Source organism: Pongo abelii, chromosome 9, assembly GCF_028885655.2.
Source record: "Pongo abelii isolate AG06213 chromosome 9, NHGRI_mPonAbe1-v2.0_pri, whole genome shotgun sequence".
NCBI lineage: Eukaryota > Metazoa > Chordata > Mammalia > Primates > Hominidae > Pongo > Pongo abelii.
The window spans coordinates 98,084,043-98,228,221 of record NC_071994.2 but is presented as its reverse complement, the minus strand read 5'-3'; the positions used below and the strand labels follow the sequence as shown (position 1 = coordinate 98,228,221).

Here is a 144,179-nt window from a genome sequence, read left to right as displayed (position 1 = left end):
CTCACTGTGGTTTTGAGTTGCATTTCTCTGATGTCCAGTGATGATGAGCATTTAAGAAGTCCACTTCAATAAATGTTTTGCAATAACCAGAAATAAGAAAGAAATAATTATTCTTGGATTATAGCCGTTGATAGACTTAGGTGTTCAAAATACATTACCCTAAAGCTAGTATTTCACTGAACTAGATTAAACGGAAATTTTAAGAGCTTTTTGTTGAATAATCCCTGCCTTTCAAACACTATGTTGGCTCTGATACTAATTGTGTGACTTTGGACAAGCCATTCTATCCTCTCTGAGTCTTCATTTAGTCATCTGTAAATCAGGAGTGATTATGAGGGTTGTTTTGAGAATTAAATATAGTACAAAACTCTTGGTAACCCACGCAGTGCTAGTCTAATACGTGGAATTATTTATATTTTTAAAGAGTGAACTGGCCAGGTGTGGTGGCTCATGACTATAATCCCAGCACTTTGGGAGACCAAGGCAGGCAGATCATGAGGTCAGGAGGTTGAGACCGTCCTGACTAACATGGTGAAACCCTGTCTCTACTGAAAATACAAAAAATTAGCCAGGTGTGGTGGCGGGTGCGGCGCCTATAGTCCTAGCTGTTCGGGAGGCTGAGGCAGGAGAATGGCATGAACCCAGGAGGTGGAGGTTGCAGTGAGTTGAGGTTGTGCCACTGCACTTCAGCCTGGGTGACAGAGCAAGACTCTGTCAAAAAAAAAAAAGAGTGAACTACAACTATAGGGGCTTCTCTTTTATTTTTGAGCTCATATATAATCCTGATGAGGCTGCAGAGGTAAGATGAGAAGTCTAAATTATTATAAATTCAAATCATGACACAATGGCATTTTCAATATATCACTGGCCCTCTGATCTTACATATCAACTCATGAGGGAGAAAATTAAATCACTATTCACTATGAGCATTATTAGAACTAATGAAATCAGCAGAGCATGCTCTCATTAATTCGAGTATTTGTTAAGCAGTTTATGGTAATAATTACATAGACTAAGCTGCATTCTCCCCACCCCAAACAAACCCAACCTCTAAGAAGCTGATAGAAAAAAATGTCTCTGAACCTAGCTTCCAACATGAATTTCTCAATTCCCTAGATTTTAACAATGGAATAAGAGCATGACAGCTGAGCATCAAAAACACAAAGATAGTGAAGGAAGTAGGGGAGACCACCAAAAAGAATCTCTGAGTGACTTTCAGCTTAATGCTACAGCAAATACACAGTAGCATTTTACTTATAAGGTTAGACAGATATACTACAACTCTATTACAGACCTGCCATAGAAAACAAAATAAACTAGTCTTGGCAATAATTTGAGAGTGTAATTAAATCCAGTAATGGGTGTGATACAATTTTAAAGAGTTTCTTTAATGAGGTTTTAAACAAATCTGACCATATCTTGATTATTTTCCTTTGGTATATTCAGTAACTTGGATAAGATGTGTCATGTCTATTCTCTAAGTCATCAGTTTTAGTTAACAGCTAATTGAGTCCTGACTTTTGATATCAAGTTTCCTCTTTGTATCTATATCCAGGTCTACACAGCACGAGGCAATTAAGCAGATCAATTTTACAGTAAATCGGGGGAAGCTAACCAATAGGGCACATCAGACTATAGATCCTCCTGGAGTAAGCTAATTCAAAATTATCTGAAGGCCTGTTTGTGGAGTATGAATTCACAGGATGATTTCTGGTTCTCCAATATGACAATGGTTTTAGGAAATACTTATTGAGTACTTATAATATGCTGGACACTTATGTTCAGCACTAGGAGCACAAAAATTGTTTAAATTTCTCAGCCCTTAAGATGCTTACAGTCTAACGAAAAAGACAGGAAAACAAACCACATTGACATAACATGGTAAATGTTTAAAGAGATTCACAGATAATGTGGAACTTTTAGCACATCTTGGCTTGCTTAAAGAGGTGATAGCTGAGATGAATTTTAAAGACACATGAGGGTTAGCCAGGTAAATAAAGGCATGGAAGGGCATTTTAGATGCAGGTAACAGCCTGGTCAAAGAAATATAGGTACTGTGTATTTGGAGACAAGGATGAGCTCAGTTTGAGATGTGTTGTGGGATAATTAAATAAATCTAGCAGGCATTTTGATATTATTTAAAAAAAAAAGCTCAAGGAAGAGTTAAGGGATGAGGATACAGATTTAGGAGTCATCAACTGATGAAGAAAAGATGAAGCCAGGGAAACAGATCAAGGGAAAAGATCAGAGGGTAAGACTGAGACCCTGGGGAGCACCCAGGCTTAAGGAGCAGGAAAAAGATAAAGAATTCATGAAGGGGCAGCAGAGAAATGATCAGAGTGGTAGAAGAAGAACCAGGAAAGAAATCCAAAATGTTGAAAATTTCGAGCAGATGGCCAACAATGACAAGGAAACACAAAAATACAACTAATATAGGCCTAAAATAATACGGATTCCATTGAGCAATGTGAAGAGCATTTGTAACCTCTTAAGAAGCAATTTTAATGGCATGGGGTCACAGGAGGAAGGAAGAAAAGCTATTATTTAGATTGCACTTCTTGACTAAGAACAGGAGTTGAAGAAAATCTAAGTTGAGAGAGGACAGTTTTAAGCGGAAAGAAATTAGACAGCATTATAAGATCAATGAAAAGAATCACTAGAAAGTAATATATCAAATATGTGAAGAAGATAGAAGATAGAAGATAATCAAAGAGAATCTTGTTGAAACATGATAGGTGGGGAGAATGACCTTAAGTAGAATGGTGCTCTTAATAATTTTGGCTGTATCTCAATGTAAGGAAAATATCTCACTAAATACCCAGGATATTCACAAAGATATACACATCTTCATATACATAAAGACAAGTTTACAAACACAATATTTGCTCTTACTACATATTTTGTACCCTGATATTTCCTTTTCTGTTCTATTTTATTTCATTAAAGCATGCTAGTCACAACCCACTAAGTTGATTTCATGCTCCACTAACCAATTAAGGCTTACAATTTTAAAGAACACTGGAATGAGAGAAAGACTATTCAATCTCTAAAACAGAACAGAAGAAATAAAGTTGGGTAGAGATGAGGCTAAATATACACTTACAGGGAGAAAATTGAGGCATTTCAGGCCTGATGACCTCACATTTCTTGAAGTAGGACTTGAGGTCATGTGTTAAATATGAGTAGAATGGAGTCAAGGTAGAGGGTCAAATGAAAATGATGATGAATTGGAAAGGTCACTGAGGAAATTGAAGAGGACACTGAGCAAAAACAAGGAAAAGGCTACACTGCACTGAAGCTAGCAGTACTGAGGACCCATTGAAGCCAGAAATCAATTACTTATTACAGCACCAGGCCAGATTGTTCTGCAGATCAGACTCCCAGTTCCACCAGGTTTGTCAGTCTTCTTTGATACTCTTATACAGAGAATCTAGTAAACTTTCAATACTTAGTTACTGAATGAATGTTGAATCCAAGATATTCCATCCCTGTGAGCTGGTTCACTGCCTGAATTTGAAACTATACCACTGTCATTTCAATTCCTCTCTATCTCTCCCTTGTGTGGGAAAGGCATAGGGCACTTTCGTTAGACTGTCTTCCCCAACCCCTACACCATTAAGGCTTTCCTTTGGAGAATTAGAACTCAGAGAACTGTTCAACTCTCAAGTTGACAGCACCAAGCAAGGCACTTGGCATTCTATAGGTACAAGTCATTGATTGATTGACATCTAGTTTGCAATGTATTGTAGAAGTATGCTATGTAACCAGCCTTTGTGTTTATACAGTTTGTCCAACAGATTAAGCAATTGTCCAACAGTATTCTGCAATGAAACTGTGACTGAAACAATCTGGCTCCATTCATGCATTCAACAAATATTGATTGAGCACTGACTACGTGCCAGGTACTATTCTAGGTGTGGGGACAGAGTGTGAACAAGAACAACATGGTGCCTGCACTCAACATTGCTAACATCCTTTTTTCAGGGAGGAATGGAGATGATTTTGTTTTGTTTTGTTTTGTTTTTTGGTGGGGTGAGGAGAGGAGAACAATAAACATGCAGGAAGAGAGAAAAGCATGTGCAAACTTGAGGATGGGTACAACATGAAGCATGGTGTTGGCATGTCCCAGAAGCTGAGAGAAAGCCAATGTGGCTTCAGCCCAGTGATGGAGAGGACAGGGTCCAGATTGTGCAGGGCCTTGTGTCACGTTAAAGATATTCATTTCTCTTCTAAGAGCAAAGGGAAGCCATTTAGACAGGAGAATGATGAACAGATTGCCATTCCTGGATGTACCTCGTAGTCTGAATACTTAGCCAATTGTTTATCCTACTGAGGCATCTCTCAGCTGGCAGATTACTCAAAGTTCTGGTTTCCGTTTGGCTTTGTTTGCTCTTGCCCCAAACACAAATATTGCTGAGCAGGGTCTGCATTTTGAGCCACGTCCCTTCCACCTTCACAATTCACTTTAATTGTCCAGGGCCGTTTCTGCTTCTACCCCACTCCAAACTTCAAGCCAAATGGTAACAGAAATCTAAAATCCATACTATAAGAGCCTGGGGTTGACAGAATATCAACACATAAAACAGTACGAAAACATTTCTCTTTGTTAGAGTAGAGGGTTTTGCCTCTATTCTACTCCACTCTGCTGACTTAATTCCAAAATAGAAATCTTACAACTGCTAACTCTATTTTGCTTTCTCAGTTTCCTTCTTGACTGCCTGTTGCCTGGAAGCCTCTAGATCCACACGACCACCTCCCTTCTTTTCCCTGCATTCCAGAGGTGGCTGTAGATCTGGGCTGGTAGACAGAGCTGACTCCAGGAAGTGCACCACACTGGGTGTGACAGGAGAAGCGTAAGCTCCTTATGTCATGCAAGTGTCTGGCAACTTGGTGTGTTAGGCCATTCTTGCATTGCTATAAAGAAATACTTGAGACCGGGTAATTTATAAAGAAAAGAAGTTTAATTGGTTCACAGTTCTGCAGGCTTTACAGGAAGCATGGTGCTGTCATCTGCTCAGTGTCTGGTGAAGCCTCAGGGAGCCTTCAATCACAGTGGAAGGTGAAGTTGGGAGCAAGCGCATCACATGGTGAAAGCAAGAGCAGGAGACAGAGAGAGAAAGAGAGAAAGGGTGGCAGGTGGTGGTGTGCCACACACTTTTAAATGACCAGATCTCAAGAGAACTCATCATCACAAAGACAGTACCAAGCCATGAGGGATCCACCCCCATGATTCAAACATCTCCCACCAGGACCCATCTCCAGTATTGGGGATTACAATTCAACATGAGATTTGAGCAGAGACAAATATCCAAACTGTATCACTTGGCTTGTATCTGGGAAGTGTGAATCCCCAGGCTGAATGATTAATTAGAATGACAATAGAGGCCTGCTCAAGGTGGATGCCCAGGATTCAAGTACGGCTGCATCACAGGCATAGGGAGGCCTGGTAGACTTGTCCTTGTGGCATGAGCCATGGAGCAAATGCACCATGTGGATTTTATTGAAAATATCTGCCCTTTACTAGACAGACTATACACCCAGTTTGAAATATGCTACCCACCCCTATCTGACAATGAGGGTGGGAAGCTATTTTTGCCTTACAAGAAAAAGCAGGAACTTGTTATTTTGTAATGATCTCTACTTCATTTGCTGCCCTTTGACTTCTACCCTTTATGCATACTGAGCCTTCCTATTCCACCCCATTAAATCAGCCCCAATTTAAGGAAGTTTTGCATTGTCCCTCAGTTCTTTGTACCTAACACATACAATCTTATTTAATTTTTTCAAATCTCTGTGACTGCAATGCAATGCAATTAGCTCATCAAATGAACCTGGTTTTGAGTATAAGCTGTGTTCTACTTCTTAAGCAGTCTAATCTCACAGAACCTTATTTTCTCAATTATACAATAGTGGGAAGCCACCTCATTGGTGTTGGGAAAGTTAAATGAGATAATGCACAGTGTCTGGCACATTGTTTGTGTTCAGTAAAACTTAGCTGTTATTATTGTTCCCACTAACCCAGGCAGGAGGAAACCATGTAGGGGTTGATCTTGTCATTTAGAAATCTTAGACACTTGAAGACGATCCAAAGTTTCTCCACTGCAGCTCAGTTGAGTATTCTTTGCAAAATTTAGACTGTATTTTGTTCTATGCTCTAACTACCAAGATTAAGAGGCTGAATGTCACCTGTTAGATACAGCTCTGTGTTATACAGATGTTCTTTAGAACTGCATGCTCTTATAAACAAATGAATTCTGTAATGGAAGCACCAATACTTTTTATTTAGAGTCAAAATGCAGAGACAGGCGAGTCTCAAGCCAATAAACCCAGGGTTCCAAAGTCCTAATTTCCTAAAATATGGTGAAATCCTCCCAGACACTACTGGTGGGTGGGTTTGGAAGCAATGTGATAATCAGTCCCATGCTTCATCTTTTGTCTGTAGCGATCCCCATGCCGGAGACCTTTCTTTTCTGTGGCGATCCCCATGCCGGAGACCTTTCTTTTCTGTGGCTAAGCAATCTTCTCCCTGGGCTTCTGGATGCTCATTTCAAGAGCACTCCATTTCAGTGACTCATAGCTAATTTACTGAACGTTGGATGAGGTTCTGGGCTCTGTACAAAGTGTTCTGGAAACAGTCCTTGTCCTTAAGTTCCCTTCAGTATTCTATTTATTAGTAAAATTGTACTTCTCCTTGTCTCCAAACATACCTGGCTCCTTCCTGCTTCTATACTTTTGCTCATAATATTTACTTCCAGGAATACCATCTCCATTCTCTACCCTCCCTCCCTACTCACATCATCTCTACTTGTCAATATTCTTCTTATCTGTTTTAGCTCAATTAAAATACCTCCTTGCAGCGTTTCTCCTGCTTTCCCATATCCCTCTTTCTCCTCCAAAGTCCCATCTTAGAGTCCTTATCTCATTCAAATTGTCATTTTGGAGTTTCATTTTCTATTTACACATTTGTCTTCCCTAATTCAGGATAATATACTAAAGAGAGAAATCTGTTATTCCCCTTTGGGTCTCCCACAACATTTACAGAACTTCGCAGTGGATACAAAAGTTTGAGTGACTGATTGAATGAATTCATTCATTCAACGTATATATTGACTATCTGCCCACTGTGGACCAAGCGTTTGTAGGAGCAGGAGACATACAGATGATTAGATAAAGTTCCTGTCCCTGGGGAGCTCACATTCTATGTGAGTTAATTGCATAATGGTTCTAATAGTAGACATGCAGGTTGTTAAAAAGAAAAAAACTGATGTTACCACGAAACAAGAAAGTATTGCAAATATTTAACATTTTTGTTATTCCTATGCTGATTTTTCCCATCAACTAGTACTTATCATTTTGTTTGTTTTTTGAGACAGGGTCTCACTCTGTCACCCAGGCTGGAGTGCAGTGACACAAGCTTGGCTTACTGCAATCTTCACTTCCCAGGCTCCAGTGATCCTCCCACCTCAGCCTTCTGAGTAGCTGGAACTACAGGTGCACGCTGCCACGCTTGGCTAATTTTTTTGTGTGTTTTTTTTTTTAAAGATGAGGTTTCACCATGTTACCCAGGCTGGTCTCGAACCCCTGGGCTTAGGCCATCCACCCTCCTCAGCTTCCGGGGATTACAGTGCTGGGATTACAGGCATGAACCACTGCACCTGGCTCTATATGTTGTTTACTATTTGCTGAGAGCTAGCCACTTTAACAGATATCATTTCATTTGATCCTTACAACCAAGGGAAGAAGTAGGAGCTATTAATACAGTTGAGGAGACAACAGCTCTTGCAGGCTAAATAACATATCTGAGCATGAGAGTGTAAGTGAATGAGAAGGCTGAGATTTGAATCCCACTCTACCTAATTCTAAAGACGCTAGTGATCAACAACTGTGTCATACCACCATAGACTTTGGGACAAGAGCCTCAGTGCCAACAGAGGAAACAGCCTGACCCACAGCGTGCATTGGTTTTCCCCTCGGCATAGTTTCCCTGTACCAGCCTTCACTGCCACAACTTTACACACAACTTCTGATATACATTATTAGCTGAAAACATTTTCTCCATAAATTTTAACAAATTCAATTTCTACATTTAGAAAACTGTGTTGCCAGCAGTTCCTTCGTCCAGAGAGTGTAGGTTAGGAGAGCAGTCATCATTAATTTGGGTTTTTCCATGTCACATGCAGTGACAGCCCGACTTCTTGAAGGGATTTCCACACCCCACACACCTAATAGATCCAACCACTGACAACATTTCTATATTCCACATACCCAACCAATAACTAACTGTAAATCATCTTCTAAAAACTCACAATTTCAACGTATGATGGCTCTGGTGACAGCTGTGATTTTGTTCAAGGTTACCCCTGGGGAAACCAGATTTGAATAGAATCAGTTGACCTTCGAGGCAAAGTCACACAGTCCTTAAAATAGGGAAGGCACTGCAGAGTGAGCTTCCTGAGAGGAAAAACTGTCTTGGAACTCTATCTCCACTATCTCTGGGATGCACTCCTCATTCAATAGGTATTTGTTAAATAAAATGAATACATAAATGATTTCTTTTTTAACATCACTCTGGAAATAATTTATTATTATTATTATTATTATTATTATTATCATTGTTATCATACCACTGCACTCCAGCCTGGGTGACAGAGCAAGACCCTGTCTCGATTAATAATATAATTATTAATTATTAATGGCTCACTGCAGCCTGGACCTCTCATGCTCAAGTGGTCCTCCCACCTCAGCCTCCCAGGTAGCTGGCACCACAGATGACTGCCATCATCCTAGCTGGTTTTTTTTTTTTTTTTTTTTAGAGACAGGGTTTTGCCATGTTGCTCAGGCTAGTCTGGGACTCGTGGGCTCAAGTAATCCACCATCTCAGCCTCCCAAAGTACTGGGATTACAGGCATGACCCATCACACCTGGCTGAACATAATTTAAAATGAGATGTATAGTGTGGCCAAAAGAATATTGATCTTGCAGTTAAAAAAAAAAATTTGATTCCTAGCTCCAGTACTTGATATTTATGCGTGGCATGATGCAAATAAGTAAACTGTGTTAACATTTTTTCATCTGTAAAATGAGAATAATGTTGTTGACACCTGACTGTTGTGAAGAAAAAACGGGATAACAATGGAGTGCCTAACAGTGTCAGCACACAGTAGGTTCTCACGAATGTTTCTTTCCTCAGGAAAGCAAATTTGCTCGATTGGTTTGCACTTTTTCTTAAAACATAGATCAAAAGAGTCAGATTAGGTCTGGAGTGCACCCTTATTATCCTCATTTGAAAAGTCTTGTTATTTGGAAATAGGGGTTGTCCATAATTTTAAAAAACCATTGATAGCCCAGTGGCAGGTCCTGAGTTACTGTCCTTGCCAGGAGTTGGCGTGGTACAGTAGCACACAAGGGACATTAAAGTGCCACTTGAAGTATCTCCCGCAATATTCACAGGAAGGCTGTAAGTCCATTTAGCCCTTTAGTCTGAGAGCTTCATAATGAAAGGAGTTTCAAGGTACCAGAAGTTCCAATTACCCCAAACAGGTGAGTGTTCCTCTAATTTCCCAGAGGTTTTCTGTCCAGTGATCTGATCTGCTATCTCCAGATAACTTGGTTGTTGAGTTCTGAATGAAAGGGAGTAAAGTGAGCAAGAGCTTCAGAAAGCACTCAAGAATACTGAAGCATGAGAAGGTTATGTCAGCACATTTGATTTTTTCACCTATTTCCATAGGCTATGCCACCAAGAGTAGCTTCAAAAGCTATGGGTAAAGCTGTTGGCATACAGCAAACCATCAACAAATGCCACTTCCTCTCCTCCTAGAAGAAATCCTCATATCACAGCCACAGTACTTAGGCAAAACCTCAAACCTGATCCCAAACAAACTAAGAAAGTATAGTGCAGTGGCTTTAGCAGCCACCAGGCAATGTGGCCTTGAACTAGTGTCATCAAGTGACAACCACTTGAGTCAATTATCTCTTTCTACCCTATTATCAGTTCTGTGAGACAGATATTTTTATCCTCATTCTTAAAAATAAAGACAATGTCAAAAATGTTAGAAAGCTTCCCAAGGTCTCACAGCCTGTGAGTGGTTAAAACCTTAGTTCCCTTTGACTGCAAATTACAGTTTTCGCTGTATTTCTAGATCTTCACCTCTGAAATGTCATCTAGAAAAATCTTCCCAAGTTCTAAATATCTACATTTTTATTATGCAATTTAATAAAAAATTGAAGTTCTACTACTCAGGTTTTCCTATGCTAGGTGTAGTTAGGAGATATCAGGAAGAATAAAATGTGAAATCTATATTGACACACGCACACAATAATCATAATACAAGACTGAAGTGGGAACAGTCATCAAGAAGCACTAGAAAAAGGGCTGAGGGACTTCAGAAAAGTGAGGAATTGGGTCTTGCAATTGAACGGGCCAAAGGAGACTTCCGGGAGGAGGAGGAAGAATATGATCTAGACCTCTCAAATGTCCAGTCAGTGTTCAGAGAAAGATACTTCTATTTCATAGGCACCAAGACTTTTGTGCTTTTTCTGCTTCTCCATCTAGGTTGAGAGAACCCCTCTGTGAACTGAGAGCATGATATTATTTTGGACAATTTAAAGGCAAGAGAATTCCTAGTGCCCATAATAAGGCATATTTCAAAATGCTTGCTTTAAAAGACTGTGCTATTTAAGGTTCAGTTCATCTAAATCCTTTCACTTCATCATTATTGTCATTTTTTCTATAAATCATGCACACATGGACATCTAAACAATTCAGAAGGCTTACTGTCAAGCATCTCCTCTTGGTTCAAGGTGGGTGGGTAGAGGGTTTGGATTTCAAACCTTGGACAGTAAACAGAGCTCTGCTTGTTTAGAAATCATACAAGACAAGGGAAGACACAGGTTGCACTCACCATGTGCCGGGCATGGTTCTAAGTGCTTCACATGTACTATTCTCATTTAATATGCGCAATTATCCTATGAGATAGATACTATTAATATTTCCATTTTACAGATGAAAAAGCTGAGACACCAAGAGGTTAAATACTTTGCCAAGGATCACTCAGCAAGTAATTGTCAGAGCCCAGGTTTAAACTAACAAAGCCTTGTTCTTGAAAATGTGTTATTCACCACTGTTCCACACGGCCTCCTCCTATGTGTACACAAATTGACTCATCTGGCTTAAAAATCAATAAAAGGAGAAAAACTATAATGATTCTAACATTTGAGGAAAACCAAAAGAGTGTGTGTGTGTGTGTGTGTGTGTGTGTGTGTTTTACTGTAAACTTTTGGCTCAATGTGTGATTCCTAGTTTTAATGGTCTGAATTTTATAGGCTTAGATTTTTTAAATTACTGTTAAAATGTATATATTGCTATGTTTGTAATATTGAATGTAAATCAAGATCATTGTAGAAAAATGTTATACACAGTATAGTGTAAAGAAGACAACAAAATCACTTAAGTGACTGCTACTTACATTTTTGGAGGATTTCCTTGTAAAAATTTTTTTATATGTATAGCTATGTATTTGCCATCTCTATGCACATATTGGGGACCATGATATACCCAGTTTAATATATTGATCTTTGTCCATGTTGTCACATCTTATTGAAAAATTTTTGGCCGGGCTCAGTGGCTCACACCCATAATCCCAGCGCTTTGGGAGGCCGAGGTGGGCAGATCATGAGGTCAGGAGATCGACACCATCCTGGCTAACACGGTGAAACCCGTCTCTACAAAAAATTAGCTGAGAATGGTGGTGGGCACCTGTAGTCCCAGCTACTCGGGAGGCTGAGGCAGGAGAATGGCGTGAAACTGGGAGGTGGAGCTTGCAGTGAGCGGAGATGGCACCACTGCACTCCAGCCTGGGCAACAGAGTGAGACTCTGTCTCAAAAAAAAAAAAAATTTTTTTAGTCCTCATTTTAAGGGCAGAAAAATTCTTCATCAAATGAACATTCTATAATATATTTAATAAAACCTCTATTTTAGGCATTCTGGTTTCCACTTTTCTTGTTAAAATAAATGTTTCAATAAACGTCCCTGAACACTTTTATAACTGAATATTATTTTCTTAAGCTTTGTTAGGTTTATATCTGATTTAATTAATTCCATAAATATATACTAAATATCTATAAAGTACCAGCTGCAGTTGAGGGGCTAAGGACACTGTGGTGTCACTGGGTCAAAAGGGATGAATATGGTTAAGAAGCTTGACACATATGACTAACTACTTCACTTGAAAGGTTGTTCCAGTAATTTATGCTACATGAGCTGCCTAAGATTTTGCATCTCACTAAATCCTATATGCATTAAGCATTATAGTCCCCAATTTGAAAGTGAAAAATTGTATCTCATCATTGCCTTTACATTTCTTTTACTTCTTGTGAGGTTATACCTTTTTTGTATATTTATTATTCATAAATGTTTAATTTTTAAACTCTTGTTCAGGGCCTAGTCTAACTCAAAAAAATCCCATTCCATATTTCTTTATAGCTTGAGAAAATGCATATCAAAAATACCCTCAGAAAGCCTTAATGTTGCCTTTTAATACCCATAAAAGTCAAGGTCAGGCTTTTAATACTTCCAGCTCTCAGAAATCTGGGTTATTGGAGAACATCAAAATGGGCTCACTGTCTGCATTGAGAGCTTAGAATGACCTGGTCAGGGACATTAAACCAAATTGGGTAGAAGACATAAAATCTGTTGGCCTCAGCTCAAGGAAGTTTAGCAGGCATATCAATAGTTAGAAAAGTTCTTTCTACAAAATATTTTAAAAGACTCAGTTTTGTCTCGAAGGCAAATTGTTATTTAATGTAAGGTAAAATAATGTAATAATGTTACTGAATGTAACATATGCATCTCACTGAATCCTATATGCAAAAAGTGTTTCAAAATACAAAGTCTCTTTGTAACCTGTTCTTAGAAATAGCATCCTTTCATCTTTGCCATATTCTATTCATTAGAAGTGAGTCACTAAGTCCATACACATCAAGTCATTATAAAAGGGCATGAATACAAGAAGGCAAAGATTGTTGGGGACCATTTCAGGAACTGCCAATTACACTTTCTATCCTTTACCATATTTTGTGTTCTTCATAGCATTTAGTATTCACTAAAATTATTTGTTTGCTTATATTTTTATCATCTATTTCCCTTCTCTAGAATGTAAGCTCCATGAGAGCATGTACTTTATCTGTCTTGTTTGCCACATTATCCCCAGAACCTTAACTGTATCTGGCATATAGCAGGTATTAAATAAATATTATTTAGTTGATTAATCAATTGATGAATCTGATAGAATACAATGGACTTGGAAAGCATGTTTATTGGTCAAGAAGATCTGTTGAGTCAAACAGACTTGAGTTACTTTCTTGTATTTGCCACTCACCAGCTGCGTGACCTTGGGCACCTCACCTAACAATTTTCTATCTCAATTCCCACGTTGCAGTTAGTTGACTTGCAGATTTAACTTGACCTTGACATAAGTCAGAGACAGAGAGAGAGAGAACTTGGCGCATAGTAAGTGTCCAATACATAGTCATTATCCTTATAATTCAAATGATGGTTCTGATCTGTGTGTAAGACTAAGCCCAGAAGGTCAGCCTCGCACTGGGACCAATTTGCATTGAAGATCTGCTGGGGAGAAGTGTGTGCATCATTCCCCAGGAGGCTTCACTTCTTCCCCACCCACCTGGGGCCTTGTTTGGCCAAACTTACCCATGGAGGAAGAGAAAGAGGGGTTACCAAAGCAGAGATCCACACTGCAAGGAGCCCATTTCCAGTCACCACCCAGCTCCTGGCCACTGCCCTCAGGCTGAGCTGCTGACCACCCTGCTGAGTTTGTGCTGAACCCTCTGCACTCTTTCACTCCATCTGCATTCAAATGGAAAGGGAGGCCTTGCCCTTCAGAGTTTCCCAGTACCATCTAGTTAGTTCCCAGCTAACTAACCCCAAATAACAGCAGAACTGAGGAACCAACCTTCTGCACACACTCTGACCAACTGAACTAAACCACTATGGCCACAATCTGATTGAACAAGTCAAGTTGGTTGAGTAGGGGTTAAACTTTTTCGCTTACTTCAGATGAAGATTTTCACGGTAAACAACAGTACATACAAACATTTATAATAGTTAGAACTTGTTTATTATTTACTTGTCCATCCACACCACATTTATTTAGTTTAGTTTAGGGCACATTTATTTAGTTCATGCATTGATCTGGCAAGATTCACAGATGAGAGTACTGATTTAAGAAAATTGTGACAGAGTGCAGTGGGATCTGGGAGGGAACACCTAACTCGGGTATTCATATTTTTAAAAAAATCTTTGAAATGGATCTTGAAGAATAAATGATTCCTTTCTTCAACTCATACTTACCAAGTTTTTACTATATGCTAAGGAAAGTACTAGGTAATAGAGAAAAAACAGTGAATTGAGGTCAGGTGCAGTAGTAGCTCATGCCTGTAATTCCAGCTCTTGGAGAGGCTGAGGTGGGAGGATCATTTGAGCCCAGGAGTTCAAGACCAACCTGGACACCATGGTGAGACACCATTTCTACAAAAAACAGAAACCAAAAAATTAGCCGGGTGTGGTGTCCCATACCTGTAATCCCAGCTACAGGGGAGGCTGAGGCGAGAGGATCACTGGAGCCCAGGAAGTTGAGGCTGCAGTGAGCCATGTTCATGCCACTGCACTCCATCCTGGACAACAGAGCAAGACTGTCTCAAAAAACCAAAAACTGGCCAAGCACAGTGGCTCATGCCTGTAATACCAGCACATTGGGAGACCAAGGTGAGTAGATCATTTGAGCCCAGTTCGAGACAAACCTGGACAACATGGCAAAACCCAGTCTCTACAAAAAATACAAAAATTAGCTGGGCATGGTGGTGTACATGGTGGTGTATGCTCAAGTCCCAGCTACTTGGGAAGCTGAAGTGGGAGGATCGCCTGAGCCTGGAAAATCGAGGCTGCAGTGAGTTGTGACTGCGCCACTGCATTCCAGCCCGGGCGACAGAGGAGACCCTGTTTCAAAACAAAAACAAAAACAGTGAAAGAAACACAGTTTCTTTCCTCAAATTGCTCCTTGTTTTGTGGAGAATAAAAGGGCAGGTGGGAAGTCCCTAGAGCAAGTGGGTGCAGGATTTAAGAAAAGAGAAGTTCATAGGCTGGGTGTGGTGGCTCACGCCTGTAATCCCAGCACTTTGGGAGGCCGAGATGGGAGGGTCATGAGGTCAGGAGATCAAGACCATCCTGGCTAACACAGAGAAACCCCGTCTCTACTAAAAATACAAAAAATAAAAAAATTAGCCGGGCGTAGTGGCAGGCGCCTGTAGTCCCAGCTGTAGGCTGAGACAGGAGAATGGAGTGAAACCGGGAAGTGGAGCTTGCAGTGAGCAGAGACCACACCACTGCACTCCAGCCTGGGCGACAGAGCGAGACTCCATCTCAAAAAAAAAAAAAAAAAAGAAAAGAGAAGTTCATGACTCAATATTTTATTATGGCTAGAACGCATCAAATGTGGACATGAGAGGAACTGGGAGGGAGTTCGTGGGAGACAAACCTGAAGAGAGATGTTGGTCCAGATGTGAAGAGCCAGGTGTCAAGCTAAAGAGTTTCAACAGGATTCTGTAAGCAGCATCAGCTGTACAGGGGGTGTGTAGGGGAATTATATTATCAGATCTCTGTCTACAAAGATTCCACAGGCACTTATGTTGTACGGTGAGAGAGTGAAAGCAAGAAAAGTTTTATAGTTTTCCAGGCAAGAAATAACTGGGCCCTGAACTAAGATATAGGCAAGTAGAAACAGAGAGATAGATAGGAGTCAAGAGGTGGATCAAAACACTGGGAGATACCACATATTCTCAAAGGAGTTTAGAGTCCTTTTAAGTCACCTACTCCACTCCTACTTCACAAGTAAGAAAACTTTCTTCCAGGGGGGTCAAGTTATTTACTCAAAAATCACACACAGCTGGAAGCTTTTCCCAGTTTGGTCATTTTGGTTATTGCCATATATATTAGTTTGCTAGGGCTGCTGTAACAAAGTTCTACAAATTGGGTGGCTTAAAATAATAGAAATTTATTATCTCCTACTTCTGGAGAACTCCAAAATCAAGGTATCAGCAGGGCCAAGCTCCCTCTGAAACCTCTAGGGAACCCTGCCTTGCCTCTTCCTGGCTTCTGGTGGTTTGCCAACAATCTTCGGTGTTCCTTGGCTTGTAGATGTACCAGTCCAATCCTCTGTGTCACACGGCTTTCTTCCTATGTGCACCTGCCTTCACACTGTCATCTTCTTAAAAGGACACCTGTCATGTTGGATAAGGAGCCCACCCTACTCCTGTATACCTCATCTTAACTAATTATATCTGCAGTGAACCTATTCCCAAATAATGTGATCCTTCCAAGTAAGAAATGTATTTAATCCATGATACCATATCAAATTGTTCTGTCAAAAAAGAAAAGGACACTGTCTTGGAATGAATTGGCTTCCCTTTGCCTAAATATAGGTAACGATCTCTTAGAGCCCATATCCAGAGATCCAATTACTCAAAACTAGGCAGATCTTGCACTCTTGGTTAAAGGTACTCATTTTAAACTTCTCCATTTGGACTTGAAGTGATTGGAATAACAGAGGTACTGTCTGGAGATCTCAACTTCCGGTTTCATTGTTTCCGCATTCAGTATCTCCATCCTGATGTCCTAATGTGATCTTTCACAAGTCTCTGAGCTTACCCACAGGCTGTCAGTTTATCTTTCTGCACACCGGGAAGAAAGAGACCTTTTCTGTGTTGCAGTAAACTAAGCCGTGAGTGGACAGCGAATCTACAAAGTTATGTCTTAGTTAGCAAATGCATTTCTCAGGAGAAAGAACCAGTAGCAATAGCAGAATGTTGCCATTTCTGTAGTCTTCTTGATTTCTGACTAATGAGGAACCAAAGAGTCCAAAATAGCTGATTTGCCCTCACCCAGGAAATGCATCCCCTACCCGACTTCCTCCAGAAGTCTCTGGGTTCTACAGCTGCTATAACCTCATACCTTCCCAGGGCTTTCACCTCCGTACAGACTCCCAGTCTGCTCTGCTCTGTCAAAAGCTTTTCTAAACTTCTCTGGGCACCAGAAGCACCCCTTGAGGGATGTTAAGCTAAGGAAAGGGAATGGTGATAACAGCATTGCTTCAGATATTTCACATTTACGTCTTTCTTGTAAAGAGTGCCAGGGCCTTATAGAATCACTCGAAGGCCTATTGCATTAATCTCAAGGCTCCCAAACAAGTGAAAGTCAGACCACACTAAAGCCACCTTCATTTAGAGTTTGTGGTCAATCAAACAGAGCCTAAACTGAAATTTAATTTTGCCCTAGCAGTGAGAATTTGCTAAGCAAATTAATACTAGAGGGCAAACAAGGCTTCTTGAGTCTGCCTAAGAGCCTTTAAAGGACAACATGCTTTCAAGGGCTAGAAGCAGTCTTTTTACATGCTAATTACAAATCCTACAGTATTTGTGAAAGCAGGTCCCTCTGGGATTTCTATCAGCCAACAAGTTGTTTATTTCCAGCTTAAAAGGGGTGGAGGGTCTATGAATTATTGAGTAGCTACTATGTGTTTTGCCTGTGCTTGGCGGTGAGAGATTGTTTATCTTCACAACCGTCCTTGGAGCTAAGCATTGCCCCAGTTTGCACCTGTGGAATGGAGAGGTGGCTGGAAGTGCAGAGCTGGTAATGGATGGAGCTGGGATTCAAACGCTGGGAAGCCAAAACTCTGGAAGCTGTGCTCTCTCCTCCAGCATATTACCAACCCTTGAATGTAATGTCGGCTTTTCTTTAAGGAATATTCTCAAATCCAGCCTTCTTAATATTTCAGAATAGCCCGTCCCTAATTAGCTCAAATTAGCTAGCTTTGTAAACCCTTTTTCATTTCAGTAATGAGGAAAACGAGGCATTCAGCCAAGAAGCAAACTGTAGAAGGATAGGTTGTAGCAGGTCTGGGCTAATAAATTGCAGTACATGGTGCTTCCTGAGACCTACCAAGGACTCTGAAAGAAGACAAGATGAAAAATCGCTCCCTCTCTTAGATGTATATTTTCTTTTGGAAAGATGTGTTTTCACCACTCACAGGAAAAACTGCTTTCTGGCCTTAGATAGCACAGAAATTGTCCTCAGATAATGCCAGTGAGGAACCTGCCTGGGAGGTCTAATCGACCTGGGATATGTCATAGGTAATGCCAGGTAGGTGAGTTTAACCCTTCGATTGCACCCTTTTCCAATACTGCTGTCACTGCCTACTAAGATCAGAAAAACTGACAAAATATTGGGAAATAACTTCATATTTTCAGAAATGCTACAAAGCCCTCTCCACTCCCACCCTTGAGACAATGTCTACAAGTCACATCATATTCTTCCAGCTTAGACTTATTTTTAAAGCACACACAAAACACATTTTAGTGTAATTGGAGAATTAGCGCTTTTGCCCCAGAAATGAAACAGCTGTTGATTTCCAGGCTGCTTGTCATTAGAGAGAAGACTTGAAACATCAGAGGCAAGTTCAAACTCTCTAAGAGGCAGTATTGAACTTTCTTGTAGCTCATGTGCCAAGAGCTGCCCAGCATCACAATGCATGAAACAAAACAGGTTTCAAGCAATTATAAGACACAACATATAAATCAAGACTTTAGAATCTTTATTAATGCTGAATTTTTTATTGCAAAAAAATACTTTCAGGAAAACAAATATGACTCATGACTTATGAGACTGGCTGCTTGGATGCAAATCATCTTAACTGCTTGCACGCTCCTTGGTACCTTTTCAGCTAAAGAGCCATTCAGCCTCAGCTTCAAGTGCAGAGGAAGTGCAAATAACCCCTGCACTTCAGAGCACAGCTTGCTTTGCTAAGAGACAGTTGAGCAAAATCCCAGCACGCTCTGATTCATTCTGCCTGCTGATTGGTCGTTCTCCCTGGCTGCTGACATCATCCTGTTGCTGGGTGGAAAACTTACGCAGCACAGCCCTGATGCTGACTTCTGATTCTTGTGAAGGGGACATTGTACTCAACAGCGAAATCAGATTGTAGCTCAAATGGAATTGAAAGATATCTTTTTTGTGTAATCACTTCAGTCATCTTATGCCTCTTAAATTATAGTGCCCTCCCAACCCCCACGCCGTAATCTAGCAAATGCTATTGTGTGGCACTTTCTCTTCCAAGCCACCCAACCCCCAACAGCCTCTAGAATACAAGAGAATAAGAAAAAAACCTTATCGTTTGCCTTCGACTGTAGATGGAAGATGTCTTACACATCTCCTAGATGGGGCTGGCCTTCTGATTAGTTCATTTGCCTTTACCATCAGTATTAAACTATGTCTTCACTTGCTACAAAGAATTGTGAAGTAATTTTTAGGACTTTCTGTAAAAAATGCCTTATTACCTCTCATTTATTTTCCCAGCATTCTGTAAGCCTTAGGTAAACTGGGGAAGTAATGGCAAAGGCCAACTTGTCTGTTGCCCTTTACAGTGTGCAAAGAACTTTTTTATATACAATGTCTCATATGTTCTTCACAGCAGTCCTATGAATGAGGTACTATTACTTCCCCCACTCTATAGATAAGAAAACAAACTCCTAAATATTAAATCTGTTGCCAGCCACATAGCTTGCACATGATGAAGCTAGGCCTCAAACCCCGGTCTTTAATCCTAGTTTCTGAACTCTTTTCACTCAGACATAGAATCTTGCAACCTTGGGAGGCTAAGTGATTTGCAAGAACCAGTGCAAATTAAGTAGCTAAACCAGTGTCAGAACCCAGCAATTCTTGTTCTCCACACGAGGCCTTTTCTTCTAAACTTCTTGGTAGCTCTCAAGACAACGTTAGAGATGCAAGATACACATTTATTTTAGAAATCTTTAGGCTTTCACAACCTTTTACTGATTAAGTGCAGCTTTGAGGGAAAAAAAATAGAAGCCTAATAATTCAGATGCACATTTGCATTTATTACATAAGGCTTCTGTAAGGGATAAGATTATCCAGTTGCAGGCTTATTTTAAGTTTTAATGGAATGATTTTGACAGATCAGAAATAGCAGGCTTAGTAACCAGCTCGGTAACTTAGATGTCAGAGACATTTCCATGGTGGATAGCGGGGCTCCTTAGCTCTCAGGAGACATTGGATTTCTCTTGTTTATCTCTGGCTGGGATGATTAACCACCCTTTGCTTGGCTTTCATCTTTCCTGGCACAGCTTTGTCTTTCATCTCATTCATTGCTCCAAACCCTTCTTTTCTTTAACTTTTAATACACATACAAAATATTTCAGCTTTCCTAAGTTATTTTTACATAAGCAGAGCAGGAAAACATGGATATACTTCACAGAGCCTGCCACATCTGGTTTGCTCAGGTGACAACAATACTCCCTTACTCATCTTTATGTTTAAATGAGACAAAGAATCCTTCAAAAAAGGCTTAGGAGACTACAATGTTGGAGGAAAGGAATGAAAGAATGGGGGGCAAAGATTACTCAGACATGGAGGTGAATATTTGTATTTTCTATCTTGATCTTTGTGACTGCAGCCCCAAAACACATAGTGTGGTGACTTATATTTCACAACGTACATAGCTGATTCCGTGTACTTTGCATTCTTCTCTCATTTTCCCAGTAATTGCCTTTTTTCGCTGTGGGGCTTTTTGTCCCCTTGACCCCCAGGTCTCCTACTTCCTGTGTATGACTTATGCACATGTAGCTCACTCTAAATTTCAGCAAAATGTTCTCTCTGAAAGTGACTTCATTTCACACCACTCAGATCTTCACATTTTCACTGCCTGTGGAAATATAAACTTACTGATTTTTGTCTTTCTGTGTTATTTGAAGGTAACAAACAATTTGTTGTGCTGTAAAACAGAATTGTTGTCTCATAGACTCCCCAGAGTGATGGGCAGTTCCCGCATCCAGCTCTCTGCCTCCCTGTTCAGTGGACCTACCATACCTTTGTTCCTGCTGTCTGTTTTGCCTGAAATGTGTGTCTTAAAATATGGCACAGTAGATGCTGAGCAAAAACAACAACAAAATCCTATGGTCACATAGTTAGTGGTAGTTGAAACTGAAATTAGACCCCAGCCTCACATGATTATTAAACGAACGTTTTAATGAGAAAGAAAGATATTAATGCAGCCAAAAAAAAAATGCGTGCACCATCCAATTCCAAAACCCCAGACAGGCACAATGACTCACACCTGGAATCCTAGCACTTTGGGAGGACAAGGCAGGTGGATCACTTGAGGTCAGGAATTCGAGACCAGCCTGGCCAACATCATGAAACCCTGTCTCTATTAAAAATACAAAGAAATTAGCCAGGCGTGGTGGCAGGAGCCTGTAATCCCAGCTACTCAGGAGACTGAGGCTTAAGAATTGCTTAAACTCGGGAGGCGCAGGAGACTGAGGCTTGAGAATTGCTTGAACTCGGGAGGCGGAGGTTGTGGTGAGCCGAGATGTCGCCACTGCACTGCAGCGTGGGTGACAGAGCAAGACTCTGACTCAAAAACAAACAAACAAACAAACAAAAAACAAAAAACAAAATTCCAGACATGAAAGTCCCTGCTGGGAGTCTGGGACTTGGAATCAACCCACCCAGCCCGCTCCCACTTCATCCATTTCCCCTACCTATTTTTCACTCTGGGAGATTCATTTTGCCCAGAAAGTAAGAGCAAATCAGGTCCACAGCTAGACATTACGTTCTAAGCTAGATGATCTCTAAGGATGCTTCCAGTATGACATTCTGTGACTTTGAGCCCTTTGCAAAATTGCGTGTGGGATTAAGAGTTCAGGCTCTGGAATCAGGTCCTATTCAAACCTCAGCTCTGCAACACACCAGCAGACTACAGGGAGAGACGGAAACCAAGATAAGAGTGGGGATGATTTAACCTCCCTCTGTCTATTTCTTTCTTTTTTTTTTTTTTAAATAAATCAAGCACAGTAACATACCTGCCTCTTATAGAAGAGGATTAAATAGGATAATACCTGTGAAATCCCTAACACAGAACTGCATGTGGGATGTTCAAAAATCCCAGTAAATGTTGCCAAGCATTTTTGCCAAACTGATAGAAACTCAGATACATTAAGAAAAAAAAAAAAAGATGGAGAGGAATTACTGAAAGCAAATTTCAAAAATGAGAATCTGTGGTCCTCATAGTTTAAGTAATCAAAGATAAAGGCAAAACACGTAGGGACAGAACAAAAAACTACAAATATCTCAAGATGGTTTACATCAAAAAGAAGAATTTTTATTTCTTTTTCAATGAGCTTTCTCAAATTAAGCTATAGTTTTTATTATATTTATTATGTTTAGTATACCTGTTCACCAGAGTTCTATTGTCAACTTCCAGGCTCTTTCTACACGTCCTGCCCATGAAATTGGAAATCAGTGATAAGGGGGTTACACATCTCTTTTCTCCTGATTTCACTGCATCATTTGTAAAATCTCTGAGATAATCTGAAGACACTAAAAACTCCTATGACATATCAGGAAGTGCTCCAGAGACCAAAGTGTATGATTCTGTGGAGCCAACACCAAGGCACGAACGTGGGACCTAGTTCCTAACTACATAGAGCTAAACTGGGAACTGCCAGGAGGGCTAAATTTTATATTTCAACCCTCAAAATTTATCAAATAGCCTGGCTGTTTTGAAAGTCCATAAAAAGCCGGGCGCAGTGGCTCACACCTGTAATCCCAGCACTTTGGGAAGCCAAGGCGGGCAGATCATGAGGTCAGGAGATTGAAACCATCCTGGCTAACACGGTGAAACCCCGTCTCTATTAAAAATACAAAAAATTAGCCAGGCGTGGTGGCGGGCACCTGTAATCCCAGCAACTCAGGAGGCTGAGGCAGGAGAATCGCTTGAACCCAGAAGGCGGAGGTTGCAGTGAGCCAAGATCACGCCACTGCACTCCAGCCTGGCAACAGAGTGATACTCTGTCTCAAAAAATAAATAAATACATAAATAAATAAATAAAATAAAGTCCATAGAAAATCATGCAGGTTAGGTCACCGAACAATGTTTGTTGAGTGTCCGTCACATGTAATACAAATACACTGTGCTCAATTTTGAGACTATGGTGATGAATAAAATGACAGCCCCATACTGATAGATGCATAACAAAATTAAAATGTAATGTCACAAGTAGTGTAGCATAGGTATTCACAGGTGCTGTGGGTGCCCATAAATAGGGCACTTATTTCTGGCTATAAAATAGTGAGAGGCTTCCCAGGAAAAAACACTGTATGGTACCCTACATGTACTGACCAATCAATTAAGAACCACCTGGAAAGAAATCTCTACTTGTGCCATGCTAAAGGGCTTAAGGACCCTCTGAGACCTGTCACCAATTTTTTTTTTTTTTTTTTTTTTTTGGAGACAGTCTCACTTTATGGCTCAGGCTGGAGTGCAGTGGCACAATCTTGGCTCACTGCAACCTCTGCCTTCTGGGTTCAAGCGATTCTCCTGCCTCTGCCTCCCGAGTAGCTGGGATTAAAGGCATGCACCACCACACCTGGCTAATTATTGTGTTTTTAGTAGAGACAGGGGTTTCACCATGTTGGGCAGGCTGGTCTTGAACGCCTGACCTCAAGTGATCCGCCGGCTTCGGCCTCCCAAAGTGCTGGACCAATTTTTTAAGTAAGATCTTGAGTTAACAAAAAGAAGACATGTTCATCAGATCTGCATGTAGCATAAAGTTGGAAGAAAGAGCTAGTAGCAAGATTCAAAAAGATATAGCAGGCAGGGAGGATGGCCTGAAACCAAGAAAAATGCAAAAATTTGTATTAAAAAAGTCAAATGTATAAGAACAGGAGGTGAAAAAACTGGTTCAGAAGCACTCCATGTGAGAAGACACGGAATGATTAGCTGGAAGTTCTTGGTTTGACTATTAGCTTCTTTAATGAAACAAAATGTCATTACTAAACTGACATATCCTTAAAGGCAGGAGTCACATCTTAAATATTTTAATCTCTCTCCCTTGTCTAGCATAGGGCCTAAAACAGAGTATGTGCTCAATATATCTTTCTGAAACGGAGTCAAAACTAAGAATGCCAAAAGGAATAGGCTCCACTAATGAATGGGCTGTGGTCAGAACCACCAGAGAAGCCTATTTCAGTTCTCCCCTCATGTACAGTCTTTCTGACACTGCTCTAGGCTTTCTCCTCCTATTTTCTTCTTAAGATAAAAGTCAAAATCTTTTGCATGATTTAGAAGGCGGGACCTCTTCCCGATTTGACCTAAACCCCGGCTTCCCACTGCTCTCTTCCTGGCTCACATACTGCTCCCACTCTTTCAGTTCCTTCCAGTCTGAACAAGTGCCAGTCTCTTTTCATGGAACACTCCTCCCCAGCCTCTCACACTCACACACATGCACATGCACACATACTTTCCACCTGTTTAATCGGCTTCACTGCTGCTTGTCTTTTTAACCTCCCCCTCTCGCTCTTTCTCTTTCTCTCCCTCTCCCAACTTTCCCTGTGTAGCTTCAGTGTAGGGGCCCAACAGGTCCAGCACATTTCTCCCCAAAGCAAAGAAAGGACAGCTGGGAGTATGGATGAACAAAGCCTCATGACCGCAGGGAGGGCTGTTCCCTGGAGGAACAGAGAATCACATACCAATGCTAGACCCACTGCATGTTGGGGGAGGAGACTCCTAGAACAAGGACAGGGCTGAATGCAAAGGAGGGGGCAATTTCGCAGACCCAAGCTGGCTAAGAGTTACCCAAAGGATGACAAAAGCAGCAATTACTCACTGCAGCCTGAACACTAATTCCTATCCTGAAACTTACAACAATATTCAATATTACATTTACACATGATACATGATACAAATTCAGTTTACAACCACTGGTTATTAAAAACTCTTGAGTAATGCAACTCATATTTTATTAACCTGATAAGAATTCACTATTCTTGTAACATAGATCAGACGACTTTTCTGCATGGACTTTATTTATTTTCTTCTAAAACATTATTGTATTGACGATATATATAATGATGAGAAAAAGTGTCCTCATGAAGCATATAATCTCGTGGAGAAGGCAGCCAAGCAAAAAAAAAAAAAAAAAAAAAAAAAAAATTGCAAAGAAGGTGAGAAGTATTGCAAGAAAATAACCTGTATCCATATTACTGTATCAAGATGAAAAATGATAAAGTGAAACAGTTTAATCAAGCTCCTTCATGACTAAATATCAGTTTTCTGTGTTAACTTGACGAAGATGGCAGAAAGATTATTTTTGCTAAAGTAATTTAAGTTTTTCCCTGGCATGTTTGAAGAAAAGGCATCTACTTGCTTGGAGTATCCAGTTTCAAACTCAGCAAAGGCACTACTGTAACACAGCAGACACTGAAACCGGCACCTTCGGAGGCACAGAAAACATAACAGATTAGTTCAGGTCAAACAAGTGGCTTCTATCAGTGGTTGGGCTGTAAAGAATAAAAAGGGAGAAAAGTGAGGAGATTGGCAATGTCTCGAATCCCACAACGCTCAATGCCTTATGTCATCCATAGTTCTGACATGGGTCTTGAGTTTCACTTATTTTTCTCAGATTGATGCTTTCAGCTTTTCTAACAGGCTGTATGACCTCTCAGGTGTCACCTTTGCTGTGGATGTTCTTTTTCCATCTGCAGTGACATGGCATATGACTCAACCTTCAGAATTTGAAGTTAATGAAAAGGTTTGGATGATCCCCACTCTTCTCTTGTGCAGAGAATAGCAAAGCTTTATCTTACTTGCCTCTCCAGCTTCCATCGTATATTTCAAGTTATTTTGCTTCTGAATAATGGCAGTGGTAGCTGAATTAGAAAGTTCACTGGAATTCTGATCTCAGCTTTTCACTTGTTTTTAAAAATGCTTCCTGTTGCTTGTTAAATCTTAGTTGCTATTGTTAAGTAGCACACTGTATTTACAGTGAGTTAAGGAACATCAGGAAAACTGCTCTGGATTACTTTGTCAACCCTTTCACAGAAAGCACGGATATACTACCCTCAGGTGACCTAAGAGGCAATGGGTTCCACTGTCACTGCTGGCCCACATTGTGTACCCAGATGGACTAACATTTTAATTTCTGCCTCTTTTGTGCCTTCCATTATCCTGGGGACCAAGGTATAAACGTGTCTGGAATCACAATTTGTGGAAGGTTACTAAAATTTTGAAACAGGGCCAGGACCATTCAGTGCTTGAGATGGATATTTTGGAGTCTCTCCAAATGTATGGGTTGTCCATTTGTGCCATGTGTCCAGACTGGAGTCTAGAATAGACAGTTAAGACAAAATTATGCTTACTGCAGGCTAGTTTTACAATGGAAAAAAACTGAAGGGAGCAGTCTGGAGAGGGTTGCCTCTGGGCTTTAGAAGGCTTGTTCCATAGAGGAATGCTGCTTGAATGTAGTAAGACTTTAGGATCCTTAGGAGGCCGTTACTATATAAAGGATGATTTAAATGGAAAATGATGGCTAAGACTGAAAAGGCTCTGGTTGTTGGCAAATGTTCTGTCTGCCCAAAAGGAAGATAATTCTATGTAATAAAAAGGCAGGGCATTTTTATTCAGCCTGAGTTGGTATCCCAGCACCACCATGTATCAGCTGTATGAATTTGAGAACGTTAACTTACTTCTCAGAAAAGCAGCGGTATTATGAAGTTAGAGTTAAATGAGTTAATACGTATAAATATTTAGCATGATGCCTGACACATTGCAAGTGTTCTGCCAAATCCTACAAAGAGACAACCTAAAATATTATACTCTAGTGGTTTATAAGGTTTTTGGGGTTCACTTTGGGAATTTGATGAAAACTGTAGATTCTTCTTCCTCAGGAAAATATAAATATATATATATACACAAATTTTTTGCATGGTTTTAGGAAATTCAAAGATCCAAAGCAGTACAGTGATAGATTTTAGGTTAAGATCCTTTGTTCTAGTCCAAGACCAATTTCCAAAAGATAGAATAAGGTCCTCAGTTTAATTTATATTTTATATATTTTTGATCATTTGTAATCATAATCTCCTTTTTAAATTTGGAAGGGATCTTATCTAGTCTAAATTCCATATTTTATTTATTTTATTTTATTTAGGAGTAATGGTACTAAGGTCCTGAGAAAATACTTGGTATTTCAGTTAAGCTGAGAACTCTTTATCAATTTTGCATTTCTATAATCAAAAATTAAATGCATTTTCTTTATCCACTCCCCTTCATGTTTGAGATCTTCCTTAAATTTTACTTATTTCTACTTTGTTCCTAATCCTGTTCTCTGAGATACATTTACAGCCCTCAGAAATTCATGTTTATTCCAAGGTCCATGATGGATATAACAATCTTTTCATTTCTGTGTATTTAAATTAGCACATTAAACTCTGCCCTGCCATATCCAGTTGATATTGTGGTATTTAATGGAAAAGAACCTTGTGCTGTGCTAGAGTAATAACTTCATCAGGTAGGAATTTAAATAAACAAAGACTTATTGAACACCTACAATGGGAGAAGCTTCATTCTATGTCACCTGGAATACATAAATGAACAGAATCCAGACACAGTGTGTGCCCTCATGGAGCTTAGAGTCTAGCAATGAAAATGGTCTTTCTTTCAGAAGAACATTCTGAGGTTAGAATTCAGTTCATGGATGGGGCCAGAGATGAGCTGCAAATTTTCAGCCATGTGAATGCCACCAATGTCTCCATTACCACTCCACAGGACACTTGCTTTCATTTGCTTAAACAATCCCTGATTCATCATGGGTAGCACGAAACACAGAATGACCAAAGTATGTCTAGGCAAAATCCCATAACTTCCCCCTGACAGGAGCACGAACTGCAGGTAGCAAATAGAACATATTTAGGTAAGTCATCTCTAGGCTTTTCACTGCAAAAAATAATTTTAAGCTCTTCTGCTTTGCTACCAGGATAATTTGGGTGACTTTTGAGGAGAATTTTAACAATAGAGCAAAGATTCTAGGGTTTAGCAGTTTGCTATAGTTAGAAGGTCACAGGAAGTAGGGCAGATGATGTGAAAAGAAGCAGATTAATAAAAGGGATGGGAGACTGGGACATGAAAAATTGGAAGTATATCAGATATACGTGACAGGGCCAAAAGCAAGAGACGTGAAAAGGCCTTGAAATCATGTAACATTGTTGAAACTGGTCATTCCTCAGAGCCCATGGATCCCAGTGACATGTTAGCTCTTCTGACTTTGCATCACCAGTGGTGATTCATAGGCTCTAAGGAATTCACCTAATCTCACTCCTGAATGGGGTTAAATGATGTTGCTGGAGCCCTGAAGACAAAAGGCAAAGAAAACAAAAAGCTGAGCTCGCTCAGAGCTGGTAGGGTGTGGCTCCAGCCTCTACTCACCCTGGGTTGTTGCCTCATCTAGGCGAATGGACTGCTGGACTGCTGGTCTTCATTTCAAAGCTGCTATGGGAAGCACCAGGGCTATGGAAACTATGATACCAACACATAAAGGCATCTACCTTCTCTTTGCTTTTTCCACTCAGAAAAATGTTACCCTACTTGGTTACCCTCCATATCTAGAAACTTACTCTTGTTTGGCTAAATATACCCTCTGGTTCTTTGAAAAAGGGGAGAAATTCTTCCCAATGTTCTTAGGAGGACTGAACTCAGACTTTGCTTCAGCCCCTCTTACCTGAGACGCCACTGCACAATGAGCTAAGCACTATACGTGAAAGACGAAAATTAGGTTTATGACATCTGAGGAAGGTGAAATCAACCTAAATGAGTTGCATCATTAGCTCAAGAGAACAAAATCATTTACTTATGACCTGGTAAAGCAGGGACTTTTTCATGTGCACTCATAATTCATAGGCCGCAATATTTTTTAGCAGAGGAATTGCTTACCTCTTCTCCCAGTGACTACTTTGATAGACAACAGTATAAATATCCTATGGTATGGGTCTTTGGTTTTGTAAACAACCAGAAATAAATAAGGCATTTTGCCTGATGACTAAACTAGACTTACAAAGAAAGAGGCTTCTACAGACAGAAGGCAATCATAAACGGCAAAGAAGACCTTTTAGAAGAACTGCGGTGCTTGGTACACACTTAAATACTCTTACCCATTTACCACCAAGGGGACTCTCTCGGCCCGGCCCCATATTTATAAAAACCAGACCTATTTATGTTTGGGTTCTTCCTTGAGTCATACAGAATACATTGGACATATTATCTTCTATATTTTGTTCATATCACAAAAGGTAGTTGCTTCCTGCAGAGTGAAAGTAGGAATCATTCAGTAGACAAAGCTCTAGAAGTATTCCAAAGCACTTGATCTCAGAGTTCCAGCTCTTAAATGCGAACAATATTTCCTTTTCATTAACTGGCAAACTGTAATTTTTCAGTTAAAAACTTAAAGAATGATCTTTAGCTTAGAAAAAAGAGAATTTGTTGGGAGCAGGACACATAAGGGTATATATACGTGTGTTTGTGTGTGTGTTTGTGTGTGTACACATACACTCATCTGCATACACATGTAAAGCCAAATTTTAAAAATTCTCTTTCTTCATCTAGAGAGAGGTTAGAATGAAGAATACATTGGTGTCATTTAATTTCTCCATGACCTTAGCTTCTTCATTATTCAACAGTATCACTGACACTGAGTTCTCTTAGAATCTGACTGGATAGACTAGCTAACAGAAGACAAAAATGTACTTTGCAAACACAACTGCAATAAAGATGTTTAATGATAAACCCTGAGTGTTATCAAGCACTTGAGGCCCTTTTAAATCAAAACAAACTGTCTTGGTAAATGGTACTAGGGAACCCAAAACATTAAAATTCAAGTAAATTTCGATTGCTGTTTAAAAATATATTTTTGTATGAAATCTTTTAAAAATAACACAAATAGCTAACATTTACTGAGTACTCATGATAGGGGAGACACTGTTCTCAGTGCTTTATATATGTCTTTTAATTTAATCCTCACAAAAAACCCTATGAAGTAATGAAAAATGAAGTTTGAGGAGTTTTTGAACAGTGACTAGACTATACAATATTGAGGTAAAAAACAAACGGAAAATTTTCAATTTCACCCTTATAGAAGTCTCAGGCAATACATTTTAGGTCACAGCTAAAGTTACACTTGCATAATGAGAATGTTTCCATTTGCTTCCATTCCTGGACACTCTAGTTCCCCATAGACATGTGGAATGTCTAGATGTTCATGTCTTCACTGAGAAATAGAAAATGCAAAGTGACAGGTCTGGTATATACAGAAATAGCAGTAGTGCTATCTCATCAAGAGCAAGGCCAGCACAATCACAACCCATCTAGTACTGCCCAGGGAGGCCATTTTATTTTCTTCACCATACCTGAAAAATGGCAGAGTGAAGTACCTCGTTTATTTTCCAAATGTTTAGTGAAACCTAAGAACTATTTCACATATCAGATAGAAAATGAGTTCAAGGGTTGCTGAGCTCAGCATGAGTCCAGAACAAACTAGGGGGGGAGAGAGCGAGCGAGCGAGAGAGAGAGATTTAGAAAGGAAAGGAAGGAGCAGTGCCTTCCGCAGAGATGAGGAATACGATGCTAAGGAATGGAAAACCAGAACAGTCCAGCTCTACTGTGATTAGCTGAGGCTCCTCTAAAGCTAGCGATTGGCCCTAAAAAAACATAACAGTTAGTTGTCCAGGGACATTCTACCTCTGGCAAGTTGAGTAAAATTAAAACATTTACACATATTTACATTTCCAAAACTAAATGACTTCCTAGTATACACCTGGTCCCCTTTATAACCACCCCACAGAGGCCACCACAGTGATCTTTAATTTGTATCCTGAGACAAACTGCCCTCATTCCCTTTGTTTTTGTCCTACTTCCTTCTTGAAAACTTTTGAGGAAATTTAACTTTGATTTTTGTTTTTATTGCTTTGTTTTTCTTTTTCGTTCATAAACTCTGGGAAATCATTAAACTGGACCTGCAGGCATTAAGTCTGAATGAAGGATAATGTGTGGAAAGGGAGAAAGCCTTTGTCTCTCAGATTTCTGTATGGGCAGTTGATAGCACACACATATTAGAATCACTTTAACATGAAACCTGGAAAGGAGAAGCACTTTGGGTAATAGATTACTGATTGCCATTCTCTAACTTGGAACAAAAAAACATTCTAAAAAGTTTGAGGTTTTTGCACAGCAGACATTCTTAGTGAAACATAGACTGTAAGAATTTTTCTGTGTAAAAACTGAAATGGGGGTTTTCTGGCCCAGTGAGTTCTAGTTCTTTCTTTTGGAATGTCCTGACTTTCACATCCATTTACTAATGAGAACTAAGGGTAATATTTCATATGTATAAGTGCTTGACGTGGAAATGAAGGGAGATTATTTCCGTCAGTCTCTTTTGGATGAAAGAAACAGAATTAAGTTACTTCACAAAATCAGCAGCGGGAGGAGATTAGATCGGTGAAGGAAATTATTACAAAGATACACAAGGACTGGAAGTGGAAACACACCAGGATTTAAGGAACTCTAAATACCAGTGTCTTAGCTTCTTTGCTTTCTTTCTGTGCCTTGCCCCCTCCTCCTACCCCTCCCAGCTTCCTCACCCTTTACTTCCTATCCGTTCTGTTCCTTCTTCGTTTTAGTTTGCATATGGTTCATGACATCCTCTTACAATCTGACTTTGCTGCCAACTGGCTTAGTATCATAGTTTCCTGATGCCAAATTTCCAAGAAAGGAATCTGATTGGCTCAGATTATCATTTTGAGCTAGTCCATACAGATGGATGGCTAGGTTACAGAATGACTCTATTCCTCAGTTGACTCGCATAGTACAGAGCATGATTATTTAGAATAAGGCCACCAGCAGAAAGATTTACTTAGAGGAGGCTGTGGATAAGACAGGTTGATATGAACATCTTGAATTTGCTGGCAGGTTATGAGGAAACCAGTTTATTCATCTTATTTCTAGAGAATCTAATCCCAGCTTTGCAATAGACCTGTACTTGCCTTGATATAGCATGTGAAAGTACCAACAGCACCTCCTTCCTCTACCCTTAATTGTTAATTTTATCAACTTTATCTTCATCATGTCCATCACTTCATCTCCGTGACTAGCCAAGTGCCTAGGAATCTTCAGACTTATATCTCAGAACATTTGGAATTTTGACTTGGGTGCCAACAAAGGTATTTTTCTTATCCAAAGATCACCCAAATATTTTTCGCGTAATATGCCAGTGGGTAATAAAATACTAGAATAGAGAATAATGGGTATGTATTTGCCTATTCTCATAGCATTTATTTCAATAGGTGTCCAGTGAGCTATATTTGGTAAATGTATGAGAGATTTAATCTAGTGGACCTTATAGTTTGGTAACCTAACACAGATAATTAGTTCAAAGAATATTTATAAAAATGACTAACTGAATAATGCCAAAGCATAATTTTATAACATTGTAAATGCTGGTGGCATCAAGCAGATTTGGGTTCAAATCAGAGCTCTACCTTGTGTGACCTTGACCAAACTTTCAGTCCCTATAAATCACATTTAAATGGAGATAATAATAGCTACTTCATAGATGTTTTATAAGTATTAGGCAAAATAATTTATGTAGGTTATTGAATAATTATTGGCACATACTAAGTACTCAGTAAATGATAGTGGTTGCTTCTATTACCGTATCTATGATGATTATCATCACTAGCATGAAGGTTACGGGGATTACAGTATATAGATTAGAAATATGATGGTTATCTTCAAGTACTTTACTGTCTTAAGAAAAATAATATCGATGTACTTGTTAGAAATTGTGCACATATATCACTTGCACATACACAAATGGAAATCAACAGGGTGGGGGCTAAGTGTGAAATGCTAAATGTTAGATAATAAAGTGATATTATTTAATTCAGAAAAATAGATGAAAATTTTGGTGAATTTTTAATAGGGATAGTGCCCCTCAGAAAAGAAAGGAAGATTTGCACCCCTCATGAAAGTTTGCCTACTGCAATGTAAAAAGCCAGGATTCATAGGAGTTTTGCAATTGGAGCATGAACTATATTAAAATGGGGAACTGAAACACTGGGAAAGGACCTACTAGGTGGAGTCTCTGGGAGTTACTGTTGGAAACCAGGAGGCAGATCACTTCTTGGGTTAACATTTCACTTCCTCGGGGAAGGCCTAGACCAGGGGAGACCTAGACGAGGTTTGATCACCCTGTTTTGTGTTCCCTTCCTGTGTTTTTCCCTACTATAACACTCATTACACACTGGGATTATTTGTTTAAAGTCCATCTTCTCTGCTAGGTTATAAATTCTAACTCTTATGTTCATCACTCTATCTCCATGACTAGTCAAGTGGCTGGCACATAGTAAGCTCTCCACAAACATGGAGTGCTTGAACGCATGAATGAGTGAATTAATGAACATGGAATTAGGAGATGATTTCATCATACACTGTTTTGTATTGTTCTCTGGTGTTTATAGGGGTTAATCCTGTCTTCCTGTTGACATTGTACATTGCATTGAAACACAGCAAGAGTTCTGTATCATATGTCTTCAACACTACCACTGAGATGTATCCAGTTATAGGCATAAATGCTCAAAAGATCTTTCTGGACTCTGCTGATAACCCTTCTTACATTCTATTCTCCATTTTCTATTTATCTTCTGTAACAATGCAGAGATTATACTTCAGTCTCACTATTAGATTATAAGCCTGTCCTTTGTTACTTTTATCACCAGGACTTACTACTTGGTAAGGTTCAATAAATAAATGACTAAATAAAGGATTATCTGGACAGCATATATTTCAAAGCATAATTTTCCAATTTTGCAGCCTTCCAGAATCTCAAAAGTTGCTGCTGTGATTCCAAGTTTGCAGTTCATGTGAGAATGCATCATCTGATGACATTTCATCTTTGAAATTGCTGTCTTTGTGGCAATCATTCACATATACTTTGTGAATGTGTCTTCTGCTCATAAGGCAAATTTTACCTTTGTATAAAAATATATTTACAATTTTAAGACATTGGGAATTTTTTGGTTAAAATAATCTGTTCACTTGATTTCTAGCTGACAAACTCTAATATATCTAATCATGTCATCCAGTGAGTTTTTGTGAGCACCTCTTAGATTCCAAGTACTAGAAATATTCAGATGAATCAGTCTTGTCCCTAAAGATGCTCAAAGTCTGGAGGTGCCATAGTCACATCCAGAAGATCTGAAAGTAGAAGTATAAATTATTCTATTCAGAGGTCCCTTTCAATCTCACCTCAGTCCTGTGTTGATTTCCTGTAAATTCCTTACAATAGAATACTACATTATCTAAGACTTCTAAGTCAACAAATTATAACTGCTCTTTACTCCCATTAACTATATCCTACTCCCAACCTGCCTTATGCTTGTGTGACTTTTTCTATTTTATTAATCTATTCTCATTTTTAACACCCAGACAGCCAGTATATTTTACAGTAATATTATATATATATAATATATATAATATATATAATATTATATATATAATATATATATAATATATATAATATTATACATACTATATATAATATATATATAATATATATAATATTTCTGTAATATTTCTGTCTTAATTTCCTCATTTCTGAAAGAAGGGTTGAATATTTGGGACAGTGGATTTGGAATATCAAGAAGACTGTGACTAACAACAACAAAAAAATCCCTCAGAGAACAAACAAAACCAACACAACTCTAGTGATATCTGAGAATAGAGCTTCTTTTACTTTTTCCCCACCTACTTGAAGAAATTCTCCTACTTCTCCTATACGCTGTTTCCACTAGATTCTCATTGAAATATACTGAGACAAAACAAATCACAAAATTATAGAGTTTAAAGAGGGCTTTGAAATTCTCTACTCAGACATGGATTAATTGTGAATTTAAAAAAGTTTAAACTTTAGGGTCCATCACTAGCATTGGCCCCTTCTGAGGTCCTGAGAGAGGTCCAAGCAATTTACCCACATGGTCATACTTTTAAATACATTTCAAGAGTAAGCTATTAAAACCACCACTGGTAAAGATCACAGTTTCTTTGTATTCCAATTTCCATCCTTCACAATCTCCCTCATGCTGGAGGCATTGGAGAAGCTGTGGGTATCTTTGTTGATCTGGCTAAGGGAAAGTTGAGATGGACATAACTTTAGCTTGGGTTTATGAGTTAAATTTATGGGGATCACAGTCATTTCAGTGTACGGTTATTATTTCCAGTGGTCTCAATAAAAGAATAGGTTCTAGGAATATTCCCACTGCCCACTGGGCCAATTCACCAGCCATAATATCACAAAGATGTAAGGTCACAGGCTATTTCATGACACATATGTGTCCTAGGACACTCAGAACTGGGAATGTGTACTAGGGGAAAGATTGAATTATCTTTCCATTCCCTCTAAAAAAGATAGTATTACAAAAATCATTAATAGGACAGGCATGGTGGCTCATGCCTGTAATCCAGCACTTTGGGAGGCCAGGGTGGGTGGATCACGTGAGTTCAGGAGTTTAAGACCAGCCTGGCCAACATGGCGAAATCCTGTCTCTACTAAAAAAATACAAAAATTAGCCGGGTGTGGTGGCATGCACCTGTAGTCTTAGCTACTCTGGAGGCCGAGGCAGGAGAATTGCTTGATCCTAGGAGGCAGAGGTTGCAGTGAGCCAAGGTTGCACCACTGCACTCCAGCCTGAGTGACAGAGCAAGACCTTGTCTCAAAAAAAAAAAAAAGTCATTAACATATGAAGAGGAATGTGGAATATACAGCCCCAAAGATGTAGGGAAAAAGTAATACAGGGTTGTGTCAGGCAGTTAATAAAATTTTTTTTTTCTGGCTTCTGTGATTTTATAGTATTTTTCATCTTTTAAAAATTTATTGTGATTTTATTGCTGAGTTTAAATAAGTATTCATTTTCATAACTATTAATACTTTTGCATCCACAATTTTACATTCCTTTTTTCAAAGAAGGTTCCTATAGCATATAAGTTTTGGCCCCCATAAAACCTGGATCTGCTTGGACCCAATTTAATCACCCTTTCACATTTGATAGATAAGGAAGTGATTCCAAGTGACAGATAAGCTGTGATTCCAAACTTGCATGTATCATATAGTTCATATATAGTTCACTGAACTAAACCCTAGGTCTCTTGACTTTCTGTCCAGTGCTATTTCTATTGCCCTATATTATCTTACTTTTGAGACAAGTATCTCAAAATCAAAGATCTTCACTGGAAAAAAAAAAAGACAAATAAAAAAAATCTCCTAACAACAGTATATAATAATAGAACTTACATAGAATTTCTTATAAGCTAGGCATTGTTTTAAAGTGTTTTATGTAGAATTCATTTAATCTTCAAAAAACTCTATGACAAAGCTAATCTTAATATCTTCATTTCTGCAGATGACAAACATTGAGATACAGGAAAGTTAAGTCACTAGACCCAGGTCACACAGTATGTGGAGAATATAACATCCTTTATATTGTGTCAGCTCACAGTAAGCATTTATTTAGGGCTTACAATGTATCAGTCACTTTGCTGAGCACTATAATGCATTATTTCAGTCCATCTTTACAATTGCCCTTTGAGTTAGGTAGCATTACTACTCCATCTTACAGATGAGGAGATGGAAAGCATAGAGAAATTTAGTAATTTGCCCAAGGTCATACATTCAGTAAGAGGCAAAGTCAATACTCAAATTTATGTCTAACTCCAGAACCAGGGCTTCTAGCCTCTATGTGATAATGCCCATCAAATAAAACACTCTCAATGCATCAGGCCTGGCTTCCTTGCTCTTCCAATATTGCCATATTACCTGTGGCTCCTTTATCCTAAAGCAACAATTAGAATAGGGATTTGAGCAGAATGAGAATAAGAAGTGGAGTTAGCAGCGTAAAGGACATAGTAGTCCCTTCTTAGTTAGATAATTGTTCACCCCATTGTGAGATATATATATATACTATATACAGTGTATATATGTGTATATATATATATAATATATATGTTAGGTCATTTTCACACTGCTGATCAAGACATTCCCAAAACTGGGAATAAAAAGGTTTAATTAGACTTACAGTTCCACATGGCTGGGGAGGCCTCAGAATCATGGTGGGAGGCAAAAGGCACTTCTTACATGGTGATGGCAAGAGAAAGATGGGGAAAAAGCAAAAGTGGAAACCCCTGATAAACCCATCAGATCTCATGAGACTTACTCACTATCATGAGAATAGCATGGGGAAGACCAGCCCCCATGATTCAATTACCTCCCCCTGGGTCCCTGCCACAACACGTGGGAATTCTGGGAGATACAATTCAAGTTGAGATTTGGGTGGGGACACAGCCAAACCATATCAATATACATATATATTTTTTTCAGGGCACCTGACATCATCGTACATCACAATATTGCTTGCATGTGACCCCTTTCCCTAGCTTTTGTTATAGTAAAGAGATGACAAATTTATTTTGAATTAATGTTCTCTGATAAAGTTAACAGTGATAACTAACAGATCAGTAATTTAGATGCTGGAGAAGGTTTATGGAGGTTGCAAATTCAAATCCCTACAAAGGGCAAGAAGATAATGTAAATAAAATGGCAAAAATATAACCCCTAGGGAGTGGCAGGGACCTTAGTAAACAGAAGAGTGCATGTCCAAACCAAATAGCAGGTAGTGAGCTCGACAGATGGTTGCCCTGTGGGAATATAAGCCCAGTGTAACCAGATCTGACAATTTTTCTAAAGAAAATGGAAATCTAGATTTTTGGTTTTAAAAAAAAATCCTGAATTCGGAATATTTGAAAGCAATTCAAAAATGTTTTAAAAAGCATCATGCTGGCTGACTTTGTGCAAGCCAAACAAATAAACCACACCCTTCACATCTGTAGGCCTTTTGTAGTCTGCTTTATAGTGGGGTTAAACACAGAAAACTCTGATCTGAAATGTTAGAAGAGCAAGCCGACAGGAATTTGGGTCCTGGTGGAATATTTGTTTTTTGAAAAATGAGCTTTGATAAGAATAATCTTAGTGGAGGTGGGTGATTGAAGAGGTGGAATAGGATGGGAACTAAAGTAGTGGCCTTTTTGAGAACAGATCCTCTTATTTCTCCTTTGGAGTAGTATTGGTCTCGGGTCTTAGGAAAAAATAGCAGGAATCTAATTAACAGCTCTGAGGGAGCAATCAATTTACAATTGTGTGAAGTGTAAATTCCTTTGTGCAAGAAACAAATTACAGTATTTGCAAATGTGTAAATAATGCAGCACTTTCCCAGCAATCCAAATGCTTTGGGTGTCCCCTTGAGAAAGAAAAAGAAGACTGAAGAGGCAAAATGTTAGAAAGTGACCTATTGTCTCAAGAAATGGAGTTTTAAAAATATCTTTAGTAATTGATTTTTCTCAATTAACTCCTTATTTTGAAACTATAGAGGAACTCAGTTCTTTGGTCAATAGAATGAGAATATTTAAAGAAGTAAACAATTTCAAGTCCAAAGTCACAGCATATTATTAACAGGGTAACTTCAATCAAACGTGCTAAACACAAAAATTTTCCTTCAACCCTTCCTACACCTCTGGTTTGTGGTAACAACTTTCATTTTATAAAAGAGAGAATGACGCCCAACCCATAATGGTTAATACGTTCAATGTCAGAGAAGGATTGGTGACAGGTAAGAACATGAACCTAATCTCTCTGCTTCAAAGCAGTGGATTTTTCTGAAAAATTCAATTCACATTTATTGGGGTGCTTTTATAAAGAGTGGAACTCACTACTTTCTCCAAAATTTTTTTGAGCACTTCCCTATCGGTTGAGCTAGGAGCCAAGGATACAAAGTAAATGTTACTCTATCCCTGCCTTCAAGGGGTTTGAAGCCTAACGAGAAAACAGGAGTTAAACCTATCATTTCCCTAGTGAGCTTTTTGGTAAAGAAGAGGTATAGAGGGGCACTATGGATGCTTGGACAAGTGCTTGATTCAGGAAGTGTTTCAACAGAAGATATTCACCAGGCAGAAGGAAGAAGGGAAAGGGATTAAGGTAGAGGTAGGTGGAATACTGATGGGCCTTATGCAGAATGATAGCTTTCAAATGATTGCTCTCACCTGTGTTCTTATTCAAATCTTTCCACAAAATATTATAGCAAGTTGCACCATGAGCCTTAAGACATATGTATACCCTTTTACTCAGAAATTCCAGGCCTAGGAATCAGAGATGCTGCCAGAAACTTAAGTATGAGGAAGTTTATTTTGTTATTTACAATCATGAAAAATCTGAAACAACCCACATATTAAACAATAGCATAAGGATTAAGTAAGTTATGGTACATACAAGCCATGTGATTTTATGGATTCCTTGCTTAAAAAAACTACACTTTAAAAGAATAATTCAAAACAAGCAAAATGATTATGAGATAACAGTTTTGAAATGATATACAATGTTTAATGAAGTATCATCCTAATTTTGTAACAAAAAATTAAAAAGTAGTTCTCAACATTGGTTGTAATTTTCACTCATATCCTACCTTTCTAAAGTTCTTTCTTGTTTTAAACATACCAGACAACAAAAGGGGTGGAGTTTCTCCTTGTTCTATGTGCAATAAAAAGAACTGGCTTTTGTTTCTTTTCCTCTTAAGTGTGATCCTGGGTTTGAAATAAAATTCCCTTTATGGTATTCAGGCAGGCCAAGAAAGGAAGGAAGGTCAGGTGAAGAATGGAAGAGAAAGGAGATGTCTAGAAACTGAACATTTCCATGAGAGAGGAGAACAACTATGATGGGGATGAGGGTGTGACGACAGACCAGAAAGGGTGGTTGCTGTGTTAAGAATAAGGTACTGGCATTGAGTAGCTGAGGGCAGAATATAAACACATACATAATGGTTCAGTATAAGAAATGTCACAGTGCAATACATGATTAACTGCCAAATAAATAGCACTACAGACAATACATATTATAATAGTTTGGAGGAATTTGGTGCAGAGAGCCATCATATGGTCGGATACATGTATGTGACCATGTATTATTGAAGATATTCATCTACTAAAATCTTCCTTTAGCAATCTTTGTTAGAGGATGTTATTGTATAGGGCTAGATTCTCTCTGCTTTCCTTTCTGGGGGATTTAGTTACTGAAGAACTTAAAGGAACTCATTTCGAAAGGATTTTAGCTGTCAAGTGAAAAAAGAAAAGAAAAGGTTATAAGAAGAATGTACTAGAAAACAATATGAATTTAAAATACTATTTGAGAAAATTCAATCTGCACAAAAATTCACTTCATCCTTCAATTTCTCCTTTCCTTTAAAATGTGCTCACATAAAATCTGCTTTAAAAGCCAGAACCAGCCAGGAATATAGCCCAAGAAATTTACCACTAAATGGGGACACATATGTGTTTCTTAGAAAAACTGTGCCTTGCTGACTTTCTCCCTGCATTTCTTGGTTCTCTGCATTGAAGGGCATGTGGTAATTCCTTCCTTTTCTGAATTTACTTGCTTTTACAGTTTCTTCTAACTGAATCTTAAGCACCTTCCCCACACCATTGCTCTTTAGTTATATATGTCTACACAGCATCAAGCGACCTTTAGCTAACACTGGCTAAATGGATCAACACCTTTACCCAACTACATTACTTAGACCCTTTTGGGGTTTTCTACTCTATTTAAACCTGATACTAGCAGATTTCCATTACCTTTGTTCCTTGTGTAGACTTGGTTTATATGTGTTGGTCTCTAAAAACGGACAGAGAGGAGACAGCTGTTGAGAAATGAGATTGGCAGTTTTAACCGCACAAATTGGTCTAATAGCTTTGATATGCTAAACTTCCTAGCTCCTCCAAGTGTACCTTTCCGATTTTGCATAACACCACCCTGAATCCCTAAGGAAACCAGGGTTTTTTTTGTTTTGTTTTGTTTTGTTTTGTTTTTAATTAAAAAGAAAAGAAAGAAATGCAAACAAGTGAAACCGTTCTTTTAAATCATCTCCACATAGATTTCATTCTACGAACTGCAGGCCTTCACAAATGCTGGTACGCTGGAGACCTTTAAAAAAGGAGAAGCCGAGAATACTGATTAGGTTCTAAAAATCGAAAACAGGTGATGTCATAATGCATAGTCCTGTGGCCACGGCCATGGCCGAGTGGGGAGCTGGGCTCCAGTGAGCACAGAGCTCCTTGCCAGTAGGCGATGCAAGTTATCTCTGGGGCCCGGAGGACACGAGTGAGGACCGGGCACCAATCAGGTTCTCGCTCTGCGCCTGCCTTTGTTCTCACTCGGGAGCAGGTTGCGGGCGTCTAGCATCCGGAACCCGCATTCGACTCGGACACGCATTGCTAGCCCCTTCGGGAGACCTGGCTCCCCTACCCGTCTGTCCCCCCACACTCGGTCAGCCTGCGTTTTCCCCAGTCAAGTCTGCCTTCTCTCCGCGGAACGTGGACGCTAAAACCCTGACTCACCATTTTAAGCTCTAGAAGAGGCAGGTTTGTCCCAATAGTTTTAAACGGCAATTTGTTCTCTGAACCTTCCTTTCTGAGCAGGGCGCTGTGCTCTGCATGTATCCAAACAGCTGCCTCAGGAAGGTCTTTTGGGTGAGAAAACAAGCCCCTTTGGCCTTTTAGTGCTGGACAAGTAAATGAACTTACATCTCTAAGATAACTGCTAGAAGATGCTTCAGAAACAGGAGGAAACCGCTAAACCAGAGGTTTTATGTCTCTCCCCTCAAACTCGATTACTTGCGTAAATATATATATAACTCAGACATTTATCCCCTATCCGCCTCCCAAGCCTCAAGTAACTGAAGTCTTTGCAAAACAAGGTTCACAATAAATGATGCATAAAGTTCTTTGAGATCCCTGGATACAAAGTGCTACATAACTGCTGTCTTCTTTACAGCTAAAGTTAGATTTTCGTGGAGAGAAAGCCTAACCACTGTCCTGAAGGAAGGAACATTTAATCCTCCCACTCCCCTCCCCCTTTCTCGAGAGATCAGGAAATATTTAGCTCAATCTTAGACTCTCTAGCGAGCTCTAGCTCCCAACTATTTATCTCATTCTCCTCACCACTTTTGCAGGGACCTAGAGAAGGGGGCGTAGCTTATCTTGGGGGTGGGGCTTGGAGGGCAGTGTATTTGCATATGACACACCCTCGTCCTCTTATTGGCAGAGGAGAGCAAACTGTTCCCTGCTACCCTACTACTTAGCTAACCGCCATCTCCCTTCAGTTCCGAGCCTCGGAGATAAACTTAACTTGCCCGGAGATTCAAGGCTTCCTCGGCCCCTGCGATTGGCCGGCACGACTCCCAGCCGGGCTCTCGTTGCTCATTGGCTGCGGGCTGGCGCCCTGGGGGCGTAGCCGGAGCTGTCCGATTGGCGGGAGGGGCGGTACCGCAGCGTGGAGGTGGTGAAGGTGGTGGGTCGGCGGAGGCGGGGCCGCACTGAGACGCTGCGGCGGCGGCGGCGGTGGCGGTGGCAGCGGTGGCGGCTGCTCGTCCTAGCCTGGCGGGGGCGGGGGTCTGGAGGATGGGGGCGGGTGGAACAACGGGCCGGTGAGGAGCAGCCGCCGCCGTCTCCGCCGTCGCTGGGGCAGCTGCCGCGGTGGTCGCCTCTGGCAGTGCCGCTAGCTTTCGGGCAGTCGCCTCTTCTCCCGACATCCCGCCTTGAGGAGGCTGAGGCAGAATCGCGGCTGGCGGCGGGGGGACGGACCGGCCCTGCAGTGGCCGCAGTGACAGCCCGGACCCGGCCCTCCGCCCGCTCTCGCCTCGGCGCCCGCAGCCACGATGAACCGGGGCGGCAGCAGCCCGTCGGCCGCCGCCAACTACCTGCTCTGTACCAACTGCCGGAAAGTGCTGCGGAAGGTACGGGTTCGGCCCGGGGTCCTGCCGGCGAGGGTCGCTTCCTGCCGGCCGGGGCTCGGGCGGCTTGTCCCCGGGCGCGCACTGGGGGAGGCTGAGAGGGATCCCCGGGCACCGTCCCTCCGCAGGGACTGAGGAAGGGGGCGTGGGTTGAGGGCGGGAGGGTTTGGACTGCTGCAGCTTTTTATTTCCGCCGGGACAGACCCAAGTCTGGAGGGGTTGGGATATTTTTTCTTCCCTTGTTCCTTTTATTTGGTGCCTTTGCTCTCCTTTACGGCTCGTTTCCCTACCTTGCTACCCCGGGTCGGCTCCTTGGGCGGAGGGCGGGAGGGATCCGTTCGATCCTCCTCCCTGTGCAGTTTAGCTGTTGATGGAGGTCGGTGTGAAATCAGAGCAGCTGGGTCGGATCCCGAGGAACCTGGCCCCTCTTTGCTGTGGCTAACTCTTGCGAGTATCGTTTTTGTTTATTCGGTTGCTTCTGCCTTGCGCGCCTTGCTCAACGCCCCCCCGTTTTCAAATTGTTCGGATGGTCGTCCCGTGTCTGTAGTTCAGTCTCGAAAGGAACCAGTAAAGCATCTTGAACTTTATGCCCATGGGAGATGCAATTCGACCTGGCCAGTTCCTGAGGCTGGGGTTGGGGGAGGAGGAGACTGAGGTGGATGTGGGTTATTCCTCCTTAGCACCCCCCTCCCCCCGTGTTGATCCATAAAAATGAGGCGCACCGTCAGTTTATTGCTGCTTCCTAGAGTGACTGATAGAAAGTTTACTCCAATATTGTTTAGCTTACTTGGCTTAATCGCCCCGTGGGGAAGGGTGAGAGGGATGGGGAAGGGAATGAAAAAAAGGTCTCTAGAGTTTTTCATCAGATTTTAACAACTGCCCCAAAGTAATATTATAATCAGTTTATTCGTATTCAAACTCTATTTTTACATTTTATTAAGTGGAAACGTTAGGTGAGATGCTTCTGTTTGTTCACTACAAATGAATTAAAATTGCTGAGCTGTGCAAATGCATCGGGACTGAAAGCGGAGATGAATATAGTACCATTTTTAGTCAACATCTCTAAATACAGTTCACTTTGGGATTGTTCTTTCTACATTTTTTTTAAAAAAAAGGAAGAAAGAAAAAAGCACATAAGTAAGCAAGCTCAAATATTTGCTCTCTTTGTCCAAAAACTGTTTTTCTTCCTCTGTGGGTCAGGCCAAGTGCCAATCAAAGTTGTTTTTCAAGCCTCTTTTCCCTGCAGTAGGGCTGCTGCTTTTTTTTTTCTTCCTATTTTATTTGAGAGCGTGAGAGCAAAGGGATTGCAGATTTGAGGTTAATTGAACAGTTAAATATGCCTTAAATTGTGTTTATTGGATATGTTTCTCTTGAAACAGATTTTTATTAAATGTGCGTGATGAGTATGTGCAGTTATTTTTTTCCATAAACTCTAGGATCAAATTACAGTTGATACTTGCTCAGCTCATTGTAGGGTAGCTTGTGAGAAATGTAATGGATCAGAAGTGCAGATCAGCTTAGTTGAATGTTAACTCTTTCACTGCAGGGCCAGATGTCATCTGAACTTAGCTTTCAAAAAAATTTATTTCTTAATTTTTAAATTTATGTTATGTCTTTGACATGAAAAAATGTGTTGTTTAAGACACGTTTGATTAAAGTGCAGCCTGGTTAAAATGACAGCAAGTTATGTTTTTTAATTGAATAAGGAAAAAGAGCACTGTATTGACTTTGATAAAAAAATTTTTTTAATGGCTCTGGCAATTTGTTAGGCTAATAAAATGTTTGGAGGTAATATTAGGCTTCAAAATGTATTTCATTTTTCTTTTGAGAGAGCTATGGCTATGGATCCATGACACTTTGCTAGCATTTAAGATATTACATCTTTCCTTTAGCTTTTAAGAAACTATTTATGTTTACCTAGAAAGAACATCCTCATTTCTGGCCATTATTAAAAGAAACGTGGAAAAAGAGTATTCACATTTTCATATTTTATAATTGCTGTGCACATCTCTGCCAGTATTCCAGTTTTTAGTAACTCCAAGGTATTTAATATTGATTCATGCAGTGGCATGAAATAACTTAATGGAAATAGGATTCTTTGAGCCAGTTATAACATGACTTGGCAACATTTGCAGCTTTTTAAAGAGTGCCACTTTGAAGTGCTCTTAAGAGAATCAGTATGTAGCATTTTAAATGTTTCATCATTCTTAAAATAACAATGAAAAGTTTATTTCTAATAAAGACATGTTTTTCTTGTTGATATAACTCTAAGTTAAAAGTCATCTATAACTCTCAAAATGTGATTCTTAGAATTTATCTTGTTTTCCATTTAATAAAGTGTTCAGTAATGTAGCCAAGTGAGTCATAGCCTTTTGAATGTTTGTTCAGTCTCATTCATAATGGAAGAATGAAACTCATGCTCATCCAGTGTGAATTACTTTTGCTTTTATATTTCTATATAATGATGGAAGAAGGGTCACCTTTATATGGGGCAGAAAGTGTTATTCTCTCAGTAAGTGGCTTAATTTGTTGCAGTGTATTGAATTTTAGGGGAACTTCACAAGGAATGGAATTCACCTTCAAATGAAATAATTTGGTTTAACCCAATGCCTGAATATTGAATTGTATATTGTATGAGAATTACATTTATTCTTAGAAGTCTGTTTACAGTTTTGATTTAGTATCCTCCAAAATAAAGAGACTTATTAAAATATTGAATGTATCTAATTTGGTAACCTTAGGTCAGTAAAAAGAATGGAGAGGTAAACCATATCCATAAATAAATGAACCATCAAAACTATCCTGAAATCCCTAACTCTTAAGTCTAACTTGCTCTATTGTCAATGAGGTAGTTCAGTAAAGTTTTTAATAAAAGAGGAAATGCTTCTATTTATTTTGTAAAGTTAACGAGTTTTTAAGTTTAATCTTTTACTTGAAGAAATTCTAGTGATAACTAGAAGAACATAATCCTTTAATTTGAAAAGTCATGTGTCAAACTGCATTGAGGAAGGTAGGTAATTATCAGTCCACTCATCTTCCAGTAAATAAAAAATTGGCATATTACAGTGTACTTTGGGTATTGAGCAGTTAGTGCTACTTAAATGAATAGTTTTGTGCTCTTAAGTTTAAAGGATCTAACATTTCAACTTTTTTAATGTTAAGATAGTTATAATGATATATCTTTGTATTGTTATTGCACTTTTCACTTTGTTATATGATCATATATTTTGACCGCTTTTTGATGGTTTTATAAACAAAGATACTGTCAAAATGAAAAATACTAGATTGAGGACCAGGCATGGTGGCTTACGCCTGTAATCCCAGCACTTTGGGAGGCCGAGGTGGGCAAATCACGAGGTCAAAAGATCGAGAGCATCCTGGCCAACATGGTGAAACCCCATCTCTACTAAAAATACAAAAATTAGCTGGGCGTGGTACCGTGTGCCTGTAGTCCCAGTTACTCAGGAGGCTGAGGCAGGAGAATCGCTTGAACCTGGGAGGCAGAGGTTGTGGTGAGCCAAGGTCGCGCCACTGCACTCCAGCCTGAGCAACAAGAGCAAAACTCTGTCTCAAAAAAAAAGAAAAAAGAAAAATACTAGATTGAACTATATGAGCCTCATTTTTATAGTCAAAATTGTTAAGTAATAGCAACTTTATATGGTTTAGCCAATAAAACGTATTTGCTCTATCTGTGGACCATTAGTTACATTATGCCTTGGTTAATCAGTTTTCTTGTGTTATATATTTTTGATTGTCAAAGGCAGTTTTTAACTTGATTATCTTAAATATCCTAAGCAGAAATCAAGTAGTAAATTCGTGATGGCAAACCTTTATGCAATGGTTTTCAAACTGCTTCGTATGGACCCTTAAGATTCTTTGGGGTTTTAAAATGCTTGAGTTGCATTAAATTTTTTAAGTATGTTTTAACTTATTTTAAAATTGTAATTTAAAAATATGGGTACCCCCAAATATGTACACGTAATTTTAATACACAGGAGTCTTCACACCATTATCTTTCATTACAGAATTATTCTTGTGCAGGTCTTGAATTACAATTTGTTCTGCTATCTTTGTACAGATGTTTGAATTTTTTTTTGTTACTGTGTCATGTATGAGAAAGATTGTCATTGATTGTGAAGGCACTGGCTTTTTAAAAAGAATTCCTTCCATATTAAGTTAAATGTTTACTTGTGAGAGCACAAATTTATTGTTATCAGTAGTTGTTACTTTATTACTAAAATACTTGAAAGTTCCTTGGTGTATTTATATGCTTTATAGTTCAGGTTCAATAGAACATTTAATTTGTAAAAAGTGTTCTCCTGCTTCCCCCAACTCCCCACCCTAAATAAATACAAAACATAACTACTAATGTAGTGATACTGGAAGCCACAGATGTGGTTGCAGTTAGGTCTTTAACAGATCTTTTGATTTTGAAGCAGAGTTTTCTCTGTAAAATGTTGATAATTTTTACTTGCCTTACAGATTGCTGTATAGTTGGAGAGAGATGTGTGTTGATGAACTTTGTAAGCCACGTAAGAAAGAAAAGGACAAGTCTATATATTTTTCCATTTTCCCAGACTATGTTAGTTCTTTTTGTGTTATGGGAATATATTTCAATACATACTGAGTAATTTGGTTAATACTCACTTTTCTGTCCTGTTTAATTATTGCCTGTAAATGAGAGGTAAAGATTATGCTTTTAGTCAGAATGACTTTTTTAACTTATTTTTGATTTCCATATTTCTATCTGTATTCCCCGCCCCTTCCCCACCCCTGCACTTAAATAGCAAGGCATTGACTTTTGATTCTCAAATAATTAAATTGCTTCCTTGACACTTCAGCAGATAAGGGGAATTGGTGTTTAGTTTGAAAAGACTAAGAGTTAAGGAAAATTGTGCTTAATAAAAGGGGGGGTAAATCTAGGGTAAAGCAAAAATTTTTAATTATTTTAGTTTAGGAGAAGAGATGGAAGTAAAAGTCTTTTAACCTTTTCTCCCCATCTCTTCAGCCTTTTCATTTTCTTCCTTTGAAAGAATTGGATTATAATAACTTAAGTGTGTGTTGACCTTCACAGTTTTTAGGGTGCTTTCACATTATTTCAGTTGATTCTCACAAATTGAGAAGATTTAAGTGGCCTGGTCTCAGTCATACAACTAATAACAAAGAAATCCATTTAATTCTTAATACTGCCTTTGTAATAAGCTGTTTCTAATTGTCCTCTGCAATATTGAGGCTGCTAGGGAATATCCCTACTCCCAGCTTCAGCATCTGTGGACTGCCCAAAGATACCGAAGATTCTCCAGGTAATATTGGTTGGAAACATGAAAGTTAGCCATACTTTAAATACTATTGTAGATTAACTGAAGTAGTAGGAGAAGAGTAAGCTGGCCACTTTTATCTAACAGTTGTTTGGCTAATTCCTTAATAAGATAAAGCAGCAGTTCTCAAAGTATGGTGCTTGGATCCCTGTGGGTCCAAAACCCTTTCAGAAGGCCTGAGAGGTCAAAACTGTGTTCATAATTATACAAAGACTTTATTTGCCTTCTTCACTGAGAGCAAAAGCAGTGGGGGTAAAACTATGCTAGCCCCTTAGTATTAATCAGGTTAGTGACACCAAACAGTTATCACTGTATTCTTTACCACTGCACATTGAACAACGGGGAAACAATTTCAATATCACTGAATGTCCTTGAAGAAGCAGTGAAAATTTAAATTTTGTTAAAGCTTGACCTTTTTGTGTGCATCTTTTTAATACCCCATATGACAAAATGGAAAGTGTATAAAGTGCATCCATTGCATAGCAAACTGGTTGGCTCAAGGAGAAAACTTGTGCAGTTGTTTTAGTTGCAAGCTGAACTAGCCACTTTTTTCATGTAACCCCATTTTTACTTGAAATAACACCTGTCAGACAAACTTTGGTTACTCAGACCTGGGTATTTGATAAACATTATCTTATAAATGAGTAATATAACCCTGAAAATTCAAGGAAACCAATTGACACTATTTGCTGCCAGTGATAAAATTCAAGCTTTCAGGGAAAAATTAGAATTTTTGAAAATATGTATCTGTCACCAGTAGCCTTAAAGCTTCCTGGTTCTTAAAGGCTGTCCCCTTGAGATCAAGTATGATATTAGTGGATGTAATTTTTTGATAATCTATAATAAAATTTGTCAGTATTTGAAAGATTTACATAACTCATTGAGCCAATATTTTTCAAATGACCAACAGAGAAAGACATTATTAATTGGGTTCTTTCTTTCCTTTTCAGCCAAGAGCAGCCAATTAGAGCATAATGGACAAGGTAATCTTTGGATCTGACCATTCTTTTAATCACTGACAATGATTATTGTCAGTTGTTTTCCTCTAGTTTTCAGGATCATTTTGCTTATTTTTGAGGAAGTGTTTATCAAAATCATATATGGGTAAAATCCATTTAAACCGCAAAATGTACAAGTGGATTTTAATATGATATAAACAGTTGAGGTCATGGATATGATTTCAGATACCACATTGCAATTAACCTTTAAGAAGCTATACTTGTTGAGTTTTAGTGTGGTATCAAAGAAAAATATTCACACTTATCTTCTTTTTCCAACTATATAGCTATGTCAGGTTTGATTTTTCACACATAGTTCAATCAAAACACATCACAACAGATTGGGGAAAATTCAGCTGTCTTGTATTAAATAGACATTAAAGAGATTTGCAAAATGTAAATGTCACTCTTCTCACTTTTTATGTTTTGGAAAATACAATTATTCCTAAAAATATGTGATTTATATTAATATGTAATAGATTTTATTACTATTTTAAATGAATTTTAAACATTTCAAAGTTTTCTCGGGTTTAATTTCTAATACAGTAAATATGGGCAGTTATAACCCACATATAAACAAAGGCTCTTTGGGGTCCTCAATAATTTTTAAGAGTCTGAAGGGGTTCCAGGACCAAGACATTTACGAACTACTGAGCCAGAGTTACTACTGATGCCAGTATATGGTGTAATTCTATGGGGAAAATAAAAAGCTTAATACCACTGACAGAAAATATTGATAAAGTCAACTCAGTTACCTCTGTTTGGTGTGTGTATCACTTGCAGATGCTGCCTACCGCCTTTTCAGTGACATCCTAGAAGCTTCTCTACTACCACAGTAACTGGCTAACTAGAAATGATCTTTCCCTAATTTTCATGAGCATCATTTTTCTGATATAAACCAGGGAGGGAAAAAAACAAAGTTCCTTCACTTTGAAGGAATATTCTCCTTTAGTACTGTGCAACAGCTGAAGAAAGGTCAAATCCAAAAATTATGTCCATTATACCTAATTGATTGGTTCTTGGCTGCAAGGGAAAGAAAGACCCTGAGTAGCAAGATTAGTCTGTTTGGCTTGAAAGCTGAGAAGTGTGGGAGAAGCAGCAGCAGAAGGAACAAGAAAAGAGAGAGAAGAGACAGAACTATTAATGCAGAGTACTGATAACAAGCATTGTTAAGATTAAGACAAAGGAAAACAAAACCACTGCTGTAAACAGGAGATGGGATAGCTCTGAATGTGGGAGTTCCTAAATAAATCCACAAAGGTATAGTGGACTTTCTATTGTGTGTGTGTGATGGGTTTGCGGGGGTCGGGGGGGAGTTGTGGTACACTATACACAAAAGCTATGACAGCCAGCAACTACCTGCATTCAGTGTGGTCTTGAAGGCATAAGCATAAGGGTCTATTTACTCTGTCTGATTAGATCTGCTGAGACCTATAAGTGACTAGCTGTATCTAACTTGTCCTTGTCCCTTAGACATCACTGTGATAGCAGTAGAGATGGCGGGGAGGAAGTGGAATTCACTGTATAAAGTAAATACGCTAACAAGTCAAAACGTTTAGTCATGTGTCCCCATAACAGTTTCCTTAAACCTGTGTGATTTAAACAATTTAAAATATATATCCTATATAATCTAAACCTGTAGTTACCATATAGAATTCCTATTTGTCTTTCAAAAATCTGAAGAAAGACTGTTCTTCAAAAGTCTAATGACATTTCCAAAAAGCCTTTTCTAATCTTCCAACTCTTCCTTCTCCTTCTATCCTCTGGACTGCCATGATATGCAGTTGCACTGCATTTATTGCACTTAGCATACTGAATTAAAATTAACAATTACATAAACCTTTCTCCTACTAGGTTGCCTCTTATTTGGGATCTAGTTAATGGAGAGTTTATTGTTAGCAAAATAGGATTTTGATTTAAAGACATTTATTTTAAAAATGTCAGTAGTATATTTATATTAGATACAATACAATATAGCCAATAATATGAAAACTTTTCTTATTTTCCAAAATATGTCTGTTCTTCTATGGCTTTATTTTGTTCTCTTTATAAGAAACACTTTCAGAAGTGCAATAGCAAAGATTATTTGAGAAAATAATCTTTTAGTGCATTGGTGCCTGGACTTCTTTGTTTCTTTGTTTTTGCTTTCAAGCATTTCATTATCCTTGTGGCCATGAAAATCTTTCAATTAAATATCATCACTTTTGAAGGAAATTCTAATAGGGAGCAAGAATGTCCCACAAAGAGATAGGGTCAAGACACCAGCCTTAGCTGCTGGTCCTTCTCAGAAATATAAAGTGGCCATTGCTTTTAAATGGACACATGCTCCACTTCTTGGAATCTGTTAGTGTTTTATAAGGGATGGCTGTTTTTGAGTAGTTAAGGGTATACCTTCAAACTTCCAAGATTCTAGGTGAGCCTAGGGTTCCAGTTTGACTCTAGAATTCTGGCTTAGCCTTTCAGTCTTCCACTTCCCCACAAGCCCTTTACTTTGAAAGTCTCCCAAACCAGCTATGAACCCCTTGGCCAGCAGGCACTCCCTTGGTAAATGTGAAATAGAATTGTTCATAGGCCCAGACTACCCCATAACTAGCCTTTACTTTTTAGATCCACGCAGAAGTGAGTCATTTATTGGTCTATGAGCCAGTATATTGACGCCCCTTGAGGTACACACGAATATTATGAGATATTTTATTCCTATTTAGGCTGGTTGAAATATCTTGCACTATGCTGCCCAAAACTTCTAATAAGGTATGACAGGCATTTAACCTTATGTTTTACAAAGAATGTATTGAAAATATCATATGTGAATAAATATGACCAAAAATTAAAATGGCTGACTTAGGGCCGTATTATTTCTTGCACCACCAGAGACTTCTTAACAAGTATAAAATATGTATTTTAGTAAGACTTATTTTCTTTCTATTCTCTGCTAATTAATAGCTACTTGTAGTGGAAGGATATGTTCTTCTTTTTAGATACATATTTTATTTTTATATCTTCCTATACTGAAAAGATGGAACTAGTCAGTTGAAGAAATGAAATGTCTTTTCAGTTATCAATATATATCCTGAATATTAGAAAGATCATATTTACCTCATGGGTAGCTAAAGCTGGGTTTTGTAGAAGATCATTGTAATTATCTGAGACTGTGACTCTTACTTCCTTTTTTTGTTGGAGTCTCACTCTGTCACCCAGGCTGGAGTGCAGTGGCGCCATCTTGGCTTGCTGAAATCTCCGCCTCCTGGGTTCAAGAGATTCTCCTGCCTCAGCCTCCTAAGTAGCTGGGATTACAAGCACCCACCACCATGCCCGGCTAATTTTTTGTATTTTTTGTAGAGACGGGATTTCACCATGTTGGCCACGCTGGCTTCGAACTCCTGACCTCAAGTGATCTGCCTGCCTTGGCCTCCCAAAGTGCTAGGATTAAAGGCACGAGCCACCCAGCCCGGCTGTGACTCTTACTTTCAAAACACATTTTATAATATCTATAATGACAATAGCTTCTACTGAATACTACTTATGTGCTAAGCATTTAAACTCTACATATGTTATCGCATTCAAGCATCACAATTAACCTGCGATGAATTATTACTCACAGTTTATGGATAAAGAAACTAGGGCTCACAGGGCATTCTTAACTTCTTAAAGGTTATAGTACCAGTAAGTGACAGACTTAGGATTTGCAACCAGGTTGAACTCCAAAGCCTGGCTCTTTGTGCAGGTATAAACACTGCCTTGTCTTATATTTCATGTTTTTCTTTGTGTGAAAGGCTGTTATAAAATGTAAAACTAATGAAACTTAATAGGATGTGATTATTCAAGAGTTTATAGGAGTGATTTCAAATTCATATGTATTGTATCTTATTTTTACATTAGAAATGCAAAAAATCATTTTATAAGATTAAATCTATTGAGAAACACATTAAAGTTCTTATTGAACAGTTTTAACCTATATAGTTATCTCTTCTATCTGTGTAAATCCTAATTATGTGACCATCCTTTCTTAACCTCAGGATTTTTTTTTCCTAACTTACCAGCATACTTTGCCCTCCTCCTCCTGCCAACCAGTCATTAATTAGTTCAATAACATTGAATCATTTAATACTGCTGTAGTGTCTGTGACAAAAGATATTATCTGGAAACATTTTAAGTATGTGTCTTGCGAATTGGACCTCTAAGAAATATTCTCACTTTTTGGTAAATTTTTTTCAGTAAAACTATTATTTATGAAGATAAATAATAACATGAATGCTCATTTCCACCACTCATTTGGCTTTCATTATATGTTGAGACAAAAATTTTGATTAAAGGAAGCAAAGAAACCGTTGGGCTGTTATCATTCCCCTACCTACATCCCCTATAGTCTACAGAATCTACATCTCTAGAAGGGTTTCCAGTCTTAGAAAGGGTTTGTGCTGGGGAGAGGGATTTATGGTGAGATGTGGTTCTGCTATTTATTTTAAGTTAGAACTCTGATTCTGAGAGTTTTCCATAGAAACACAGTAAGATATGTGGTTAAGTTCCAGAGTACTGTTAATATTACAGGTATGTTCAGGCATTTGTTAATTAGCCTAGAAACCTAACCACTGGGTATAACATTGTTTCCAGAGGAACATATATCCTGAAATTCAAGTAACTGCTTCTCTAGAGACTGTCTTTCCTAACTTGTTTACTAAACATTAAAAAGGTAATGATTTTGGCAAAAAAAAAAAATATTTTTCAATATGTTTACTCCAAGGATGTGCTTGTCAGTTGTGCTGTGTCTAATAGGAAAACTGTTAATGAAGTTCCATCCAATATTTAGCTAGGAGTTGAAATGAAGAAAGAGATAAAGTTGGGTAATAATAAGCAGGGTGTTGGGACAACTGATGGCCAATATCAAGCTGGCTTATCCTTGTTCACTTTGTGTTGACCAAGGTTTGGGCCCAGCATGGTGAATTTTAAGTGGGGTGGCATATTTGTTATTATTTATTTTTGTCTTTAAGGTAACACAGATGAAAAAGAAATAATATTTTACCTACCCAGAAAGTTCCTCTTTGATATAAAATTAGACATTTAATATGTATATCTTAATTTTTTGGTGTAAATTAGTAAAGTAAAACAAGTCAGTCCAGCAAATGTACTCCAGTAAAGAAAAAAAAAACTTAAAACTAATAAAAATAAATGGCATTTAAGCTAAAGTAAGATACCTTAGCACTAAATTCCATGTAATGTTCAAATTATTTTATCAAAACTGTTTTGTATGTTACTTGAAATTAGTGAATTCTCAGTTGGGGTGTGGAATATCTATTTGTGTTGTAGTTTTATTGTTTTAATAGAGTATGATGTATATAATCTCATGAGATTAATTTTTATATTGTGTAGCTATTAAAAATAACTAAAGCTCTAGTTTCTAATATTCTTTAGGCAAAGTGCATTATTGAACACTCAAAATGTGCATAAACTAGTAAGTATTCTTTTGATTATACAAGAAACCTATTTAGTATTTGGTGCTCTTAAAAATGAGGGTAAATATGGCCGGGAGCAGTGGCTCACGCCTGTAATCCCAGCACTTTGGGAGGCCGAGGCGGGCGGATCACGAGGTCGGGAGAACGAGACCATCCTGGCTAACACGGTGAAACCCCATCTCTGCGAAACAAAATGCAAAAAATTAGTGGGCGTGGTGGCAGGCGCCTGTAGTCCCAGCTACTCGGGAGGCCAAGTCAGGAGAATGGCGCGAACCTGGGAGGCGGAGCTTGCAGTGAGCTGAGATCGCGCCATTGCACTCCAGCCCGGGCGACAGAGCGAGACGCTGTCTCAAAAAAAAAAAAAAAAAAAAAAAAAGAGGATAAATATATGTTTAGGTAGATGGGAATGTAGAAACAGGTTTTTTTGTAAAATTGTACAGATTGCTATTTTATGCTTATCAGAATTGTATGTCAAATGCTATTACCTTTTACTGGCCTTCAGATTCTTAGGCAAGAAATGTTAAGGCTATTAACATTTATAAATCACTGAATACTATATGAATATCTTTAATTAATTTATTTATTTAGGAAACATTAAGTGCTCTCACCTGTTAGGCACTGAACAAACTTAGAATGAGAACATCAGAGTTTTTACCTACGTAGCGTGATGACTTGCAACATATGCCTGGGTCTTATAGAGATCTTCAAGGTTATGCCTCCCAGTTGACACTACAGTCAAGAGTAGGATTTGGTAAACTTTCTGTAAAGGGCTGGGTAATAATATTTTGGGCTTACGGGCCATACACATAAGCACAGTAGTTCTTCTATAGTAAGTAATTGTAAAGCTTTGAACTAATTGTCTTGTTGTCTTAAAATCCTAATTCTCTACCTACCTTCCCCAACCAACATTAGCATAGTGGTGCTCAAGAAATGTGTCATGTAATAAATGAACGTACACTCACTCCAGAGGGGGCAAAGGTGGTACCTGATGCAGGAATATGTGAGTGTTGTTGTTGGAGAGTGTTGTGAGAGGAAGATTATTCAGCAGAAACAAACCCTTCCTCTGATGAGAAGTGGTGGATGTCAGTAATTAAAAAATTGAAAATCAAGTCATTCAGAATACTTTTTATAGGGATAAGCTTTTAAAATTGCACACTGAGCATTTAATCAATGTAATTAATATGGCACCATTATCTGGGTTGCACATTTGTGAAAGCATCAGTATGTGATGCGTTCCATGGTTGGGATCTAATGATACCCAGATCAAGCCATGACGTAACTAGTGCAGTGTGCAAGATTCAAGCCCTATTCAGTCAGAATTCTTCCTTTGAAATGAGGATTGACAATTAAGCTTTTTTTTTTTTTTTCGACGGAGTCTGGCTCTTGTCGCCCAGGCTGGAGTGCAGCAACGCCATCTCAGCTCACTGCAACCTCCACCTCCCGGGTTCAAGCAATTCTCCTGCCTCAGCTTCCCAAGTAGCTGGGATTACAGGTGCCCACCACCATGCCCGGCTAATTTTTGTATTTTTAGTAGAGACAGGGGTTTCACCCTGTTGGCCAGGCTGGTCTTGAACTCCTGACCTCAAGTGATCCACCCACCTTGGCCTCCCAAAGTGCTGGGATTACTGGCATGAGCCACAGTGGCCGACAGTTAAGCAGTTTAATAATGTATGCTTCAAATTAGATTTGACAGGGAGTCCCCTGACTAACTCTTGTTACGGTTGTGCAGTTTTATGATTACATATGGGAGAATTAAATGCACAAAATGCGTACATTGATATGGGTGACCTTTCTTATCTGTCTTTTATCTTGTGAAGTAATCACTAGTCTAAACACATGTGGTTTTAAAAAACAAATTCACATGATGTATAAGCATAAAGTAGTGGAAAATATTTTACTTTTTTTTTTTTTTTTTTGAGACAGAGTCTTGCTCTGTTGTCCAGGCTGGAGTGCGGTGGCATGATCGTGGCTCACTGCAACCCCCGCCTCCAGGGTTCAAGCGATTCTCCTGCCTCAGCCTCCTGAGTAGCTGGGAGTACAGGCATACACCACCACACCCAGCTAGTTTTTGTAGTTTTAGTAGAGACAGGGTTTCACCATATTGGTCAGGCTGGTCTCGAACTCCTGGCCTCGTAATCCACCTGCCTCAGCCCCCCAAAGTACTGGGATTACCAGGTGTGAGCCACTGTGCCTGGCCAGTATTTTACTCTTAATTGATGTTAAACTTTTAAACTACAAGACATCTGTGTCGTTTGTCTTTTTTTATCTTGCCTCCTTTACTAATTATTGCTAATATCTATGTGATTTTATCTTACTTCCTTTACTAATGATTAGATTTTTATTAGAGCTGTTGTGGAGAACATATTTGTCACAATGGAAAATGGAATGAATTGATAATAAGTACCTCAATGATAATTCCATTTGTAGTTAGATGTAGATTATTTATAGAAACAATTGGATTTTTAAAAACACTGAATAAGAAATTACCTAGGATGTTGCCATCAATGTGCTGAAGCATTTCATTTTTCATTTTAGAGTGCTACTAAAATTTGAACTCATTGTGACAGTGTATATTTAGTAAATTTTGCATTTAATAAACTACTATGTTATCATTCATAAAAAGTGCTGTGATGTCACAAAAATGAAGTAATATGTCCTCTAGCAGTCCTAACCTGTCCATTGCCTTTTCAGTGATAGGTATACATTACATGACTGTCAAAGAGGAGTCCATTGTTACTATAAAAGGCCATTTCTTTTTATTCTACCTTTATGGTCATCTTAACACATTTTATTGTTTATGGATCATCAACTATTTGACAGAAAGTGTAGAGCACTTAGAAACTAAAATGCAGTGTGCTGTCTATTGTATATCAATCTATTTAAGATAAAGGATTTCTAAAATGAAGACATAAATCAGTGGAAAAGCTAGATTGGATTCACAGAAACTTGATACATACCTTTTCTAGAGCATATGTGACACATAATTGGTTTACAATTATTTCTAGGAAAAATTCACGTTCAAATACTAAGTTCATTATTTTATGATAGATATTTGTTTGTCAAGGCCAGTTGAATTCACAGGGGACACAGACCGTTTACTACATGTCAGGTATTTATTTTCCTGAATGTCATTGTAATTCAGCAGTTCACCAAACTAGATAACAATTTTTAGGAATTAACTCGGTCTTCATTGAATTAATATCTTTCCCAAATTGCTGTGATTGACTGTTCCTACTTCCCCTCCCCCAGACCGAAGCTATTGTTTTATTTAAAATGTTTAATTTTGAGAAAGGTTGAAATATTAACCAGCAAAGAATAACAATTCCGTAGGCGAATCAGTTTGTTTAATGTCTAGGACGATGGTTCTGCAGTGTGGTTCTAGAACCAGCAGCATCAGTATCAACTGGGAGTTTGTTAGATTACTACCCCACCCCCCACCCCTAGACCTGCTGAATCTTTTGAAATTCTGGGGATGGGACCCAACCGTCTGTAGTGTAACAAGCCTTCCAGGTGATTCTAATACTCTTAAGAATTTAGTACCACCAGTCTAGTATAATTAACCAAATGCTTCCACAAATGAAAATTGTTTACATCTACTTCAGTTTCAACATGCATTATCAGTTGTTTGAGATAGATGATATTGGCAGTGCCAGTGCTAGAATCAGGAAGATTCCTTTTGCCTATTTTTAAAAATGCAGATTTGAGACCTTCAGATATAATATGCTCTCACTGTAAGAAAAATATGTCTTATTTTATTGTTGCTACATTCTGAACTTTAGCTTAGGGAAAAAGGAATTGGGTTTTGAAAGCTTGTTTACGACTGAAATCAAGTGAAAATATCTCTTGGACGTGCTTGCTTACATAAAAATAAGCGTTTTGGCACTAACATTGGTAGACTCTGGTAGGTCTTTCCATCTTAGATTATTTTTATTTCAAGGAAGATTGATATTTTAAGCTTTCATAAAGAAAAGAACGTTTTTTAATCAAAGAAGAAATGATAACATTTGTCCTGATGACAGATTTGGGATTGATATGTTGTTTTTTAAAAATTCTTTTGAAGCTCTTGGACAATATTAAATACATATATATATATATAAATTATGGATGTTCTCTTTCACCTATAGTAGCTTACTCTTCAATTAAAAATGGAGTGTCAGAAAGTCTCCATTTGGAGACAGGCGGCCTACAAATTAAAACAAAAGAAACCCATGGCATGTGTATTATATATGGACCATAGGTATATAAAAGATTGCTCTTTGAAAAGCAAAGATTGTCTCAGTTAGTTGCAGTTCTATCTAGGACAGTAACTATAAGTAATTTTATTTTGTTCTTTGGTTGCATCTAACTTTGAGGTAATGGGTGTTTTCCTCATATTACCTCTAAGTTAGTACTACAGTTTAACCTGTATTGATGTTACTTATGTGAATAGCAGGCTGTATTAAATTACCCCACTTTAATTCTGAAGTTCCTTATGCATGGGCTGCCCCAGAAGCATATGTGATTACTTAATTCTAAATCATGGTAGGTGATGCTTTTCTAGTGACCATTTTTCTATCCTTCTGTGAAGAAAGGGCTAATATAGTACCTTAAATAGAACTGTCTCCATGGCAATGGACAGTCAGCTTTTGACTTTGAATCTCATGAAAAAAGAAAATTTAAAAAGCATTTTCATGGTCTAAAATAGCAGTATGGCAAAAGTAAGGTATGAGAATATTTCCTGTCAGTTATTGCATGACTGGTTAAGGTAGCAGAACTTTATCTTTTTTTCTTTTTTCTTTTTTACATAGGACTTTTTAATTGAGTATTTTGAAATATTACTGAATTCCTTCTCTGAATTAATGGATGATAATTATTATCTTCAGATTGATAGAGAACTTGAGAAGCTTAGATATAGGATTGGGTCCATGCCTGAGAAAAAAAGAGTTGCCTAGCTCTGGTTGTAATTTTACTCTCATAAAGAATAAAAATACTGACTAAATTATGGGTCATTCATAATTACATTTAAACAGAACTATCTCATGGAACAGTGGAAGCAATAACAAGATTAAAAATAAAAGTTTAACAAATTATGCCAGTTTTTTTTCAGCCAACTCCTACGATTTGGGGTCTACAGATCACTTATCCTATTTAAAAGACTCCACTGGCAGCCTGCCTCCCTTGTTCCTGTTTGCATCCACACTTACTTAAAGGCAGAGCCCTTTGATTCTAGCTGCTTGTTCACCTAGCTTTCAGTAAAGGTCAGTGACAGTGCTGTATATTAGAAGCTAGAGAATAAGACCACATTGTCATCGGTAATCTTACTTTGTCTTTTTCCTTTCTATAGTTGTTTGCCCCTTGACTAAATCTTATCTCAGTATAGGGGTCATTTTCAATTGAATCAGCTCTCATCTTTAAAATATCATCAGTAAATGCTTAATACTCTGAGGTTACTGTTAATGAGGGAATTGGTTAAACAAATTATGTGACATAAATACAGTGGAATACCGGGCAACTGATCTATGTATAGAAGTGGACAGACATCCATAATATGTCTGTCCATATATGTCCATAATATGTCTGTCCACTGATTGGAAAAAACCAAGTTTTTTATTTTTTAGGAATATGAAGATTTTTGTTTTCATTTAAAAAAAGATAAATACAGAAGGAAGGAATCCAAAATTAACAGTATTAATTTCTGGGTGGTGGGGTTACAGGAGATTATTTTTACCATCTACTTCTCTTCATTGTCCTTTGTTTTTAACAATAAACACATATTTTATAAAAATTTAAAAAGCTATTACTGTTTTGAAATAATAGAGAAGAATAGATAATTTAAGTGATGGATAGTACAGAGAGCAGATTCAAATGAGATGGCAAATTAAAGATGCATTGAGATAAAGACAGATGTTCACAGGTTTAATAGATATCCAAAGTAGCTATGGGTAAATCACCAAGGGAATAATAATGTGTGTGTAGGAGGCTAATGAGGACTCACATGTGTAGACATAGATAAATACAATCTGGAAATGAATGAAGGTACTGTGCCTATCTATAGCATATTCCTTTATGTTGTCATATCAATCATTCTCTTTAGGAATCTGATGTGCTTATTAATATTTCATCAGAATATTAGTTCTTTTCCTTAATTATGAATTCAAGAGATAGCTGCAATTGTATTGCTCTACTTTTATACCATATGGTAGATAATAAAACTTACTGTATAAATTTCAGGAACTTAAATATATAATGTGAGCACTGTATGTTAATCTAGAGATATTATCTATTAGGAACTGAAATAGAAAAAGATGGCTACTTTATAAAATAATGTAATTTTAGAATTATTTAATTAATATGTATACTAGGATTTTTGAAGACTCAAAAAAGGTGTATGGAGTCTGTCCTAGGTTTTAGAGAGCTTACTGTGTGGTTAGAGAGAAAGATGTTTTCTAAATAACTTTAAAGATAGCTAAAAATGGAAAACTATACCTTTTGACTTTTTGTAGAGGTTAATAGATTATTATGTATCTTCACTTGTGAAAGCATGGATAATGTTTCAATTAATTTAATACATTACTATATGGAAAAGAAGGGTAGTTAAATATTAAATACTTGTTCTTATGTTTAAGGCTTAGGTATGTGGTTTCAGTGGACTGTCTATTTTTCATGATTTTTTAAAATATATATTTTAATTCTCAAAAATGCAAAATGTGTTTATAGATAACATTATAGAGTATCTATAACCAGTTATTTTATAAACAGGTGTTTTTTACTTAAGTGGCTTTACTTTCCAATTTTATTTTCCATTTCTAATATGATGGGTCATTTGTTGAACAAAATATCGAATTAAGGACCTACTTTGAGCCAATTCATAGTTTTCTAAACCCAGCCTATTCTGTAAATCTTTTCTTTAGCTTGTAAGACAATTTCTAAACATGTTGTCTAGTTGTGTTATACTTAGGAACTCAGTATTGCATAACTCTAATAATGGCAGTTACTTTTTTTTTTTTTTTGAGATGGAGTTTTGATCTGTCACCCAGGCTGGAGTGCAGTGGCGTGATCTCGGCTCACTGCAACCTCCGCCTCCCGGGTTCAAGCGATTCTCCTGCCTCAGCCTCCTGGGAGGCCCAGCTAATTTTTGTATTTTTTTTTTTTTTGGTAGAGATGGGGTTTCACCATATTGGCCAGGCTGGTCTCAAACTCCTGACCTCGTGACCCACCCGCCTTGGCCTCCCAAAGTGCTGGGATTACAGGCGTGAGCCTTTTATAGTTGTATAGATAATGTCACACTCTTAAGAGCTTTACATTCATATAATATTCTCACTGCCTATTTTAATAGCCTTCTATTCACCCACTGCTGTGGGAGGGACTGCCACTCTTGGGTCATGGGGGTGGCTGAACATATAATACCTAACACTGGACAGATGAGATCAACAGTGGTTTATTAGTCACATATACTCACAGTCCAGGGAAAAAGGACACTGCACACCGTGCAGTGCACTTAGAAGTTGTATTCTGGAAGAGAATGAACAACGAGGGGCAGTGAGAGACAGGCTTTCTAGAACAAAGAGGGTGAGATGCCCCAAGTTTCTACATGAAGCTATGGTTGGCTTGTTTACATAATTGCATGAACTGGCAGTGAACTGAAATCTGCCACCTAGGAATAAGTGGGAATTACACCTGGTTCATTTGAGAAGGTGAGCTGTTTGACCAGGGGACCTTATGCCCATGAGCAAGGTGGGGAGGGGAGGGGAACTTGCAATTAACATTTAAGGTCCTCCCAATTTTACCAGATGTCAAGGGATCATATAATATTGGACCTCAATTTTAGGCCTTATACCATACTTACCCTATGAGGGAGGTATATGCTGTTATCCTCATTTCATAGATGAGATTATTAGGTACACAAGGTAACTTGTTTAAAACTATTAACAACCATTCCCCTGACTGTTTTCTTCTGTTTGCTTTCCTTCAACCCAGATATTATAGAAATTCTTGATGTCCGGAAATAAAAAGAAAGCATATAGAAATGTGATGTTTTACCCCATTTCTAACTCAGAAATGAACTACCTTTACATTTTTATTATTAATTGCCAAAGTTTTTAATCCAGGTCCCCTGATGATTCTATTTCCATTTATTTGTCCACAAACTCTGATATAGGTAAATACATTTGCATGTCATGATTGAGAGCTGATTGACATAGTCTTTATAGAGAGAGGTAAGAGATTTGGTTTCCTCTTTAAGAGCCCTTAAAAGCAGATTGAATATTAAGATAATTTGGATTTTGCTACTGTTTGGAGGGAATGGTCTACTGATCATCATTTCTAAAGACCAGTTTTTCTGTGAGTAATTTTAACTATCTATGTTTCTTAAAAATGTATAAAAACCTTTTGGTCAATAGAAATTTTGCTGGTTTACTTGATTACAACTTTAGAATTTGCAAACTTGGTTTGTCATTATTGTTTTAACACATACTTTTCTATGCACCAGGAAGGAATTAATGATTATCTGGGATATTTATTATTCTTTTCCACTATAATTGTGTCAGAGCATCTTATCATTTCTCTTGATAAAACCGGGTATCTTTTTCTCTGAATTTTTCACATAATGCAAGTGTAATTGTAAACTAGCTGCTTTTGTTTTTTCCTTTTTTTTAGTCTGGCCAAACCTTTGATATAAAGAAGTATGTTTATAGAGTATTATTTATAATGAACTCTATGTCCTAATTAAAAGCAGATTTACCAAGTTTGGGTTTTTCTCATTCCCTTTATCTTGCCTGTGAACTTTGTCAAATTAACTTTTTAAAAATACAAACTGTTTATTAAAGAGTCTTGAATCTAGTATATTGGAATAATAAGTTTCTTTAGTCTTCCTTTCTGTTTTAATAAGAGCTATGCTTAAGTGATATAGTGGTAGAATGCAAAATGCTCACAGTTCTGCTATAACACTTAATGCAAATTTGTTTTAATTGATGTATTAGGGAATGATTTGAGCATATCAGTGAGTTTTGTGTATTAGGATACATACTTCAAACATCTACCCTCCCCCTTAGTTCACCAGTGTGTTATGAGCTCCATCCATTCATATCTGGTGTTACATTGTTACGTCTTATTTCAGATCATCCTTCTGCTGCTGCTTCATAACTTACAGGCTGTAGGCCTTGCAGTAACCACTTCCATAAGCAATTTTCTTTTTCAAGGTAGAGTGCCATATACATATATATTTTAACTATACTTTAAGTTCTGGGATACATGTGCAAGAAGAACGTGCAGGTTTGTTACATAGGTATACATGTGTCATGGTGGTTTGCTGCACCCATCAGCCTATCATCTACATTAGGTATTTCTCCTAATGCTATCCCTCCCCTAACCCCCTACCCCACAACAGGCTCCGGTGTATGATATTCCCCTCCCTGTGTCCATGTGTTCTCATTGTTCAACTCCCACTTATGAGCAAGAACATGCGGTGTTTGGTTTTCTGTTTCTGTATTAGTTTGCTGAGAATGATGGTTTCCAGCTTCATCCATGTCCCTGCAAAGGGCATGAACTCATCCTTCTTTTTTTTTTTTTTTTTTTTGAGGTGGAGTTTCGCACTTATTGCCCAGGTTGGAGTGCAATGGCGTGATCTTGGCTCACTGCAACCTACACCTCCTGGGATCAAGAAATTCTTCTGCCTCAGCCTCCAGAGTAGCTGGGACTACAGGTGCACACCACCACACCTGGCTGATTTTTATATTTTTAGTAGAGATGGGGTTTTGCCATGTTAGCCAGGCTGGTCTCAAACTTCTAACCTCAGGAGATCCACCCGCCTTGGCCTCCCAAAGTGCTGGGATTACAGGTGTGAGCCACCACACCTGGCCAAACATCCTTTTTTATGGCTGCATAGTATTCCATGGTATATATGTGCCACATTTTCTTTATCCAGTCTATCATTGATAGGCATTTGGGTTGGTTCCAAGTCTTTGCTATTGTGAATAGTGCTGCAATAAACATACATGTGCATGTGTCTTTAGAGGAGAATGATTTATAATCCTTTGGGTATATACCCACTAATGGGATTGCTGGGTCAAATGGTATTTCTGGTTCTAGATCCTTGAGGAATCGCCACACAGTCTTCCACAGTAGTTGAACTAATTTACACTCCCACCAACAGTGTAAAGCATTCCTATTTTCTCCACATCCTTTCCAGCATCTGTTGTTTCCTGACTTTTTAATGATCACCATTCTAACTGGGGTTAGGTGGTATCTCATTGTGTTTTTGATTTGCATTTCTGTAATGACCAGTGATGATGAGCTTTTTTTCGTATGGTTGTTGACCACATGAATGTCTTCTTTTGAGAAGTGTCTGTTCATATCCTTTGCCCACTTTTTGATGAGGTTGTTTTTTTCTTGTACATTTGTTTAAGTTCCTTGTAGATTCTGGATATTAGCCCTTTGTCAGATGGATAGATTGCAAAAATTTTCTCCCATTCTGTAGATTGCCTATTCATTCTTTTTTTTTTTTTAGGAATTCAAAAGTTTATTTTACCTTGTACCATGAATTTTCTCCAAGGGACAAGCAGCATGATAATGTTACAGGTAGATTGCCTATTCATTCTGATGATAGTTTCTTTTGCTGTGCAGAAGCTCTTTAGTTTAATTAGATCCCATTTGTCTATTTTGGCTTTTGTTGCCATTGCTTTTGGTGTTTTAGTCATGAAGTCTTTGCCCATGCCTATGTCCTGAATGATATTGCCTAGCTTTTCTTCCAGGGTTTTTATGGTTTTAGGTCTTATGTTTAAGTCCTTAATCTACCTTGAATTAATTTTTGTATAAGGTATAAGGAAGGGGTCCAGTTTCAGTTTTCTGCATATGGCTAGCCAGTTTTCCCAACACCATTTATTAAATAGGGAATCCTTTCTTAATTGCTTGTTTTTGTCAGGTTTGTCAAAGATCAGATGGTTGTAGAAGTGTGGCGTTATTTCTGAGGCCTCTGTTCTGTTCTATTGGTCTATATATCTTAGTACCAGTGCCATGCTGTTTTGGTTACTGTAGCCTTGTAGTATAGTTTGAAGCCAGGTAGCGTGATGCCTCCAGTTTTGCTCTTTTTGCTTAGGATTGTCTTGGCTATGTGGGCTTTTTTTGGTTCCATATGAAATTTAAAGTAGTTTTTTTCAATTCTGTGAAGAAAGTCAATGGTAGCCATTTAAGTGAGGAATTACTACCTACCAGCCAACCCATATGCTCTGATAGTTATAAACACATTTGGCACACTGATGATCATGCAGCTCTTCTTTTAGGAGAAAAAAATGTATTTTTTGGAGATTACATTCTTGGGAAGGAACAGCTGTATTTGAAGTCCTATCATGATTATATGAACTCTCTATAAAACAGTTACGTAAAGTTAAACCTCACTAATATATACAGGCCCAGTAATACTTCATGCTGGAGCTAAAATTATTTAATATATTTTTTAAATAAAAATATGCGAGGACAAGTCCATACGTTATTTTGTGAGGACTTTCAAAAGTTATTCATACTACTAGATTATAAAGGTTATTAATCATATAAAGATTATTTAAAAGACTACTCTCACCATTTACATAAAATACCTTAACATAATCCCTTGATTCATTTTTTTTTAAAAAAACTAAGGAAAGAAGAAAATCATTGAATACCATAAATCCTGACAATAAATAGATTATTATTATTTCTTTTTTTTTAGAATATGGTATGCTTTGTTCACTGGATCATTTATGAAGAACATAAATTGGCTGGGCGTGGTGGCTCACACCTATAATCCCAGCACTTTGGGAGGCCCAGGCAGGTGGATTACTTGAACTCTTGAGTTTGAGACCAGCCTGGGCAACATGATGAAACCCAGTCTCTACAAAACAAAACAAAACAAACAAAAAAAATATATAGTATAGAACATTGAAGAGAATTTTAGACATATTTAAAATTACAGTTCTTCTGCTATTAAATTATGTAAATTATATGATATTATATGATATATATCTATAATAGACCTTTTTCTAATCTTGGTTTTATAACATTTTACCAAAAATCCAGAAGGTATCAGTCAATTTATTACTAGGTTAAGTAAAATTATTTTTAAAATAAGAAAACATTTTTTAAACTAGCAAAATAATGGGAAAGTAATTTTAAAGCATTTAGCTTATTTTCTTTCTGAAAACTTTCTACCAGCATTTAGAATCTTTCACAGCATTCTGTATAACCATATAATGTTAATGCAAAAAGGCCCCATGGAATGTCTCTCATTTTTTAAATGCGAAAATTAATTCCTTGAAAAATGATCAAAGCACTGATCCTTTCAGTGCTAAGAAGGGAAAATAACTCAGGTTTTAGTACCTTTTTCGTCGTATCACCTTACCTCTAGCATTCAGTTATGTATTACATTGTTTATTACTCTTTGGGTGTCTGTATCTAATTTTACCAAGTAGTTTGTAAACCCCTTTAGGCAGTTTTTATACTTTCCATTCTTAAAAGAGCTATTACATAAGCTGCTTAACAATGAATTTAGTTGGTACATACTGATTGGTTGGTTGATTGATTTGAAAGTGTTTTAAACTTAGAATGCCTAGTGCAGGCCTCTGGTGTTCACTGATGTCCTTTCAGTGCTTAAAAAGTAGTAATGTTGGCCGGGCGCGGTGGCTCATGCCTGTAATCCCAAAACTTTGGGAGGCTGAGGTGGGTGGATCACAAGGTCAGGAGTTCGAGACTAGCCTGGCCAAGATGGTGAAACCCCATCTCTACTAGAAATACCAAAAAAATGCCTCTGTAGTCCCAGCTACTTGGGAGGCTGAGGCAGAAGAAACGCTTGAACCTGGGAGGTGGAGGTTACAGTGAGCTGAGATCATGCCACTGTACTTCAGCCTGGGCAACAGAGCAAGATTCCATCTAAAAAAAAAAAAAATAGTAATGTTTAGGTGATATGAATGTTTATTTTGAGTTAACTGAAAAACTATTGATTTAGTACACTAACACTGAAACCTTAAGTACAGGCTAAGGATAACAAATCCTGTTATCCTTAGTTAAGTTACTTAAAAAAGAAAGCTAAAGAACAGAAAAGGGCCTGAATAGCATCTGTATGCAAACTAATCTGGAAAATGGGAGGAGATATCAGGAGAATGACAAATTAAAGGAAGTCTTTGTGATTATTAGAAGATAATTACTTTCACAGATCTTAATTATAGCATAATTATAGCTTTTTCTTTCTATCAAAAACTGCACTCTGAGAATTTTCTTGCCAAAACAGGAACTGAGAAACTTTGGATGTTGTGAAGTAACTCTATTAAATTATAAGAGTGTGTGTGTGTGTGTGTGTGTGTGTGTATTTTAGGACTGGCATAAATCCAGGATGCCAAAAAACATTTTAAGGTGGTTATTGTTCAAAAATAGTTTCTAATATCATTAAATGTATAATAGTCAGAGTAATATATAGAAATAGTATGTTATCAATCAGCGTTTATTGGGCATCTGATTTGAATTAGTCATTAAGATAGAACACTTCTTTTATAATTAAATTAGTGAAAGAGAAGATAAACCACTTTTATATAAAAGAGGTTTATCTTCTCTTTCACAAAATGATACCAGGCATCATATAAATGGGAATCTGGAAGACGGGAAAACTCGCTGTGGGTTTGAATGAGTCAGTATACGGAATTTAGGAACTGTGTTGAGGCTTATGTGAAATGAAGTGTTCATATAAGGGAACACTTGGAAAACAAAAGTTGAAAAGTTAGGTTAGGGGCCAGAATGTTGGAGATCTTGCCTTTCTTCCTCTACTGTCCTTCCCCTAACTCCACCCCCTCAATAAGCTAAGGATAAAATGATAGGCTAAACTGAGGTAGTAGTAGTAGAAATGGAAAGCAAATTAGACTCACTGAGAAGTTTGTGAACAGGTGGTGAGATAACCTAGTATAAAGTTGTTACTAAATATTAGAGTGTAATGTATAATAAAAGTTTGGGTCTTTAAATGCAAATTAAAATAATGAAACACTTGATTCTTGACAGTGCTTTCATCTCCTTGAAACCCATATCCTTCCACATTACTGTCTTATAAGCATAATCCCTGGATTGCTAGTATCAGCCTAAATCTAAGCTGCCTTATTGTGTGGATTTCTTTTATATCAGTTAGTGTCACCATTATTCATCCATCCAGTCATCTAATTCAGAATTCTGTGAGGAACCCTAGACTTTTCTCACTGTTTTACCCTGATATTCCATTAGTCACTCAATTCTATTTAGTCTGCTAACTAGCTGTCAATATAATTCCTTTTCTTTAATCCATACTACTTAATTAACCCAAATCTTCTCTTTCCTACATAATATAGTAGCCTACTAATAGCTCGTATTTCCCCCAGCCTCCACCACCCCACTCTACTTTCTAATGGATGTCAGAAATATTTTCTTAAAAGACAAATATAATTATTTTACTATTGCCCATTGTTTATATAATATCAAAGCTCTTTACTCTGACATTCATGATGTGACTCTTGCCTATGTCTCTAGCCTTATTCCCTGAGAAAGTTTCAGGAATCATGTGGAACAACATAGTTCCCTCGATGTGTCATGTCTTTGTATTTTATATTTCTTTTTCCTGGTATTGTTGTATCCACATAGACTTAACTATCCTTTTCTAGGTATCCTAACAAATTTCTACTCCTTCCCAAGATTTATCTCATCTGGAAGGCTGTTTTAGTCCATACCCTTGCAGGCAGAGTGAGGCTTTCCTGTTTTGGTTACTCCCATTATAGCTCCTAACATACATTGTAATTGTGCATCCATACTTATTTACCTGGCATTTCCTTGAAGTCAGCACTTGTGCTTCATTTATCTTTGTATTTTCAAGTACTTAGTTCAAGACTTTCCAGCAAATGAGCTTGTCTTAGTCCATGCAGGCTGCTATAACAAAAACCAAAGATTGGGTGGCAGAAACAATGAATATTTATTTCTCACAGTTCCACAAGCTGAGAAGTCCTAGATCAGGGTGCCAGCAAATTGTGTCTAATGAATGTCTGCTTCCTAGTTCATAGACAGCTATCTTTGCACTGTGTCCTCAACAGGGCAGAAGAGGGCCAGGGTGCTCTTGGGGTCTCTTTTATAAAGGGCACTAATCCCATTCATGAAGATTCTACTCTTATGACCTAATTACCTTCCAACGGCCCCACCTCCTAATACCGTCACATTGGGGGCTAGGATTTCAACATAAGAATTTTGAGGGGGGGACAGGAACATTCAGTACATAACAGAGGTTTAAAAAAATAATCAAATGAATTAATAATTCTTCTTTTTAAAAGTTACAGTGTTTAATTTCAATCTTAGGTTTATTAATAACATTTATTTTTCATTAACTTGTATTATAAATTACAAAAACTTTGTTGTAATAATTGTCATTTATTTAAATGCCTATTTATCTCAGGTACCTGCTAGTCACTTAAAAAATTATAAAAATTTCAAGCAACGCAAAAGCAGAAAAAATAGTGTAATGAAGCTTCATAAACCCATGACCAAATTTAATATTGGGAAGGTTTTATCACTCTTAACTTCATCAATCCTGTGTTGCTATTATTGCTGCTGAAATAATTAAATCTCAAAACTCATTTTCTTCTACCTGCTGTATACTTTAGTATATATTTCTAAAATATAAGGACACATTCTTATATAACTGCAGTGCCTCCTAACTTTTTGAATTTGCAGCAAGGGGGTCAGCTATCAGCAGGATCCAGTCGTACTGGATGAGGATGTCTTTGATCTGCTTCTTGGACGCCTCATTTATGTATTTCCAGCAATAGGCTACCAGGGATTTGGAGACATACTGCTGGGTAGCACAAATCTGAGCCACATGACCACTACTTTTCACATAGACACAGATGTCCACACCAGCAAACCATTCCTTGCCCAGAAGCAGAGGGGTCAATAATTTTTAAGACTATGAAGAGGTCCTGACATCAAGACGTGTGTGAACTGTTTACTTAAATGAGCATAAGAATGGTTTTAATTCTGATTACAGTAGGTTTTAAGTTTACCTGTGTACATTAAAGCACAGTCTTGTAGTTTTCTGCTTATAGACTTGGGGATTGACAAAATAAAGCAGAAATGATGTCTTCGTGCATTTACTGTACAGATCAGATCTGTTCATTCTATTCCAGGTAAAAATGAAAATGTGACTGCTCCTTTTAAAACTAGGAATAAAGACTTCTGTTCTTTTAAGTTTTATTAAAACGGAAGTTTAATGTAATTCAGAGTAAAATCAAATATACTTGAATTTACACAGTTGTGATCCTGGGAGGCTGTGTGAAAGGTACTTTCTCAATTTAAATGAGAACATGAGTTCTTCTTATTTCTGACTCAGTGCGTAAAGAAGTACTGGTTTCCATAAGGCTAAATGCTTATAATTTGTTTTGTAAATCTCTATAAATCAAATGCATTTAATATATTTCCCTGATTCCTCTAAGCTGAGTAAGTGACTTGTATTTTATCGTTGTGTTTTGAAAAATCTGAAAACCATCCTGTCATTCTGTTCCATTGGAATAACCTAAAGCCTTTTGATTTTATAATACTATAGTCAAGCTGGTAGATGCTGAATATGGAAGCCTGATTTAAAACTCCACTTTTCCCTCATACACCAAGATAACTACATTCACAGCATATTTTTGTTTCTCCAAAAGTACTAGTAACTATCAACCATCTACTGAGTAACGTTAGAATGTTATATAACTGTAATTGTCTCTAATGGGAATTTTACTTTCTAAAACTTCCAATTTTAATTTCTTTTCATCTAATTGAGACATTATTTTAATAGGAAAAGTTTCTAAAATTCAAGGTGAAGTTTTATTGTTACACAATACAGAAACTTTTAAAAAATTATTCATATAGAAGTAAAGACTTTCTTAATACTTTTTTGGGACCAGATCTTATAATTAGTGGTAGAAAAGCATATTGTCTTTATGTTAATAAGGAAGCAATGAGTTAAGTGCTTATTATGGACTTGCATTATCTCAGCTACTAAGATTTATAGTTCTGTCCTCATTTTCTTGTGCTTTAGCTCAAAATTTTACTAGCATATTCAACAGCTATATTTTGTAGCTCCATAGCTCTATAAAAAGTGTTCAACACTTAAAAGCTTATACAGGAGGCTTTGTTGCCCAAGATTAGTGTCACAGCATGGAATATTACTGATTTTTAAGAAAGTGGTACAAATTATGGGAAATTATAGATACTATTTGTTTTAATAACTAAGAAAATAAACAAATAGGCATCCAGAGGGCACATGGAAGATAGTAAGTAGATTGATGTTTAGGACTGTGTTTTATATATTGGTTTAACTTATTGGTATTTCTAATAAGAATACAGAGAACATTAATTTCCTTAAATCCACAGGATGTTCTTGTTCTGTTCAAGGAGGAGAAATGGATGAAAGAGCCTACAGCCAGACTCCTATCTCCTTAATTCCATTCAAAAAATATATGAGAATCTATTATTTTCACTTTGCTGAGCTGTAATGCTACAGATATTGTGTTAGAAATTGATTCTACTCTTTAAGGAGCTTATAGTCTGAAAGGAGCAAAAGATAATGATATATGTTAATAGCTATAAGAGAGAGAAACAATATAACTGAACCTTAAGAAAAATAAATGTAAAGCTTTCATAGGAAAGCTTGGGAGTTGGCAGGAGAGAAGGAAGACCAAAGGAGTTGGTATTTGAGACAGGGCTTAAAGGAAGTATGGATAGCATTTCAATAGAGAGAAAAAGGGAAGGCAGATCCTCAGGAATACACTGGTTGAAATATATCTAATTTCCACAGAGCACAGAAAAGACAAGTCATTTTAAAACTACCAATTACCTTTTAAATTTACAGGTGACTGTAGCTTTGATTTACGTCATTCTGTGGCATTACATGGAAAGTGGAAAAAGTGTGTTCTTTGTCACTTGCCTCTGGGTGACACTGGACATGAATGTGATTTTAGATTTATTTCCAGTTTAAAGGACTAACTAGTAGTATAGTGCTAATGGTGTAGCTTAAAGATTGTCCTATAGCATTTGTTCTTAATTATTTCCACCTTTGTAGATTTGTATAATTCTGGGGTCATACAGGGTTCTAGAGCTACCTTGAAGTGGTCCTTTTGTTTTTAGAAGCTTGTCACTCCATAGTCAGTGTATAAATATAACAACTTGTTTGCACTTTGAACAAGTTCACTATGTGTTCTAATGAGTAAAAATTAAGGGATTTTGTTACTAGCCAAGCAAAAGCTTATTTGGAAGCTCAGTTATACTGCACTGCAAATTAAACTCATTAGCTACCCTTTGCTATATGGATATACGTTTTTAATTCTTCATTCATTTTAATTCTTTCAGTGCTGGAATGAATCCATTCATCTTTAAATACTTAACTGCTTCTACTACAATGAGTACTACTGCCAGTTTCCACTAATAATAGCAGTACTCATGGCTGCCATTTCCAGAGTACTCACTAGGTGAGCTTGTGTAGCTTTGGGCTCACAGTTAGTAAAACAAGTAAAATTTATGTAATGGTTCTTACCAAATGGCACACCAAGATTTTTTTTTTTTCATGAAAGTTACTTAATCATAATATCTCATATTATTTCTTAGAACTCATTCTTTTGGAAAAGCAAAATAGAAAAACATACTGCTATGCAAATGACCATTATTACATAAAGCTGTAAAAACTAGACCAGAAGTTTACCTCATATGTACACCATTCTAAGGTTGAAGTAGTCAAAGATGAACAAGGTACTGACCAACCGGCCTACAAGGAACTGATGATTCAGTAGAGAGAGAGGAGGTAAAGAAATTGCTATAATACAGTTGATAACTCTAGTACTTTTGAGTGGAAATGTTTTGAGAATTCAAGTTAAAAATCGAATTTCATATGTATTGTTGAAGAAGGCTAGATTTCACACTATTAGTAACAAGATCTTTCCTATGTTCCTCAAATGACTCTATCCAGAGGTAAAACTGTTGCAGGAAGGACTTGATAGCCTTGGTTTTAATAGCTCAGTTAAAAGGAGTTCACTCTTAAAAAGTCTCAGGCCCTTAGGATTAGATGAGATTCCCCATTATGAAGGAGAATTTTGAGTGCTTTTTGGAGTGTCAGTGAATTTCTGACACCCCTGTAATATCTGCTGGGCTTCTGATCTTCAGTGGTTCCTTGAACCACTCTAGCTTCAAGTAAGAGAAGAGATGCTGGTGTAATTTAAAACATTCTCACTCCTGGTGCCATTGCCATTTTCTGCTTTTAGATCTTTTCTTATGGAATAATCTTGGATCTCAGTTATTATAATCTGGTGAACATCAATACATATTTTAATATGGTATAGAAGTCACATTTTTTTAAATTATCTTTTGGATTTTTCTTTTAGAGATAGTGGGAACTGAATTTATGTTCCAGCTAGTGACTGGCCTTTAAAGTTAAGTTTACTGTAAAAGTACCAATCCGTTATAATTCATTTAAAACCTGTTGTTTTCTCACCTAGGGTTACATCAGCATTATTTCGTAGCATAGAGCTGCCTGTTTGTACCTACTTTTTTGTCGTTGTTGTTGTTGCAGTGTTTCTGCCAAAATGGAACATCTATAACAATAAAAGGAGGGTCAAAAACTGAATTTACTATTTGTATAGACCATTTCAATTGGCTTTCTTACATTCGTACCTAAAAATTTTGTTTGGGGCATGTGTTTTGTATTTAAGACATTTTGTCATTGTAGTGTATTTAAAAAAGAATGTTGGCACTATTAAATTATCTTCTAAGGATATCTTTAAAAATTGTGGGGTTAGTGTTCTCTATGGAGTCAAATTTTACTTTACCAGAATATTTTATATGTTGAACAGATTTTCCTTAAAAAAAGATCCTTAAGTGTTTCTATGTAAATTAATTACACATTTTGCTCCCCTACAGAGATAAATTATAAGCAACATTTACATTTTAGTAGATAGAAATGTATGATTTTGCTTTTCTACTTTTAATAAAATACACTGAAAAATAAGTGAAAATTAATTTTAATAATTTATTTTAAAGCATTTAATAGCTTAAAGTGCAGCAATTAATTTTCTTTGGAAGTCAGTCTTTTAGGGGCAAGTAATTTGCTGATTACTCCTGAAGACTCAGAATTTTAAGAGTTTCTAACTTCCAAATACAAGGATCTTAATTTTCTGTTGGGATCAATTTATATCCTTTAAAGGGATCTAATAAGTCGCTTAGCTGTTAAGTGTCAAAATAAGTGATTTTCTAAATATAATTCATCCTCATCCTTTCAGTGTTTTGTTTTCCAGCAGATAATTACTTAATAGGCATAATCTCAACTGATGAATTTCAAGCGTAACTTTTTTCAGCTATAATGAGGTATCTGTAAAAATAAATTTTCCTAATGGTAACATTCTTGAGATTATAAACCTTACAAAATAATCTCTTAGAGTACATACAAGTGACACATAGAAAGTGTGAGTTCCTATTTTATAACTAGTTTTTTCTTGATTAAAATTACAGGATTTCATGAAAAACAGCTAATTCTGAAAACAAATCACGATAAAGTTATTACTGTTTAAAATTTCTTAAGTACTTTTATATTCCTTTTTTTAAACTCGTCAACATTTTAGATAATTTCTTTCATTCTTTTTAGTTAGTGATTTCAAAGTTGTCATCAAATTAAGACTGAAGAATGGTATCTCTCAACTTTTCTGTTATTAAGATTAATTGGTTGGTTTTATTGGGTTTTTCAGTTTTAACATTCAAATCAATCTTTTATTTCTATGAAAGTACTTTAGTACGTGTTTATTATGCCATGTTTATTCCTGATTTTGTAGCCATTTTATCTTTGCATTATCCTAGCAGCTGAACAATATTACAAAGCAACACTATACCGTAGAACTTTTGGCAATGGTAGAAATAGCCTAGATTCGCATTTTCCTGAATGGTATCCACTAGCCACATGTGGCTTTTAAATACTTGACATGTGGCTAGTGCAATTGAACTCTAAATTCTTAACTTTATTTAATGTTAATCAGCTTAAATTTCAATAGGCATATGTGGCTAGTGACAGCGAAAGAAACTCAAGGACTTGTTTTGGTTTTTCACAGAAATAAATAAGATTTATTATTTAAAAGCCATTATATAAGATTCACTAGATCTTTGACTAAATGATCAAACTCATTTATTCCCAAAAATAAGATAGTAGCTTTAGCTTAAATACTTAGAGAAAAACATAGCAATATTATTCCTCAAAATTAGTGCAGCCACTGCATATTTTCACTCATAGCATAGAACAATCCTTGAATTTTTCTAATCAAGTAGCATCTGTTGAGAAAATGTAGCTGTTTTAGTTTTGGGTTCCTTTTTTTTGACATTGAGGAAAATAAGCAGGAGAAAAATAAAAATATATTATGCTTTGTGTGTTTTACATTTTTATATGGTATCTTCTCAAAGCTTCCCAACAATGGGGAAAGCTACAGTCTAGAATTGATATTATTCTCACTTGTGAGGGGAAAGTTTTCTTGGCATGAGAGAAATCTTACAACTGAGTAGGGGGTGTGGAAAGGATGACTTAAAGATTTAGTTGGTAAAAGACAGTTATAGGATTTAGCAACCATTTGAATGCAGGCCCCTAAAATAAAGAGTCAAAGATAACTGTGAATCTGAGCCAGGGTTGCTGGTATGTATGGTGATTTTATAACCTACAGAGGAAAGTGAGGAGGAACAGCTGGTTTGAGATAGAAGATTCATTTTAAACATGTTGATTTTAAGGTGCTAATGCTGCATCCAGGTTATGTCACAAAATACCCAAAGCCAGACTGGAGGGCGGAGAAGAGCTAGCGAGTTTTCTAGATAAAAAAGATTCAGGAGGCAGTTGCATGGGTTGCTCATTTTCATATCATATGCCCTTATTTTTTCCTTCATCTGCTCCATTGTCTTCCCTACAATATAGTCACCATAACAAATTTGAGTAGAATTTTGTTTTGTGTAAAGAATATGGTAGCCATAGAAGAGAACATTGACTTGAAAGAATCAATATTTATAAGGAAGGAGTTGCAAGGAACATCTAGGAAACATAAAAGTAAATGATCAAAGAAGTTAGTGGGTTGGGTGGTAAAGTGTTATGGAAGCTCAGCAACTCGGGAGGCTGAGGCAGGAGAATCGCTTGAGCCTAGGAGGTGGAGGTTGCAGTGAGCCGAGATTGTGCCATTGCACTGCAGCCTGGGCAACAAGAGCGAAACTCTGTCTCAAAAAAAAAAGAAAAAGGAAGCCCAAAAAGGAGAGAGTTGCCCAGAAGGAGGTAGATTTGACTTGTGCAAAGAGGTAAGAAAGCAGGGGATTACATAGGGAGAATCTCAGCTGTGATCTAAAGACTGTGTTTACATAAAAAGCAAAAGGTAGAATGGTGGTTCCTAGACCTAGGGGTAGGGAGAAATGGGAGTTGTTGTTCAATGGGAATAAAATTTCAGTTACGCAAGATGAAAAAGTCCTAGACCTCTTCTGTACAACATCATGCATATAGTTAACAATACTGGGGTTGTACACTTAATTTAAAAGGGTAAACCTTGGATGTTATTTACTTATTTATTACCACAAGAAAGAAAGAAGGAAGGAAAGTGAGCGTGCCCTTGATACTTTTCTAGGGACTGTAATGTAAGCAGAAATTGAGACAAGGGTCCTTGGAACTGGCTGATAGTTTTTTTTCTTCCTAATTTGCCCAAACAGGACAAATTGGTTGATTGGTTCAGAGCATTTCTGCAATTACGCTAAAATGCTTCGTTCTGGGATTGAGTAGGTGACCATCAAATGAATAACTCTGCAGAGCAGTCATTTAGTATTTCAAAAAGTTATAAAAATGTCTGAAAATGCAATTTTAAAAAAGCAAAACCAAATGAGTCCAGAGCAGCACTGTCCAGTAGAACTGTCTGCAGTGGAAGATGGAAACATCTGCGCTGTCCTGTAGAGTACATGTGGTCCTATGTGGCTGCTGAGCATCTGAAATGTGGTTAATGTGGCTGAGAAACTGTGTTTTTTAACTTTATTTAATTTTAATTCATTTAAATTTAGCCATATGTGGCTGATGCTTACCACTTTGGGGAACGTAGGTCTAGAGACTTTAGAAAAGTTAGTATGAGTGAAGTAGGAACTTGGTCCTTGGACATTGGGGATTTGAAAGAAAGGCGGAGGAAAGGCATTATAATTTGACCAGAACTCTAGCTTATGGTCTTATCTTAAAAAAAAAAAAATCAATCTTTTGGATATAGTCCTATCCTATTTCTTTTGTATTTGATCTTACTGACTTTAAAAGCGTGCAGAGATAGAAAAGTGGGTGGAAACACATTTTCAGAATGAAATGTGTTTAGAGTAGAATTTATGAACTTTGATCATTTTTAAAATTGTATTTCACCTTCCTTTGAATAGACAGAGCAGCCAACTGAGACAACACAGTATTAGAGTCCTTGCCAGAAAAGATTCTCCTTATGCAGAAGCAGAAACTAGGCTGATCATTTCAAAAATGGCAACATTAAAAAATATAATTGAGGAAGAATACATGATGTTAAAAATTGTGTTAGTTTTCTTTTATGTTCAGTATATAAACAAATATTTTAGGTCAGGCCATATTTTATCTCTCCTGGACTATCACCAGAGCTTCCCAGCTGGGATTTTTCCCTCTCAGGCCCAGGGGCTACATCACCCTCAACAGTATTAAAAACACAGATCTGATCCACATCTCTGCTTAAGAACTTTTTACTACAAATAAGCATACGATAAAATGCTTCAAACACGTTTTTGAATGCTGCCTTTTACTTTTGAAATTAGTAAGTTAAGTGGACATTTTCTCAGCCGATGAAAATAAAATTGGTAAGACATTTTTGTTAGCATATTGGCAGTAAGTAACAAGAAGTTTAAAGATATTTATAACCCAAACCATAGTAAGTCCACTTCTGGGAATCTTCCTAAAGAAACTATCGTAAACACAACAAAATATATCCCAAGTCTCTTTATATGAAGGTGTTCATCACAGGATTACTTATAATAGTGAAAACTGTATATAACTAAAATGTTCAACAGTAGGAAAATGACTTAAGTAAATGATAATTGCTAAAATGATGTCTTCTTTCATCACTTTTTGTATGCAACTGCTATGGCATATGTCATAGGCCAGGTTGTATGCATTCTGCCAATCTAATTCTTATTTGTGTACTCACTGCCTAGCACATTGTAGATGCTCAATTAATGTTTGCTAAATAAATGAAGAAATCAGTGTTGACACAAATGAAATTGAGTTTAAGTTGCTTCTTTTCAATTGCTAAACACTAAGAGATGTTATATTCATTTAAATGCAGTACCTTTCAGTTCCATTTATAATGAAAATGTTTTTTCAGATTTAAATCTCTCCTGTTGGGGAAAATATTTAAAGTAATAATATCAAACATTTAAAGGTAAATTTAGTTGCTAACTGTATCAAATTGTGATTTTTATCAACAAATTTAATAAATCATTTTTTGTTTCCAAAATCCCATTGTCCATCTTAACGTGAAAGAGTTTATATTTTGCTCCCCCTACATGTTCTCTAAATTTTATGTATTTTTTATTATTTAAAGATTTCAATTTATCTCCCTGTTGAAATTTTTTTCCTCAAACCTCATAATTGTAATTTTTCCTCGTAATCAGTTTTTCCAGCTGCTTTGTTCATTTGAAATGAATAGTTGTCCAGAAAATTGCTTTTCATATACTACTTCATTAAGTTTTTTGTTGTGGTGGTTTTGTGAGATGAGGTCTCACTCTGTCACCCGGGCTGGAGTGCAGTGGTGCAATTACAGCTTACTTTAACCTCATAGTTCATTGAGTTATACAGAGAGTGTTCGAAATTTTTTTTTCTATATTTTATGGAGGCTAGCAAAAGGAAGAAACCTGTTATTTTCCTTTAAATTATCTTTCTGGGTAAGTCTAGATTTGGTTGACATAGACAAGAAATACCAATATTGGAATCCTGACTTCATCCTCTTAACATGTAGTCCTCCAGTGTACTTGACCAGGAGATTGAGGCCTTTGTCATCATTTTGTAAATATAACCTAGATGCCTAGTTATTTCTGAAACTTTACCAGGTTAAGAGTATTATTGTTTAATATATTTATTTCAATAGAACCCCCAAAATTGATGAAGATTGTGTGCAAAGCTCATGACGGCAGAGAGCATATCTGTTTTCCTCACCTTGTATCCTCAGTCTATCACAGTCTCTGATTAGGCTCTCAAAAAAATTATGTTAAATGCCTGACTGCCTACTTTCACCAATTTGTTTTGTAACTGGTTCCTAATGAAGTAAAGGATTTAAGAGATTTAAATAACTATTTTATGTTTGATAGGCTGTTTGATTTTAAGGACCAAAAAAGACTCAGGTTACCTAGTAATGGGGGGAGAAAGGGAGGGTGAGAAGAAGGACCCTATTCTCTGATTTGAATTTTTATGGCTTATATCGCACTTAAATGAGGATACTAAAATACTTTTCAATTTTAAAAAGTTAACAAATTTTTAAAAACTTAAAAAAAATCAGCATTCAGACATACCATTGGCAATCTGTCACTTGTTAATATCACTAATAGAATAGCAAGTGGAACAATAAGAATTACTATATTCCCCATTCTTTATATTGAACTAACCTCTCCTTCTCTAATTTTTACATTTTTCTTAAAGTTTCAAAACTTCATATTAGATATGCTTATTGCTATTTTAGGGAAAAAAAGCAGACTGGGTAATTGCTTTGAAGGGTTGTTATGTAATCCTCTTTGAATTTAACCTTTTATTTAGTTTTCAAATTGATGTCTAACAGTTTACTACTATAAAACACTATTTTATTATGGAGGTTAATGGTTTTCAGGCATGTCAGATGTGGGCTTAAAGTTTATGGTGTAGACTGTGACTAAGGGGTATGACATTTTGAGGAGGCTGTGCTGCACTTAGCACTATGGTAGGTGTTTGCCCCATTATCTCATCCATACAGTGGCCCTATGGGTTTTCTTTGATCTGAGACCCAACACTTATTCTGGTCTCACATAATTTAATTTAATTATTTATTCTCTTTATTTTAGTACCTTAGCAATAAATGTGTACAAATTTAACATTTCTTAGAAAGTCATCATTAATACATAAAACTTTTCTTTTAAAAATAGGATAAAAGAATCAGAGTGTCTCAACCCTTGACAAGAGGACCAAGTGCCTTTATTCCAGAGAAGGAAGTAAGTTTATCTGTCTTAAAATATAAAAAGTAAGATTTAAAAATAACTTAACTGTATCAAAGAATATCTGTTGTTAATATGAAAGTAGGAATGAATTTTGCTCTTGACTTTCTTGTTCACATGTCAGAAAACCATGGAGATATTTTCTTTTCAGCTTCACAAATATTTAGAGTGCCGATTATTGTCTTAAAAGAAGGGACTAGTAGAAATAGAATAATACCAGATCATTGCCAGAGTCAACAGTTCTTTCATCATCAGATCACCTTTTTAGTGACCTTCCCACCTAAGTGCAAATCCAAAGTGACAGTAACATTTTGGGAGCTCAGTGACAATAGCTGATCTGGGTGAGGATGATGCACCATGCACTGGAGAAGCTGTCCTGCTTATGCCTATTTTCCTCAGATAGCTTGGGGCTGCTCTAAATTGCCTACTACATATAAAGACTTCCTGAAGCATAGTCATTTTTCACAGTATATATGTGAGGATAATCTGGTTTTTAGGATCTATTGCATCATATGAATCTATTAATGAATCTTAGGCATCCAGTTAGAAGAAACTTATGCTGGGGAAAGCAAAACAAAAATAACAAATATTCTACTTCTAATTATATGTGGTTCATCTAGATTCCATTATATTTTTAACTATCTTGGTCCCTGTAGTTGACAAAATGGTGGGGAAGTGAGCAAATCAAAGTATACTTGGCTCCATAATGAGTTACACCATTGTAGTTAACATTTCCTCACAATTTATACTTTTCAAACATTATGTTTCCTTTGGGATTAAATTTCCCTAAGTCAGTAGTGTCTTTGTATAATGTGTACTTATTTTTCAGACTGCGAAGCCAGCTCTGAAGAGTAAACAGTTTCTTAATAGCAGTGTGAATGTTTGGAAAGACCATTAGTTTGGGTTTTAGGGGATCTGGATTCTAGATCAGACTCTGCTATTAATAAAGTGCATGAGCTTGAATTTAATCTTAAATCTGTTTCCTTATCTCTAAAATAAGTCTAGAACTCCAATTCTGAAATACAAATAAACAGTGAACCACTCTTAGAATTATGCATCTCATGTCCATTAACTCCCACAGGGTTGAGTCTTTCTACAAGGTGCTAATAAACTCTTAACACCTTCAGAACCAGTTCTTGGTGTGATGCCCAAACTGTCATTGTGTATGAAGCTATATATAAATAATCTATTTTTGAGAAAACTCTTTTGATTTCCTAGGATGGAGAATGTCCATTTTAATAACTTGCCTTGTTTTTAGTAATTAATATTGTTAGGCTCAAAATAGGAATGACAGTATTCTGGTGTCCTCATTAATTTTTCAATTAACACTTTTCTAAAAATTATTATATATGCCTTTGTCCCTGAAGACTTGAGAAAGTTTTTTTTATGTTAAATCACAAAAGCAAGCAAAGGATTAGACTGAAAATATTAGTTTAAAAATGATGTGCTTCATAGGCTGATGAGATGAAATTGTAAATATATGTAACCAGATGCTGCTGCTTGTGCTTTACCACACATTGGTGTGACAATGGCCAGGCAAATGGACCCTGAAGAATCTACCTAATATGCCTAGCAAAACAGATGGAAGCTTCTTTTCTTCATTCATAGCTGTGTGTATAATGTTTGATAATTTAACATTTGTTGTTTAATAAATTGTGGTACCAGAGCCAAAAATGAATGGTGCTTTCTTTTTTTATTTCTGTTTCCAGTATGAGCAACTGCATAATTTCAGTGTCTGTTAATATCAAATGAATATTCATTTGCTTCAATAGTGGCATAATTTATGTAAACCAAGGGTGTGTTTATGTCTCAATAGTCATTTTGTTTTGTGTTTCTTGGTTATCAGGTTGTCCAAGCAAACACAGTGGATGAACGTACTAACTTTCTTGTGGAAGAATACTCTACATCCGGTCGTCTGGACAACATCACACAGGTTATGAGTTTACACACTCAGTACCTGGAGTCTTTCTTGCGGAGCCAGTTTTACATGTTGCGCATGGATGGTCCCCTTCCTCTACCATACAGGCACTATATTGCAATAATGGTGGGTGCTTATTTTCCTATGTTCACATAACACCTTCCTCACTTATTCTTTCTCCCTTCCAAAATAGGCGTGTGTCCTTGTGTGTGTATAGAGCTAAGTATAATTTATGGACATAAGAACTGAAGAAGCCTATGGCCTTTTGGATACCAAGTGTCTTGGGTACATTTGGAATATGTTAAGCCACTTAATGCACTGAATGTTTCTCATTTAATTTTCAGTAAAATCATTTTTCATATTTAATCTCTTACAAATAAAGATGCTTATAGCATGCAAAATAATACCCCACAAGTTTTGTCTTTGCTCTTGATATCTTGTTTTTATACAAACACAAATTGTTTGTGACATTTTTCTTAGTAATTTTATACATAAAGAATATCACTAATTTGGCCAAGTAAGAGGAAAGTATCAGTCAGCATTAATGGAGAATCTGAATGAGAGAAGAATTTTTGAATGAATTATAACACTTCTAAGTATAGTTCTGATTACAAACTGGTTAACTAGTTATTCACAGGCAATAGAGGTCATGGAGGAGAATTACAAAGTTTTGTGTGTATTGGACTTTAATGGAGGAAAAGAAGAACAAGAACATAATGAAAGTGCTATATATTTGGAGAAGTTGGGGAAGAAGCTGGGCTGACAGGGCTGGCATAACTAGCCAGGAGTTAGCAGATTAAGTTTGACCACGTTTGATTTGATTGTCTTTTTTATAGTCTCACTGAACTTTTACACAACAACAAAAAGCAACATTGCATGTTTTATTGAATGATGAACTTCACTGAGGCTGTAATTTTAGCTTAAGGTTTTGATGACACTAAGGCTGAAAGCAGACTTAGAATGCTTGTAAAATATGGAGAAATAAGATGTAGAGAATAGAAAGAATAAAATAATACTGTTTTACTGAGAAGCAGCCCTGAGGAAAAAAGAGGTCAATTGAGGGCTGATTCTGACTGCATAGGAAGAAAAGGGTCAGTGAGCTTCCATGTCATCTAAGTAGGAAGATGTGTACAAATATGACTGAAGTCACATTTATCTTAAAGAGGATAAGAGAAGTAATCAAATTAGGATGAATCCTGAGTTGTTAGAATGTAAGTTAATGAGATTTTATTATGTTTTAAGTAGAATATAATAGGTATATTTGTCATATTGAAATGGACCTGTATTTCCTATTCATAGCTAGAAAGTAGGCTGTGGCCTAAGCTATACCAACTTCCAGACAAGGAAATAATTGGCTTAATGTGGCAATTATTTGCTTATACAAGTATCAGCTTCATGTATTGAATCTATTACATCATTATGATGGATGTTTTAGAAAAAGGATTCTGTAAGAAAAGAGGTACTGGCTATAAAAATCATTAGCTCCATCTGAATTATTTGTTTAGAAATAGTGGAAAGAAACTCTACTGTGATTCTTTTATCAATGAATTTTTTTCTTTGTGCTTTAGGCTGCAGCTAGACATCAGTGTTCTTACTTAATAAACATGCATGTGGATGAATTTTTAAAGACTGGAGGTATTGCTGAGTGGTTGAATGGTTTGGAATATGTGCCACAAAGACTGAAAAATCTTAATGAAATTAATAAGCTGCTAGCACATCGACCTTGGCTGATCACAAAAGAGCACATTCAGGTACTGAATGTTTCTTTGAAATAAAAAGGAATTTGCTTAGGACTTAATTATAATATGTGTATATTAGGAACTTGGAACATAAATAATAGTGTCTTAGTATGTGTAGAAAAGATAAGTTTAGAAAGTCGGTTTAATTTAAGCACAAATGAATATTTCTCCTCTTTAAGTAATCATTCTACAGTACTTTGGTGAATGGCTATGAGAAAATTTGGTTTCTATTTTTAAGTAGTAGATAGACTAAAGAAAATACACTAGCATGATAGGATGCCTGAGATCTAGTCTGTACTCTGTTACAAGTTTGTGTCCTTTTAGTAAATTAACTTCTATGGGCCTCAGTTCTCCCTTCTACAGAATGAGGGAGCTGGATTAAATGAGTTTTAAACTTTTTTATAGTTCTAACATTTCATAAGTTTTAGATTCTCAAAAAATGATTTTGCAAATAAAAAAGTGATTTGCCAGCTGGTGTGTGAATGCTTAAATGCCTTTTAAAACTAGAGCTTAGACGAGAAATAGAGTTGTCGTGATTGACTAAGAGCACTTGTATTTCTGAAGGCGCTTCCATTAAAGGCCTACAGGGTGAGGTCATTATTCAATATGCTTAGCACTATTCTTGGCACGTGGTAACTATTCAATACATGGGACCTATCATCTAAATTCTCAGTGGAAACCTTTGTTATTTAAAATCTCTGTTCCTAATGCATAGAAATGTCCTTGGTTTTTGGATCCTCTTGTTAGACTACATTTTTGTTATTTGCCCTTTCAACCAAACATAGTGTTTATCAATCTGCATACTCTCAGATTTTGATGATGTATCTGGGAAACTATGAAGCACGATGCTGTCTTAAGAGTTATGTTCTGATTTGATAATATGTTAGCTAGATAGGGGAATTAATCATTGTTTTTAATGTCATATCTTAATTACTTTGTGCCAGATACTTTGATGGGTAAAGATAAAGACCCTGCCTATAGATTTGCTTGGGGTCTAGGGGAGAAGAAGAACGGGGTAATGACAATAATCACAGCACAACAGGGTATGAATGTATGAATAAAGAGAATGGGACCAGAAAGTTTATTTTCTGAAAGAGGTAACATTTGAGCTAGGTCTTGAAGAATAAGTGGGAGTTTTCAAGTAGAGCAGGGCATTTCAAAGAAAGAATAGAGTATTTAATATTATGGTATATTGGAAGAATAGCCAACAGTTTCAGATTATTGAAGTGTAGCAATGTTTATGTAAGGTGGGAACTGGGAAGAATTGAGATCATATTGTATGACCCAGTGAATACTGTATTAAATAATTTGTATTTTATTCTCAGAAAGTTATGGTCTTCAGGGTTATATTATGGTACTCAGGAGGTACACAAGAAAATTTTCCAAAATATTAACAGAATATTTGTGTATGTGTGTATATTCTTATCTCTTTCTTATAAATTTTTGTATTTGTGTATTTTGTTTTTATTACAGTACACATATATAAATATTCTATATAAAATATATTTTATGTGTATAAATTTACAAATAAATATACATAATATCTGGGGTTGGACCTTTCCCAATTGTTACATTTGGAAGTACATTTGATCACAAGAGCTTGGAGATCAATATGATAGAGAATCGAGAATCATTAAAGGTTTTTGTGCCAAGTTGTAATATAAATATATTAGGTGATTTAGAAGATAAATTACAGATTGTACAGACTGGAAGCAGTAGACCAGTCATAGTACTACACCTGAGAGGTGATTTTTTTTTTTTTTAAAGCCATGGGAGATACATAGGAAGGATAAGATTCTAGTAATGATTCTGCATGAGAATAAGTAGGACTTTGGTGACTGGCAGGATGTGAGGATGGAGAAAGTGGGTGGGACAAGAGAGTGACTAAGGTGTCCTTCTTCATGACATGAGCATATACAGGTGACAACAACTAAAAATGACATCCACAAAGTGATGTCCACTTACTAAAGGAAATACAGGTCTGTAACTCAAGATAAAATGTGAGTTAAAAGTAAAATTGGATAGTTGTTTACAGATAAGCAAAGGTCAGGTTGAAGGAATGAATGGCCCATCCAGGGAGATACTGTACCAAGGAAGGAAGATTGTGGAGGGAATACAGCAATAGAGAAAGATCTTTCTCAGGGTAGCAAGTATACTTCCCTCCCCAAAATGTGGAATTGTTGAAGCCAAGAGAGATTAATGTCAAGAAGGGAGAAAGTAAACAATGTAAATTCTGCAGAGATCAAATAAGGACTAAAAAGAAATAGTCAAATTTGGCCATTTGGAAGGTCATGTGTAATCTTAGTAAATGTAGCTTCAGGAGTTTGCTTGAAAAAGAAACCAGATTGTAATGAATTTTTAAAAGTAGAAATGAATGTGAGGCAAGAAATTAGAGATGGTGAGTGTTGGCTGTCCTTTCAGGTTTAATGATAATCCTGTAAAGATTGGTGAGGGCATTGTAAATTCTAACAATCCTTTTGGAAAGCTCTTTGGCAGTATTATCAAAAGTCATAAAAATATTACTACACTTTGTTCTAAAAATCCTATTAGGAAATGTTTCTAAAATAAGAACAAAACTATAGTATGAAGATGCTATTTATAGAAGCAAATAAATTTAGAATATGAATAATGGTATAGGAAAGGATAAGTAGTTATATACATCTATTGACATACAGGAGAGGCCTTGCTTAAAAATTAATATGGCAGTGTGGCCTAATGAAAAATGAACATGCCAAAATGTCAAAGTTGAACATCAGAAAAATATAAATATATGTTGTTATAACTATATAATTGCTTATAAAAAATAAAAGAAAATACGTAAAAGTTAGAGTGGTAGAATTTTTTTCAGTCAATATTGCAGCCATTTAGTATATTTTGTGGCTACAAGGTTAGGTACATACAGATGTAAAGTAAGTATATTTTTCTGGGGTATATTCTTTTATTATTCAATAATGACCCTCTTTATTTACATTATTACAGATTGTAATAATGATATTTTTGTCTTAAGATCACTTTTTAAATTTTATTTTTTAATTAACAAATAATTGTCCATATCCATGGGGTACATAGTGATATTTTGATAACATATAATATACAGTGACCAGATTAATTAGGATACCCATCACCTCAAACATTTATTATTTCTTTGTGTTGGGAATGTTCAATATCCTCCCTCTAGCTATTTGAAACTGTATGTTATTGTTAACTATAGTCATCCTACAGTGGTATGGAACACTAGAATTTATTCCTTCTATCTAGCTATAATTTTGTTCTTTAACAGATCTTTTCCTATCTCCCCTGGCCATAGGATGATAGAATTTGACTGATTTTCTTTTCTTTTCTGTGAGCTTTTGGTAATATATTAAATTATATATGGTGTGTAGTTAAACAGTGGGTAGTAAAGCAAAAGAAAGCAGTTTTATTTTTGTTTTGTTTTGTTTTGTTTTGTTTTAGCCATTAAGTAAGCCAAATGAAAGTTTTAGATTTGGAAGGAGGGAAAGAGAGGGATGAGATTCTCCCTCACATACACCACACACACACACATACCACACACACACACACACACACACACAGTGAGAGATAGAGAGAGAAAGGGAGAGAAAATGAACACCGATGGGAAAGAATCCCTGATGGATTAATTGGTGGAATTCACTCTTGGACAAAGTGGAGGAATTACTGTTTTTAATGACTTCATTTGTGATCCATCATTCAGCCGGAGGATCAAGTGAAATACAGAATATGAAAAAGTGCTTGGACATTTTTTAAATTCTTATTCAGATGTGAGGTGGTAGTATTCTACAATTTCTGTCATCTGCTGCAGGGTCTTTCTCCATTAGAAGGTATCTAAAGGATAACTGAAACTTGACTTGCTGAATTGGGGTTTTTCATGATTTTGTAAGATGAAGTTTCCAATACACCTTAAAATGAATGGTTTTGTTCGATAATCTTTAAAGTCCTATCTAGCTCCAGTGTTCTTTGATTTTCTAAAAGTATTTCACTAAAATAGCATACTATATAAAAAATGCTTTTGAAGCAGAAGATTTATTGTATAATAAGGGATTTAGAAGACACTACAATGTAATTATATTGTTAGGTATGATAGTTTTAATGGCGCATTGGCCAAAATCATATCTTTAACATGTGAAACATTTTTAAAAGAGAGTTTTAAGTTTTATTACTCTAAGTGGATATATGAAAATTGGTAGATTTTCATTGAAATTGCTTTGTAGCATTCTAGAATTTTTATATTTGCTCTGATTTGCTTTCTCATTTCAGAAACTTGTCAAAACTGGAGAAAATAATTGGTCTTTGCCTGAACTGGTACATGCTGTGGTCCTCCTGGCACATTATCATGCTTTGGCAAGCTTTGTTTTTGGTAGTGGTATCAATCCAGAGAGAGATCCAGAAATCTCCAATGGATTCAGGCTAATATCAGTCAACAATTTCTGCGTTTGTGATCTTGCTAATGACAACAACATAGAGAATGCATCTCTTTCAGGCAGCAACTTTGGGGTTAGTTTTCTTAGCTATTTTTCTTTACTATTTTTGCTTTAAACTTCTAATATTAAAAATATCTAGAGAGAATTTTTCTCCAATTAGATAGGATATTATATACTTAAAATATTTTTGCATAATTTTTATTACTGTAAAAATTTGGTACCTGAAGTTCTGATTTATTTTAAAGAGGCTTTTAAAGCAAATACATATTGCTGCAAATCATAAAGACTAAACAGTGATGCATTCTAGTGATCATAGGCTTTTAATGTTAGACCCTTTGGACAGTAGATCCCAAAACAATATACTTGTATGTATAAGATGCTGGAACAACCAGTGGAAAACATATCTTATGACAGAAAAAAGTAAAACAATTGTACTGCCTCATTTTTTAAACTAAACTATAATATTTAATATATACCAAATGCTAGAATTGTAGATTTTATACACACACATATATACTTATAAACATATATATTTATAACTGAAAAAAAACCATACTTCTGAAAATGTTGGAATCTGTCATGATTTCCTTTGAAATTGGTGAAAAACCGACTTAAGAACTTCATAACTGTGCCTGTTCCGCTGTACATAGTAAGGTGACATTTGGAGATGGAGATATTTACTGGAATACTTTTAGTATGAATAGCACCCAACATTATCTTATCTGTTTCCAGATTGTGGATTCTCTAAGTGAGCTAGAGGCCTTAATGGAAAGGATGAAAAGACTTCAAGAAGAAAGGGAAGATGAAGAGGCGTCTCAGGAAGAAATGAGCACTCGTTTTGAAAAGGAGAAGAAAGAAAGTCTTTTTGTGGTCTCTGGAGATACTTTTCATTCATTTCCTCATTCAGGTGCTTTTTTGCACTTTTTGCCTTTTAGTTGTTCTTAGAACCCTGACAGGGCAACTTCAGTGTTTTCCATATGGATATGTAAAAATGATTCTGCTACCATCTTTCTCTTATGTAGTTCTCCTCTTCTATCTTACCCTCATGCTATTGCTTTCCCTCAGGCTGGTTCATCCTTGAATGTATTTCAGATTGAGTTGAGAGAAACTTTCAGCTTCGTAGTTCATACTCTGTCCTGGATAAAATGTTATTTAAAGCAGATCGGTTACTTATAAAGTTAGATAGGCATATTTAATTTATCCTACTTTTGTGATTTTTTTAAAATGATAAGTGAAATATTGTTTCAATAGATAAAATTTTAAAACTGCCTTTTTTGTAGGTGGGGTGTGTGTGGGAAGATTATTCTCACACTGCTGCTTTTCCAGATTAGTTCTAAAATTACACTGCATTTGCATTTACATTTCTTTGGAATTCTATAAAAATGTATTATTTAGGTCATTTTCTTAGATTGAATTTGGAGGAATTCATCCTGTGTTAAAAGCTGAGATTCTTTGCTGTAGTCTTGAAAACAGTTTTTCTAATACTCGAAGAGACTGAAATAGGAAGTAAACTTTTCAATTATAACTAAAAAGATATTGAACACCACATAGTAAATGATATTAAAATAGCATAGACTCAATACAAAGTTTAAACTCTTTAAAAGTAATCTATATGCATAACATTTTTTTTTTTTTTTGAGACAGAGTCTTGCCCTGTCACCCAGGCTGGAGTTCAGTGACGTGGTCTTGGCTCACTGCAACCTCCGTCTCCTAGGTTCAAGCGGTTCTCTTGTCTCAGCCTCCTGAGTAGCTGGGATCACACATAACATATTTTTAAAAAATAGAGTTCTGTTGATCTAAAGAGGCCTTCAAAACTACTGCCTGTCTTAAAACTCATCAATCTCATAAATTTTGAGAATTGTTTCAGCCATAACTTGTTAATGTTAAACATAAAACATTAATCAGTAGTTCTCAGTTTTACCAGGAAGAACAAGAACCCTTTTTATCGTTTCTCCTGATGATCTTTTTTATGAAAAATTTTACCTACCAAATTGAGTAACCATTTTAATCCTTTCAATTAATTTAATCCATTGAAGATTACTGTCACTGAAATCAGAGCCTCTAGTCAGCAGGAAATTCCAAACAAAGAAACCTAGTATTTTGATTATTGGTTTAATATTCACTCTGCAAACAGTTATTGAGTACCTGATAGAGTTTCAGCATGGTGTTAGGTACTAAGGTTTTAAGGTTAAATAAGGCATGATTCCTGCTCTCAGGGCACTCTCATTCTAGTAGCAAAAAAAAATAATTGTAACTCATAGCAGAATGTGAAAGATAGGAGCCTAGAAGAGGGCACTGAACCCAGTCTTGATAGGCAAAGGGTGTAGGCAGAAGAGGAACCTAGAGGAAGAATGCCTGCAGCCCTTGGCTCTAAGATAAATCTTAACCCAGTTGAGTGTGAGGAAGTCAGGTAATGACTGAGGGGCACAGGAGGACATGGTAAACAGCATCCAGGGCCAAGCAAAGGCACGATGGTAAGGAAACAGGATGCTGGGTCCAAGAACAAGTGGTTCTGTGTTGTTAGGACGTACATCATCAAACAGGTAGTGTAAAGAGAAATCTGGTTAGGTAGAGTCCCCACTGTAAGGATCTTGCTAACCTTAAGAAATATGTAACCTCCCATATTTTGGACATTTTGAGTAGAGATGTGTATAAAACAACCAGTCTGGAAATGTCTTGCGCAGCACTTCTCAAACTTCAGTGTTCATGAGTCACTTGGGGAATCTTGTTGAGATGCAGAAGTTGAATCAGTCAGTTTAGGGTAGGGCCTGAGAGGCCACATTTCTATCAAGCCTCCAAGTAATGCCAGTGCTGCTAGTATGCAAACCACTCTTGGAATACAAAGGGTGGAAGAGATGGGAAATCAGGAGAGGGCTTTAAGGTCAAGGCAAAATTTTAGAAGTTATCAGCATATAACTGGGAACAGAAATTAAAAGTTGATTATAAAATTCATCCAGAGAGAACAGGTGAGGGTGAAGGAAAATAATGACTCTATGATGAACCTTCTAGGTAAACTAATGTCTAAAGATGTAAACATTTATATTAAAGTTAGTAATATCTGTGTGTTTTCAAAAATTAATTTTTAAGAGCTTCATTAAGATCACTAAAGCTTGAAAAATATTGATGTTTTATTTCTCTTAGGTCTTTTGAAATATTAAAAATATACTTTGGATTTCAGTCTCTACCTTCTTGGAACTTTAAGCCGGGACTACAGCCTTCAAAAGTGAATTTTGACTAGCAAGTCTTGGACCTTAGCCAAAAATTATGTTCTAATTTTAATAGAAGAGGCTATTTCAAGGAAATAATGTCAGTATACATACATATACCCCTCCACATACATATATATTTACATATATACACACATATTTATAAAAATCCATATTTCACTCTTAATCATTGCCAGTACCAAATTTGCTGGCTGCACAAAGAAAATATAGAAAAAAGACTCAGTACAATAGCTAATTGAGTCATTTGTGTAGACTTACCATGTTTTAAAATAGAAATAAAAAGTTTTTTTTGGTATTAAAAAAGTCTTGGTTTGACCAGCGTTATAAAGTATTCTAGATTCTATGTAAGGATTCTAAGAATAGTTTTTCAAGTCTTTTGAAGAAAATAAATGTTTAAAGTATTCTACGGGGGTCATATTCTGTAGCTTGGTAACAGGGTTAACTAGCTTTTACTGTTTTTTGTTTTTTCAGTTAGGCATTCCATTACTGCAACAGAATGTTTCCTGTATTATGTCAGTAACTACTTCTTAGGGGCAGAATAATGCAGATAATGAACAAAATACTATTTCTTTTGAGTACAGACTTTGAAATAATTGTTTAGATAGAATTAAAGCTAGAGTTTTAGATTTAATAATCAGAATGCTAATTTTAACTTCTTAAGATAAATTTAGGAAAAAAGTATTTGTGGATTGAGGGACGTTTGTACATTTCTTTCTGTGAATAAAAATTGTCTAGGAAACAGGTGTTAATTGACTCCTAAGTTAAAAATTAATGCATAGAGATTTTTCCTAGGATCACTTCTCTTATTTGGCTGACTACTTACTTTTTACTGTTTATTTTAAACTGTCTAAAAGTCATACAACTTGAAAATGTATATGAGCAAAACAAAAACTAAAGAACCAACTGTGTAATAGTCAACTCCAGTATCAATATTTGCCAGATGAAACCACTTGGTTGTGCAGCGTCAAAGGAAAAATCACATCTAGAGAGACACTGTTTTATAGAGTTTAGTTATTACTTACTGTTTTTGGCTTTATTTTACTTTGCAATCCATAAACTTTGCAACCTATAAAACTACCTTTCATAGCAGCCTCAGTGATTGCTACTACATTTTATAATTTTTGCTTCATTTATATTATTATGTAATGAACTGAATTAAGGAAAGTATAAGCTGGTTTTGTAAATGTTAAGAGATAATGCATTGAAAATGCCATTTTAAAAGTGTTTCTGTTGACCTGAATAAAGTGCTGGGAGGACAAGGAGAAAATAAAGTGGTTATGGGATTGGGCTGGGGATAAGCCTGAAAATTCTCTTCACAGGACTGAAAAATCACTTAAAAACTTCAGATCAGTTTAAGCATTTAATGTTTAGAAGTTTTTCACATCATCTTATACTTAAACATCTACACATTGTATTTCTTACTGATACAGTACTGACAATGGTGTTAGTAAGATACAGTTAATCTATTTCTTAAATGGATATTTCTTCCTGTATTAATGAAACAAAAAATAGTAAGTGTGTAGTATAGTACTTGGTATATGGTAAGTACTCAGTAAACACTGTCTCTTTTCTTTATATGTAATGAAGTTTGGTAAGAATGTTAATAAGATTTATCTGAAATTGGGTAACCAGAGCACTTAACCTTTCCTGCCATTATCAAGCACCCAGTTAGTCCACAGCAGTGACCTAAAGACAGCTGAAAACTTGTGAGAAAAGAATACTTAATGTTAGGATGTTCATGCAATAGCAAAGATTAAAGATAATGAAGTATTACTACCAGGTCTTTCTTTAGGAAGAATTAACATAATTACACTTTTTTTTAAGTCTCTCAAAAATTTTCAGTTAAGAATTATAGTTTGTCTTTTATTATGCCATAATACTGTTTTACTATTTATTATTTATGAAATACAACATTTAATACTAAAATACTTATAATGAAAATATTGTTCCTTTCAGGGAAATAGCTAGTTTGTTCTTTTGAGAAATATATGTTCATTTTCTAGACTAGAAGCTAATAAATGAAGCTTGTTCATTCCCTTTTAATGGTTAAAATCAGAAAAAATAGTAAAGACAGACCAACCTAAAATAAAAAGTGAGATAGAATTATTTTGCATAAATTAATATGCATTGGATATTTCAACTTTTTCAGTGGTAAATTGTTAATGTCATCAAGTATGCAGAAATCAGTTTTCTTAAAATATTATTATTGCCTTGCTATCTTCCTGAATGCCACTTTGGTAATATTCTAGTCACAGTCTCATTAGGACATTGTTTACTCCATATATTGTGTACTTTTTGTTTTCATATGCATAGAAAAGTGCACATATCTTAGGCATAAAGCTCAGTGAATGTTCACAAACTGAGCCCCCCTACTTAGCTCTCAAGTGTATTAAGATAATGATAATGACATCAAAAACTCTGCTCTCCTCCCCACTGAGTGTCCTTTCTGATCTTTCTCCCTATATGCTTTTTTGCAAGCTAAAAATAAACTATATTGAACTAATTTTTACTGTGAATACATCCAGATGAAACACCATGTAATTTTAACAAAGTTTATCTTAAACTCAGAGTGGTCTTTCACCTTCATCTCTTCTTCTCCTTCCTCTCATCCCACTTCATCCCCTGGAGAGATAAAAACAAAACCAAAAAAATGGTTAAGCTGCACTTCGGGAGGCCAAGGTGGGTGGATCACGAGGTCAGGAGTTCAAGACCAGCCTGGCCAATATGGCAAAACCCTGTCTCTACTAAAATACAAAAAATTAGCTGAGCATGGTGGCACACACCTGTAGTCCCAGCTACTTGGGAGGCTGAGGCAGAAGAATCGCTTGAACCCAGGAGACAGAGGTTGCAGTGAGCTAAGATCGTGCCACTGCACTCCAGCCTGGGCGACAGAGCAAGACTCTGTCTCAAAAAAAAAAAAAAAAAAAAATTTTGTTCAGCTTTATACTTCCAGGCCTATGCTATCTTCCATTCCTAAATTAGTAAAACTAGCATATTGATCCTTTGCTACTACTGTTTAGATATTTCAGTTAGGAAAACTAGTTAAATGGTAAGATTGCCAGTATTTGGTAATGAAATTATATTTAAAACTTTAGCAGTAGATATTTCGTATAAATTTAAGTCACGGAGTCCATGTTTTCACTTTAGAAATCCGTGGAAAAGCTAAAAAGTGGAAGAAAATGGAGTTCTGTTTTATTGTCATAACCACGTACAGTATCCTTAACACTAGATTGTTCATTATTGTCCTTAGATTTTGAGGATGACATGATTATAACATCTGATGTCTCTCGATATATTGAAGACCCTGGTTTTGGGTATGAAGACTTTGCCAGACGAGGAGAAGAGCATTTGCCAACATTCCGAGCTCAGGTATAATATGTCTTTAATTCAGAGAAACTAGAAAATACTGTCATTTTAACCGTTAACTGTTTAAATTTTTAAAATTGGCACTAAAGAATTTTTGATAGAATCTATAAATCTTTGTATTTAACCTAGTTTCAGTCTAATCTTATTGGAGTTCCCAATAGATGGATAATTATTTCAACATTTTTCTCCCTAAGAAGACAAAAGGAAACAGTCTGCTTTATTCAGTTACTTCTATTATTACATGGTATTTGCATAATGTTTATACCATTTTTGGGGGGGAGGGAACAGAGAGGAAAACAAGTGACATCACTTTTTCTTGGAATAAGATCATATACCAGTAGTCATGGGCTTAAGGGCTACTCTAATATTCACCCCTAAGAAATAGCCACAGCAGTGATATGACTCCTAAAGAGGGTATGAGATTGAATTATGACAAACTCCTTCATGGTTATTTTAGATGATCTGCTAACTGTCCATGTCACTGGGTAGGTTTGTTCACATGGGAATATTCCAAGATCTCCTAGGGCTCTTCCAGATAAGAGGATAGTGTGCGTAGTACCTGAGGGTAGGAGATGACCAGAGTTCATCACTAACATGGCAAATCCCATACCCCATGAAGAAACATCCAGACACTCTGATCTACTAACTGATGTGAAGGGTTATTGGTAAAGCCTTAGTAAAGCTGAAAACCTAGAACTAAATTAGAAATAGCCTCGCTTGCTTGCTTCATTAGTTATATTTAATAAATACATAGAATTTAGATGGAAAATGCCCACTTTGTAATTAAATACATTTTATTCTTTTAGGACTATACCTGGGAAAATCATGGGTTCTCCCTGGTGAACAGACTTTATTCTGACATTGGACATCTTCTTGATGAAAAGTTTCGGATGGTCTATAATCTCACATATAACACTATGGCCACCCATGAGGACGTTGACACAACCATGCTGCGCAGAGCTTTATTTAACTACGTTCACTGTATGTTTGGAATCAGGTATGTTCATTGTAGAGACAGTTTTTTACATTTCTAAGTGAAAATTCAAGCATGAGTCTTATTTTTGTCCTGTTTGGGAGTATATGACTCTGGGAAGAAAATATTACATGTAGACTTCTGATTTTAAAAATTAATTTCATTTTATGGAGAAGCATTTTTCTTTGTTATGAATCTTAACATTGATGCACATATAAATATAGTGGTAAAAATTTACTAAGGAGGGAAAAAAGCATCAGTAATGATTGGGGATAGGATAGAATTAGACTAAATTTGAGAATCCTTCCTGGAAGAACAGGTGAGTTTTAAAAAACGGGTGTAGTGTCCCTTTAGATCACTATAATAAATTCTGGTTTGTTTAGTTAGTTTGCTCTTTTTAAAACTTATTTTTTAAGGAATGGTAATTACGGTATAAACAAAACTATACTAGGTTGTGCCTTCATAAGCTTACATAAGGTCACATAACACTGAAATTAAATATATCAGCCAATATAAATTAATGACCTCTAAATTTAGAAAATTAGCATTGAAAGGACAGTAAGTACATGAGATTGAATAGTCTAATCAAGAAAGCACTTTTTGGAGAATGTGCCTTTTTGAGTTGTGGTTTTGAGGCTTTTATGGTAATAGATTAGCAGACAGAAAAACTTTCCAGTTACAAATTATTCAACTTGACTATATAGATATATATCAGAAAGACTTTATGATAAATAGAATTTAATCTGTTAAGCAAAGTATTTTCTATAATTTTAGCTAAAGAACCCCAAAATTTACTGATAAATCGACTAATAACATGATATTCCATGTAATAGATTATGGTTGTATGTAATAACTGAGCTATTTGTCCATTTACCATGCTAGACAATGTTATTAAAGAATCAATACATTTTAAAACACATATATATCATATCTACCTACCTAAGAAAAACACTGATAAAACTCAATTTAAATGTAATAAATATGTATTGGATACAAGGTAACAAATGTAGTGAATGTATCTGTTGGATGCTACAAAATAAAGCTTACATAAATGCATCAAGATACTCTTTTTATTAAACTAAGCATTATCTGGGTTAAAAATTAACTGAAAATATAACAGAGAAATTCCACAAGCTCCCAATACCACATTTACCTACCTGTCTGCATCTGTGCCCATTTACTCTGCTGTCATTACTGTCTATGTTCCTTTACACTTATGCACAAAATCCCATTTCTCATTTTCTAAAGATCTCAGTTCTAGCAATGCTCCCTTCTCTCTCCAGCATAATCAGCTTTACTCCCTTTTTGGATCTTTCCCATCAGCATTGAAACACACTTAATTTCTCCCATCTTTAAAGAAAATTTCAGTTTCACCTTTCATTTCCGTCTGGCTACTGCCTCATTTTCTGCTTTCCTGTGAAGCAAGTCTCTGACAAAATTGTGTATATTTACTGTCACTATTTTCTTATCTCCCATTCTCTCTTGAACCTATTCACAGTATCAGGCTTTTGTCCCTATCAACCAACAAAACTGCTCTTATCGAGGTTGCTAGTGACCTCCATATAGCTACTTCCAGTGGTCAGTTCCCAGTTATCTTATTTGACTATTTGGCAGCATGGGACTCAGTGATTACTTGCTCTTCCCTGAGACACTTGACTCCTACCTCAAGTCCTTTACACTTGCTTCTTTACCACCATCTGGTATTTGTTCAAATATCAAGGCTTTCAGAGAAGTCTTCCTGCCCACCCTATTGAAAATCACAACTCCTCTCCTCCCAGACCAAGTTCCATTTCCTCTCCATGGCAGTTATCACCATCTGACTACAATGTGTTTATCTTTTTAATTTTTTGTCCTTTTTTCTTCAACAAAATTTAAGCTCCATGAAACCAAGGATTTTTGTCTATTTTGTTCACTAGTATATCACTACTACTGAGTACTCATGGCACATAATGGGTACTCAGTAAACATTTGTTGATTCAATTAATTAACGAGCTTTTAGTATTTAATTACTAGACAATAAATGTCCTTAGTATAACTTTGGAAATTAAATATTTTGATTTTGTCATTATAAAGCTATTGTTGTATTGCTCGTAGGTATGATGACTATGATTATGGAGAAGTTAATCAATTACTTGAAAGAAGCCTGAAGGTTTACATTAAGACAGTGACCTGCTATCCTGAGAGGACTACAAAACGCATGTATGATAGTTACTGGCGGCAGTTCAAACACTCAGAAAAGGTAAGTGTTTCAGTATTAAGCATTATACCATAGACAGTTCTTCAGTACAAGAAGTAATAGTTAATGAAAAATGACACGTGAAAGTATTAATAAATTATTGCCATTGACATGGAAGTGGCATCATCTAGCTATCTGGGGTTTTTTTGTTTGTTTGTTTGCCAGGCTGGAATGCAGTGGCGTGATCTCGGCTCACTGCAACCTTCACTTCCCGGGTTCAAGTGATTCTTCTGCCTCACCCTCCCAAGTAGCTGAGATTACAGGTGCCCGCCACCACCCCTGGCTAATTTTTGTATTTTTACTAGAGATGGGGTTTCACCGTGTTAGTCAGACTGGTCTCAAACTCCTGACCTCAGGTGATCCGCCCACCTCGGCCTCCCAAAGTGCTGGGATTACAGGCGGGAGCCACTGTGCTTAGCAGAAACCATTGTCTTAATAGGTTAACTCTAGTGGTTAAAGAATCTCGAAATGGATGTGCCTTCTGGGCCAAAATACAATTACACCTAACACAACATTTCAGTATGTCTGATTTTTATTAATAGTTAGAACTGTAGACAGTTTTCCAAATGTACTTTGAAGATATCAGTACTTAGATCTAGTATTTCTAAGGCTTACGATAAACTTTTATACGCTATATTGAACAAAGCGTATAACCAAAATTGGGTTACTATTCAATAAATCTGAATTAAAAAAATATTTTAAAAACCCAGATAGTGGCTGGGTGCAGTGGCTCCTGCCTGTAATCCTAGCACTTTGGGAGGCCGAGGTGGGGGGGATCACCTGAGGTCAGGAGTTCGAAACCAGCCAGGCCAACATATAGTGAAACCCCATTTCTGCTAAAAAATACAAAAATTAGCTGGACGTGGTTGCGCATGCCTGTAGTCCCAGCTACTTGGGAATCTGAGGCAGGAGAATCACTTGAACCCAGGAGGCAGAGGTTGCAGTGAGCCGAGATCACTCCACTGCACTCCAGCCTGGGCAACAGAGTAAGACTCCATCTCTCGGAAAAAAAAAGACAATAGATTTTTTACCCAAACTTGGTAATTTAGTGTTTTGACAGTATAATTCAGGACATTTGAGCCAAATATACTGTTACATAAAAATATTTATTTGAAAGAAATATATAGGAAACATTAAGTTAGAAAACCTAATAAATGTTAAGGATCTTTATCAACATCATAGTATAAGAGCTGGCCTTAAGTCCTAGGACTTTTAACCTTTAAGTTCAAGAATCTCCTTTATACAACAGTTTTGAAGCTTGAGAGTAAGAAAATCTTTTTAGGAAACATTCACTAATAATAAACTGTCTGATCTTAGCAGAGAATGTTAAGGCTTCAGTACCTAACAGATTTTTTGCAGTCTTAGACCCACTCACATCAGGTAAATACCCATTTTACATCCAGCATTTCCCCTTGATGGGTCTTTATCCCATATTTATATGTTTGCTCTAGATTTTCTTCCTTTTCTAGATTGTATCTAGAAATTCTCTTTACTCTTCAGGAGAATATATCCAACCACATATCCGACTGGTATAAATATATCAAAATAATATAATATTAAAACATATTTTTGTAGTAAATTTTGAAAACTTATGGATACCCATTTTAACTTATCAGCCGAGATGTAACCCCGAAAGAAATGTTCTTCACAGTTTTATCTGAAAGACTCTAGGGAAGCTATGTATGTCTAACAAGTATCAAACACTAATCAGAAACTTTAAACATCAGATTTTCACTTTAGTATCTTTTAAGTAAATACTAGGAAAAATTTTTTAAAGCTTTTCACAGGATAAGCATAAGCTGTTAAAAAAAAATGAGGTCTGATTTTTAGCCATGTAAAATTTTATAACTAGAAAGAAATATAATTTGTAGGAAAATTATAATTTATAAAAATTGGTTTTATTTTATAACCCAACAGACTGACTTTACAAAAATAACAACTTTAGTAGAGTTATCAGAATTTTTTAGATTTTATGGGTTATTTTTACTGCTCGCAGAGCCATTAGACACAGGTTTGAATGTTGCATCATGAACATGGATAAATATGCCTAGGTGTGTGTGTGTATATTGCTTATATACACATAAAAAAACCTTTGTGAATGTCTAATAAGATTTTCTAGGTGTTTATAATGGCTACTAAACTGATAACATTTTCACTTCTAGGTTCATGTCAATCTACTTTTAATGGAAGCACGAATGCAAGCTGAACTTCTTTATGCTCTTCGTGCCATAACTCGGCATTTGACCTGAAGTATCACCCAAGGAAAATGTCATACATGTGTAAAGACCTTTCACATAAGTTAAACATCGAAGCTATTTGTGATATAGCATCAAAAATTATTCAGTTCTCTAGTGTCAAAGTTTAGCCGTTTGTTTTTTGTTTTTGTTTTTTGCGGCTGTAATGTGCAATGATGTGTTTTATTTTCCTTGATGCTTAACATTACTAACAATTGCAAAAATAATACTGAGGAGCACTACTTTGCATTGTTTATAGTTGGAGTTTTGGATACTGATCATAAATCATGAATCTGGCTTATTAATGCTTAACTTCAGTGCTTTTGGGTTGTGTGTATGTGTATTTTTTCTTCCCCCCACCCCGCCCTTTTTTTAAGAATAAGGACAAGTGCTTACAATCTGCTCAAGCAATTGTTTTTCAGATATTGGAATTCAGCAAAGAGTGACCTCGTTGGCCATTCTAAAATTTTAATGTTGTGTCCTAAATCTGGTGGAGGAAAAGCATGCGCTGTTGAACCAAGCTGCTCACTGGACACATATTTGTGTCCCCAGGAGATTATTTGTCAGGCACTGTTTTTTGTTTGTTTGTTCATTTATTGTTGTTTTACTGCTATTGGCGATAACATGAAATGTGATACAGCTATTGCCCATAATTTAATGTGAAATTAATCATGATGAATTCTATAGCATGCTACTGAAATGCCAAATTCAGCTATTTTCTTTCTCTTCTAAAACGGAAGTTTCAGTTTTCCATATCAGATGTATATATTATAAGTGGAATTATACACAATCCTATCACTGACAGTAATCCTCAGTCACCTTAAATAATCAGTGCTCACAGTGCTGCTTACAGTTCATTTAGTTGGCACATATAAACCTGTACCCACACAAGACTGACCAAAAATTTTCTTTGCACATTTTTCCTTTCTCATAGTTTTTTTCTGTATTTCGTTAAGCAAAGGAAGGTTAATATGCCTATTTTTTTCCTGTTAGGCTTTTAGAAATTATTTTCCATGACTTTTGTTCTTATAATAGGTTAGACAGTTTATTATTCAAAGGTAAAAATTGTGTTTCTATGCATTAATGTGATTGAACTACAAAAACAGAGTGCAATATGTTCAAAAAATACTCAACTAAACTTTCCCCCTGTCATATCACTGCAAAAGTGTCCTTTTAAACAGAGCCATAAAGAAATTTTTTTCAAATTTCTTTATTGCACAGGCTTTTTTCAGTTTTACCTTACTGGGATTGAACAATGTTCCTTTCATAATGCCAAAGCATTCCCTTCCCCAGAAAAATCTCCTTGGACAACTGGTTTAAAAAAGTTATTAAGTCATAGGGGAGGAATAAGCGGCCAAAAAGTCACATTTTTGCATTGGTTTACGTTGCTTAATTAGACTATCTTCAGAGAGCACAACATTATGTGTTTATAGCTTTAATTTGTATTATGTCAACGAACCAGTGAAGTGCCTAAAGAGATGCTTACAACTATCCAGTAGGACACAACTGCACTGCTTTTTAAACACTTTTTGGTTAGTTAAGGGTGACTTGAATTGTACACATACATGCTAATTTTTGAAAACATATCCATTTTTCATAGTAAATAATATAGATAAAATTTTCTGTTAGAGTTCCCGCAAATATTTCGTTTTAGACTTACTTGTGATATAAGATTTAACTTTTCTTTTGTGAAAGAATCGTGAACTAGTGTTTCATTAAATCATTTTCCTCTTCCATTTACCATCCTCTTCTGGTACAATATATTGGGTTGCTTTCTTTTAGATTTTGTTCCAGATAGGAAAACAAATATGACTGTATACTTATTAACATAAGGTAGTTCTGCATTTTTGGATTCCAGGATCCTGTTTGAAATCTTCCATGTGAGGAAAAAATTACTAATATTTTTAAAGACAGGGTGGTTTATTTAAAGAGATTATTCAGAGAACTTGTGCCATATCTCGTCTGTTTTATTGCATATGCCATATGTTAACTTTTATTCAATATTACATTATGTAGATATGTAATACAAAGAAAATAGGAGAATGGCAAAACACAAATGGCAACATAAATGTCCATTTGACTTACCTAACTTCACAACTTTCAAGTTGAGGATGTCATTTATTCTTGAATTTGTTTTTTTACTAGATGCTTTCAATTAATAGCCCTATATTTTTGTGCAGGTGAACTGTATAACAGGATAAAAAATGATTTGTATGTATTGAAAAGGAGGAGAAATTCTCACAGAACACCATATGAGCTTTAGACCAAAAGGGGAAACAAGGTTTAAGTAACTAAAATGGCCACTTAGTTTTTGTTTATTTTTTTCCCTGGAAATGTAAGTAGTTGGAGTTTAGGCTATGGAAATATTAGTGCCTTTAATAGATCTCTTTCCTTGCAAAGTTTCTTTTTAGCTCAGCATTGATCTATCTTATCAATAGTCAGGAAAATAAGTTGACTTGGAACTATAAACAAAAACAAAACCATATATTTATGAACCTCAGTGAACCAGCCTAGAAAAATTGACTTCTGCAGGTGCTAAAGCACCTACTAATATGCAGCATGCACAGCATTTCAGGTTGTGAATACCATTTTACAACGAGTTTGCTGTTAACTCTCTTTATCCAATGCAAACTTGAAATTCTGATGCGGTTTTCCAGGGTGATATTTTTTCAGAGTATTGAATTTACTATTTAGTAATTTATAGTATAGCTTTTTATATTAAAATGTGATATTTTTAAAAGAGATATCTGGTTCAATTGGTATAACGACGTGATTATGCAATATGCTGATCTACACCTTGCGCTCACATTGTGCCAAACTTAAATGTGCAAGTGTACGTGAGAAAAGCACATGTGAATGTGAATTCTTTAATTCTTTGCTTATTATGTTAAAATTAGTCTTCATAGTCCACTGATGTGTATGCTTGAATAATGTCTATTTACTTTGGAATTTCAAGATTTCCAGCTTCAATGGTAATTTATAATTTCTCAGATCACCTTAAGAAATATTGAGATACTCTCCCACCTGAAAATAATCTGTTCTTTAACCCACCTGACTATGGGAGTAGCCAGGCAGGTGCCTCACTGGCTTCTTCAGATGAGGCTTCCTCAGGTGGATATATGACTATTAGGGGAAAAGAGGCTTTTGAGACAGCTTATTACCTCCTTCACCTTTTTGAACTAAGTACATTGTCTCAGTCCCAGTATGAATTTGTCCCATTTGGGGTATTTTTAAAATAAAAGATGGCTAACATGGACTCTGGGGCATAGCCTTGGCCTTTAATTATGGTTGTAAGCCCAAATAATGGCAGAGAAACACAGGGCTGTTTTTACAACAGAAAACTCAATATAAGTTTTATATAAGAATCCTATAAAATTTGAACCAGAGCTCCTATTTGATTGTTATAATGTCTCCTAAAGATTTTAAATGCTTCTAAAAGCTAATTATTATTCCAGAGCAGCTTTTTCCTTTTCCCCCTTATAAAGTTTTTTTTAAATCCAAAATCTTAGATTTCTGTGCCACAGCAAAATAAAATGATCAACAAACAATTAAAGATCTGTACTTAAAATAGTTCACCATTTTTAGTGGAGGGAGGGTGCATGCCTATATGATGGTAAGATTCTTTTGAACTCTAAGGACAATTCCTCATGGAAAAAATAAATTTCAGTGCATGTTATAAAAATGATTTGCACTGTGTTAGCAAAATAAGGTGTTTTAGGTTGTATTTTAAAGACAATTCTAAATCATTTCTCTAGAAAGCAAGCCCTTAAATTCTTCTCTTTAATAGGACTGCTTTTATGCAAAGAGATTGTCTTACATGGAGTAAATAGTACATAACAATAATGTTATGTAAATAGTATATCACATTTGCTTAGTTAGTAGCACAATTCAACAGCAGACTGAAAGTCGTGGCTCCTCTGCTCAGACTGAGTTTTAAGTTGCCTAATTTATGTAATTAGAACCTATTCTAGGTGGCCGTCAACATAAACTGTGTTTCCCTATTATATCCCTCTGGAGACTGAGAATCAAATTAAATAGTCTTTCTTCAAAGCAGTACTGTAACATGAATGTATTTATCTCAGTCAACAGAACTTATATGCCCACTGTATGTGGAGCTTATTTCAATGCTAATTTGGCTTAGTTAACAGACCTAGAATCTGCCCCGGTGAGACCTAGAACAAAAATAGCTGGGGTGAAATGGATAAGAGAGGTAGAGGTATATGTCAAGGCAGAGCCCTATGAGGAAGGAAGAGTTTTCAAAGAATACGAGAAACATAGTGCTGAGAGTGTGGCTGCCTTCAGCATCATACACCTAATCTAGAGAAAATATTTCCCATGTGGGAGGTCCTGTCTGCATTCAGTCCACCCTTTTCTGCCTGCTTCTTCCTCCAAGTGCCTCAACCTCTACATGCTCACTCTCCTCCCCTTCCCTCAGCCCATCTTGGTCTAAGCAGCTTTCACAATCCAAACCAAACATCACCAGCCACCCGCTGATAAGTCACCAGCATTTACTTTCCTGAGTTACTTTTTCTCCATTCATTGAGACTATGGATTCATCCCAACTCCTAAATCCCTCAACCATCCAGCTATATTTTGGCTAACCTTTGCCCTAGACACTACCAGATGTTAATGCAGTATCAAGTGTAAATTGTGTCACCCTATTCTGTTCTACCCTTTTCCCTGCTGCCGAAATATCTTGCTCTCCTCTACCTCATCCCCAAAGAGCCTATAAATTCAGAGTATCCAACCTTTTCATGGATTCACTCACTGTTGTTCAGTAATACAACTTCCATATTTTAAATAAATCATAAAAGATTTTTGCCTTCTATCAAAGTAGGAAACTTTATATTTATACATGATACAGAAATTGAACTATTTCTATCATTCAGAATTTAGCATATAACAGGATTTTAAAGTGATTGAATTGCCATCCTAACTTGGATTTGTATTAGGTTATGAATACTATTGTTAGTCCAAGCTATTTGAATGTAAAGTTAAAATTCTCCAGCAATCCAGAATGACTTGTAACCCTTCAGTGGAATGGGAAATTTCTGGCATGCAAATAGGGTGGTGTTCCAGACATTTGTTTGGTGTTTGGGCCTTGAAACACATTTCTAATAGAATGACATATGGCAAAGGGTATTTAGATGGTCCTATGGGATCACAGAAGCCCATTTGATTTATAATATAGATAAAATAACACAAAATTGGGTACATAAGGGTTTAACCAGGCTTTCCTGGGTTAGACTAAGCCTCTAACCTCTGTTCCTATCCTGTTCTTATGGGAGGAAAAAAAATGTTCCATGGGATGAAAAGAAAATGCATTGACTTTGTAGTCTTTATTCTCCTAGCCGCACTTCGGGTATATCCAGAAGGAAGAGGAAATGCAAAGAGGAAGAAGATGTAACAGTTTTCCTCTCCAGCTAGGTGCATTTGAGGTTGTTCCTAAATGTAAAATTATGTCAGGTTTCTAACATGGGACACTGCACACAGTTGTCTGACCTGATGAACCATCCCATTTGAAAGTATAGATTATTATTATTTCTTGTAGTATTTGGATGTTTTCCATCTCATTCATGAACAACTCACCCTGATAGTAGTATCCAATAAATGCCTTTCAGGGCTCAGGAATGAATTGACGTCCTAGTTAAGAAATGAGACTTAATAATGGAGACTGAATGAGGCGGTTTGTTTTAAATTATATGCCATGAAGTGTTCATTTTAGCTTTAACCTAATTGTGACTGTACCACCATGAAGTACAGAATGAAAAATATATATATATAGGGGGAAACAGAATGAATATCTGATTCTTTTGAATGCTTGTGGAAATCTTTGAAATAGTGCAGGGCATACCACAAAATAGCCTTTAGAACAAATACCCAATTTTACAGTTCATAGGACAACATCAAACATTAGTAAGTCTAAATAAGATGAATAGAATTTTTGTTATGTAAATTTTGCTAGAACAGTCTTGTTTTCTTGCACCCCTCAAGTTAACCTCTTAAAAAAATGAATGTATAATTTCTACCGAAAGAATATCAGAGAGAATCTCTCTGGCCTATAGTGTTAAAATATTGTTCACAAATCCTGATTAGTTAAGTGCATACATTATGAAACTTACAGAATAAAACTTATTATACATCTCTTTCTTAAATTAATATCTTTACACATTTTCAACTGGCTCCCCAAGTCTGATAAGGAAGGATTAAAAGGTAGAATAAAGAAATGTATTAGTTGGGTGGCCAAGGAGTTTCCTTTGTAATGTTGAGAGACTTCCGCTTTCTGAATTTCGCTGGTTCTCTAAGGTAAAAGAGTTAAATGGTACCCTTGTTCACCAAGGAAAGTGATCCAAACTATATATCTAGTGCAGATATTTCCTTTGCATTATTTAGTCTTCTCTGGAGAGAAAATACAGTTTCCCCTTCCTCTTTCTCTTCACATTTACTCTTTTCAACCCAAAATAAGAGACATAGAAAGCAAACCACAGCCAGTTTGGCATCTTCTCAGTGCTACTAGTATAGGCACATACACATACACAGTCTCAGCAAGGTTATAAAGAACCCTGTCAGGTCCACTTGGAACATGGCCTTGCTGCTTGGATTAGCTCCTTTAAGCCTGAAAATAACTTTCCTGGTCATGGAAGAACTGGACGCATCTTTTAACTTATGAAATAGTTGAACTTGAAAACTCTTTTTAAAAAATCCTGGTTTTGCAGGACAGCTACATAATGAATGTATATATTAAGACTGTAGCTGAATTGCACATGAAATCAGATTGCCAACTTCTTGACTTTCAACGTTAGACATTTATCCTTAAGTTGTGAGCGATATATGTAGCATGCTGTGAAACGTCTATTATAGTTCTTTAATTCATCAGTATTAATACAGAATTATCTTTTGCGTTTCTTGGTACTTTTTATTCAATGTAATCAGAAGCTGTGATGTTTTGCCTTTGTAGTCCTGTGCTTTGTTACTGTAATTTTTTTGTTTTTTACGAAGCACGTGACTGGACTAATGTAAGGCAGATGACGTGATCTTTAAGACTGCTATATATATCAGTCTTTTGCTCTATAAGGTTTTAAATTAGAATAAGCTTTTATCAAATAGATAATTGATGCAATTTAGGATTCACGCAAGTTTCAGTGTCAAATGGCGGTCTTATAGTTTCAATTCTGAAAATAGCAAACTTAATAAACAGCCACTTTAAACTTGTTCTGGCAAACCAGACCCTGCTGTAGATATAGTCTAAGGTAGTTAACCATATAAGCCTTTTCAACTCTTAATGCCCTCCACATGAATCAGCAGTTAAGAAGGTTATAGAACCCATGAAAGCTTTTGTATGTATTACTAGGTTTTGTTTTTCTTATGTTGCTGATTTTACAGTTCTGACTAAAGCTGACCTAAATGGATCAGTTTATGTGTAATATTCTAGTGCTTTAATGACTCTTTTTTTTTTTAGAGGGAGGGTAATATTATTTGGACAGATGCAGAAGGAACTGTTAGTGAGTCAAGACAAACACATCTGAAATAAAGGAACTGTGTATTAACATGTTAACAATTCATAACTGCACTTTTTATGACATTTTGAAAATCTATTTATAGGTACAGAACAATGGGTTTTGTTAAACTGTATCACATTTATACTTGCAAAAATTTATTTCATTGTTATTAGTAGGAATTTTATTGGTTCAATAAAATTGGCAAAACTGAACACCAATCATTTGCCTACTTTGTTTATATTGGAGTAGCATTCTCACTTGGTTTATTTCTGCTTGATTATTGAGACATGCATTCTTAAAGATATCAGAATTATAGGAGTCATTATTTTCACTATTTTTTTTCCTGACCCAGTTTCCTGGTGATATTTCTTATCACTCAATATTCTATTGGTGGAATATTGCAATAGTGTAAGTTGTACAAAATATGTAGTTATTGTTACCTTTTAAAATATCAATTGTGATCTTAGCAAGAGGCAAATTAACTTTATTATTGTCTCTTGTTAACCAAAGCAGTAATTAGAATGAGGAAAGAGGCATCGAACATAAGGTTGGATTAAAGGCCTGGATTAAAAAACCTAGTTTTTTTCATATTCTACTAGCTTTGCGACCTTGAAAGTAAATTAATCTCTCTGATCTTTGATTTCTGCACTACATTCTATCAGGAGTAATACCTTCTTGAGATGGTTAAGAATTAGGTGATGTGTACTCATGTATTTGAAATATACAGCACAATAATGAGCTTGAATGGATAAACAAGCCCAGAGAATAGTGTTACTATTTGATATAAAGTAGAAAAAAATTAATGGAGAGAGGATGATTGATATATGTGTAATGTGAAGTGGTGATAAGACTTCTAAGTAGGAATGTAAAATAGGCTTTTGGAAAGCTATAAGGGTTGTGCAGTCTTTTGTGCAAGTTTTCTAAGGAAGGACCTGACTTTTCATTTGTCTTAAATTCACATATTACGTAAAAACTCATACCAAAGGCAAGATTTCTTCCTTTGTGCCATGTGTCTAGCTGTAATGGGAGATTGGTGGAAACCAGCTGCTTGCTGATTAGAGTCTATCTTTTGGCTGGGTGTGGAGGCTCATGCCTGTAATCCTAGCGCTTTGAGAGGCCGAGGCAGGAGGATCTGCACCTAGGAGTTCAAGACCAGCCTGGGCAACATAGTGAGACCCTGTCTCTCAAAAAAAAAAATCTTTTTTTCAATAATATGCAACGCCAGGGGAGACAAACGACAGGGTACATTGGGCCAAACTCAGCTAACAACCCAGTCCTTCTACAAGTTCTCCCCCAATTCAAAATCAGGCTTTTGACACTAGTTTCCCCATGAATTTATTAACAACTTTGAGCCATTCTTTAAAGTAAAATAATACTTCATGTTTATGCGTGTACTTTGTCCTTTCACATATACAATTTCATGTAATCCTCACAACTTTGTGAAGAACAAATCCTCACAATAATTTTGCAATGACGATATCTTCATTTTATAGATGAGGAAATTAAGTCATAGAAAGCTTTACTTGTATAAGAGTTGGTACAGTTTTTAGAATTGGCACAGTGGAGATTCAAATTCTGGTCTTTCTGACATCATTTTTTCTACTGAACTTCACTACCTTAATTCAGCTTAAGTTTCTTGTTGAATGATATAAATGACCATGCTATCTGCATGACATTTTACTGAAAAGTAAATGGATGATCCATGCTTCAGACAAGGTTAGATAACTTTTCTTTCTGGCTTACTTGCAACAATTTTACTTTTAAAAAATAGATTTTTTTTTTCCCTCTGGTCCTAAATGAACTTTTGAGTCAAAAGATGGTCCCTGAGGGGAAGGTTCACAGACCAGGAGATAAAAATCAGCACCTGCGAATTTAAGGCTAAAAATTCTAAGAGAACAATGGGCCTGATTCTAAAGAAGACTCAGGAAAACTTAAAACTGTGTTGCATTTCTATTTTAGGAACATTCTACTGTATGGTAAGAATTATGAATTCAAGTCATAGTTTTTAATACATGTAACTTTCTAACATAGGCTTCTCTTTCTGTGGATTTAGACGAACATCTCAGAAAATATCTCTTCTCCCATAATCTCATGTACTTGACATGTTTCAAAACACAAATGAGCCCAAAACCTTCCCATAAAACTCTTTAAAAGGAATTTGAGGCAAGAATTTTTTTTTTCTTTTTTAGATGGAGAATTGCTCTGTCTCCCAGACTAGAGTGCAGTAGCCCAATCTTGGCTCACTATGACCTCCACCTTGCGGGTTCAAGTGATTCTCCCACCTCAGCCTCCCAAGTAGCTGGGACTATAGGCACTGCCACCACGCCCAGCTAATTTTTGTATTTTTAGTAGAGACAGGGTTTGGCCATGTTGGCCAGGCTGGTCTCAAACTTCTGACCCCAAGTGATTTGCTCGCCTTGGCCTCCCAAAGTGCTGGGATTACAGGCGTAAGCCACTGCACCCAGCCTTGGCAAGAATTCTTAATACTCCTTCCTACACAGGCATGCTCCTAAAATAAACAAATCCGTCATCTTCACATCTAGGTGAAATTCAGGAAAACTCTCGTGGTTACAGTACTTTTCAGCACACGTTGACTCTCTCCTTTACTTGCTAAGAGACATGTAGTGCACACCCCTTGTACACCCCTTCACAGTCACCTTGCCCATCTCTAACTTCAGTGCTGGTGTGGTGGCAACCAATTATCTGCAAACTTTCGCCCAATTTTCACAGATACTGCTCTCGTGGTCCTGGACTGCTTACTTCTGGCCTCCTGCCTCGGGGCTCTCCTGAGTGCTTTTGGTAGGATGCCAGAGGGTACTGCCTTTCTGCTAAGTATGTACAACCAAAAGTGCAAGAAGTTAACTCTGGCTAACCCATAACCGGTGCTTCCTTTCATTCCCCAAGCCACAGTTTTGAAACGTAGAGGATTTGGTGGGATCGAGCACCAGTCCAACTCTATCAGTTGTCCCTCCTTTCCTATTTCACCCTACCTGTCCTTCACTCCTGCCCGCCTCCTTCAACCCAGTGGCAAATAAACCTTGGTCTCAGGCTTTATTTCCAGCGGGAAGCCAGGCTAAGACAAGGCAGTACACACAGGGTAGGGGTTTAGAAAGTAGTTCCTAAAATAAATTCAAATCTCAACTCCAGTATTGCTAATTATCTGCCTTTGAACAAGTTACTTAATCTTGTGGTTCCTCAGTTTCCTCATCTGTAAAATGCAGAGAAAAGCACTAAGAAGGAAGACATAACCCTTGTCCTTAAGAAGACGGAAGCGCAGGGAGCAAAACAGTAACACAGGCATTGGTTGGGCATTAAACAATATAGAAAATAAGAAGATAATGGCTTGTACATGGGGTCATTAAAAAGCCATCATTTATCAAGGACCTTGTAAATGTTAGAACTTTTAATACAGTATTTTTATTATAATCATCCTGGAGGTGGATATTATCCCCATCTCAGAGAGTTAAGAAAAATAGGCTTAGCAAAATTAAGCACCATGTCTAAGTCTAACAGTAAGTGAATGGTAGAACTGTTCTCAGATTTGTCTGAATTTACTTGCTATTTTTCCCCTCTCTTTGCAACATAAAGAGGAAACAAGCACACTTTTGTTTGGGGTTATCAGTGAAGGGTTTTTTAAGCAGAAGGCCATATTTAAGCAGACACCGTAGGATTGTTAAGAAGGAGGAACTGGTACTATTCCTTCTGAAACTATTCCAATCAATAGAAAAAGAGGGAATCCTTCCTAACTCATTTTATGAGGCCAGCATCATCCTGATACCAAAGCCAGGCAGAGACACAACCAAAAAAGAGAATTTTAGACCAATATCCTTGATGAACATTGATGCAAAAATCCTCAATAAAATACTGGCAAACCGAATCCAGCAGCACATCAAAAAGCTTATCCACTATGATCAAGTGGGCTTCATCACTGGGATGCAAGGCTGGTTCAATATACACAAATCAATAAATGTAATCCAGCATATAAACAGAACCAAAGACAAAAACCACATGATTATCTCAATAGATGCAGAAAAGGCCTTTGACAAAATTCAACAACCCTTCATGCTAAAAACTCTCAATAAATTAGGTATTGATGGGACGTATCTCAAAATAATAAGAGCTATCTATGACAAACCCACAACCAATATCATACTGAATGGGCAAAAACTGGAAGCATTCCCTTTGAAAATGGGCACAAGACAGGGATGCCCTCTCTCACCACTCCTATTCAACATAGTGTTGGAAGTTCTGGCCAGGGCAATTAGGCAGGAGAAGGAAATAAAGGGTATTCAATTAGGAAAAGAGGAAGTCAAATTGTCCCTGTTTGCAGACGACATGATTGTATATCTAGAAAACCCCATTGTCTCAGCCCAAAATCTCCTTAAGCTGATAAGCAACTTCAGCAAAGTCTCAGGATACAAAATCAATGTACAAAAATCACAAACATTCTTATACACCAATAACAGACAAACAGAGAGCCAAATCATGAGTGAACTCCCACTCACAATTGCTTCAAAGAGAATAAAAATACTTAGGAATCCAACTTACAAGGGATGTGAAGGACCTCTTCAAGGAGAACTACTATAAACCACTGCTCAATGAAATAAAAGAGGATACAAACAAATGGAAGAACATTCCATGCTCATGGGTAGGAAGAATCAATATCGTGAAAATGGCCATACTGCCCAAGGTAATTTATAGATTCAATGCCATCCCCATCAAGCTACCAATGACTTTCTTCACAGAATTGGAAAAAACTACTTTAAAGTTCATATGGAACCAAAAAAGAGCCCACATCGCCAAGTCAATCCTAAGCCAAAAGAACAAAGCTGGAGGCATCACGCTACCTGACTTCAAACTATACTACAAGGCTACAGTAACCAAAACAGCATGGTACTGGTACCAAAACAGAGATATAGATCAATGGAACAGAACAGAGCCCTCAGAAATAACACCGCATATCTACAACTATCTGATCTTTGACAAACCTGAGAAAAACAAGCAACGGGGAAAGGATTCCCTATTTAATAAATGGTGTTGGGAAAACTGGCTAGCCAAATGGAGAAAGCTGAAACTGGATCCCTTCCTTACACCTTATACAAAAATTAATTCAAGATGGATTAAAGACTTAAATGTTAGACCGAAAACCATAAAAACCCTAGAAGAAAACCTAGGCATTACCATTCAGGACATAGGCATGGGCAAGGACTTCATGTCTAAAACACCAAAAGCAATGGCAACAAAAGCCAAAATTGACAAATGGGATCTAATTAAACTAAAGAGCTTCTGCACAGCAAAAGAAACTACCATCAGAGTGAACAGGCAACCTACAAAATGGGAGAAAATTTTTGCAACCTACTCATCTGACAAAGGGCTAATATCCAGAATCTACAATGAACTCCAACAAATTTACAAGAAAAAAACAAACAGCCCCATCAAAAAGTGGGCAAAGGATATGAACAGACACTTCTCAAAAGAAGATATTTATGCAGCCAAAAGACACATGAAAAAATGCTCATCATCACTGGCCATCAGAGAAATGCAAAGCAAAACCACAATGAGATACCATCTCACACCAGTTAGAATGGTGATCATTAAAAAGTCAGGAAACAACAGGTGCTGGAGAGGGTGTGGAGAAATAGGAACACTTTTACACTGTTGGTGGGACTGTAAACTAGTTCAACCATTGTGGAAGTCAGTGTGGCGATTCCTCAGGGATCTAGAACTAGAAATACCATTTGACCCAGCCATCCCATTACTGGGTATATACCCAAAGGATTATAAATCATGCTGCTATAAAGACACATGCACACGTATGTTTATTGTGGCACTATTCACAATAGCAAAGACTTGGAACCAACCCAAATGTCCAACAATGACAGACTGGATTAAGAAAATGTGGCACATATACACCATGGAATACTATGCAGCCATAAAAAATGAAGAGTTCATGTCCTTTGTAGGGACATGGATGAAATTGGAAATCATCATTCTCAGTAAACTATCAGAAGGACAAAAAACCAAACACCGCATGTTCTCACTCATAGATGGGAATTGAACAATGAGAACACATGGACACAGGAAGGGGAACATCACACTCTGCGGACTGTTGTGGGGTGGGGGGAGGGGGGAAGGATAGCATTAGGAGATATACCTAATGCTAAATGACGAGTTAATGGGCATGTATACATATGTAACTAACCTGCACATTGTGCACATGTACCCTAAAACTTAAAGTATAATAAATAAAAAAAAAAGACTTGGATTTGCAGAGACTGAGGAACATCACGTTGAAGGTGAAAGAGACAGAGGAAACAAAAATCTGGAGTGTGGTGTTCAGGCCATATGTGTGGGACTTCACATTACAAGATGAATTTGGAAAGTATAGTTTGGTCAAACAGTGCAGTGTCTAAAGGTTATAGGCTAAGCTATTTGTATTTCTTCACTTAGAAAAGGAAGTGAAAGCCAGATTGAGGCAGATTTAAAAAGGAGCCATTTTCAATGAGTTTTTAGCACAATGATGTGTCCCACTTTGAAACAACAGCATCTCCTTGGCAATCAGAGACTGTCTAGAATTTCAGGGCACCATAAAAACAGGATCTTCAAGGTAACCATAAGGCATTCTTTGAGTATGTGGGAATTTTCTGAATATCTTGAATAATTTCCTGAATACATTGCACATCCTCCTTGATGTACATCATTGATGAAGTATAAGATACTCAAAGCAAACTGTTGACATGCAAGGCCTTACCTTCCCAGGTATGTGCACACAAACTTTTTTGATGCCTGGGAGCAATATGATAAACTTCAGAACTTGATGCCTTGTAACTAAGTGTTAGGTAAACAGGTAAAGCTTGGGTAATGGATGTAGCTGATTGTTTACATAACTGGCCCCAGTGGCTGTAGCTGATTGTTTGCATAAATCCATACTCACACATTTTGGAATGTGACTTTACAAGTTCACTCATCAAAAGGTAGAGTCTATTTCTGCACTCTTGAATCTGGGCTCATCCTGTGACTTGAACTGGCCAAGAGAATGCGCAGAAGTGACACTGTACATGCTGCAGACCTAGGGTTTAAGAGACCACATGCTTCTCTCTTTCTGGATCCTGCCATGCCTGGGCTAGTCTGCTGGAGAATGAGCCACCTGGAGCAAGCTCAGTTGTCCCAGATGCTCTGGCTGAGGCTCAGCACACGTGAAAAAACCCATCCAAGACCAGTAAAGTCAAACTAGCTTACCTAGAACTGACTGGAAACTCATGGAGGTACCCCATCAAACCCAGTTAGACCAGCAGAATCACCCAGTCAATCCACCGACTCATGAGCAAAACTTGATATTTACTGTTGTGCACCATTGAGGTTTTCTGGTTGTATATTACACAGTACAGCATTGTTGTAGCAATAGATAACTGACAGAATGTAAATGCTGGAGGTGGCCAGTGCTTTATCCATAGAGAATCTAGACTGGAAAATTTCTTCCTTATATCATAGTCTATTAAGGATAGCCTTGGATAGTCTTAGGGATTTTTACTTATATCACTAAACCAGAGTCACTATAGTTGGTAACTTAATAATCAGCCCTTTGCTCATCTCCACCCTCAGAATGTTCACCTTTATGGAGTTGAAATATATCACATTCCTGTTAAGCTTGTTCTTAGGCCTTCACCCTCAATGTTTTAGACCCTAAGCATGACTGTACCCGTAACTGGACTGGTACAATTAGGACAGAAATACTCAAACTGTAGAATATAAGAATCACTGAGTGCAATGGTTGATTTTGTGTGTCAACTTGATTGGGCTAAAGGATACCCAGATAGCTAGTAAAGCATTAATTATTCTCAGTGCTTCAGTGGGCACTGAGCCCATCCCTATTCTGCTGAAAGGGAAAATCAGGTGCTCTGGCATTTCACTAGAATTATTGGGCTGTCCCGGTTGTGTCTCCGAGGGTGTTTCTGAAGGAGACTGGAATTTGAGTTGATGGACTGAGTGGGTAAGGTCTGCCCTTAGCATGGGCAGGTGCCATCTAATCAGCTGGATGCCTGGATGGAACAAAAAGATAGAGGAAGGGCAAATTCTTACTTTCCCTTCTGGAGCGGGGATGCCCTTCTCCTACCTGGAGTTCTTGAATGTCAGAATTCCAGGTTCTCTGGCCTTTGAGCTTCGAAATTTGCTCTAGCAGCTCCCTGGGGTTTGGCCTTCCCCTCAAAATGGGAGTTATGCCATGCCATTGGCTTCTTTGGTTCTGAGGCCTTTGGACATGGACTGGACCATGCTATTGGTTTCCCTGGTTCTCCAGCTTGTGTATGGCCTAATGTGGGACTTCTCAGCCTCTATAATCACATGAGCCAATTTCTCTAATAAATCCCTATATATGTATATATATGGACAGAGAGATAGAGAAAGGTTCTGATCTAGTGAGTACAGCACAAGGACCCAGGAACCTCCATTTTTTAAAAAGCATCCTGTATAACATGGTCATACTCCAAGGGAAAACGGTTAGATTATAAAAGGACTAATGTAATAAAAAGGTCTAAATGTAATAAAACTTCAATACAGGTACACACCACAGAAGAATAATGGAAGGCTGTAAGGAAAAGAAGAGAATTTTAAAACAGCAAACAGAACCACAGAAGGACAGGTGGACACAGAGGCAATCATGAAATCATGAATGGGGGTAGGCACAAGAGAAAAACATCTTTTTCTCCTGACTGTTCAATGAAGGTTCCTGCTACACTTTTAATTAATTAGTTAATTTATTTATTTATTAATTTTGAGATGGAGTCTCACTCTGTTGCCCAGGCTGGAGTGCAGTGGCACAATCTCAGCTCACTGCAACCTCCGCCTCCTGGGTTTAAAGCGATTCTCCTGCCTCAGCCTCCCAAGTAGCTGGGATTTCAGGCACCTGAACCACGCCCCACTAGTTTTTTGTATTTTTAATAGAGACAGGGTTTCACCATGTTTGCCAGGATGGTCTTGATCTCCTGACCTCGTGATTCCCCCGCCTCCACCTCCCAAAGTGCTGGGATTACAGGTGTGAGCCACCACACCCAGCCCCTGCTACACTTTTATTGCTACCCCAGGTGGAATTTAGGCCAAATTAATAGTCCTCAACCATACTGCACCTAGAGTCATCTGAAGACCTGAGAACAAACCCCAACCTTGAGATGCTGATGTAATTGGACTGAGGTGAATCCAGTGCATTCGGTTTTGAAAAGCGTTCCTGGTGATTTCAATGCATGATACATTTTGAGAACCACTGGACAAAATTGTATTATTAACTCCACCCAATAGATATCTTCCTAACAGCAAAAATAATTGCAGCTCTGATTTACCAAACTGGACTGCAGGTGGAATGAAAAGTCAACAGCTGAATTAGGCAGAAATGAGAAAAAAAAAATCCAGCTTTTTCTAAGACCACATCTTTAGGGTTGGGGCCTAAGAAGTGCTAGAAAGGTGAAATAGAAACAGGCACCCATTTGTCACATGACACCTAGGAAAGAAATGAAGTGCCTGTGCTTGCTAGTGAGCAGAATACTTTGCATACCGAAGTCATTCTAGATTTCTCTGTATCTATATGCATTGAAATTTTTTGAAATTACACTCCTCCCTATAATTTGGCAGTGAGAATGCTTGTCTAGTATTTCAGATATTTCTTGAATGCATGGATCCCATGTGACATACAATATTCCATCAAAATAAGATCTAGTAAAATTTCTTAAAAATGAAATAGACTATGGTAGCTTACATTCTAAGCTGTGATTATCAGACCTCTATCTGAGCATCAAAATCTACAGAAAATCTTGTTAAAAATAGACATTCCTGGAAACCACCGTGACTTACTGAATCAGAATGGGAGATGAGGGGCTCATAAAATTTCCCGTTTTACAAGATCCCCACACAATGTTTATTCACTCAGCGCCACACCAGTCTGCTTTTGGAAACCATGTCTTTTGGGAGCAGCCTCTCTCTTCGACAACATTATTCAAAGAGTTACACAGCCTTAAATCCACCTTGACTGCCTACACTCTCTTTCTGTGTTCCATATATAACTGGGAAACTGACAGAGTTTCATGACGTTATTAAAGGAGCAAATCAAATAGAATTCAGAAGACGCGACATCAAAGATGGATTTCCCAAGGTGAAAACAAACTCCCCATGACAAACCTGTTAGAAACTGCTTTTGAAATGGAAGTTACTGAAATGGAATTTCTCAAACAGCAAAAAACACCCTTAATACTCTTGATACACATTTCTGAATTGCTTTTCAGAAAGGTTGTGCCAGTTTACACCAATGTGCATGAAATGCCCCTCCCCTTGGTCATGGGCACTTCAGACAAATTGCATCTCCTTCATGAATTTGTACAGTGCTGGCCGTGGTGAGATGAGAGAGAAAGACTCTGTGAATGGACCAACGACTCGGGGGGGGCAAGGCTCAGACAGCCACAGGACTTCTGGGCAAGAGAGAAGGACCCTTCTTACCACTTGATTGAAGTGGAGATTCTGGGTAGTGTTCAAGAGAAGTGCGGCTGTCCGACCTGGCCAGGGTGCAGCAGCACTTAGGTCTCCAGTTGTGGCCCAGGGTTAGGGGATGCCTCTTTTTTTTTTTTTTTTTTTTTGAGACGGAGTCTTGCTCTGTTGCCCAGGCGGGAGTGCAGTGGCGCGATGTCTGCTCACTGCAAGCTCCGCCCCCCGGGTTCACGCCATTCTCCTGCTTCAGCCTCCCGAGTAGCTGGGACTACAGGCGCCCGCCACCATGCCCGGCTAATTTTTTTGTATTTTTAGTAGAGACGGGGTTTCACCGTGTTAGCCAGGATGGTCTTGATCTCCTGACCTCGTGATCCGCCTGCCTCGGCCTCCCAAAGTGCTGGGATTAGGCGTGAGCCACCGCGCCCGGGCAAGGATGCCTCTTATAGAGTAATCTCTGACAGAAGCAGCTCCTCTAGGCTGAGGCCAGGAGCTATCCCTGGGGAGGGCCCCCAGATGGGGTACAGGGAATGACCGGGAGGGTAAGAGGTAAAAAGGAGTTGGGCCAAGTTAGGAGTTTCAAAAGACCTTCACTCTAACTTGAGGCATCAGGCATATCAGCAAAGAAGGTAAGTTAGCCCTTATGCCCTCGCATGCAGCTTCCTGGTGCTGTTATGATGCCTCTAACTGCTCAGGACTGTGCCCACCCAGCTTTTCCAAAAAGAACATGCCCCTTCTTGTCTGAAAATGGTAGATTCTAACTGACCCCTTCCATCAAGTGAGCATCTTCTCTCTCTAAAACAGGATTCTGTAAATAGAACTACTCAGTGCTGGCCGTGGCCCCAAAAGGATTCATTCAAGAGGTGGCAATGTGTTCCCATATTGCAAACTGAAATGATCGCACATTAACGATTTGCAAAAGTGGTGATCCCAACCCCGTTTCGTGAGCCTTACTTCAACCCCACTGCTGGCTATGAAAGAGTGGAAATTGAAGAGGCAAAAAGAGAGGGTTTGTTTAGAAAGTGCTATGCTTCGAGTTCCAGCTCCCTTCAAGGAGTTCATTCTGAGGCATTTGTACAAATCTTGTGGAGTTTAAGGAACAATATATACTGGCATTCAATTCCAATCTAAAAGAAAGCATTCAGGCAGCTTGCTGCCCATATAGGCATGCAAACAAGAGAGAGGACAGCCACAAGAAAAATTGCCCTTCCAGTATTTGGCAGGGCAAGGATATGTGAGCTCTCTGTAGGTCAAGAGAAGACCTTGGAAGGTAACCAGGCTGGAGCTGTCTCGAAGGAACACTGTCCAAGAGAGTGGCTTGCCAGAGTGAGGTGCCTCCCAACACAAAGGCCAGAGACATAAGAGATCAGCCAGAGAGTGCATTGCCGAAGTCAGCCTACTGTACGGTCTGGGCTACAAAGACTTTAAAGCCCACACAAACAAAGGACGCTGGCTTTTTTTTGTTTTTAGATGGAGTCTTGTTCTGTCACCATGTTGACACCATGTTAACCATGTTGATTCAAGCTGGAGGGCAGTGGTGCAATCTCAGCTCAGTGCAACCTCCCCCTCCTGCATTCAAGCAATTCTCCTGCCTCAGCCTCCTGAGTAGCTGGGACTACAGGTGCACACCACCACACCCAGCAAATTTTTGTATTTTTAGCAGAGAAGGGGTTTCACCACGTTGGCCATACTGGACTCAAACTCCTGACCTCAAGTGATCTGCTGGTCTCGGCCTCCCAAAGTGCTGGGATTACAGGCATGAGCCACCACACCCAGCTGGATGTTGGCTTTTATTGTAAGAGCAATGGAGGCTGTCGGAGAATTTTACATTGTGTGTGTGTGTGCTGGGGGGGTGGGGGTGGGTAATCATAGTGAAATGATCAGATTTGCATTTTAAGGATGCTCTGGCTGGAGCATAACAAATGGAGGGGGACCAGAACAGAAGCAGGAAGGCTCATTAATAAGCTAGTCAGGTGAACAGAGCAGGCAGTGAAGGCTACAGTACGAACAGCAGAGATGCGGAGCAGTAGGTGGATTTGAACAATAGGTAAAAATCAACAAGTCTAAGTGATTGGCTTGCGGGGAGGGTAAACAATAAGGAGGCATCAGGATGACTCCTTCATTTCTGTCTTGCCCATATTGCTGCCTGATGCAGCCATTTACTCACAGAACACTGGGAAGGGGCCAAGTTCTAGGGAAAAGATCATGTGTATTGCCTTGATAATTTGGGAATCTGAGATGCCTTTAAAATCTACAAAGATTTAAGTCTTTAATCCATCTTGAATTAATTTTTGTCTAAGGTGTAAGGAAGGGATCCAGTTTCAGCTTTCTCCATATGGCTAGCCAGTTTTCCCAGCACCATTTATTAAATAGGGCATCCTTTCCCCATTGCTTGTTTTTCTCAGGTTTGTCAAAGATCAGATAGTTGTAGATACGCAGCATTATTTCTGAGGGCTCTGTTCTGTTCCATTGATCTATATCTCTGTTTTGGTACCAGTACCATGCTGTTTTGGTTACTGTAGCCTTGTAGTTTAGTTTGAAGACCTAAAACCATAAAAACCCTAGAAGAAAACCTAGGCATTACCATTCAGGACATAGGCATGGGCAAGGACTTCATGTCTAAAACACCAAAAGCAATGGCAACAAAAGCCAAAATTGACAAATGGGATCTAATTAAACTAAAGAGCTTCTGCACAGCAAAAGAAACTACCATCAGAGTGAACAGGCAACCTACAAAATGGGAGAAAATTTTCGCAACCTACTCATCTGACAAAGGGCTAATATCCAGAATCTACAATGAACTCCAACAAATTTACAAGAAAAAAACAAACAACCCCATCAAAAAGTGGGCAAAGGATATGAACAGACACTTCTCAAAAGAAGATATTTATGCAGCCAAAAGACACATGAACAAATGCTCATCACCACTGGCCATCAGAGAAATGCAACTCAAAACCACAATGAGATACCATCTCACACCAGTTAGAATGGCGATCATTAAAAAGTCAGGAAACAACAGGTGCTGGAGAGGGTGTGGAGAAATAGGAACACTTTTACACTGTTGGTGGGACTGTAAACTAGTTCAACCATTGTGGAAGTCAGTGTGGCAATTCCTCAGGGATCTAGAACTAGAAATACCATTTGACCCAGCCATCCCATTACTGGGTATATACCCAAAGGATTATAAATCATGCTGCTATAAAGACACATGCACACGTATGTTTATTGTGGCACTATTCACAATAGCAAAGACTTGGAACCAACCCAAATGTCCAACAATGATAGACTGGATTAAGAAAATGTGGCACATACATGCCATGGAATACTATGCAGCCATAAAAAATGAGTTCATGTCCTTTGTAGGGACATGGATGAAGCTGGAAATCATCATTCTCAGTAAACTATCACAAGGACAAAAAACCAAACACCGCATGTTCTCACTCATAGATGGGAATTGAACAATGAGAACACATGGACACAGGAAGGGGAACATCACACTCTGGGGACTGTTATGGGGTGAGGGGAGGGAGGAGGGATAACATTAGGAGATATACCTAATGCTAAATGACGAGTTAATGGGTGCAGCACACCAGCATGGCACATGTATACATATGTAACTAACCTGCACATTGTGCACATGTACCCTAAATCTTAAAGTATAATAATAACTAAAAAAAAAAAAAAAAAAAAAAAGATCTACAAAGATGTCAGGTAGACTAATTGAAGCTTTATACCTGGGTGAGGGTTTAGGAAAAAGTGAGAGATAAAGGTAACCAAAGAGCCAGTCTTGAGGGATCCCAACGCTTAAAGGCCAGGAAGAAGAGAATGCACTAGTGGGGACGAAGGAGAGAGAAAAGGAACTGACAGAGTTGCAGGAAAAAGACCATCTGCCACCCCGGTCCTCAATGCTGGCTACAACAGGAAATAAAATGGATGTGGCCCCTGCCATATGGAGCTCACAGTCAGGGGAGTGAGAAGGTGGATAGTAAGCAAGAAAACCACGAAATTATAAAACTACAAACTGTAGTCAGCATTATAAAGGGAAAGACAGAGAATAAGAGTGAATTGTGGACTGGGCACGGTGGCTCACGCCTATAATCCCAGCACTTTGGGAGGCAGAGGTGGGTGGATAACCTGAGGTCAGGAGTTTGAGACCAGCCTGACCAACATGGTGAAACTCCATCTCTACTAAAAATACAAAGATTAGCCAGGCATGGTGGTGCATACCTGTAATCCAAGCTACTCAGGAGGCTGAGGCAGGAGAATCTCTGGAACCTGGGAGGTGGAGGTTGCAGTGAGCCGAGATTGCACCACTGTACTCCAGTCTGGGTGACAGAACAAGACTCTGTCTAAAAAAAAAAAAAAAAAATAATGAATTGTGGGGCAGGGAAGAGTTCTTTGTGGATCTGCATTAGGATGCTTATGAGTGGCAGCTGTCCCCAGGGAAGTGTTTGGAGAAAGGAAATTGCCTGGCACCTGTTGTCTGCTTTCCCACTGTAGCCCTGTTCTTCTCTCCCCAGCTACTTCCCAGGAGGTGCCAGGGACCTAAAGACTAAGTGTCCTTGAGCAGTAGTGAGTGTCTCTGAAAAGAAGGGAGCGAGGAACTTCAGAATGGACCCAGGACAAAAAAGCCCAGCTGACCATTAATGGGTTGGAAAGATGCTATCACAGGGCCTGGTCCCATTGGAAGATGTTTGGGCTTTTTGCCAAGGCCTGATGACCTCCACCACCTGATCTGAGACTGCCCCTATAACAGCAAAGCCCTTGATCAAAGCAAAATGACCCAGAGAGTTTCAGGTATCCCACAGCTCTGCCAAGCAGATTTCAAAGAAATGCGAACTGAGGTTATCATGGGGATTTTGTGCTAAAGGAACCAAGGTATCAGATGGCCATGCCTTCTCAGGGCCTGAGCCTTGGGGATACCGCGCAAGTTCTCTATCCAAGCTATCTGAAATACACTCTAGCCTAAGGGTACATTTATTCACCCAAGGTCCGTGTCAGATTCCTTTATTAGGTTCTTTTATTTCTCTAAAAATAAACAGTGCAGTATAATTCATATACAGTCCCATTTAACAAGGCAAATGGAAAGTACTGTTTTAAAGCAGCAGCCATAGGCATTGTGAGAAAGCACAAAGTCAAGGCTCAGGGTGTAGGCTCTGGAGTCAGACACACCCAGGCTCAACTTCCAGCTCTGCCCCCTACTGGTTCAGTGATGTTGAGACGGAGTCTTGCTTTGTCGCCCAGGCAGGAGTGCAGTGGCGCCATCTCTGCTCACTGCAACCTCTGCCTCCCAAGTTCAAGCGATTCTCATGCCCCAGCCTCCCAAGTAGCTGGGATTACAGGCAACCACCACCACATCTGGCTAATTTTTGTATTTTTAGTAAAGACGGGGTTTTGCCATGTTGTCCAGGCTGGTCTCGAACTCCTGACCTCGAGTGATCCGCCAGCCTCTGCCTCCCAAAGTGCTGGGATTACAGGCGTGGGCCACCACACCCAGCAAATTACATAATTTTTAATGCCTTCCTTCTTCATCTTTATGGGGATAATAGAGTTACATGAATGAATTAATGACATGGAGTTTAAAGCCTTTCTCAGTCTAGCCTGAACTCACCTTTCCAGACTCAGCCTATGATTTTACTCCCTTCCCCCAAGCCACATGAGAGTCCCAGGCTGCAGCCACATTGGCCTTTCTGCTACTGCTTCCAGCCATCACCTTCTCTGCCCCGACCACACTTCCCACTGCCTGGGTTCCCTCACACCACCCTTGTCTACTGAACTCCCACTCATCTTTCAGAGTGCAAAGCAAATGTCACCTCCTCTTTGAAGCATCCCCTGCCTCACCCAAGCAGTCAGCTGCACCTTGCTCTCTATGCCCATATACTTCCTCTACATCTTCTCAACGATAGTAATAAACACTCAAAGTGCCAACCACTGAGCTTAAGTACTTTAACTATTTTAACTCACGAAATCCCCACAGGAACCATATAACACAGATTTTATCACTAACCCCATTTTTAGGATGCAAAACATAATGCACAGAGAAGCTAAGTAACTTGCCCAATGCCACACAGCCCACAGCAGAGCCAGGAAACAAGCCAAGCCCTGCGATGACAGAGCTGGTGCTTCTAACCACAGTGCTACACTGTGTACTCCTTATCCACAGGGTGCGAAGTCCACTTCCCCCAACAGGTGGGAGGGCCAGGGATTGCATTTTCTTCATTTCTGCATCCTCAGATCCTAGCACAGTACCTGGCACATAAGCACTTGCAACTTCCTTCCTCCCACACACCGAAACTAGACTATTTAAGGAAAACCACTAATTGAGTAACATTCACCCATGTGTTCTGGTCTCCTCTTCTTTTTGGCCATAATTTCTGATTAAAAAATACAACTCTGTAGTCCTGGCCAAGGGGCCTCATATAGTCTCTTTGAAGTTGATGAATAACAATGAACTTCTTCTAGTTCATTCAATTAAAAAAGAGAAGCCGTTTTTTCCCATGAAGAAGTTTGAGGCCTAAGGGTAAAATAGAGACATGGATCTGTCATGACACCTTTTCCCACTGAAATGAGGAGAATCTGTTTATAAAGAAAAAAAAGAGTAAAAACAGAATGCAAAAGGCAACCAGGCTTCCAGAAGGGCCCTCCCTGGCCCAGCAGCTCCTGGAGGCAGTTGTGGAATCTAGAGTTGGAGGAAGTCTTGAAGAGAGAGCTCTTTGAAGGCACAGCTGGCTACAAACCAGTCCCGGAGCCGGCAGCCCAGCACAGCTCAGCACATCTCAGCCAGAACATAGCTAGGCAGGCCAAGGAATCCTAAGAAAGGGATGATATTTTTAAAACCTCTGGCATTAGCAAAACTGAAGGTTGCCTGGCCAGTGCTTGTCTCTTTCTTTTTACCAGCTCAGTGTCTAATTCGTGTTTTTCCAGGATTCCGAACCTTTCCCCAGCAGATCAGGTCTAAGTGCAAATGGTCCCTAAGTCACCCATGTTCCTTAGGCTTTTTCCCTCCTTAGAAACAAAAGGTGGACCTTTGCCAAGATTAAATGGCATTCCATTCAAAGCTCCAAGTCTGGCTCAATTCAACATGCTCATGAGGAGGACTTTGAAAGTGCTATGGATAATTGTCTAATAAGGCACAACTACCCAGCAGGACTGAGGTCAAAAAAAAGAACCATCTTTCAAATGTAAGTTCTTATCAGCTCTGGAAAAAAAAAAAAAAAAAGACGTTATTTAAGCCAAAGCTTAAATTTGGGCTAAAGCCTCAGACTTGAAAAATGCTTGAAGCCAGAATTGGGAGGTGACAGGGGTGTACGAAGGAAGCGTGGGGGTGGGGGAAGCACTGGTTTGTGATTTTACTTCCAGTCTGCGGTCATTGAGTTCATGAGTTTGTACACTCTTGGACCTGTCAGTAAGAAAGTATATATTGAGCATGGATGTTATAGCAAAGCTCAATATAGCATTTGGAATCATATGAGACAGGGTTGTTACCCTTGAGTACTTCACCATCTCACTAAGGAGAGAGGGAACAAAAATAAGCAAAGATCTTTTTAGAGGACTTGGCATATGGTAGGGGCCTCTCAAAGTCACTTCCTGTATTCCCTTTCGGGTCTTGGGGAGAAAAATGATGTGACCACTAAACGTGTCCCTGGGACAGAGAGGAGCCAAAATTGACGATGGAAAGGGAAAGATTACTGTGGACTTGAGTGGCCTGTGAGACTGGCATGGTAAGAAGACGGCTACGGGTGAGGGAGGCCATCCATGATGAGCCGGTGGAGGAGACATGGGAGGGCCCATGGTGGAGAGTGGTGAGAGTGAAGGGCAGAAAGGCCAATCAGGGGCCTCCAATTCCAGGCCAAGTGGTTTCGTTTAGCCCAGGTTTCAGATTAGAAGCCAGACTCTCTGATGGCTACGGATGTGTGAGTGTGAGTGTGTATGTGTGTGTGTGTGTGTTTCTTTTTTGCTTTTATTGGAGTTGATTATATATGTTTAAAGTCCAAACTGGAATGTCTAGGGTCAGGGAACATTTGCTCTTCAATTTTGAATTTAGCTTCAGGCCCCACTTAACCAACTAGTCACTTAATTTGTATGTTTATGTTACCTACCTGTAAAAATTCGAGTTTGAGGCCCCTGTCCTTCAGGTAACAGGGAACTAATGGATATTTCTGGAATGATGGAAATGGTATTTCATGATTATCAGGGTTGCCATATAAAATACAGAATGCACAGTTAAATTTGAATTTCAGATAAACAACAAATAATTTTTAATATAAGTATGTCCCATACAATAAAAATTATTCATTTTTAAAATTCAAATGTAACAATGTAACTGAGTATCTTGGCTTTTTGTTTTTGCTTTTTGCTAAATCTGGTAATCCGGCTCATGTGGCATATATAAAATTAATGGGAGGAAAGAGAAATGAGATTAAATGAGGAGGTTGTACAATAGTCTCAGAAAGACATGGATAATCCACCCCTTTAACAGGATGGATGGCTGCATTGGAGGTGAGAGACATTCACAAAAAAGAATGAGCACAGCATGCAGCTTGGTTAGAGATGGGGAACAAAAGAAGAGAAGTAACCCCAGGGTTACAGAAACATAATTCACACTACAGCTCTGCCATTTAATTACGCAAGATACTCCCAGCCTTGGTTTCCCCGTTACTACTTCTAATGTGTCATAAGGAGTAATGAAAATGCCTTATAAATGCTGCACAAATGTCGGTTGTTGTAATAAATGCCCCAGCCCCATTCTTTTCAACATACACTATTACTAAAGCCATGTCTCTTCCATGCTGTCCTTGTCTAATTATTTTGAACACAAAGGTAGAATGTCCCTTTGTTCCATTTCCCTATTGGCCCATGCAGCTCGAACTTGTACAATTCCCTGTTCTCCACGTGGGCACTCGCAAACACTCAGAGCTTCCTGTCCTTGGCAAATTCACCGACCTTTCCTCTGTTTTTTTCAGCAAGCCATTGGTAAAAATGTGTATTAGGACAGAGGTGGAGACACAATAAGCCAGAAGCTCTGACACTCGAGGTGGCCATCAGTCCATGCATAAACACCCTCTGGATCCTGTTTAATGCACTATACCTGGACTTTGTTTATCTGTGCCCAAACATCAGACAGAGACTCCCTGTGCAGATAACATGAGGCGATGGGCCCCGATACTGACTACCCCTGCTACTTTCTAGCTCAGTGTCTTGGGGCACATGGTGTAGCTTTTCCTGTAAGATAATTTGTTATTTACTGTCCTTTTATTTCAATTGCTTTTTCCTTTCTTCAGTGTCAATTTTATGACTAATGCTTACACTAAAAGTGTCTAAACCTTTTGTTTCTGGATTACAAATGATGGAGGCATAAAATGCTCCCTCTGGCCTGGCTTTCTTCAAGTCACCTTGCCCCTGCCCTCAGGGAGCTCAGCTTCCCATCTGTCTCCAGAACTTCTGCCAGAATGCTTCACCTTTCCTTGGCCTCTGTTGCCACCTGCAGGAGCATTTGGAGGAGGGTTCCAGGACCCTAGATGCCAGAGAGGGAAGCAATAGGCATGTGAAATCTTGAGTTTCACCAGATAAAATCTCCTCACCTCTCTTGAGCTCACACTCCAATATTTATGTATTTATTTATGTTTATTTATTTGAGGCAGAGTCTCACTATGCTGGCCAGACTGGCTTCAAACTCTTGAGCTCAAGCCCTCACTGCCACCCACCCGCTCTGCCCCCACCTTAGCTTCCTGAGTAGCTGGGATTATAGGCACACATAATCATACCCAGCAAAGCTCCAGTATTTAATCAGTTGACTGACTTTAGGCAAATCACTCCTTTTAGCCTATTTCCTCATCTCTAGAAGAGTATTTGATATCCATAAATTTGCTTTGATAGTGATTGTAAATGGATCATTCATTTATGTATTCATGAAGCAAACAGCATGTTGGATAAAAAGACATGAAAACATAAGAACCTTTCTGAGAGAAAAGTCACAATATTACAGGGGCATCAGTCAAACCCACAGGAAATTGTCAGTTTGTTTTGATAGACCTATAAACAAAGTGTCACATGATCTAAGTCATGCCTCTTGCCTGGTGCAAACAGGGAAAGCTTCACAACAGAGGTGACATATTAATTGGACTTGGAAAACCACATAGGAGTTCACCAGGGTTTGGAAGAACACACAGGAGTTCATAAGGCAGAGAGGAAGGGAAAGGACTTTCCAGAAAGGGGGAGCAATAAGCCAAAATGTTTTGACCTGCAGATAGATCCCAAGGAGTGACTGAACTCTTGTATCCTGCAGCAAGCAGGCTTGGTAGGAGAGAAACGGAAGGAGAGAGGAATGTTGCCAATGTCAAGGGAAGGAGTGGTGAGGCTTGGCCCTGGCAGGAGTCTAGTAGGGGGATGAAGAAGAGGAGCTATGAGGCTGCGAAAAGAACATTGAATCAGGATGGGGAGGTCTGCTTCATGACCCAGACTCTTCCAGCCACTCACTATGGTACCTTGGCTAAGTTAACCACCCTCTCTATGCTTTGGTTTCCTCATGTGCAAGTGAAGATAATAATCCCCACCTCGCTGTGTTGTTGCCAGATAACACATGCAAAATCATTAACACAGTGCCTGCCGCAGATGTGCTCAAATAGGTCAGCCACTGGTGTTACTATTAGATATGCAGCTTCAGGGACTTATTTTGTCTCACCAATCCTACTTTCCTCGTCAATAACGTGAGAACGAGAGTGTTTGCCTTACATGTATCAGAAACTGTGAAGATACAATCAAGTAATACAAGCTGTACAGAATGAGATAATGAAGGCTACACTTTAAAAATATAGCAGGCGTCTACCAATCATAAGGCAGTTTCACTTTCGTTATGGCATTTAACTTTTTCTGACAACAACCTTATGAGGTAGGATTATAATGATGTTTATTTTACATGTGATGAAAGTTGGGTTCCTTCATTTAATAGATGCTCTTTGAGCAGGTTCTGTGAACAAGACAAGACCATGGGAATTGTAGTTGAGAAGAGGAAACAGACTGCAGGTACATGTTGGGGGAACTGGGGCTCAGGGCTTCGCCCTGCTCTGTCTCTACTCACTCTCTGATGATCTCTCCAAGGGACTGATGGGGCTTTCAGTCCCATGCCTGTATCATGGCAACCCATATTTCTATCTCCAGCCCAGCCCTCTCCAGACCTGCGTGTCTGCACAATCAATCTCTCCACTTGTTTTTCTAATGAACACCTCAAACCTAAAATACATAACATTAAGCTCTCTTATCCCTCTACCCCAACATCTTCCAATCTCAGCCAGCAGCATCTCTGTTTTTCCAGCTGCTTGGAGTCATCCCTGATTCCTGTCTTTTTCTCATACCCCCACAAACAATCAGACAGAAAATCTTATATATATGTAAATCTTCCCCCCGGTTGGAGTGCAATGGCGCAATCTCGGCTCACTGCAACCTCTGCCTCCTGGGTTCACGCTATTCTCTTGACTCAGCCTCCCAAGTAGGTGGGATTAAGGGTGCACACCACCACACCCAGCTAATGTTTTGTATTTTTATTGATTGATTGATTGAGACAGAGTCTCGCTCTGTCGCCCAGGCTGGAGTGCAGTGGCGCCATCTCGGCTCACTGTAAGCTCTGCCTCCCAGGTTCACACCATTCTCCTGCCTCAGCCTCCCGAGTAGCTGGGACTACAGGCACCTGCCACCACGCCCGGCTAATTTTTTTTTTTTTTTTTTTTTTTTTTGTATTTTTAGTAGAGACGAGGTTTCACCGTGTTAGCCAGGATGGTCTCGATCTCCTGACCTCTTGATCCGCCCGTCTCAGCCTCCCAAAGTGCTGGGATTACAGGCGTGAGCCACCGCGCCCGGCCTTTTATCCTACTTTCGAAAAACATACCCAGAGTCTGAGTGCTTCTCTTTACCTCCAGCGCCACTCCATGGCCCCAGCTCTCTTTCACCTGGTTCTCACCTGGATCGCGGCCTCCATTTTGCGCAGTGACCCCTACAGTCTATTCTCCAAACAGCAGCTGGCGTGGTCATTATGAGAAGCAATGTCCACCTGCTGCTCAAAAACCCACGAACGGCTCCCCATTTCTTTCCCATTAAAGCCAAAGTCTAAAACATTTACAAAGCCTTATATGATCAGTTCCTACCTGCTTTCCTTATGTTGGAGGCTGTGAAGCTCCTTATTATATAAACAGTTCTCAGGAGAAGGAATAAAAGGATAGCCACCTCCTCAGCAGAGCCAGTTTACACTCTGCTAAAGACAAGAGGAGCTGGGACCTTCTCCCCTAACCCTTACTGCATATGTGAGAGAAGCCAGACCCGCTGGATCGACTGGAAATGCCCAGTGCCTGAGACGGGGAGGAAAGAGAAGCCGTGGGGAGGAAAAGACTGTAAACCTAAAAGACATTGAAGTCCCACCTCACCAGTTAGGCAGGGAGGGGAAAGAGGCCTAGGGCGCTCAGGAACTTGGAATAAGGTTGCCCTCTGCGGGTGAAACTGTGAAATATCTCACAGTGGAGAAGGGCGGAGACTGTTCGCAGAGGGGCCGGGCGAAAACATCACCCTACTGGAAGTACGAACGCATTGCAGACTGGGGGCGCCCGAAGGCATCCCAGACGCGAGGGCAAAGGCCCAGGAGGGCTGTGGGGCTCTCGGAAGTATCCGATCACCTTGAGAGGAGTCCGCCGGATGTCCGAGCCTGATGTCACTGCAACTTCGATTCCTCCGACGCCCCTGCTCTTACTTCCCAGTCTTCCGGCAACTTCTCCGCTTCGGCCTCCCCTAGGCCTTGCCCCCAGAGAGGGGACGCACTCCACAGGTGGATTCACACGTGTGGGCCCTCGGCAGCACTTTCTCGTGCAAATTAACAAGTGGCCCTCAGTGTGGAAGCACGGCCCAGCTTTTCCCGGGGAGGTCACCAGGGTGAGGCCACTCAAGGTCTGCAGGCGCCCGGCGTTACCGGGATCCTCCCCGCGCGCTGGTCCAAGGAGGCCAGGAGAGGGCGAACCCGTCCCTGACCAGCGGCCCTTCCGGGGGTGGGCTCTGACCCCACCGAGCGGTCAGCGGGTCCAGGAGCTCCAAAGGGTAGGGCAGAATTGGGTAGATGAGGGTGTATTTTTCTGGGAGGAGTCTAAGGCGTCGCTGACTCTCAAAGGCCCGCATCCGGAAAAAGGGAAAGAGCCCCCTCCCGGGAGGAAGGACGAGAGGCTGGCCCGCGGGAAGGAGCCCTGGCTGTCCCTCCTGGCCTAGGTCTGCCTCTTTGATCTCACCCTCCCCGTGGCGGCGAGTGCCACCAAAGGCTGTGAGAGGCCAGCGGGTATCGGGAGAGAGCTGAGGGTCGGTGCCGGCGGGACCCCAGATTGGAGCCGCCGTCGTCGGACGGGCAGACCCTGCTGTAATCGCTCCCAGCCGGCCACGGTAGGCAGGTGGGGCCCGCCGCGAGTCCTAGTGAAAAACACCTCCCTCTTGATTCTCTCAAAGGAACCCGAGCCCTGGGAAGGGACACCAAGGCGCTCCCGAGACTCCGGAGACCGCCAACAGCCCCAAAAGAGAGTACTCGGCTATCCAGCGCCCTTATCCAAGCGGAGAATCTCTCTCCACCTCCGCCCTCCCGGGACTCAAAGTTGTTTGTGGAGCCGCCAGGTTTCCTTGTAGATGGGCACGATATGCACTGTGCGCGCGCGCGCGCACACACACACACACACACACGTATGTGTATTTTTCCAGTTGCCACTGCAGGATTGCCAGCCTTCGGAAATGAGCATCCGCTCCCTCTCCCGGGACTGGGCTTGGGGTTCACCGAGAGAAGAGGAAGAGAGCTTGCGTTTGCGCTGGGCCTGCTCGGTGCCAGGCCATTCTAGGCTTTTGTCTATCCTGGTTTCTGGTCTGTGCGTTGTGGGTAGCAGCATTGGCGTATTGCGCCGGAGGGAGCAGGCTGAGCGAGGCTCCAGAAGGTGCGCAATAGCCGGAGAGGAAGGGGCGATGCTGTCACCTAGCCTCCTCCCTGAGACTCCATCCAGCCCAGAAAAAGGAGCTGCTTCCTCCCCCATCTACCCCAGGAGAAAATAAACGGTCGCTGGCATTTTCCTGCGTCTTTTAATTTTGCCAAAACTGTTTTGGGTTGGCTATTGTGGGCCAGGATGGAGGCCTTCTCCTCCCAGGAGCAAACCTGTCCACGCCCAGGCCGGCAGTGGAGTCAGCCTTGCCCCAGCCTGCCCTCCCGGGAAACAATGCCCCTTTGTCGCTCGCCCTCCCAGTGCTGATCCAGCCCCTCCCCTTAGCTTAGGGCTCCCTCCCGTTAGAGCATTCCAATGATTGCCACAAGTCACACTTTTCTTTGAGGTCTCTCTGCCTGGGAAGAAAACAAAGCAGCCCTCCTAATCACACGGAGGGAGTGGAAATTTTCCTGCCCTCTGACTATGTGCCAGCCTTGGCTCCTCCCTGAAGCCCTGTCGAGAGGGCTTATTAGGTCACTTATGTTTTGTACCTCATATGAAGTCCCACAATCAGTAGATTATAGAGGGGGGCACAAACCCAACAATGACATAGAGAAATTACACATACATACATACATTCACACACACATACATACATACACACATACTACATACACACATACATACACACATACATATACACATACATACATACACACACATACTACATACACACATACATACATACATACATACACACATACATACATACACACACACACATACATACATACATATATATAGTCTTTCCACCACCCAGGATTGAAAATTAATGCTGTTTTTGGCATTGTCCCTTATCCACCCAAACCCTCCAAAAGGCTGGCTGGCATTTGCTTGGCTCTAGTTCTACCTGCCTCAGTAAATAACATCTTTCCACTCCATCCATCATCCACCTCCCTCTTTACCTGCCCCACCTCCTTGGTTGCTTGGTAGCACTAAGGGTCACAGTGAGACTGTTTTGGGGGACCCAGCCTCATATGGCCCCTGCCTCCTAGTTCAGTTCTGAGAGGACAGTGCCTGCCACTTGGGTGTGCCTCCAGGATGGTCCTCTTCTTTTAGACTTTGGCTCGTTAATCCTCCCTCGTTGCTTCCGCCAGAGTCTCAGTCCCACTGCCAGGACCCAGGCAGACTCTTCCCTCCCATCTGTTCTGCAGAAGGGCAGAACTTCAGGGGTGCTATGAATAATGGTATTTTCCCTTGATGAACTATTGGCAGCACCGATAGGGGTCCACACAGGCTAGAGCCAGTCCGGTTTGAGTGTGATCATTAAAGGCACAGGGCAGTGGATGCTGCTGGTGAGGTCACTAAGGGACCATACTCCAGGGACTTGGTTTCTCACGGTTTGGGTGCAGAGGGAAGGAACATGTGTTTTGGCAGCTTGCAGGGTGCTTTGGCAATATTTTTAAAATTATTGTCCCCTTTCCTGATAAATGTGCCCAATTCCAGTTCCCCCCTTCCCTCTTCCCTTCATTGTTTTTCTTCTGTTTACCATTTCATCCCACATCCATGGGATTTCAAGTGGTCCTTTGGCATCTCAATTTCCTCCTCCAAAAAGCTTGGGAGTATAGTAATCCATAGGGTGGTAATAAGAATTAAGTGACATAGCATGTATTTAATAAATTAGTCCCATCTCCTTACGTTTTCTCATTTTTTCCTCTTCCCCATTGACTTCGAATTCTCCCTATTTTTGCTTCTGCCTGTTCGCAGAGATTGGAGATGAGGCTGCATCAGGCAGAGACATAAGGGATGGGATCTGGGAAACGTATAGTTCCTTTATTTCATTCCACCCACTTTGGACTCTACCCTTTGAAGATGACTGTCATTATGAATAGCTGTTAATGTCTTGTTAGCTAACTGTCTCCCACCACTGACCTCTATGAGTGACTAGCTCCTGAATTATTTACTTTTTGGAACTCATCATTGGGTATATGGTCACACAATTTGGAATCCTAGAGTAAACAAATTCAATACTGTCAGTTGATTCAATTTGGGGCCATGTCTAAACTCAACGACATTAAAAATGTACCAGCCTGCTCTGAGGATTCATTCGGCAGATTATGTAGAGGGACTTGCAGCATTCATCTTAGCGCTTTGTCTGGGCTAAGAGACCTGGCTTCACCTTTGAAGATTGTATAGTAGCGTGGGCACTGAATATCCTAGTCTTTTGCAGGAAAGATTCTTCTTGTCGAGAGCCTGGACTGGCTTCCCTTACATGTCAGTGCTTTCTCCCCTTTGTGATGCTGCCTCCCTTTACAATTCAGTCTTAATCGGGCAACCGTTTACTATGTTGCTTTCTATGTTGAAAGGGGTGGAAATCAAAGTGCAGACTCTGTGTCCCCGGTAAGACAACTCTGAAGGGCTATCCCAGCTTCAGAGCTCTCGGGGGGCCTGCTGAATTACTGTTTGCATCACAGCCCACCTTCTCCTTTGCCCGATCCTGCGTTTTCTCCTTCTCCACGTGTTCCCTCTGAGCACTTTTTTCTTAACTTCCTGCCTGCTACTCTCATCTCAGAGACTGATTCCTGGGGAGCCCAACCTGCAACATGGAGCTCAGTGAAAAGCACATGGAATGTGGACTGAGATGTGACTGTGTTCAAACCCTGGCTCTGTCGCTAAGTGATTATGTGGTTTGGGGCAAGGCATTTAATCCCTCTAAAGTTCACTTTGATCTGGGGGAAAAAGATAACTGTGAGGATTAAGTGAGTTTATATATAGTGTATGTGTGCCTGGACCACTGAAGCAGTGCAGCAGATGTTAGCTCCTCCTTCAGTAATATTTATTGAACATGGCATCCCAAGTGTTACTAGAATTTATATTTCTACTTTATACATTTTACTAGAATTTATATTTTCATATCCTTGATACTAATACTGCATTTTTGAAAGGGGTGACTCCTTCCTTATTAAAGTTTTAGAACACTATCCTAAGTGAAGTATAATGGTTACCAAATTAGATGGCATCTGGATCTGGTTGATCTTGAACAAGCAGTTTAATCATATAACTTAGCTAAGTCATTGTGAAATTTTCTCCTGTGTAGAAAGAGATATTAATAGTAACTACTGTGGCAGATGGCATTTTCCATAAATGCCTACAAAATACTTTCCATCTCAGCTGCTCTTCAGAAATGACCTTGCCATTCCTCCATCAACAGATGAAATCTAATTCCCCTTCCTTTGCATCTGGGCTGGCCTCAGGGACTTACTTGGGCATTGAAATGTGGCAAAAGTGATGTTCCGGGACTTCCAAGGCTAGGTCATACAAGCTAAATCATTCTGTGTGAGTCTTTTGGGATGTTCCCTCTTCCAACCCAGCCACCATACTGTGAGAAGCCTGAACACTTGGAAAAGCCATGTGTAGGTGCTCTGGCTAACAGTCCCAGCCAACAGCAAGCATCAGCTGCCCACCGAGTGAGCTCTCCTGACATCCAGCACCTTTGGGCCTTCTGAAGACTGCAGCACCAGCCCACATCTGGGACCCCAAAAAGAATGCGAATAAACTGAGCCAAGTTAGTACACAAACCAAGACAGATAATAATAAATGGTTGTTTTAAGCCATTAAGTTATGGAGTGGTTTGTTATGCAGCAATAGAAACCAAATCACTAGCTCCTAGGGTTATGTGAAATCAAGTAAGACAATGCATGCAAACTGATTACTAACGTGCTTGGTAAATGATTAATACAGTTGCAGAAAAAAGTAAGCTGATTATATGGGGAGATAAAACATGGGCACAAATAACTGCAAAACTAAGCAGGCATCATCTGAATCAATATTTAGTGGGCACCTATCCCATGCCAGGCTCTCTATATAATCATAGAATCCCCAAGTAGAACAGAATTTGGGAGCTATTCTAGTTCAACTTCCCACTTAGTGAGGACATTTCTTCTTGAATGCTTGTTTAATACAACTATTATTTATTAAGCCTCGCTCTGCACCAGAAAGTGTGGTAGATGGTAATGTCAGGAAGTGGGATAGAAAGATAACTAAGACACAGCCCAGGGCCAGAGGTAAACACATGAACAGTTTCTGCCCAGTGTCATATGTGCAGGGAGAGAGGATACGAAGAAGATGTATGCATTTCCCCTGCATGGAATGGGGTGAGTCATCTCACTATTGGCCAGCTCTGCTGATTCAGCTTCCTGGTGCTCTGGATCCTGCTGATATATTTTCTGTGCATCAACTTGTATTCTGAGTGGCAGTTCTCCAGCTCTTTGCCTTCTTGTTCCATATTCCTAAGTTGGCTTTTTACACATCCACTTACCCATCTTTGCTCAAAGCTGACCCATGTCAAGGAAGGAGGGGTTTGCCTGGCTCTTGAACACCAGCCTGTGGGCTCTTTAAGGCCAATGCCTGGATCTTGTTCATCATTGAGGCCCCAGCTCCTAGAGCCACCAAAACAAAACAAAACAAAAGAGAGAGAGAGAGAGAGAGAGAAGAAGAAGAAGAAAACAGCCACCAAACAAATGCATCTCTTTTTGTGTGGGTTCAGAAAAATGCCAGAGATTCATTTAATTCAAATTTATTTCACACAACTACATCAGGGAAAATTAGCAGTGTAAGCTGCTTTCTCAAGTTTCATGAGCAACAATAAGTTTTTAATAGGCTGAGGGTTTAATAGGCAAGTAAAATCAGCTAACAAACAAAAAAACACTGAAGAGTTCGAGTCCATTACAGCCAAGTAGTTGGCAGCTGCTACAGTTATTAGCTATCATAGTTTCCCACATGCAGCCATGTTTTATGGCTTCTTAAAATTGTTTTTAAAAATGTTTCACAAACCATGGGTTCCACACAAATATAAGGGTTAGAATTTCAATTTTAAAAAATAAACATAAGTTTGGCGTCACATCAGAGAAAGCTCTAGTTTTCTCCTTTTAAGAAACAGAGGAGGTAACTCACCAGAGCAGAGGAGTCATCTGAATTGGGCCCTTTATTCTCAGCCTAACCTGCTGAGGAGCATCATCTACAACTCACAAGGTACTGGGAGCGGGAGAATTTGCATGGATAGACAAAAGTTTGCTTCATTGCTCAGTTTCCCTTTAATCATTTCTCCTCCTTATTCTCCTCTTTCTTATTTGAAACTTATTCCTTGTTTGTATTAATGTTTCTCTGCAGGGCTGTAACTGTAGTTTATTACAAAACAGTAGAGTATAGGGCTCTTTCATTTAGCAGCTTAGTATAGTTTTTGTTGCAACAGTGTATTCATATCATGGGGTGGGGGGCAGAATCTATTTAATCAACTCTGGGGACAGTACAGGCCCCTATACAACATCACCAAAACTTCCCTATGGAGAAAAAGATGGGAAATTAGAAGAAAAAATAAAGCTTGAGGGGGAAAAGGGTAGAGCTTTTCATTTGGAAAAAGAGGAGGAATGGGGAGTTGAGAATCAGTGTGTACTCTTGGGTCACTGGGCGCAACCTAAGAGGCTGGGGTGATTCCAGAAGCTGCTGGACCCTTGGGACCTGGGGGCAAATTGCAATGGTTGGTGGGTGAACTTCTGGGCCTGGGTATGAAAATCAGCAATGAAAGGCAAACACTAGAAATTGGTAGGAGACCCCGGAAGTTGGTGGTGGATTCCTGGTGCCAGGATTAGAACCAGAGAGCTGCAGACACAACAGAGTAAGAGTAGCTCAGGGCTCTGAGGGTGTAGGACCACATGTGAGGGTGGCGGCAAAAATTTAGGGCAGTGATGGCCAAGGAGGAAAACTATTTCTCAGTAGGAGTAGAGCCTCTTCACGCCAGGAGGTCTGGTGGTGGTGCCATCCTCTTGAAGTGGAAGTGGAGAGAAACTGTTCCAGTGTGTTTGAAACTTGCCTGGTCAGCCTCTCTGCTCAACACCCTAAAGGTGATGGTCTTGTGAGACTCATTGCATGTCAGTGGTACTTTTGGCACATGTCCAGGAACTTTTAATACTGTCTCTAAGCAGAAATGAAGCAATGGCAGGGCATGATGCCCCTGTCAACCTCTAAACAGTCAATCCGGAAGAGGAGGAGGCTCTGCCATTTGCCTCCAAATTTCTCTGCTTAGTCATTTTATAGCCTAAAGAGATTCTTCTTCATCTCCATCTTGTCCGGCATTGGCTGGGATGTATTCCTTTTGGCTTATCTTTGACCAACTTTGTTTGCTTTTTTCCTTGAGTATGTGTTACGTAACTCACCTTGTTATAAACTTGCATTTTTTGAACCCAAGTTATTGCTCATAAAATGTGGGATCTTGTTGATGTCAGTGGTCTTTACAGCCAACTGCCAGAGATGCTGTCTGTGCTGCTGATTGCTGTCTAAGGAAGAGAACACTCCCCAGTTCTGGTCTTGCCTGTACCCCCTTATTAATGCTAGAAGTACAAATTACAGGGCTTTGCACTTTTTCTAATAAATATGGATATGTTCAGCTACAGAAAGAAAAGTAAAATAGAGAAAAACTCTAAGCAGAATAAACTCTAGATGTTCTCAGGGTACTGAAAAACCAGTGTTTCCTCTATATTAGAATAGCTGAGAAATTCAGGATGCCCCTAATTAGAATTTCCAGGCCCAAATTCTCCTAGAACCAAAGTTGGTGCCCAACAAGTTGCTGCTGATCTGGGTAAGCCCTGATTGTTAGCCAAGATAGATGTAGCAGCTGAAGGTCCATCCTCCATGCTCATACCTTCAGTCACAACAGTGATTGTCTTCTTGCTTGCACGCCTGCAAATTGCCTTGGGTCAAACACACTGGATCTGTTCTCTCCATCCTTGTGGTGTCCCAGCCAGATATTGAATCCATTGGAAGGAGGTGCCAGACCACTGCAGTGAGTCCTCACTTTCTTATCTCTGATCTCCTTAGGCTTATTCTTCCCAATTTGGCCATGGGATTCCTCTCTCCTGTCCTCTGAACATTCAGTGCAAGTTTTCATCCACATAGCCGCCCAGGGGCTTCAGCACCTCCAAACTCTATTGTTCTGGCTGGCTCCGGGCCAGCCCCTTTCCCCACTGGGAGGACTCCTCATCTTCTCTGCATTTCTCCTTTGGTCTAAATAATCCAGTTTAAAGTTACTAAAATATGACTTTGGCATTTGGAATTCAACTTCAAACTCCGTGGTTTCTTTGGCTCACCTAAGCTCCTAAGGTTTTCACTGCATGTCAGTTTGGGCCCAAGAAAGCAAGTACTTAGCCTTATTTGCAGGAACTTGACCCATCTGGAGCGGGGTCAGATTGGAAGCAGAAGAGTTGCTCCCCTGTTTCCAGAATCAGAGCTCCTTGGCCAAGGTCTATTCCACAGAGAGACGGATCTGAGTCAGAGGACTTCCTGTGCCCACTCTGGTGGTAAGGAGATCCAGAGTGTGACTTCTAGACAAAGAGCTTATCTGAGGTTTCCTATGGCTGGGGAAAGAGCGTTTGAAGGCATGCTACTTCTTACTTTCAGAATGGGATTTTGTTTGCTTTTTTTTTTTTCATGGTGGAGAGGGGTCTGAATTGTATTTCTATTTGCTGCTTTTTGGAATAAATGAGAGGTTTCTGGCTCTTCCAATGTGGAAAAGACTTGCTGGAGGCTCTTTTTCATATCTCGCTCATTTTTGTTTTCGATAGAAAGTGATAGATATTGGAAGCCAACCTGGAAAATCATGGAAGGTCCTGCTGGATGGAGATGTCTCTGCTAGAGAGTTAAGATAGATCTTCCTGAGGGAGGGAGGGAGGCAATGGATCTGGGAAGTCATGATTATTTCTCCAGCAAGAGATGCACTTGGAGAGTGCTGATGTGCTCTCCTACTTTGCACTGCTTCTAAGGAGTCAATAGCCCTCCTAGATTGATGTTCTGGAGGTTCATAGTGGACCCTCTTCAGGGCAGACAGGTCTGAGGAGTTTTGCTGATCACTCCTAGGATGAGAAGGATCTTGGAAATCATGACAGCATTCCTAGGGAGAGAAGAATCCATGAAGTCATGGCAAGAATGCCTGTGGAAGGACAGGCCTTCATTCTTGCTTCCATGTCCCCACCCATCTCATATCCACAGGAAAATTTCCATCATCATCTTCTTCATTTTCCAGTTTAGTGGTGAAAACAGATCATACCATGGTCCACGCACATGATGGTCCACAACCTCTATCCTCCTGCCACTGGCCCTGCCATGCTTGCTACTGAATCTGAAGCACTCATCAGCACCAGTGACAAGTGACATGTCAGATGTGTGATGACTGAGAGTGGCAGAGTAGCCACCAGAGCAACAGCATGTCAGGGTCTGTGACTTAGTGGGCAGGGAGGAGAAACTGAATCAACAGGTGCACCCTGTTTCTCAGGTCCCAGATCAGTGCTCTGAGGAAAATGTAGCAGGGAGAGGTCCACTTGGGGCCTCACAACTTTGGGAAACTCCTTATTCAGTTCCTAAGGGGATTCCTCTATTTTTTGCAAGCAATTCATGTAATGGAATTAAGCTTAGTCATGTCCGCAGTGTTTATGCCCATCCAGCTAAGCCTGACTAGATCTGGTGAAATGCCCAAGCAGTTGATGATGCTACTCACTCAAGGGAAAGGCTATTTGTGTGATGAAGATTAAAGATAAAATAGTTTTCAGGGGTAAGGGCTGCTAAAACAAAATATAGACAGAGCCTGAGAGCTTCTTCACTGATCAGTTACATTTTCATTATATTCAAAACACCATCTCCCTCAGTGGTGATGGACGTAATTTCCCACTATTTAATAGTTGATTTTTTCTGTGCTCTTCTCACATGATCAACCTAAGCCAAGCAAGGAAAATTGCTTTCCTCTTCCTTGTGAAGAAGGCAATGTCATGTCCTTACATAATGTTAGCATTTGGAGACATCTATACAGTATCTAATTTCTCAAAGTGAGTAACTTTGCGAGTCTTCTATAAATGTACTGCAGAGAGATGTGTGTTGGTGATTAGATCACCTCCCCTGTCTTTTTTGTCCAACCCACAGCTTGGAGTTGGAGCCCTGAGTGGAGCTGTGTGGAACTCTTCTCCAAGGAATGATACAGCTCAAGGGGCTGTGGGATGTGAGCTCTTGACAGTATCAGAAATCTGCAGCTGGACATCACACCCTGCCTCCACAGCCTGCTAGTAGAGTTAGGAAGGAGGGTGGTGACTGCCAACAACACCAATGGCATCACAGCAGCTATTACAGAAGCACTTTTCCTATATCCTCTCCCTTCTCACCACACAATGCAGTAGCTGGTACTAAATGAATCATTCTCCAGGGCCACATTGTTCTGGGAATGTAGAAGAAAACAAGCTAGAAGGCAAGGACACTTGAAAAACTGATCAAACAGAGGGACAACTTGATCACGAGTTACTCAAGGATGGGTTCCTCATCTGACTCAATCTCATCTCCACTGACCAACATACTGGAAGATCAATGGATGGTTTCTGGGAAGTTGGTTAAACAGATCGAGGATGACGGGAGCAAGGGGAGCTGCAGGAGGCAGTTCAGGATGCCAGTAGACCCAGTCCTTGATCCTTCTCAAAGGAACATTGGACATTAACCAGGATCAGCCTGAGCAAGAGAGAGTGAAGGTTTCCTGTCTGTACCATTTTGCTGTCAAACTGGCAGGGCTGTGAGACTCCCTGGGCATGCCCCTTAGAGGGGAATCCAGCTCCAGCAGCTTGTGATCAGCACTGCTCGATCTTTGTTTTCCTGAAAGAGACTCTCCACAGTCCTGTGAAATCAAACCTCTCAAATGGGGGCTGGAATTAGTCAGGGAAGCCGGGAGTTGAGCACCTATCTGCAATAATGGTATTTCAGGCCAGGGAGTGCAACAGATAAGACACCCCCATTCTACAACCTCACCTGTAGTCAGAGTGGCTGAATGAATTTGTAAATCTGAATTCTTTCTTAAAGATAAGTTTTTTTGTAGCAACTTCGCATTTTCCCTTCTCAAAATGAGAACTCATATTTTGAAATCCTTTGCCCATGAAATTATTTTTCTGACAATAAAAATACACATAAAGAAAGTATGTCATATGGGAAAGATTACATTCCTAATCTGCCTTTCTATAAACTCATTCTCTTCAAAAAGGTAAACTGTGACTTTATACAACAACACAATGATGACAGCATTCTTCTTAGGCATTTTTGTGAGCTCTATGTATACATTGAGGACATTAGTTCCTTGTCTACCATATTATTTGCTTATCAGTCTTCTCCCAACCTCCCCAGCCACAGTATGTAGGTATTTGGTACAAGCACTGTAATAGCAGGTACATGACTATGTTTTTTGTCTACTCTTTGTGCCTAATATACAGGCAGGTGGGCGTGAAGGTTCAACAAATGAATATTAACCACAAACTCTACAAGGCAGATCACCCTAGGTTCTGCAACCTACCTGATAACCCTACTCTTATTTCACTAGGTTTGTTTTTAGAAGCTAAGGAAAAACATTTGCATTGAAAACTCAATCATAAACACCCTCTGTCATATTCAGATAGCACAGAAAATTCTAGAACAAAGCACCTGTCTCCTAGCAGAGCTTTGCCTACTTTGAGATTAAGAATACCTGCAGAAAGCACCTAAGTCATTTATTAAAATACTGAGCTGAGAGTCATTCCCTTGTAGGAGAAGGCTCATTTGGTTATTGCTGTGGGTTCTGGAGCAGGACTTTGGTATGTCAAGACCCAAGTCCAGTTACTGGCTGTGTGACTCTGGACAAGGTAGTTAACCTCTCTAAGCCTCAGTGCCCTCCTCTGTAAGCTCAGAATAAAATAGATGTGCAACTTATTACAGTGTCTAGACCTAAGTGTACAATTCTTTGTAGATACTCTTATCCTTATCATTATGATTATGATATTACTCAAGTCATGGAAACAGCAAGTCCAGTTTCTGGAGACTGCAATGATGTCATTCCTCACACCCACTCAGACTCCAGGAGGCTCATCCAGTTTCCCATCAAGTGAGTCTACGCCTTTACTGCTCCCTTCTATAAAACACTAGGATAATCATGGTACATAATAATGCCTTTGTGTTTATAAGGCATGATCACATCCATTTTCTTATTTGATCCCCACAATGACCTTGTTATGGTAAACAAGGAATATTACGTTATCTCTGTTTTAGAAGTGAGGAAATAAACGGAAAACGAGCTTAAGTGACTGGCTTAAATTACTAAGAAGTGGAGTAGAATTTGAAACAAGATCTTTCTCACTGTGTCTCAGGTGGAGTAGAAAGACCATTGGCCAAAAGGTGCAGCCCCCTATTAGTCAAGTTTTCCTGCCGTCACTGGGACCACCAGAGTGGGGAGCATTTCTCCTCCACATTTCAGGATTCTGGATCTGCAGTTTGCTGCCTTCAAGCAGCTGATGTCAGTGTCTTATCCTGCCCAAGGTAATACCGACAGGTGTTACTACGAGATGTCTAGCT

General features: G+C 38.5%; 2 protein-coding genes and 1 long non-coding RNA gene across 4 annotated transcripts; 2 read left to right on the top strand and 1 right to left on the bottom strand.

Moving 5' to 3' along the window:
* The first annotated feature begins 42,325 nt into the window (after positions 1-42,325).
* Positions 42,326-108,611, top strand: SESN3 (sestrin 3). 2 transcript variants are annotated; one of them, XM_054524957.2, is made up of 11 exons: positions 47,445-48,091; positions 49,057-49,089; positions 80,694-80,759; positions 82,609-82,806; positions 84,249-84,431; positions 88,695-88,931; positions 89,591-89,765; positions 95,336-95,454; positions 96,258-96,448; positions 98,519-98,663; positions 100,823-108,611. In XM_054524957.2, the coding sequence occupies exons 2-11, from the start codon at positions 49,081-49,083 to the stop codon at positions 100,907-100,909; spliced, it is 1,410 nt and encodes a 469-aa protein (XP_054380932.1). In that variant the 5' UTR covers positions 47,445-48,091; positions 49,057-49,080; the 3' UTR covers positions 100,910-108,611. The 2 variants fall into 2 exon arrangements, with proteins under 2 accessions (XP_009245244.2, XP_054380932.1); XM_009246969.3 differs by lacking the exons at positions 47,445-48,091; positions 49,057-49,089 and adding an exon at positions 42,326-42,791.
* Positions 57,649-69,807, bottom strand: LOC129048740 (uncharacterized). The gene is made up of 2 exons (XR_010135524.1): positions 69,331-69,807; positions 57,649-67,430 (listed from the first exon to the last, which is right to left on the bottom strand). It is a non-coding gene; the product is annotated as an uncharacterized LOC129048740 (long non-coding RNA).
* A 19,398-nt stretch (positions 108,612-128,009) lies between the features above and the next one.
* On the top strand, positions 128,010-134,380 carry LOC129048877 (uncharacterized). The gene is made up of 3 exons (XM_054525500.1): positions 128,010-128,081; positions 131,362-131,931; positions 132,328-134,380. The coding sequence occupies exons 1-3, from the start codon at positions 128,010-128,012 to the stop codon at positions 132,499-132,501; spliced, it is 816 nt and encodes a 271-aa protein (XP_054381475.1). The 3' UTR covers positions 132,502-134,380.
* The last annotated feature ends 9,799 nt before the right edge of the window (positions 134,381-144,179 follow it).

Excerpts from the sequence above, each read along its gene's own strand:
- LOC129048877 (XM_054525500.1), top strand. The coding sequence starts at position 128,010 with ATGGGCCCCGATACTGACTACCCCTGCTACTTTCTAGCTCAGTGTCTT. Across the intron at positions 128,082-131,361 it reads CACATGGTGTAGCTTTTCCT|TGGAGAAGGGCGGAGACTGT; the intron begins GTAAGATAATTT and ends AATATCTCACAG. Across the intron at positions 131,932-132,327 it reads GGGTCCAGGAGCTCCAAAGG|GAACCCGAGCCCTGGGAAGG; the intron begins GTAGGGCAGAAT and ends ATTCTCTCAAAG.
- SESN3 (XM_009246969.3), top strand. The coding sequence starts at position 42,714 with ATGAACCGGGGCGGCAGCAGCCCGTCGGCCGCCGCCAACTACCTGCTC. Across the intron at positions 84,432-88,694 it reads TCACAAAAGAGCACATTCAG|AAACTTGTCAAAACTGGAGA; the intron begins GTACTGAATGTT and ends TTCTCATTTCAG. Across the intron at positions 95,455-96,257 it reads TGCCAACATTCCGAGCTCAG|GACTATACCTGGGAAAATCA; the intron begins GTATAATATGTC and ends TTATTCTTTTAG.